The sequence below is a fragment of the Passer montanus genome, unplaced genomic scaffold, assembly GCF_014805655.1.
Source record: "Passer montanus isolate IOZ18808 unplaced genomic scaffold, ASM1480565v1 scaffold11, whole genome shotgun sequence".
In the NCBI taxonomy this organism is placed as follows: Eukaryota; Metazoa; Chordata; class Aves; order Passeriformes; family Passeridae; genus Passer; species Passer montanus.
Genome location: NW_024357613.1, coordinates 3,977,667 through 4,121,845, shown reverse-complemented (window position 1 = coordinate 4,121,845; position 144,179 = coordinate 3,977,667). Strand labels below are relative to the sequence as shown.

General features: G+C 39.5%; 2 protein-coding genes across 4 annotated transcripts in view; both read right to left on the bottom strand.

The window, feature by feature from the left end:
• POPDC3 (popeye domain containing 3) overlaps positions 1-16,436 on the bottom strand; it is a 17,760-nt gene extending 1,324 nt beyond the window's left edge. The window contains exons 1-4 of one of the 3 annotated variants that reach the window (XM_039725514.1): positions 16,275-16,436; positions 5,994-6,733; positions 4,193-4,301; positions 1-3,391 (exon numbers count right to left, since the gene is read on the bottom strand). The exon at positions 1-3,391 is cut by the window's left edge and continues 1,324 nt beyond it. In XM_039725514.1, coding sequence (XP_039581448.1) covers positions 3,062-3,391; positions 4,193-4,301; positions 5,994-6,484 — 930 coding nt within the window. In that variant the 5' untranslated portion in view covers positions 6,485-6,733; positions 16,275-16,436 and the 3' untranslated portion in view covers positions 1-3,061. Of the gene's footprint in view, positions 3,392-4,192; positions 4,302-5,993; positions 6,734-13,101; positions 13,189-15,459; positions 15,587-16,274 lie in introns of those variants that run through there. The other 2 variants (XM_039725535.1, XM_039725526.1) reach the window with 2 other exon arrangements.
• Positions 16,437-40,245: 23,809 nt separating this feature from the next.
• Positions 40,246-128,720, bottom strand: LOC120511024 (prolyl endopeptidase). The gene is made up of 15 exons (XM_039727597.1): positions 128,480-128,720; positions 127,111-127,185; positions 123,016-123,149; positions 119,956-120,086; positions 116,290-116,499; positions 114,933-115,054; positions 106,331-106,436; positions 90,557-90,748; positions 81,704-81,901; positions 77,937-78,040; positions 57,603-57,739; positions 51,741-51,835; positions 48,490-48,621; positions 44,150-44,306; positions 40,246-43,360 (listed from the first exon to the last, which is right to left on the bottom strand). Exons 1-15 carry the CDS (start codon positions 128,693-128,695, stop codon positions 43,066-43,068), a joined length of 2,304 nt encoding a protein of 767 aa, XP_039583531.1. The 5' UTR covers positions 128,696-128,720; the 3' UTR covers positions 40,246-43,065.
• Between the last annotated feature and the right edge of the window lie 15,459 nt (positions 128,721-144,179).

Sequence of the window (144,179 nt, the reverse complement as noted above, 5' to 3'; positions counted from 1 at the left end):
AGAACTTCATCTAGTTCCAAATGTTTATTAACCTATAAATAATCCTAGAACATAGAATGCTCTGGGTTGGAAGGGACCTTTAAAGGACATCTTGCCCAATCCCCTTGAATAAGTGAGGATATCTTCAAACAGATCAAGTTGCCCAGAGCACCATCCAATTTGAATGTTCCCAAGGACCAGACATCCACCAACTCTCTAGACAGCCTGTTTCAGTCTTTCATCACACTCATAATCATAATAAAATTCCTCCTTATATCTAAATATATCACTAAACATATTAATGAATTTAAAGCCATTACTCCCTGTCCAATCACAATAGCTCTGCTATAAAAAGTCTATCCTCATCTTCCTTGCAGGCCCTTTACGTACTGAAAGGCTGCAATATAATGTCACCTGGAGCCTTCTCTTCTCCAGGCTGAGCAACCCCAACTCTCTAATACCTGGGTGTTTATGATCTCACAAAACTTGTCTAATTTTGCTGTCATCATTCTGAATATATCTTCATTTAGGTATTTTATATAGCCCTCCCAAAACACTGGTTTATGAGTCACATTCCAGAGTGTATTTCACTGTATGTTTTAAAAGTACTGTCCAGATTAAAATAAAAACACAGGTAGAGCGAACTTCTGTCTTGCTTCCAGCCCTTTTGTGTGTACTTATATTATTGTAGACATCTATTTTACAGCTGAATTTTACAGCTGAAATGTTCTGCTAGTCATGTCTCAAACAGATGCTGGAAAGCTAGAAACAATTTTTTTAAAATGACTCAAAGCCCAGAAAGCACAGTAGCAACACCTAAACAAGATTAGCTAAGAGTATGTTCAGATATTGACTCAGACATGTCCTGGTAGAGATTTCTGACAGTAACCAATTTCAGCAGAGAAAAGCATCACAGAGGATTGTGTTTGGGAAGTGTGTGACAGAAACTAAGGCATGTAACAGTGACAAAAAAAGAAAAAAAAATTATCAGAGTATGGCATGAAGCACCCATCATTTCCCAGTATCTTTCTAAGCAGTATGCTACAATTTAAATAGAATATATAAGCTTGATGTAGAAATTGGGTGAGTAAAACTCCTTGGTCTTATTTTAAGGTGAAGATGATCAAGCTAAGTAACTTCAGCAAGGTCAGAATTTAGTAAAGACAAGTTCTCGAATAAATAGGCCAAACCCAAATATTCAAGAAAACCAAGGAGAACATTAATAAATTATTTCTATTACACCCAAGTCTAGAATAAGATCTCTTTTATGCATTTTAAATATTTTTATGTTTGTAGACTGTTACACAAATGTGCATCCTTATAACATGCTGCCAGCCTCTGGCACTTTGTGCCTTCATCTGAACAGGTCATTAAAAGCCATCAGTGAACTGTTTGCATTTTTTCCAATTCTCTTTTGGCCAAGACAAAGTAGCTCTGTGACTCAGGGACTTCATGCATTAAACAGTACATACAGAATACATTGCCTGGAAGGGTTATGAGAATGATTTGGGGATTATCACATTGCATGCTGGGGTATTTATGTTTTGCTGTTTTTCCTCTCTGAGGAAGCAACATAAAGCTAAAAGCAAAACTTGTACAATCTTATCTGCTCTGCACTAAATGTCCTTCAAACAGGTAGCGTTTCACATCACTCCTAATAGCTTTTTTATACATTTTATACATGATTATCCTTCAAGTGTAAGATTGTATCATCATTTTAAGTCCTCCAGAAACAACTCGCAGGATCTAAACTTATATGTATACCCACACAGAGAAGCACACAGGGGTCGTCCTACCAAACAAACCAGCAATTTTAAAATATTAAAAATATTATCTACTTCCAGACATATCAAGCAGCAATCCATTCTCATAAAATAGTAATGCTTCTTACTTTTTGATTACTGGCAGGCATCAGGCAGAGCAGCAGGAAGGTGAGTTAGCAAGGACATTTGGACACTTCTCTTCAAAGGCACAGTGACCCCGAGGGTCAAAACCAACTCCCTCCTACTGAAGTGCAATCTGAGGCTCCCTTATGTCATAAAACACCACAGAATTAGGGAGAGAATATATTTTGAATCAAGAATTTCATAGGCACGGAAAAGTGACTCTGGAAGCTAAACAAGAATGCGTCAGTTAAAAATTGTATTTATTGCTGCAGCTGTTTCAGTCTCTTCCTGACAAACATAGCTAAAAGGAATATTATACATCAAACTCCAATGGTTTGGCAGTAGATTGATTAACATTATTTATTGTACATGTCATGAAGGGCGCTGACACTGCGGAAGCCCAGGTCCTATAGCATCACATTCTATCAGAAATGCTACACAACCATTTCCCTAAGCTGTATTTGCAGCAGTTACAGCTCTTTTATTTTTCTAATGCCAGAAATTACACTTATGTTTGTTTTCACGTAATACCTCTTAAGGACAGTCGGAGAGAAACCAATTACTCATGGGACAGAATGTTTTGTTTTGTTTTGTTTGGGTTTTTAACAATGTTGTGCATTTCAAAATTTTTCATTTCTTTAAGAAACAAACCCAATGCAATCGTTCCTTAGTCTTTTTTCTGCAACATTAATCATGTAAATTGAGAGAATGTCCACATGGCATAAAAAAGAACATTATAAGCCAGTTGCCATATTCTGAAGAGAACTTAGTTGTTTTCATTGACTATTCTGACTGTACTTCATTTTGACAAAATTTTTTTGAGGAAAATATAATTACAATTACCATGGGCTTTGCTTAAAAAAAAAAACAACAACAAAACAAAAAAAAACAACACGCCACCACAGAGGCCACCACAATTGCAATAAGACCTCATACTGTTATGGTTTGTTCTCCAAAACAAAAGAGATGAAGATCAACAGGAGTATGAACAGAAAGTAAACATATTGCACAGACAGTCACAATGCAGAAGCCAACCTGCTGGCTTGAGATAGAGAATCCAACCTACTCCAGTTAACATAAATGGCACTTGTCAGTCAAATTTGGCTTCATCTGCTTTTGTCTCTCTGCTCTTCTGCCCTGCCACCTTCCACTTCCCTCCACGGCTTGGAGGAATGGCTGCAGCAGAGCTTTCCGGGCTAGGAGGGTGCGAGGAAGGCGCCGCAGTTGGTGACCGGGGCGGGCGTGCGGCGCGGCGAGGCGCGCTGCAGCTGGCGGGAGCGCGGCGAGGCCTGCACGGGAGGGCTCTCGGGCAGCGCAACGTGGTAGAAGTTGGGCAGGCGGATGTCGTACCTGAAGCCCTGGCCCACGTGCACCCTGTCGTTCAGGGCGTACAGTTTCTCGGCGATGTCGCTCCCAATGAGAATGGAGAAGAGGCGGGAGATGAAGCGGTGCTTAGCGAACAGCAGGTAGAGCTTTTTTCTCCTCCAGGCCACGTACCGACAGTCTGTCTCTGCTGTGAGTGTCACCTAGAGCAGAGAGAATTGGGCAGCCGGGTGACAAGGTGGTGCCGCACCCCCCTCTCCCAGCAGAACCTGTCTACTGCAATCAGAGCCTTTTAACCAAGCCAGAGAGCTCTGGCAGGTTACTGAATGCAAAAGACAAATGAGAAAGGTGACTGGATATGGACTAAGTGATCACATCTAGTTAACCTCAGTGACAATATGCCTGGGCCCATATGGCATGCCTTGTTCAGTGCCACATGGATGCCCTGGTTCAGCCCTGCATTCCCTGCTCTTGGCAGCCTCAGCTGAAAAGGCAGGTCTAAAGAAAGCTCTCAACAAATGCCATTGTCCTCGTGACAGCAGACATCAGATCCAACACAGGCAGGACCCAGCGTGTCAGCCAAGTGACAGCAGCCGCAGCTGACACCGTGTCCCATGCTGTAACCCGTGCCAAGCTGTGTCCCAGGCACGTCTTCCCCTGGCTCATCTCCCACTGGGAAACCTCTTCAGCACCAGCTTCTTCCCACCCCGAGGAAACCCGGCTTCTCAGGGCTGAATATCAGCGCAGCCAGAGAATGCAAACAGAGCCAACCTCAGCTTTATGAAAAGCCCTGTTTGTTGTAACAAGACACAAACAGCAAAACCAGTCCAATGGATAAAGAGGACTTCCCAAACTAATGGGATGCCACTTGTTTGCATAGTATCACAAACAAAACCCACAACTGAATAAATTTATTTCTAAATCAAAAATCAAACAGTGCTTGAACAATTTCCTCTAGCACTAAAAAAAAAAAAAAAAAAAAAAAGAAACCCCTTAACTTTTACCTGAAAAATTCCCTCTTCTGTGGGCCTCAGTGAATCCCATTCAGGAGAGTCCAGAAATTGAAGAGGAAAAATATAATGCAGAAACTCCCCATCAACTGTCACTCTGATCCTACCAAGATAAGATGTGTTAATGTGTTAGCACTACCTGTACACCAGCAATGACCACAAGAATGTGCTATTTCTACTGTCTGAGGAATTTAAATATAGCTTTGAAAGCATGAAAAAGCAATCAATGGCCAATTATAATTATCCTAATTATATTTTTGAACCCAACTTGCTCAGGCCAGTTGAAAGAGAATACAAGACAATCATGCAACAGAAATGGAAATCTTTCCAGGCCTTACTCAGACCACATTATCCTCTCTGAGGTAGGTCTCTGCAGTGATGCACAAGCTTTGCCATTAAAATGCCATCATGCACTGGAGAGGTGAAAGACCAATGCCCATAACAGCATTTATCTGCTTCTCCTGAAAACCATGGGATTTGGCAAATACTCATTTTAGAGAGAACAAAATGGAAAAACTGGGAGTGGGAAGCAGGAGTGCCCCATGGCATGTGTTAGGTAGACCTCTCTCCATGTTTAACAGGAATTACATAGCCACAGGACTATGTCTGCAGCCAGAAGAACAGCCTGGCATAACAGGATCTCTGTGTAAATGCTGTGGCCTTCTGAAGATGCCAAAGAAAAACTTCCTTGCTACTTTTTAAATAACATATAAATCTGAAGGCACAAAAGCAGCCCTGTACCACCATGGGGAAGGGCAGCAGGAACTCTGGGTGATCACTAACTGGCTGGGCATGTAGAAGGATGGATACCTCTCCTTTGGTAAGCAATTTCCAGGAGGTACTTCCTAGAGAGCTCCAAGAACTCTGTGAACCAGGGTGTCACTAAGGAAAACTGCCCACAATTCATATTGTTCATTGCAGGTAGTCCTAAATCAGCTGAGTGTCAAGCTGCCTACAGGTTCCATCTATCCATGCAGCAAAAAGCACCCACCAAGTGTCCCATCTCCTCTGGGTGTCCAACCAACTCTCATGGTGGTCTGGGGCTGCACCGCATACAGTACAAAAGCTAGTGTTTCCCTCCAGGAAAGCATCAGCAAGGCTGCCAGAAGGCTCTCCTGGAAGCAGGGAGTACAAGCAGGTGGATTTACTGCCTCAGGGTCTAACACGAGGCCACAGTATACAGCAACTGTAGACCCAGGTCTGCAAGTCTTGATAAGGCTCAGCTACATCCTCTCGTAATGAAAAGGCCTTTTAAGTCTTTTTCCCTTCCTTATCTATATCCTTCTCCCACCCCCTTGAAAGCAACCGAGTACAATCTATATCACAGTCAAGATCTCTATTAAACAGAGTTTATCTCAGTATGTTCAGTTTTGTAACTAACTTTTTGTCCCATTTCAGATGATGCCAGTAAAGAAAAATAGGACATATGCTGTGCTCATCAGCTAGGCAGTAGATAGACAGCAAGCCATAACCTGAACACTGAAATTCCACATTTATTCCCTTTATCTGCCTAACCTGTTAAATGATATGATATAGCAGCCTGGAAAAGAATTACTTCAATTTTTTTCTTTATGCTATTTCAGATTCTGTGCTTAGTGTTTTTATGCTAGCACTATCCTAGACAAGTGTATTTAACCTATTAATATTTATATTCCTTCCATTAATATTTTATCTATTGTTCTGGAAAATAAACATACAATACCCAAACCAGGCTTTTTTCCTTTTTTTCTTTCATTTTCAATAAGGAGAGGAAAATAAAGATATCTGCAGAAAACCTGAACAAAGCAATACCAACCTGCCTGACACAAGCAAGGACAGTTTGTCAATAGGTGTTTTGCCCTGCATGGCATAACAATGTTCCTTCTCCAGGGTAATCACTTCTGCATCACAGCACAAGACAATCTTCCTGTACACAGTCAAGGAAATTCCCAGAGGCTGGAAGAGAGCACTGTAGAGTTCCTGGAATTCCCTGTCAAAGGCAACGCTCCGGACTTGGTAGGTAACGTAAACGAACTGGACAAAGCATATAGCGAACAGGACAAAATTCCAGGAGAATATATCAGCAGCACACACATCCAGCCAAGCCCAAACAGAAGAGCAGAGAAATCCCAGTCCAAGCAAGCTGAAAACATAGAGAAGCCCAAAGAATCCACTTCCACCCATGAAGCCCACGACAAAGAAAATACTGGCGAGGTGGTAGATAGATCCCTCTGCTTGTTGCTTCCAGGTGGTACACGTAGGATGTGCATATATCAAACTTTCCCAAAAACTTGCATTTTCTCCCATGGCTGGAATAATTTTTTGATTCAGCTGAATCTTGAAAATTTTTATTTATGAGATGCAACTAGTTTTGGTTTTCCTTTGGTTTTCCATTCTTGCAAACTGTGTTCAGTGATCACATAACATCAGGGTCTCTCGGTAGTAAAGTTGCATTTAGGATTTCCAGCAACTAAGCAGCTAATGTTCTCAGTCCTCTTTCTCATCAGTTCATGCATTGTTTTGACTTTGGTCATGTCATCTGCAGCTTCATCTGATCTGGACAAGTGAAGAAGAGATGAATTACTTGTAAAATTATTTTCATCAATTAAATTTTATCAAAGTTTTATTTCCTAAAACTACAGACTGCATTACGATCCAATTACCCTTGAAGCTCTGTGATTCCAGGATCAAACTTTAATATTAATTCAGCTGAATATCCTGTTTTCTGTATCTGTGATCTGAGTAGCAAACATTGAACTGCTACTGAATCCATGTAAAGCTGTGTGTTGCACTCAAAACACTTGCTGACAAGCCTTTGTACAGCCTCGCTGCTGACAAGATAGTTGGATTTGTTGATCCAGACCCTCCTCCCTAAGAGCATTTTTAAATGTCCTACCCAGCACACGAAGAGGCAGTGACAGTCAACTCTTCTTCCTTGTTCACCTCCTCCATCTCTCTTTGGATTTCGGTCAAATCATTCTCATTAATGGGCTGAGCAAAGCTGCTCTCTGTTTCTGGGGACAACAAACTCCATCCCCAAACACCACAACAAGGGAAACCCAAGTGTCACAGGGGATGGTCTTTTCTACTCCAAGGACAACAGGCAAAATATATCCCATCATATATAGGGAAGGTATGGTCTTTTCTACTCCAAGGACAACAGGCAAAAACCTCCATCATATATAGGGAAGGCTACAAAGCTTAAAGGCATTTGATACAGATTATGTTATTAGAACATGAAGTAAGTAGTCCTGCAAAATACGACTCAGGGGACGTTTACAAAGCAATCTGACAACATTCAAAGTTCTACATCACAGAATGTCATGCCATGGACCACATAATTTTATTGTTCAACACTTCAAAATGTGAAACATGCTATTAATTTTCATTTGGTGATGTATTCCTCAGAGTTTTCAAAGGAAAACACAGAACTAAGAAGTATGAAAGAAACTCCAAAATAAATCTAAAAACAAAAAATCAAAACCAGCTTTCCATATCTGGCTTTTAAAATAAAAACACATACTTCAATGTGAGATTATACACAGTAGAAATTGCAAAGCCTGAATTATATTAATGGTGTAATCAGTATTGAAACCTTCCAAAGCCTTACTGTCTGGTTCTTTTCCTGGTAGAACAGCAAGGAAACTAAGAACTGTCTTGTTATCAAAATTATCAGATTCTCTAGAATATCAAAGTAGTTTGGTTTTTTTTCCCCTCACAAGAGCCACAGAAGTCAATACTTTAAAAACACTGCTGTTGCAGTGAAGCACCCAACATCATTCATCAGGGCTTTCAGTGGTGCTCCTTTTACAGTGACAGGTCTAAGAAATTAATAAAGAAAATTTGTATTGTATTTCCTAACCACCACAGCATTACTTTTCTAAAGTTTATTCAAACCCCAACATTAATTCTATGATTGAATAACACCGCTGCCAAATAAAGACATAAAGTCCCACACAACTGAGCAGCAGAGCTCAGAAGAACAAGTTAGGAGGAGACTCTCCCTCTCTGGGAGTGGTGATAGGAAAGTCACTGGCCCATAAAAATACCACAGCTAAAGAGCACAGAATCTCTCTAAATTACAATGCTCAAAATCCTCCTGCAGTGTAAGAACCAGCATTACAAGAATAAGGTAGTTTACAACTAAAACCTTTGTGGTTTGTTTCTTTATCCAAATACTCTCCTCTGGTACAGGGTTCCGCTCAGATGTAGGATTTATCCCTTGGAGACTGGGAGATGGAAGCTGCACCAGATAGAAAGAAGTTACCTAGGTATGGTAAGGTCATGAGGAATTTTAGGTGGTGCTTCTGTGATCAAGAGGTAAGATTTTTGAATCAAAAGAAAATAAAACTGGAACACGCAGTTTCCAGACCTTGTGTTCTGAATCCAGTCAGTATTTCCATCACACAGTCAGAAATCAGTGACAGAAGTTTTTTGTTTGACTGATTGTTTGTTTAAAACAGAATCACTGATAACAGTGATTTTGGATTATTGTTAATACTTCTACTCTTCTGCCAACATTTTGCTCTAAGCAGTCTTACTGAAGACCCTAATTTCCAAAAGAAAACAATAAAAATCAGTGTTTTGAAGGGAATCATGACTGAGGAGATACACTGGAAACTGTATGCATGCCACAAACAAAACCATGGTGGAGCAGCAATTTGTTTTACATTACCAACATCTTTTCATCATGCAATGTCACATATTACAATAATTTGACACAACATAATAGTAATTTCACAGAATGTATGCACAATTTTTAATTCACATATTGCTTTCTCAGTCTGCCCACACTACAGCTCACAGCATTTCTGTAAAGCATTTATTCATGACAAGATGGGCCAAAATAATTTGGAAAGAGCAGTGTACCACTAGGACATGGATATAGGCTCATCATACACAAAAACAAACTCTTGAGAAAACTGTTCTGCATTTGTAACTGTCTATTTTCAGAATGGGACCTGTCTTCCAAAACCACTGTGTGGAAAATTCCCACTTATTCCATTAGTTTTACATAATGAGAACTTCTACTGTGCTGCAGCATCTCCCACACTGGAGAGGGCTTCTCTCCTTCCAGGCAAGAGGAAGGGCAAAGGAGGGAGGCCAGTGCTAGTCCAAAGCACAGCCTTACCAACACAACACTCTCCTGAGCTACACAAGGTGTGCAGGAAAAACCAAACCCTCTGGAAATACTGACAAAACCCACTCCTAAATGGGAACCATTCCTCAGAGCTATGGTGAAGAGCAGGCATGCTTGCTACCAGCGAACTGCAGGCAGAAAGAGAGGATGCAGTTCTTCTCAAATAAGAAATTATTCTAATGTTTGGGAGCTGAAAATCATTGGCAGTTGTAAATAGAGCAGAGGCAATAATAGGTACGGGCCAAAGTATAGTAAAATTTCCAGTTTTGAAGGGTATTTAGTGCTAGATGAGGCCTTTCACATTTTTCTTTATAGACTCTGCAAGTCCAAAATTTAAACTCTAATTAAACCATTCACCTATTGCAAGTGAGGTTGTGGGGGAGAAAAATCCCCCAAACCAAAAAAAACCAGCAGCTGTGATACCAACTGAGTCATCCTCCACAGCAGACAACATTACCATTTGTAAGCACCTGGAGGGGACACCATCCTGTCACTGAGGTGCTTTGGCCTTCTGCTTTGTTTGATGTCCTGTTTCGACTGCCCTGGCTGGGGAGAACAGCTATTGCTACAAGTTCATCTGCTGGTGATGATCCAGCAAGCAGGAAAGTGCATTTAATATATGTGCCTTGGCTGATAAAGGTGAAGAACTGTGTCTTCCCAAGCAAACATTGAGCACTTTCCACTCCATCCCCTGCCCATGGAGAAGGATCACCATGCATGGCACACTCCTGCCATAACCAGAATGACACACACTGACATCTGTAGGCTGCCAAAACCCCAGCTGCATGCAAGATGAGTCCTCCCAGCTCAGGAAGGAGATGTGCCCTGCCAGCACAGCCTGAATTACTGACATGCTTCAGAGTGTCTTGCCCCACCACACATCCCACCTTCCCCAGCACGAGCAGATGAAGTGATGCGAAAAATCAGCACAGGCTAGAGAAGTGAGCAATATACAGTGGCATGGACTTCTTTAAAATAAGCAGCAGTCCTGACAGGACTAAGTTGCCATCAGAAAGTGTTGAAATCACAGAGTTTGCAGGAGTTTCAAAGAAGAAAATGAAGTATTTCACTTATATGCTACCAAAGAAATACCTGCTGGCAACTTAAAATTTCATATAAACAGTACACTGAACCAGTCAAAACAGAAAGAATTTGCATTGTACAAAATGCACATTACAACCTTCCCCCTCCTCAAATGGGTGCTTCCCCCCTACACTGCAGTATTCACACAAAGAATTACCTATTATGTACCTTTTTAATTTGCTCAAGAACCATGTACTTTATCCCATTTTTGTCACTGATGATTCAAATTCAACTCTGAGAAGCTCTGAGTGTTAGTTACTGTGTCTGGATCACAACAATTCCTGCAAAAAAGAAACCCTAAAAGCCCTGAGGTCACCAGCAGTTCTCTCATTGGTCTTTTTTAATTAAGTCAAAAGTAAAGCTATTGAGAGCTTGAACAGTCCATTCTTCAGCTGCCTTATCCCAAGTGCTCCGAAAGAAAGCCCCCAGTACTTTGACAGTGCACATGTGGACAGCCTATAGAGCTGTACATGCTAATCATGTAACCAGCCTGGGTGAATTGTTTGCTACAGGTCTGGAAGCAAAGGAAAGGTTTTCCTTTACAGCATTTTCACTTCCTAGCACAAAATGAGATTATGATGGATTTAGCACACTACAGTGTGTATGTTTATATATGAGCTAGGAGTCACAGCCTGGCTTGACACTCCAGCAACTCCACCAGGGGCAAGGCAGTCCCTCCTGCCAGGGGGAGTCCTCGGCCTAGACACCCCCACTTCCAGAGGGATGAGCTCCAAGCAGCTCCTCTAGGCTCACAAATTACATCTGGTCTAACATAATTTAGATTATAAAAAGAAACCACTCCTTAATTTCATTAAGTAGTTTCACATGCAATGTAAAGGCATATGTCAATTGAGATACCCCTTCCCTCCACTGCCCTACATCCCTGGAATCCCCTCTGTGGTCCCTATTGATACCTATAGCTCCCAATCCCTGTTTATGCTGCATACTTTCCCCAAGCTACTTTCCTTCTGCAGGGGGGCTAGATACCCCAGGGACCAAGAGAACCAAACTCTTAATTGCAATGCAGCATCTAACTCGGGGCACAGAGGAGCTCTGCACCTACACAGAGCTGTGGCTAGGTGCCTCCAGGCAAGTATGGGCAAGTAAACTGCTGGAACCCAGGACAGTCCTCTGACTGCCCTGGATGACTCGAGACCATGGCAAGGGGTTCAGAGACCTTGGAATGGAGTCAAAAACCCCTGTGCCTTTAATTTTAGCCCATGGAAAAAACTACCAACTTTGTGGGAAGATTTAAAAGCCACAAGAGTTTGAGTAGAATGATAGTTAATTTGTCACAGGGGGAAAAAGTAGAATTTTGGGGGATTTAGAATGGGGGTTCAAGAGGCAAGATGGAAGAATTTGGGCATGTCCTGTCCTTTCTTCTCCTTCTTCTTGTCCTCCATCTTCTGCTGTGATGGTGGCACTTCTTGATTGGTTTAGAATAGAGACAGACTGTCTAACACAGGTGATAGGTATTGGAAAATTATTGTAAATAAAGTAGACGTAGTTCTTAGTATAAAATGTTAACACCACCCCAAAGGCAGTCAGCTGGACAGATCTCAGCTGGTCAGGGAAAGAATGTACTAGATAAGGAAGAATAAACACCCTTGTTAAGCAGAACCGATGAATCTCGATTTCTTCTTTGGTTGGGGGCTGGGAGAAAAAAGACTTTTTACTACCTCAGGGTCATCTCAACTTCAGAATCCCAACAGTAAACCAGCCATTTTCAGTGATCAACTGTTCCTGGGCCCACTTCAGGCTGGGAACATGCATGCAGCAATAAGGACAGTAACCAACAACAAAAGTTACAGTACTTAAACTTTTTGAGACTATATCCTAGAGAAAGCTGTAATTACAATACTGGAAAACACAAGGTTTCCCCAACAAAATGCAGCCTGCAGGAAGGGGGAAGGAAGGTGAGGAAGAAAAGGACTACCCAATTTAAAAGACAATAGTATCAAGATAATCAGTCACTATAAAAGTCACTAGATATATTCAGATTTCAAAGACACACAAGCATATATAGCGAAGGTAATTAATTAGAAGGATAGCTTTAAGGATTTCCTTTGCTAGGAATTAAAGAAGTTAAGATGTTATCTGGTCCCTAAAATAAATCTGGGTATACTATTACTAAAAAAAAAATATTTACTACAATTTTATTTTTTTATGCTACAGGAAATCACATTAGATGATTGCAACAATGTCTCCTGGACTTTTTTGTCTTGAGTTACTTGATGCAAAAAAGTTGTATACAGCTAGAAAGCTTTGGAGCCGGTCTTCCCAGAGAAATCCAGAAGCCTATCTGAGATACCAACTAAGAGCTACTTTAGACAACAGAAAAAAAACTGAAGACAGGTGTATCTCTGAAATTATTCCTCCTGTAGACATTATAGATGAAATTTTCATCTCTGTGGAGCCAGCATCTCTTCCTGTGAATGGTTTTCAAAGAAAGGGATGTGAATGCTTTACCATGGAGCCTTTTTGCAACCTGAGCAACCAAGCCTCAGGATCCTACTCTCTGGGTGAGCAAAGTGAATTGGCACTCATGGCAGAGTGAAGAGGGACTGCAGTGCAGTTCTGTGTCCCTCCTGCACAACATCACAGCTGCAACAAGAAGGGCAGCAAGTGACCCACCCACACGAGTCAAAATGAGTCACTGGGAGCAGGCTCACGGGAGGAGAGAAGATGGATTAGCACTCACCGGGCTTGAGGCAGGCATCCCGTGTCCCATTCATGCCTCATGGCTGCCTCACCCACTGGACCAGTGCTCTGAGCAGAGGCTGTCACATGGAAGATAAAGTGTCTCAGGCCTTAGGAAGAGTCAGATCACACTCTTCCTAGTCCAGCCAGTACCTGCCTGGGCTGCAATTCCCAAACTGGACCCACCACACTGAGATCATCCATGTGATGTGATACCTCCCCAGACAATAATCCTTCTGGGAATGCTCAGAGCTGCAAAACAGGCAGCTGGGACGTGTGCAGCCACCAGTGGTGCTTCACTGCCTTCAGGGCAGCTCTGAGACATGACCACCAGCCAGGCAGGACTTTCCAGGGCCAAAGCCCTGCTCTGCTCAGGCAGAATTTTGGCTACCATACTTAAGGTTGTTCAACCAAGCAGCCCCTTCAGCCAGCTGCTGCCCAGCCCTGGGGATACCCCAATGCCACCTCTACATGGAGTCAACTCCACACCAAGAAATCACCAAATGGCACCAGGCCAGCGACTGCTTGTCCTCCTCACCAAGCTAGGTCTGTCTCCCATGCCCCTGCTGCAGCAGATGCAGAGCTGCTGTCTCCAAAGCACAGCTCTTCAACAGGAGATGTTTCATGAGACTTTCCACTCCTTGAGCTTGTTTGGGTGCAGCTGGGAAAGCCTGATTCTGCCTACAATTTGCTTGAATTCCTACTAATCTTTTTAGGAAGTGGAAAAAAGATGGGCACAGGGAGGTCTTGAAAGAAGAAGAAACCCCACAATAATACAGAAAGAACAGTTTAAGGCTCATTAGGAGCACTGCATACAATGAAGCTGGTATTATTTAATCTTTAGTTATTTAAAGACCAGCTAACTATACACAACTTCCATTACTTCAACAATTCCTCATTTATCACTGTAAAATATACAATGCAACCCTCTGTGGTTGCAAAGCCAATGTTGAAGATGCTATTTTATTATCTAGACAGTAGCCGAAATGAAAAAAAACCCATATTTATTTCAATTTGAATCAGAATTAATGAACCATAAGTAGATGTGGTATTCCCACCAAACTAAGAAGTATAATCCCCTCTCTCACTTTTTAAAGTTGTTTTGCTTCTAGAAACATGAACATGGAATGGCAGTCAGACTTTTTTTTGAGATCACCTGCACTTGAATAAATTTGAGCAAGGCTCTTGAATGGCATTAACAAAAAAAAAAAACAATTCAGGTTGTCTGTTTTCTTATGTTTTAGAAGAAAACATGAAAGAAAGTACAAGTTCAAGCTTCTCTCCAGTTCAACTTTTAAATTAATAGTGGGGAAAGCAGCCACAAGGCACATTTCACAAGTGCTTTAAAAGTGGGTTAATGAACTGCAGCTGAACTCTGCGGAATTCCGCTTAAACGAGTTTGTATGGTGCAGTAGTGCCTTTCAATGGGAATGTATTCCCATGAAACCAACCACCTGACAGGAGCTTCATTTCCCAAAGAAGAGGCTTGGTTCACCACACCATACCTGCACGCACAGCTGGCTTATGGAGATGTGCCATGAGCCATGACTCCAAACACACAAACACAGGCTGTGCCACCATCTGGAGACACTGACCAGAGCTCTTCTTGGAAAAGCAGGGGAACACGCTAAAAGGACAAAATAAAATCTCCTTTCTGAAGAACCCACACACTTAATAAAAAGATCAGACATAGCTTCAATTAATGCTTTTCTTGAATCCTTAATAAACTATCTGCTCTCAACTTGTGTCATAAGAGCTTTAAGATATCTGTGAAGGCAAAGTTTGTGTCAGGAAGCACAACTGACCACAGGTACCGTCTTCTTCTGTTTCACTAGAGGACTTGCAATGTACTTACTATTTTGCAGGAAAGGCATTTCTTTAAAACTTGATATTGTAAGCTACTTTATTATTTGGCACCACATGGAACTTTGTGGAAAGCCTGTACAGGGCCAATTCTGCAAAAGTGGAAACAATCCCTTGTTTTGCTGTGGTCAGTGAAGACATTTAAACTTGCATATGTAAAATCATATTCCCATTAAACAACAAATTTAGCAAGAAGCCCTAGTTCTGGAACCCGGGTTCCATCAATGACATCTCTGTAACACTATCAGGTAGTCTGTGATTCTGTGTTACAAGAGATTTGCTACATAAAATATTTGACCATAAAGTGATTGACAGTCTAAAGGTACACAAAAATTTATAGAACAGATGAAGAAAATGTGACAAAATATTAGAGTTTGGAAACATATGTTTGGCAAAAAGAATTTGTAGTTTGGGGAAGGGAAGTGCTTTGTGTTGTTCGTTCTATCTTCGGAAAGGAGCAACTGCAAATGCGATTTCAGGGTTCATCTGCTCTTACCATTAGTTGATGGAGAGGGAGAAGAATCAAATAACGCCAGCCTACGAGGCAAACCTCCAGCCGGAGGAAGAAATCCCCGGATCCCGAGGTGGATTTGTGACAAGTAGAGATACTCCCCGAGCCAGCTCTTCTGTCAATGAGCGGCAGCGCCCGGGCAGAATCAGAAACCCCGCTGTCCTAAGGTACAAACCCCAGCCTGAGACACCCAACGAAGGGTCCCACTTCAGACAGAGCCCGGCGAGGAGCAGCGCTGCGCAGCGTGTCGCGCTGCTCTCTCGAGGGGACACGGCAGAGCTCTCCAACTTCCAGGCGGGGCTGGCTCGGGAGCTCCGGTTACCCCGCCGGGCATGCAGGGAGGGAGGGCTTTCCTCCCGGGACAGTGACCCCTCGTAACCCCGCTCAGGACGCCGCCGATACTCGTGCCGGGCAGCCCTCCCGGGGCCGCTCCCGCCGCCGCCCTGCCCGGTGCGGCTGTCCCGGAGCGCGGCGCCCCCGGAGGCTCCGCCCGGGCTGGGCTGGGCTGGGGCAGCCGCGGCGGCGGGAGCAGCCTCAGTCCCGCAGAGCCCGGCCCCGCTCCCCGGGGCTCCTGCGCCGAAGCCGTCGGTCGGGGGTCGGGAGAGGCCGGGGCAGCCGGCGGCGGGGAGCCCTCAGGGACGGCAGAACCCTGAAGTTGGGCACCCTGAAACCCGCTGCGGGCGCAGCCCGGGTGCCGGGCTGGACGGGCAGGAAAAACCTGGAGCGTCTGGGGTTAAACTGTCTGCAACTTTGGTTTGGAATAAAGGAAATTACTATTCTCTTTTCTTGCACCTACTCACCCCAGTACGGTGTTTCTGTAGAAGGGAGATGAACGCCTTCAGGGTCGCCTCCATCGCCAGGCTGGCGCACCCTTCCTGCCCGGGCTTCGGTTCGTTTCGGGGGAGCAAATGCGTGCCCAGGAGCACGGAGGTGTCAGTGCATGAGCCTCTCGGTGTGCTAGCTACGCACTTGTTCTGGTCACTACTTCGTGTCTCGGCGAGATTAAGTTTATTGACGGGGGAGGAGGAGGAGGAGGCAGATTTACAAGTTGTGAAGACAGAAAAACCCACAGCCTATTAAATGCGCAATTCCTGTTACTACAGAAGCTATTTGTCAGTAACTGGAGCATAAGCAAGAACATGTTCTAAGTAGTGGAGAAGCCGCTGTGTGTGTGGCCAGCTCTGAGGTCCCACGGCAGGCTGGCACGCTGGTCCTGCAGCAGGGCAGGGCACCGGGGCACCTTCCCCACAAGTTAAAGGACACAGCAACCTGTCCTGCTCTAGGTAAAGGGATCTACACTTCTGAGAACTTGCTTTCCCAAAGGTTTTTGTGTTTTTATTTTCAAAGATTTTTTTTTAGCTCCATGTTTGCCAGGGAAGAAGATAAATACATTTTTGGAATAATTGATTCTTTTAAGACTTGAGAATGCAACAAGCCAGGGCACTTTAAGCTATCCTGGGTTACGTATATTCAAATCTTCATTATCTGATAGCAGTACTTATTTTTGTATTTATTATTTTTGAGGGAAAATGTATTTTTATGTATCTATTAGAGTATGTATTAAGGTTCTTGTAGTTAATGAAGGTTTTAAAGGGGTTTGCAGTGTAGCTCCAATACTTACCTTCACAACTAGTTTAATTTTAGCAGTATAACTTCTATACTGGCAAAACTGAGGCAATACTGATTAGTTTTTTTCCCCCTTTTTGTTCTTTATACTTGGGTGGAGTTGAAAGCACTTACTCAGATTTATACCCAGTTGTATTAGGCATAAATTTGATCTTTATATTTACTTTTCACTGGAGTGATAACAAAGGGATGAGGAAATACATAATAAAAGAAGAATCCTAAAGTGTTTTATTCGATCTATGTATCTACTGAGATTACATTATTCCAATAAACCACTGTTACATCCATTAAATTATGTTCCCTCTAATTACCATAAAAGAAGCAAGGAAATACTGATGGCATATCTGTAAGGTACTTCTTGAGTTGTACTTAGTTGGAAGCAATGGCCATCATAATCCTCCACAGATATATAGATCACCAACAAGAACCACTATCATATTTTTGATTTTAAATCAATCAACTGCATGTCAGTATTATCTAGTGCTGTAAGACTGAGACTACAAATGACCTTCTCAATCTAGCCTTGGAAATCAAACCTCGATGAGAGACCCAAGGCAATAATAAGATGGCAAAGCCACCATGTGGTACAAAGAGATTGCCTCTGCCCAGTGTGCTTTGAACCAAGCACTTGAGTCACCAGATTACACTGATATTTTTTAAATTGCTGGTTGTACTTATATAAAAAGTCTGTTTCTAAAATGTCAGATAATCTAGTAAGTGTAAAGTCAAATTATAACCAATATTATTCTTTGTAGCAATATGGCAAGATATAAAGGTCATACTTAAAAGTAGACTTACAAAGGAGCCTGTGGTAAGACTCAGAAATCCAATATTGGACTCGAGAAGCTGTGGGAGACTTTGTGGCCCTGGATCAAGAGAGAGGCTCAGCTGTGGCAAATGCTCTGCACAGAGGGTGGGAAGGCAGCTGGCCAAGGAGCCTCAAGGGCCAGCTGGGAACACGTAGCAGAAAGGGCAAGATTAGTTCCAGTTGTGGAACTAACAGGAACCTCCGCTTGCAGAGGCATCTTTGGGCCAGTCCCACTGCTCAGCCATCAGACTGGGCATCGTGAGCTTCTGCCTGTGTGTAAAGAGCTCCCTCTTCTCACAGCTGCTATTGGAGTTTTGGACCTTAGACACACCTAGACCTGGACATGATTCATCCTGTTGGAAGCCTGGCAGCTCTATAAAACATGCACAAAGCCTTGTTGTTTGTTGGCTTCTCCGCTGCCCTGTCTCCAGATGCCTCTTGTGCTGTTGCTGCAGCCAAGGCAGGATTACCCAAGCAGGCATCCAAAAGTGCCCCCTAAGAGCTGGTGCCAGACCTTCCCTTGGGTGTGCTGGCAACTTCATCCAGGGAGAGGGGAAAGAAAGTTCAGTCTATGTTCACTGTCTACAAAACAGGCCCATCTATTTCCTCAGTAAGTGCTTAAGGAGGGTCTGACTTAGAGCATCAGATGGCTGCCTTCTGCATTATCTCTGAAGTAAAGTAATGGTGTTGCCTACATCATGCTGTCCTCCAAGAGGAGAAGTTATCAATAACTGTTTAATGGGAAGATTTTTTTCTATTTTCTTAGCCTTTTTAAATGTTTAATACATCTCTACTGCATTTTTCTTTCCCTGCATTGTCCTTGGTCAATAAAAATAAGTTATGAAGCATGGGGACGTGGTAGCAGGTGGCATGATGAATTACCTCTTTAAGAAGCGATGTTCTTTTCCACTATGGATGCAATGTTCTTCCCAGGTAGTCGTAAGAGGACTCTTTTGTAGGAGCTCTTAGTCATTTTGGAAAGAGAATTAAACTCTCTGTGTACTTTGAAAAGGTTTTAGCAGACTTATGTATAGTTAAGTTCTAATGAAACTCCTCCCTTTATTTGTGAGTAATGAAGTAAATAGAATGAGGTTTGCATTTTTATAGTGAATTAGTTTGTGCTGCTAACAGTTCCAAGCAAGACATCATCAAGTTGTGTCAGAACACAATGCAATAATGTATTTCTGATCATATCCAGCCTGCAGAACTGAGCAAAATCCAAACTGGAAAACTTTTAAAAAATGTCATTCAACTAACAGCATTCCCTGCGAGGTAAAAATAAAAAAGTTTTAATTTACAGTTTAAATGTAGGGGAAAGGTGCTTTTTTTTAACACATCAGTAAAATAAAATTCTAAATAGCACATTTAAGTTTTTATCTTTCTGCATGTAAAGGCTCTCAGATAATGGACTTGGAATTGTGTATCTCTGTACCTTCAGCTTAAGTGTGGAGTTAAGGTGGAGAGCCTTGGCTGCTCCTTCACCCAGTTTTCCATAAGGAAGAGTCTGGGAGATGTAGCTCACTGTCCAAGTGGCCTCATGCCTTGAAGCAGCCTGACCACAGAGATTTCTTCTTCTGGAAACTGGCTCTTCCCATCCTAAGCTGATTTCAAACACTATCATCCATAAGAGGTGGAAGAAGTACCCAGTGTAGGATTTAGCCGTAACAAAAATACACAAATCCCAGTCAGTGGCTGTTGCTGGAAAGAGGTGTTTAAATTCACTTAATGAGTGCTTTTTTTTTGTTTAGGTTTGTAAATGGCCTTCTCTGGTTTCTGTATGTGGCCAGAGTCACTCTGCTCAGGGCACTTTCCACAGCCCTTGCTGGACTGGACCACGGCAGAACCAGGGTATGGCTCAGAGCCTTCTTCTCTTGCCCTCAAAAATTAGAGCCCTGCAAAAATTTCATCTGATGTCAAATGCAGGAACAACAGAAGGCTGTAAGAATTCTCTGGCACAAAAAGAAGGGTGCAAAAACCAGGGATGTGTTGAAAGCCCAGTGTTCAGAGCACTCAGTGTGTCAAAGTCCTGCATTTTTTCAAGGTTGTCTCCACTTTGCAGCTAATATACAGAAGTTACAGAATCAAATCAGGAAGCTAGCACTAAACCTGGACTGTGTGCCAAAGGCACTGCCCCATGGCATCCCTGCCTCGTTCAGGTGCATCCCACAGACACTGGGTATGTCCAGTTAGGGTTAGGGTGTGCAGAAGCTGGCAAATAGGGCACAGTAAGGGCTTGTATGGAAAAAAGGGATTTAGATTTGAATTGTTCCAGACCTCCAGCTGCTTGGATGGGTGCTTTAACCATGAGTCTGTTGGGGATGTGGCTGAATCATGGCTCTGTGAGACGAGCTGCTTCACTGGGCTGATGTTTGTTGGCATTGCTGCAGAGCTGCAGTTTAGTTCATCCCCCGAGTAAGGTGTCTGCTCAGGAGTGAGAATGTAAAGTTAAAAATACACAGTGTAAAGCTAAAAGCTGTTCAAAGCATTATGTAACTGTGGAAGATATCAACTGTGAAAGTGAAAAAGTTATATTATAAGTCAGGCAAATAAAGCAGGTACTTTCCATCACAAATGTTTAAAGACTTCAGGAGTGGAGATTATTTCTGTTTCTGATACTCTCTCTTGCTGAAGTTCTGAGCTGTCATCAGCCTCCTACTAGATGTTCCTGGAAAAAGGAAGGAAACCTTTCATTCCCAGCCTAAGCTTGCATGTCAAATATTTCAGTAGTTACATAAAGTTTTCAATAGTTGTTAGATTTACACCTTTTATTTTTAACTTACACTCTCACTGCTCATTTGCTTTTTCACCTTCTTCTGGCTCACCCTTCGTCTGTTCCCAGAAGCCTTCTGCCTCAGTCCTTACCAGTCAAGCTACTTGCACAAGCACTGTCATTAACAATAGATAAAGATCTTTTAAATAAATTATAACCTTTACTTCGAAGGATCCAGATGACCAGATGTGCTAATGCAAGAGATCTGTTTGCCTGGGGGAGCCTGTGTTCTTGTTAAAGCCAAGTTTGGACTACCTTAGAGTCACACCAGTTGCAGTTGAAACACACACAATGCCATTTACCTCTTGTTTCACCCACTGTAGCACTGTGTTCTGAAGGTGTATCTACAAAAACCCGTTAGATTAATTGCAGGTGGAAAGTCTGGGTGGCATCAGTCACTGAGCCCTAGCAGTGAACTGAACCAAGGTGAGCCCTGGTGGGCAGGCTTGTCATGAAAGCTTATGAAGTTTAAGAAATGCCAGTCAAATATTTGTCAAAAAGCCTCCTCTTCAAACCAAACTTTTTATCTTGAAGTATTCAAAGAGAGAAAAATCGTGTAACTTACCAAGCTCCATGTAGATAGAGAAGAATGACACGGCACATGGAGAATTCTGCCTATATCTGGACCCCTTGAAGTGCAGCTGGAGTATGGAAAAGCCATTGCAAATATCTGTTCTTGCTTGTGCTTGCACTAGTTTAGTTGTAGACTTACCTGTCAAGGGATTAACAGCAATACTGAGATGTGGGGCTGAATTCCACCACAAATTCCATATTTCTGATCTGAATGGTTGAACTCAATAATCTTAAAGGTCTTTTCCAACCTAAATATTCCAATGGTTGTATGAATCATGGTCATCAATACAAAGAGGACTACAACCCTGTAAACAGGTTCCCCACATGATTAACTATCTCCCTCATGATCACTGTTCTTACATTCTGCTTCAGACACAAAGCTTTGCAGAGGGCCACAGATAGCAAGGACGCAGTTATATTTAATTCAAAGGTATAAAAATAGGAAGTGAGCATTCACTTCATTATGTTTCTAATGAATTATAAAATGTATATCATCTAAATAAATATTCTTGAAATTGCTTCCTAATGAATCACTTACACAATGTGCCTACTCAGTTGTGTCAATGATTAATTGCATTCTTGCCTCCTTGCTGGAATACAAATGCTTTTATTGAAGCAATCCAACGTCAGTAAGACAACAGACTCATTCTTATGGTCATTCATTTGGTTGTGGATTGATAGAGTATTCCTTCCAGCATCTTTAGAGTGCATCTGAACAGCTGCAAGTGGCTGTGACATAAATGAAAGTTCATGTCACCTTAAGCAGAATGAGATGAAAGACAGTCTATTCATCCAGTTTCAGCTTATCAGTGCACAGTCATTAAATACTAATATTATCTGGAGCACTGTGATAAATACAGAGCGTACCGCGCCAGCTGCCAGCGTCATCAGATGAGAGCCTTTTTACAACATTCTGATGCACAGAGGTGAATTATTCCAGATTATTAAACATTTCATTAGCTCTCAGCTTCAAGATGCAGCTTTAGAAGTGGCCAGTCTCACGGAAAAAATCATTATCACAGAATGCAATACTTACAAATTGGTATTTGTGAAGTTCAGAGACTGCCACTGTGAAAGAGCCTCGGAAACCTTTGTGTAGGTGAGTGACATCGTTCTGCAAGGCTGAAAAGCAGTTGCTTATTTGCATAATGGCATTCACATCATTGTTGAAAGATTAGGATTCATTTAATCAAAGTGGTCATGGGCAGAGAAAAATGCTTTTGTACTGAATTTAAATAAGCCACTCCTGAGCTTAGGTATTCCTCTTTGGCTTCCTATCACAAGTCACATGGAAAACTTTGACTGCCAGCTGTCCTTGACACTGATGAGCTTCATGTCAGTGACGATAGTTAATAATGTTCTTTCTTATGCCCAATTACTTAGACATCACTAAGCAGGACACTTTTATCTAGTAAGTCAGCAACTGCAATTACATGTAAAGAAAGGAGCACTGGAGAATTAATTTAGTGCAGTCTATCTTGCACAGTGCAAAGTGACCAGTTTACAATGACAGGAAATGAGGAAGCGTGGTATTAACTAGGAATATACCACATGTGGCTGTGAGGTGCAATACTTTCAAGGTATATGGTTTAACTAAAATTGTTGGAAGTTAAAAGAAAAACTAAAGTACAGTTAGGCCAATTTGAAGAACACCCAGACATAAAGAATCCATCTTTCAGGTGCACTCTGTATTAAAAACATTTGATTCAAGTGAAATTTTAGTAAAAAATTGCTCAGATTTGCCTTGCACATAAGCTGCAACAAAACAAAATTGGTAACTTACAGAAGAAGAAAGCAAAGATTTTTAAAATGTGAGGATTTTGTAAATGAATTTTGTAAATGATGATAAAGAAAAGGCAGAGTGCCTGAACCACAGCTGACTGTATTTGATAGTGCTCTTTTTCTTCAAAGTGCAATAATTACATGTAGGGGGAAATGACATTTAAAAGAAAAAACCACAGCAGAGAAGAACACAATTTCCTTCACCTATTAGCATTCCTCTTTCTTGGTTCAATCCTGCCTTTGTTCTTGCACATGAATCTCACTGAATTTAGTTAGCAGCCCTCTGGGTGACTCCTCACCAAATCCACTGCGGAGAAAGAGACTCTTGCTGTGCTCAGGGGAGTTTAGGGGTGGCTGTGGATGAGGAAGGATTTGGGGTAGGTCCTGCTGTTGAAAGTCACAGGTGGCAGAACCATGTCCTGTTTGTACTGACTTGTCCCTTTCAGCAGTGAGACAAAGCAGGCTCTCACCATGGCGGTGGCAGGACAGTGGTGCCTCCCAGGACTGTGCATGGTGGGGAGCAAGTCCTGCAGCATGTGTGGCAAGGAGGGAGGGAAGGAAAAGCCACATAAAGACACTGTCCTTGCAGTCTACTGGGGTTATCCTGTCTGGGCAGAGCTGTGGCTGGTCCCTCTGTGCTGTGTATGAATCCACGAGAGGGAGGGGAGAGGTGCTGAATGCAGGGGGGCAGCCTTCTCCTGGTGCCACACCCTGACTTGGTACCATCTCCCCAGTTTGCTTGGGCAGAGAAGCCTTTGCAAGAGCTACTCAGCTATTTCTGGCTAAATCTGTTTTTCTCTGATGCTGCCAGGAAGTGCCTGGCTAGCTGGGCTCATTAGCCTGGAGCAGCATCTGTGACCAGCTTCCTGACACATGAATTCACTCGTGCCTTCCTCATTCATTTAGGTACAGATGAAAAAAGATACAAGCACTGGGGAGTCAGCCCATTGTCTGTGTGGTGTGGCATCAGGACAGCTGCTGTTTCCTCAGAAAAAAACTCACCTGGGGCTTCCGTAGCACCAGAGAGCATCTGGCTCCTGGACCATTCCCAGATCACTGCCTCCTCCTCACCTCCAGATGCTGGCCCAGACGCTGCCCATGTGCAGGACCAGACTGGCAATAGGAAGCAGCCAGAGAAGAAGCAATTACTGGGTTAATGATCTCTGTTGTGACTACAGAAGCAGATTTCTGTGCCATGGAAATCAGCAGGAAGGTACAAGTGCAACAGGATATGAAAATTAGTGAGTATTGGTATGCCAAGGCTTGGGGACTTCTTTTCCTCAAACCTGCTGCTGTTCTCACTGAGCAGCATGTCTGTGAAGCACCTCTGCTGGCTGTGTATTAGCTGTACAAATATATTACTAAGACAACACAGTGGGAGAAAAAATGGGTGCATTAAGGGAGGATGGAGTTCAGAATATATATACTCCTACCAGGCACACATACACAGGCTTACATAAAAAAATGGATAACAATTGAAATTCAATTAAGGACTTCATGGCTTATTTTTTCTGGAAAGTGTCATCCACTTCAACATATTTCTTTATCTTGTTCTCCCTTAATAAGGATATTGTCTTTCAATTGAGTTAACTCTCCTTGTTGCTTAATTACTTTAAAAGAGGATCTCAATTACTTTTTCATGATCTCTTGTCAGACATGTTTGCCTGCACTTATTTATAGCAACTGAGAAATTTTTTTCTTTAGTCTTTTCTGGTGTTGTCTTTACAATTTGAAGTGTATGCTTTGGCTAAACACATTCAGGCAAAAGATTACCACAGACAGATCTAATTGCAGACATATAGGCTAAAGTGTAGCTTCATTGGGATTGCTCTCAAAATATGAAGCTGTTCAGAAGTATGTATGAAAGTGGCAACTGAAGGCTAGAAATTTGGGAAGGACATTCTGCTTACTAATGTGGATTGTCTGCCATAATGCCAACAGGCTGTGTATCACTGCACACATAAAATTAATAAATGCTACAAAACCTGTACTGTGCTTTTCTGCTACATGCACAGAAAATTAGATTGGTAAGAGTATCTGGGCATGGATGACATGCTCAAATATTATGGTGATTGGCTGCATATGGAAATCAAAGGGTTCGGTAGTTAGTTTTGGAGGAGGGCACCCTCCAAATAAAATGCAATACTGCAAAAGGGGAATAAAGAAAAAATACTGTGCTATTCTTCCCCCCCCGCTTCAGAGCTTTACATTCTGAAGTAAACATGTGTGGACAGATACGTATCAGAGATTTACCCAAGTTAATTTTCAAATCACAGCCCTCTGAGCATGCTAATTTACTGTGCAATGCTATTTCTGCCCAACAGCTGTAAAGCAGACGTACCTGGTTTAGTGCAAAGCCAGCTCAGAGCTGCCTGTGCTTGCTTAGTCCTGCAGGCACAGAGATGCACTACAAATCATATCCAGCAGTTTTCAAGAAGCAAGAAGGAACCTAGCGGGTTAATATTTTATTCTTTTTTGGTTATTATTTGCACTGGTTGCAAAGCATTACATGGGAAAAAATAAGAAGCGGAAACAAAATTTACTATACTGCATTTTACCAAATGGTCTGTGAAGTAAAGCAACAACAAACTAAAAAACAACCTCGAGAGACTGATATGCCTGCAGAGCTCCAAAATATTTCCCATTGTGCTGATCAGCTTATGTTTATCATTAAACAATACCGTGGCACTAACTGTAATACAATGAATAACACAAGATTCAACTTGAACAGTGTGAGAACCTCATCCTGCTGCAAATTGCTAGGAAGGGAAGAGAAAGGAAGGGAAGAGCAAACTAATGTGAAAAACATGCAAAGCACAAACATTAGGCTGGATTTAGAGAGCTGCAAGTTATTTTACGAGCATTATAAACTGGATATTTTGTCATTTAAATGAAGATTTTGAGATTTCAGCTAGCTTGCGTTATAACCCAAGCATCGGCATTAAAACGAAGATCAATAAGCAGTTGAAAACATTTGCAGATCATCTAGTCTCAGTCTGTACCCTCATGTGAGGGCCAAGTGCTGCAGGCTGGTGATGAGCAGGAAGCAATTCCTGTGCTCAGCTCCACAGCTTGCAGCTCCGTGCCTGGGAGCAGCCCAAGCTCCTGCTCACCCCTGTAAGCTTCGTGCTCCTCTCTGTCAGATGAGGCTCAGATGAAGGAGCATCCAGAAATAACGGGATCGTCGACTATGTAAGATTTCAGCCTGATCTTTTATACAGAGATAATAATTTAATGCCTCATTCATGAGTTTCTATATCCCTTCCTATGCTAGTGGAAAACGAGCAGAAGAACTTCAGTTGTGGTTGCCAAACCTTCTTTGGAATCTTGCTGACTTCTTGATGTGGGTGATTTGCTCTGGAAATGAGTTCTGGATAATAAGTCATGTGGAAAATCATCTGTTTCCTCAGTGATAGATTCCCTGCATTGTCATTTCACCAAGGAAATTTTCTTGGCTGGAATAACACCAATCCCTTTTGCTAGAGAATAATTGTTATAGCTTTTATAGATAAACATCACCTTCTCAGACCTTCAGTTCTTTGAAAATGTCAACAACAATTGGATAATAAAAAGCTGGCTGTGCTGTCTACTGTAATTTCCAAAAGGCTTTCAGCGAGGTCTTTCACCAGAAGCTTTTAAGGAAGCGAAGCAGCTGTGGGGCAAAAGGGAAAGTTCATGTGTGAATAAATAATTTATTAGAAGAAAGAAATCAAAGGGTGGGAGGAAATGGTTGTTCTTCATGGTGAAGTGAGATTGTAAGGGAGTCCTGCAAGAAATTCTTACTAGCACTTGTGCTTTTCAACACTGTCACACAGGACATGGAAGCAGGCTGAGGAGCAGGATTTGCTGAGAATATGAAGTTAATAATTTATTCTGGACAGCAAAGATGATTATGCAGACTTGCAGAAGGAACCTGCTAGATTGAGTGGGCAATAAAATGACAGATGAAAGTTGATGTAGACAAATATGAAGGTGGGGGAAAACCAATCCTGTTTTAATATATAAAAAGATGGGTTGACTGCTTCCCTCAACCGCAAAAACTCTGGGCTATGACAGAGCACTAAAACTATTCATGCTTGTTATCAGTATGCCACCTAAGAAAAAGCAAGTATTAACAACTGACAGAAAAGAAAGAAAGAGAAAACTGGACATCATCATCATGCCACTTCATATGCCCATGATTTCTCATTCCTTCTATTCTGCATGCAGTTCTGATCTTCCTCAAAAAGGTGTAGAGATGCTGAAAAAGTTTCAGAAAAGAGCAACAAGGATGATCAAAAGTATGAAACTGCTTCTGTATGGGGAACAAAAAGAGGAAGGGAGCAAAACAGTCCAAAAAAGAGTCAATGAAATAGCACAGAAGGAAGCCAGCTCAAGAGTTAATGAAGTCATGAAAAGCATTCTAAGAGAGGATCAACAGAACACTCCTGATAGAGGAATGGGGCACTGGCAGATGAAGTAGTAGGAAACAGGTTCAGCTGACAGCACCAGAGGTTGCTCCACCCTCAGAGGGTTCCTGCTCACAGATATGGATGTCCAAAGTTTGCATGTATTCAAGGAGCACAGGACAAACTCATGGAAAAGAGCTTTTCTGAAGATTACAGCATATTGTGAGTCACTTGGCAGTTACTACTGGAGACAAGGCATCACCTTAAGAACTTTTCTGGTCTTATATTGCAGTCAGCAGCTTTAAATATTGCAAAAAAAAAGAAAAAAAAAAAAAAAACCAAAACTTTTTTTTTTTTTTTTGCCTAGGAGAAGTGATCTGATTTCAGATCAGATTCCTGATCGGAAATTTGGAAACAGAAACTACAGCAAAAAGACAAATGCTGTTTGACCCTTAACATTTGAGGCTGCTCTTGCACCCTTCCAGCTTACTTTCCTTCCTTGTCTGTACCACTGAGTACTCATGGGGAATCCCTTATTTGAGTAAAAGCCATTTTTGTGGCCACTGTGGTCCCTGACCTTGTTTCCACCACTTGACTGTAGTACAATGCAATGTTACTAAAAGCATTCAGTTTTTCAATAAAGGTAGTATTCTTCTGGCCAAAACCACATTAAACATGATACTGAATCAGCCTGGGAGCTATCCAAATATCCCTATTATTTCAGCACTCCTGCCCAGCTCAGTGCACAGTGCTACCTATCCTCCAGAAATTAGCCAAGAAAATAAAATTGTGTAAAAACTACTGAGCATGATTTCAAGCTGCACAGGAAAACATATAACACTATGAATCAGAGTAAAGCCATGAATTGGAGTAAAGCCATGCTTTTACTTAGAAGTAAAAGTAACCTAAGGCTAACCATGAGTTGGTTAGACTAAGTGCTAGGCTGTGTTTAACATTGTGTTTTAGCTGCCATTTTTTAGCCCACTACATTTCCTTTGTGAAGGAGAAGCTTCGGTCTGATCAATTCCTTTGCTGCTGACGATGGACGAGGGATTTTAGAAAGCATCCCCAGGGTACAGAGAGCCCTGCTGGGCTGTTTGACTTCCTCCCAGAGCTTTCCTGTGGAAGGGTACCGTACAATTCTTTGGTTTTAGCAGTTAATTTACATCTGTTGCTGTCTCTCATTTGTTATTCCTACTCCCCACGCCTGAGACTGTCATACTTTGTCCTTGGCATAATGGGTTTCAGTGAGTATGAAGTGTATGAAGTCATGAAGAGGATTATTAGCATCTAAATTATGACAAGTGGGAGCAAATGAAGACTTAAAGCAAAGATATCAGCTCTCCGAGAAAAATACTAGAATGAAATTAAATCAGATAAGAAATTACAGAAATTTGAAATAGGAGACAGAGACAAAATTGTTTACAATTAGCTCATTGGGGCTTTTTCTGTATAGACTACACATACTTTGCACTATTTATTGAACAGACTAATGACTCCCCTGTGAAAAAAATCTCTTTGAAAACAGTCAGAAAGCCTTTTTTGGGATCACTGTTGTATGTTGTTCCCACATGCTGGGAATCCTGGCATGCTGCCTGGGAAGCTGCCTTCACCCATGTTACACCTGGAATGGTGCAGGTGTCCTCTCTGGTACCACATCCCAGGTGTGTTTTCCTGCAAGGGTTTGTGTGTTAGGCTTGTAAGACACAGCTGTTCAGGTACGGGCTAAACTCAGAACCTGCATTTGCATGTCCAAGAGATAACATTTAAGAAACTTGTGCGTTTAAATCTAGATGCTTGTATGACAGAGTTGGAAAAAATCCAAGTAAAGATTTCCCGTCTACCCTAAGCATTGCACCTGGGGGGTCTGCCGAGACAAAGCTTGGTGCCCAAATCCCATTTGTGGATCTCTGGGGCACAAAACAGGTGTGGAGTACACAAGACTTTTAACCAGGTGTAGGATGAGATCTCTACTTCTGATCCAGTGAAATATATTTTCTTTATTCAACAGATGAATGCAGAAAACATGAGTTCAAAAACTTGAGCCACTTACCACTTGGAAGCCAATATATAGCAACTTCAGTTTTCAGGTCTTCAAAGCATGGGTGGTTTTTACTGAAAAATGGGAATATGAAATAAACTCTGACAGTAGAAGCAGCATCTGAACAGTTGAACTAAGCTGCCAATCTTTGAAGTAACTCCTAAACCACCATGATGTCCATACTCACACCAGTAACCAGAAAGCTTTGCCTTATAAAGCTTCAGATGCTGAGATCTTGCCCTTGAAAAGAGTTAAGCTGGTATTCCACTTTAATTCATTGTCATCTCAGGAGAAAAACCATTTGAAAATAACTAAGAAAATCTTACCTGATAAAGACTGTATTAATATTTGTAGTAGCTGGACAGTTTGTATTTTTGAAGCCAAGTGAGTGAGTAGAGTGTAACTTCTGTATTTGTGGTGGCACAGTAGGACCAAGACATATTTAAACACTTGGACTGTAAAGTTATGAGTAATCTCCTCAGAACAGGGATATTGGTGTCAGAGATGTGACTGGGCATCCTCGTTCAAGCCCTGCTTTGGCAGAGAAGGTAAAAATAACTAGTTTTTTTTTGGAGGGTGGCTAATTCTTGGGTGAATCAAGACTTTCCTTGGGAAGTGTATCAGCCTTACTGTCCGTGTTGTGGACACTAAGTGCACTTACACGAGGTTAGATAAGGTTCCCATTACGGTCCTGATGGAAGAAGGTTGTGCAGTTTGGGATGCCCAAGGGCTGTCTGTGATGTCTCAGCAGGGCTGGCATGTATTTCCCAAGGCCTGGGAAATCTGTCCCCTTTGGGAGAGCCCCTGGAGGCTGAGGCAATGCTCAGGGGCATGTGAAGTGTCACCAGATATGTGTGTGTAACTGAACTGCTCTGCTGGTGACACACCATTGATCAGGCACTTCGTAGCAATCACATATGAGCACATCTGACTCAGGGCTATGCCAGACTTAATAGGTAATGATCTTTTAAGGATGTGTATTTGTGGAGTCTTTTTTTTATTTTCTTTGTTGTTTTGTTTTGTTTTGTTTTGTTTTTGTGCAGCACAGAACATACACTTGCTAGCTGAATTACATTTTAACAGGGTTCCCTAGTAGACTTCATGAAGTCTCCATTCTCTGATTTGTTTATCCATAATCCTACCTTTTACTATTCCCATTCCCCCTGTTCTATTTATGAAAGAAAGTGTGCTGAAAACACTCTGGAGAAGTGTAAATCATTGTAGCTTGCTTGAATTTAATGAAGATAGTAGAATTTTTATTATGGAAGGATTTTGCCTTTTCATCTTCAGTTGCCATGGGTTTCTCCAGCTATTTCTGCTGTAAAACCTGAGGGGTGCAAACTTATAGGATGAAACAGTATTGTGTAGTTCATTCAGATGGTTATGATTTATCTGTTCATTATAAGTCACAGATCTCTGTTCAAAATTGATTATGTTTAAGATTTTGAGAAAAAGAAATTCTTTGTGATACTTTGATGAATTCTGCTGTGATATGAAAGTCATCATGTGTCTTCCATAAAACACACTCCCATATTAGATGAAACAAAGACTTGGAGGGCAGTAATGGATGTGTGGTCCAAGAGTAACTGTACTGCAGTGGAAAAATATTCTTTGTGTAACAGAGGCATCACAGCGACATCATTTATTTGGGTATGTAAAATTGAAGAAAACTTTTTCCTTTCAGCATAATGGAATCTTGTCAGGAATTATGAAGCACAATTTTTCTTTTTCAGGTTTTAACACATTGCTAAAGAAATGGAATTTTTTGCTTTTGACAGAGACAATAGGTAATAATTCACTGTGCATTAAAATAATACCAAGATTGGATAAATCTGCAAAAGACATTGTTAACAGAGCTGACAACAGCCGTTAATCTTAACTTTTTCTTTTTTTTTTTTTTGCAGCTGGCAAACTAAAAGATACTTTCCATTTCCCTCTGAAGATGTGTCTATAAGATTCATTGTAGCACTATGATAAGCAGGCAAGAAACTAAAAATGGGATGGCATAATATGAATTGTCTGAAGGGCTTAAGACAAACCTTCCAGTAAGCTCCTCATAACTTTCTCTTGAGCATCTTTAAACTGAACTCAGGGCACATGTGGCTCCCAGTAAAGTTACTGGGAAACACAGCACGGCAGTAACAGCACCCCATTGTCCATTCTGTAAGAGAAAGAGAAACCAAAGCACTCAGAAAGGGGAAAAGAAGAAAGCCCTTTCACTGGCCAGAACCATTTAGAGATGAGACTTAAAATGGGGCAAAATCTTGTACCCAAATATGAATTTAGGAATACTAGAATGTAACTGCTACAAATCCAATGGAGGACACATGGGGAAGTTTCTCCATCCAGCAGAACTGTCACTGCAGTTAAACTAATAAGCAAGAGGTCATTGATTTTGGATTGAGGCTGAGAAATAATCCCCCAGGTGCTGTTTTGAACTGGCAAGAATTTGGCAGGAGGCACTGATTAATGCTATTGTGCTCTAGCTCCTGTTGAGAGCTTTTATGTTTTCAGCAACAATCTGGCAAAAAGAAACAGAGGAGCAGCAGCAGACCTGTTCTTTGAAGAAACCTTATAAAAGTAAAGGTGGAACCACACCAAAAATCTCTCCCAGGCATATAAATGCTTTAGAAACAGCAAGGGAGTCTTATGGTAATGTAGGATTATTTAGAGCATGAAGGACAGTGAACAACAATATCCTCAAACAGGACCACACAGTGATGTGTTCATGACACATTCAGTGAAGTGTTGGAAAGAGTCTCACAAAATGTTGGCAAAATCAAGTAATTTAATTTTCAAATTTCCTCCCTTTTGTGATAGATGTGCTTAATTTTATTATTTTTCCTGGACAAATGGCAATTTTTCTGGAATTAAATAAGAATTTTAGGACATGCTTATTTTCCTCACTAAAATTTCCTTTTTTTCCTCACTGAAATGCTAAATTTCAGTGAGGAAAAAAAGCAAACAGCAAGACATCGAACCCATTGTATATGAATTTGACATGAAAACTGAAAACCACATTTTGCACAAATAGCAGAGGTGGAAAATGGAAGTGAAAAGGCAGAGACCGCTGGCATCAATGTCAGTATCTACAGTGCAGTCGATTAAGTTAGAAGAGAGAAGGAAAAAGAGTGAAAGGATATCAGGTTAATTGTCAGTTGTCAAGCCAGTTTAAAATTAAATGTGAGTAGAGCAAAGGATGTGTAGGTATTTAAAGGCATTTCTAGTAAAGAGCTGGCACCAGAAGCTTGGTTTTGTTTTGATTAGAAAGCAAAGGGCTGAGGAAACTCCTCGATACCCCTTGCATGAATCCAAGTAGTAAGGGAGTAGTAGTAATGAACAGGTACACACATATTCCTTAGCATAAAACCATCTCTGGGCATTTTACCTGTGTCTCTCTTTCAAAACACTCTGCTGCTCAACCTTCCTATGGGCCCGCAAAGTCACCTCAGATCATCACAGGGGATGAAGACACTCAAGGACTGAGTACAGAAGTGCATTCCCTTGGCTGAAAAATCCCAGCAGTGGTAGGGTGTCACATTCAGAGAACATGTGATCTTAGTGTTTATAATCTTATTCCTTTTTAAATCTTAAATGGCTTCAGACTGCAAGAGCTGGAAAGGATTTAAGAATGAAGGGAACTATTTCCTTTTTACAACCATCTCCTCACTTGTCTCCCACCATCTCTCTAGTGTGAACAATCTTCAGGATGTGTCATGGAGACTTGAGAATCATGATGTTTGGAGGTTTTTTCCCTTTGATTTCAACAGTAAATCATACATAAAAGTGATTTGCTCCTGTTCAGAGGGGATTGTCCATTTTTGTTGTAAGGTTCAGGATTCCCAGGACTTGAAGTGAGCAGGTGTAGCAGCTTGTCTCTGCTGCTCTCAGCAGGGCTGAGAGGGAGATGCTGTTAGGAATGCCTGCAGGGCTCCCGAGGGTGAGCTGCTGGCTTGGAGCCAGGCAGGGACAGGGCACAGCTCCCTGGTCCCTAACATGTGTTCTCACCCGCCCTGTCACTGAGGGTGGCTGTGATAATTAATGACCTGCAGTTCCCAGATTGTTCAAGGACTCTGTTAAATATAGGCACAGAATTAGCAGTGGCAGAACTACCCTAGTGAGGTATACTGAAATATCTCAACAGGTATTTGAGGGCTCTTTGGTACAATCTATGCTGCAACCTCACAATTACACTAGTGTGAAAATTTCCCTGCTGTTTTTGGATCTGATCTGAAAGTTCATTGCCAAAATGGGAAAATTCACACGGATTGTTGTGCTTTAGATGAGGACTGCCTTCTGCTGCCAGTCATTTTTCAGTTTCCAGTACTGAAAATCTTGTGTTGGGGATGGTGTTTCACTTTGAGGAATCCCCAAACTCCTCCGTTCTGTTGGATTTTGTTTGATTTAGACCTTGCTGGCTGTGTTTCCCTGGACTGAGAATAGGGAAATGCCAGACATACTATTTGTGTGTCTGCAGGAGATGCTGCAATGAAAACAGCACAGAATTCACGGAAGGAGAAGCCCACATTGTCTTGGGGGGCCTCTGAGACACTTACTGGGACAAGTGGCTGCTGTAGGGGTGAAATCACCACCAGGGCTGAAAACTCTGCAAGCTGCCCATCTTCCAGTGTGGAAAGCATGCACAGGCAACATCTTTTCATTAGCAATTTCAAGGAATGAGATGGAGGAGATGCACAAGAGGTGGCAGCAGTCTGTGGGGACAGCTTGCCCTGGTGAAATAATGAGGGAAAGGAAAAAACAACAGAAGCTAAACCACAGCTAGTTCCAGCTAGAGGAGCTGACAAACAGACCAGGAGGAAGTTCAGAGCAGCAGTATGTCTTGGGCATTATTTGTTTGTTAAGTAAGGACATCCAATTATCACAGAAGCAACTGGAGAGAAGGTTTTTCAGAGCCACAACTTACGTTCCAAAAGTGTTTCTTTAAAAATCAACAGCTGGAGCTTGCAACAGATGGTGAAAGCACAGTGAAAGCAGGGATTACAACCAGAGGGCAAAATGGGAATTTTAATGCTAGTACCAAACATTCCTGATGGGAGAGATTCAGTCGTCTGTGGATAATAAGCATGCTGTCGCAGTCCCTGCTGCATCCCAGAACTACAGTTTGGGTGAAACAGTCCCTAGGAGGGCCACGTTTGTGGCAACCATATGTCACCCAAGGAGAACAGCTAGTCTTCAGAAACTGGCTCAAGGGATTTCTGAATTTCTAAAAAGTGATCTGAAACGGAAAGAAGAGAGAAAATGAGGCAAAACCCCAAGGAAAGATCTCTCTCTGCATATGTGTGTGTGTTAGCCTGCAGCTTGTTTGTTTTGCCATAAGCTTTGTAGACATTCTCACATGCTGAAGCTCTGAGTAATTCAAAGAGTAGACAAAGTTAAAAAGCAAGAAGGTGGAAGAATGAAAAATGATCAGGTGTAATGTGACTAGGAAAAATGAGAACAGCTTTTGGAGCTCAAAGGTAAAGAAAATTAGGTATTCCTATAACATTCAAAACAGTGTAGAGAGATGGGATGGGAAAATGAGAAGGACAAAGCTTGTTTCTGTAAGATACGGGCTCAGAGTCAACAGGAGGATCTATGTCAGATAGGCTTTAGCTTTTTAAGTCTAAAGTCCTATAACATTCAAAACAGTGTAGAGAGAATGGGATGGGAAAATGAGAAGGACAAAGCTGTTTCTGTAAGATATGGGCTCAGAGTCAATAGGAGGATCTGTGTCAGATAGGCTTTAGGATTTTAAGTCTAAAGCTGTCATTCAGAAAACCCTGTCAGTTCATTGCTTCCCTCCAAAAATATCTCTCATGCAGGCCAGAAATCTCTCTTGGTAGCTGGATGTCTCAGCTGTGCCAAAGGCCTGACCTGAGCAAGACTTCTCTGCACTGAATGACAGGCCAGGCTTAGTTTCCTGTCAGCTTCATGCTTTACAGGACAGCAGGACAGCTGAAACAAATGAGCCAGTGGCAGAATTTTGGTAAGCCCTGTAGAAACTGGGGCTCCCCAGCTTTCCATGACTTGGCTGCTCTTGCTGGTCCAAGGGGTCTCCTTGCTTGCGGCATCTCCCTTTTCTATAGGTCTGTGTGGGTCCTGGGTTGGCAAGCCAAGGGAGATCAGCTCCATGCTTCTTTTGCATGGAAACCCCTGGGAAGCTGGCTTCTAAGCTAAACTGGTATTTTCATCAAAATCTGTCCTGGAGATAAAGATGACATGTTCTCCCAAAAGGCTTGTGCAGCTTTTGAGGGCTTGGCAGAAGAGTAATTAGTTTCCCTGGATGTCTGCTGTCATCCTGAACAGTGGAGAAAACCCACAAATGAGATAAGCAGGCTAAAAAACTTGGAAAAATAGCTTTGAGTGCAGATGTTTAAAGGAAGAGAAAGGTAGCCTCTGTAATTTGGCAGCATTCAGGCCCTCTGCTGAGGCAAGGCAGGTGGTCCTGGAGACCTCGAATTCCAAATTTATTTTCCGAGTTCCTGTGTAAGCCCATTTTTCTCCACACACATGACCCAGATCACAGAATCAAGCATCCAGAATCACTTAGGTTGGAAAAGACCTTGGACCCTTGACTGTTCACTGCCTTGTCAACTACACCATAGCACTGAGTCCAGCTGTTTCTTGAACACCTCCAGGGATGGTGACTCCAACACTCCCCTGGGCAGTCCGTTCCAATGCTTAACAACCCTTTTTGTGAAGAAATTATTTCCCATATCCAATTTGAACCTCCCCTGGCACAGACTGAGGTAACAATCTCTGAATTTTACCATGGCAGCCAGGCAAAAATGATTAACACCAGACTTCTTTCTTGAACCTTAATTCAGGAGAGGCGTCTCCCACTAATCGGATCCTAACAGGGAACAAGTACCAAAAATAATGAAAACAATCCAAAATCTCCAGTGAAATGTTCTCAATAACTGTCCAGCTCATTAGCTGGAAGCAATTTTGTAAATTTGGTACCCTTCCCCATCATGTGACTTCCTCTGGCAATCACAGTGGCCCTGGAAGGCTCCACCAGGCAGGAAGAATGGGCAGCAGGCCCATGGCAGCAAACTATTTAATGACTGGGTTGTTGTGCAAGTGACTGTCATCTGTGAGAGGAGGATGTTTTCCAGTTTGTCCTTGGCAGCTTAAGCTTTGCTGAAGGATAACCATATTGCAAAGACAGGGAATTTCAAGAACTGCTTTTGCTTTTAGGCATTTTGAGTGATGTGTGCTCTTATGAAGTTCAGATTCGGATCTGTACTTCCTTGAAGCTCAAGGAGATCAGAGCATCTCTAATTGGGAACAGTAATCCCTTTAATTTCAAATAACAGCTGGAGGCTTGCTTACATACAGTCAACCATAGAGGTTTCTCAAGATCTTCAATTTACAGGCAGTGATCATCTACCTTCACTCATTTCACTGTTTTACTGTTATGTGAAGTTTTTCTAGTTCAGTCTGGAAAAAAACCAGCTTTGGGCTGACCTAATTGTGGCCTTTCAGCACCCTACAGGTAGGAAGCCTGCAAAAAAGATGGAGGGAGACTTTTTACAAAGGCATGTAGTGACAGGACAAGGGGGAATGGCTTCAAACCAAAAGAGGGTAAGTTTAGATTAGATATTAGGAATAAACTCTTTATATGAGGGTCGTGAGGAACTGGAACAGGTCATCCAGAAAAGCTGTGGATGCCCCATTCTTTAAGGGGTCAAGACCATGCTGGATGGGATACTGAGCACCCTGGTCTAGTGAAAGGTGTCTCTGCCCAGAGCAGGGTAGTTGGAACTAGATGATCTTTAAGGTCCCTTCCAATCAAAACCATTCTATGATTCCACCTGTGTCTACTCAGTGAAACACAAAATGAAAGGTAACCCATTCAGGAGCTGAAGCTTGGGTCCCCTATCAATGGTCTTATGTCTACAGCTTTGCACCATTTATGATGAAAACATGGTTTTAATGCTGAGAAGATTTAAACTAAACCAAAAAGCAGTTTCAGCAGCAGAATGTTAATTAGGGACACTAATACATGAAGTAGAAAGTATTTAACAGCTTGGCCCAGCTACTGAAAGAAATATCTGCACATACCTACATCACAGTTTGTTCTACTACACCAGAGCTTCCTCTGAAACAGCAGTATTACCAGAAAACAACATATTTTGTTGAGAAATGACACTATTTCATTTGAGACATTCAGAAAACAATAAGTATTGTTCATCTGCTTCTGTTACTGTTCCAAAGGATTCTGAAGAGTGAAATGCCCAAGCCCTTTATTCCGTTTCTTCCTCAGGAAGGAAACAACAGTCCAAGTCACAGCATTTTGTCACTTGCTGTCACAATGACATGCTCTTGTTGCACACCAGAAATGGTCTAAAGAACATATCAGCGTGGATAACAGTTTTTCACCAGCTAAGCACTCCCCAAACTTCTAAAAATTTGCATTAACTGGTGTAAAACTAACTAATGAATAAACTCCTCTGATATTTAGTATGTTCATGGTTGTTCAGTAACTGCTAGGTGGCAAAGCAAACTTTTTTTTTCTGCTGCTCTTGTCTTATAACACTTTAAACGTCCCATAGCAGAATATATTTGATGGCATCACTGAAATGCAATGTATCTGTTCTGTTGAGGAGATGTCAGAGGTTAAATACAGCTCTTCACAGGGAAAAAGCAGCATGAAAATCATGGTGCTAGGAATTAAATCAAATTACCACGTCCTATTATTTCAGGTGCTACTGCTGAACTTCTGCTTTTCTGATTATTTCCCCACTACTTTAAGAGTGAGGCTAAGATAAAACTTACAGATAATATTTCTGGCCTAGTAATGCCCTGTATAGGTTATGGAGAAGTATCAAAATTACTGCTTAGTTAGCACTACCAGATACCTACCTAGGACACATCTTGCTTGAAACAGCATGTGTTCCCCCACCTTAGGGGCTTCAAGAATAGTAGCTCCTTCCTTTTTGCACACAGAAGGCCTGGGAGGCATTGAAAGCAGTGCACAAGCACAAATAAATTTCCTGAATAGCATGTGGCCAGCTGGTAATGTTTAGTGAAGTCACCACACACTGACTCTTGCTATTCACTTTCAGCATTAAACTTCCACTGCAGTGGGTAGGAGCATGAGCACCAAGTTTGATCCTTGCCTGTCTTACTCCCGGAAACAAGGCAGAGGGATGTCTCCAGAAAAGAGATTCTCACTAATACATTATTGCTTAGCTTTGATTTTAAATGTTGAATTTTCAGTTATTCTTATAGAAAATTAGGAGAGTCAAATCACGGTCCTGCTTGAAACAGCATGTGTTCCCCCACCTTAGGGGCTTCAAGAATAGTAGCTCCTTCCTTTTTGCACACAGAAGGCCTGGGAGGCATTGAAAGCAGTGCACAAGCACAAATAAATTTCCTGAATAGCATGTGGCCAGCTGGTAATGTTTAGTGAAGTCACCACACACTGACTCTTGCTATTCACTTTCAGCATTAAACTTCCACTGCAGTGGGTAGGAGCATGAGCACCAAGTTTGATCCTTGCCTGTCTTACTCCCGGAAACAAGGCAGAGGGATGTCTCCAGAAAAGAGATTCTCACTAATACATTATTGCTTAGCTTTGATTTTAAATGTTGAATTTTCAGTTATTCTTATAGAAAATTAGGAGAAACAGTCAAATCACAGTCGTCCTAGTCCAGAATTTCAGTAAATTTCAGTGCCAGTAGCTAGTCCAGCTTCCACTGAGAGACTGTGTCACTAGGATTGCACCCCGTGAATAAACTGAGGACACAAGCTTATCCAGAATTTTCTATTCATAGATAATGTTATCTTGAGGACACACTATAGTTATCTTCAGGGACATGAGAATTGGAAGGCTACCCCACATCACTCTTCTGCAAGAGCAAGCTAAAAAAAGCTTGAGCTATGCTTTTTCTTTTTTTTTTTTTCCTCCTGGCATGCCACATCTGAAGGCAGAAGTAATTAACACAAGGAAAAATGAACAAAGTTGCCAGACCTGGCTGTTCAAATCAGTAGGACCTATCCATATTCTGAGAGGTCTGGACAAAGAGACAATTACACAAAAGTGGTCTACTAAAGATTTTCCAAGCAGAGCTTGGCAGAAAATTGTGTGGTTGTTTATTAGCCTGGCTTCCAAGTCCCTCCCTTGGCCTTCCCCCTAAATCCTACTCAGCTTGGAAAACCCCTCTCAGAGGAGAGACTGTCAGGAAGTCTATAAGCAGATCTTTAGGCAATCCTGAGGGGCAACCTCAGGCTAAAAATAAATAAATGACCTGGCAACATTGATCTTTGAAAGCTGCTGCTTGCCGTACTGAATCCAGAAGTACTGCTGCTCATGTTTCTGCCTTCCTACAGACAGATGGCAAAGTAGAGCCAAGTCAAGAAAACCCTGGTGCAAAGCTCTAGGTGCCAGGGACAGGTATATATCTCCAAACTCTGTCTTGAGCAGCACCCCTTATTCTTACATACCCACAGGCCAGCTGCCCTCTTCCATCCCTTGACTATAGAGTGCAGCTCCCAGCTGAAATCAGTACATACATACACACACACACACACACACACACACACACATATATATCTTTTTTGCAGCTACCAAAATGTAAATCAACTCCAATGCAAAGGAATTTAAATCTCTCTCTCTGTAAAGAATATGAAGACTCTCAGCTTTTAAAAATAAATCAACGTTTTCACATAAATCAACTCTAATGTAAAAGTCCATTCATGGGAAGAAAGACAACTAAGATATCTTTACATCAGTTGTGAAGACTCTTAGGAGAATTATGTAAAAAGGTCATTTATTTCCACATAAACCCAGATTTTTCTTCATGCAACGTAAGCCTCTTACAGAGCTTTTTGGGGGGTTTGGATCTTGGTGCAAAACATCAGTATTTATTTTTCTAAGGTGGTTTTGAAAAAGCAGATATTTGGGAGGTTACCTTGCCCAGCTTGTGAATTTTGCTCTACATACTGGAAATAGACACCATAACACAAGATACAAGAGTATCTTTATAAAATAGTGTTTCCACTATCGAGAAAATAACCTTGAAACTAGACTAACAGAAATTTCATTATGTTTTATACAGCAGGAATGGTTTGGCTCCAGGTTTAAATCCCACTATATTACAAGAGCATTACTCACTCAGACTTAATTACAGATTCCAGCTGGAGTATGACCCTGTCTCAAAAGCATCAACTCAGATAACAGAACAGCTTTGCAACATCATTTTTTTGGCACCTGAATCCTGAACTTGGCACAGCTAATTAAGATCAAACAAATGTTGACATGATGACCCTGTTACAGGAACACAATGCCTTCCCAATACTGACCCCAGCATTCCACAAGACATAGTCTGGAACATTTACTTTGTGAGTAGCATCTCCAGCAAGTAGTTCCACTTTCAGTACTACTGACTGCCTCTCAGAGAAATGTTTGCTTCCAAAGTCCCCAGATTATGGGTCATCTGTCATGACACTGAGTCATTCAGGCAACTCAGCTTCAACAGAAAGCTTCAGAAGGAAAAGGAGTTATTTTAACCTGTGCTAGAAGTTTTGTGCTTGAGCAACTGGAGAACAAGGAAAAGCATTTCTAGGAACAGACCTAGAGATGACTGAGCTGGCTGTACTCAGGCATTTGCAATTCAATGCACTGACACAGTTCAGCTCTATTTCTTGAATGTCTGAGGACCATGTTTCCACACACTATATCCTGCAAAGCTCTGTATCAGAGGTGAACTGGGTACTGCCCTCTGGACAGAAACTCTAAATTCAATAGAAGGCTACATGTCACAACTACGAATATTTCAAATGAAGATGGCACAGCTTTATGTGCTTTGTTTCTGCCACGTGGGAAAGCTGTTGAAAAGTTCTAGATGATCAAAAAAAAGCAGTTCATATACCTCTGGGAGAAGGGGGTGCTGAATCTGTACCCTGTTTTCACAGCCTGGAAGGAAAAAAAAAAATCAACCCTGCCTCAACTCTCTATTCTGATTGTTTAATTCAATGCTGTGATCAGAGTACAGAAGTTTACACGTATCTTGTAAACAACTCTAATGTGCATGGATCCCAAATAAACCCCAGATCACATACAGGTTTTAGGTGTGGTATTTCATATGAAAGCAGAAATAATATTTTATTTTCTCCTAAAATCAAATTAGCCATACATAATAAGGGCCTGGAGTGGGTGTTCTTTCCTAGACTCCAGAGAGAATCAAAAGAAGTCCAGATCATGAGGGGAAGACAAGAGAGACTCTGGTACAAATTCATTTTTACTTTTGCTGCTGTTAAGAGCATCCCCCTCTCTTAAATACCACTCCTTCCTCTTCCTGCACCAAGACCTTTGTTTAGAGACAAAACTCCTGAGCCCAGAGTAAAAATACTGTCCTTAGGGTCTAAGTATGAATGTAATGACAAGCATAATTCTGGAAGAGTTCATCCAAAAATGAGAAAGACTAATGTTTTGTGGAGGGGCAACAAGACTAATATATAACAATATTTGATAATAATAGTTGATAGAATACTTTTTTTTCTCTGCAAAACCAAACTGGAATTCCTGCAGTGCGTCAGAGATTAAACAGTAGGCAAACACTCACATCCACTTTATAGCTCTACAGCCTAGATGGGAAAAATGGCAGTTCAAGTAATGTGCCTGTGTCAAATCATAGGGGAGTCTGACTATGAGCTCTTGCTGTTTTGCAGCCAAAACTAGGTTATATATGCATGTTCAGATTTGGCCTTGTTAGAGAATGTCCTGTGAGAAGCATCAGAAAAAAACAATCTGAATAAGCTGGACAAAGCTGTGGCTTTGGATTGGGGTGGGTTTTTTAATTTTGTTTTGGTTAGTTTATATTTTGTTCATTTATTTAAATCAGTGCCTGGTCTACTCTTCAGAAACAGTCAAAGAAATAATTTTACATGGGTTGTTGGAGAGTATCTTATAGCTTAACTGAGATTACAGTGAGAATCTAAGATTTCATCAAGTTTTTCATCCTCCAGTTTTCTGTGTGGAAATAAATGGCAGAAGAGAAAACTGATGACATTTTGCAGTCTCTTTGGAAAGAGAGAACAATATAGCAAAATCATTATTATAGACTGTAACACATTTATGAACAGAATGAAATATAAGATTTTTAATAATATTTGATGTAACTGGATTACTGTCTCTTCAGTTTTTCATGGTTATCACTGAACACCTTCAATTTACATTCTTAAATAAATCACTGTGTAAATAAAATATGCTCAGAGATCTTGTATGTGAACAGTACTTACAATTAATTACAAATGATCTGGATATGTTTATAGGTGAAATACATTAAAATTGTTTACAGGAAATAAGCTCAAATAGCACTAGTTTTGAAATCTAAATTTTCACAACAGTACTGAGTGTAGCTCAGCTATTTTCTTGAACATGCTTTTCAAAATGGAGTTTGGAATGCAGTAGAAAAAAAAATCAAAGAAATGCCAAAAAGAGGGAAGCACAGAAGATCAAAACTCCATAGCAGGTTGGATCAATAAAATATTAAACTGTAGTTCTTAAATGTAAGTACTACACCAAGTAGTAGCGTGGCTGTTTTTAAATGTTAAAGCCCTTGTTTTCTAAAGGAGACAGTAATAAGCATTTTTCCTATTCAATCCACTCAAGATTTAGACATCGTGCTACAAAAGCGAACATATCTGACACTTCTTCTATAACTTTAGCAGTTGGCTTTCCTGCTCCATGCCCAGCCTTGGTGTCAACATGGATGAGAAGTGGATTGGTTTGTTTACTGCTTCGGCCCACAATGTACTGCAGGGTAGCGATGAACTTCAGAGAATGCAGAGGGACCACACGGTCATCGTGGTCTGCTGTCAGCAGTAGCGTGGAGGGATACTGGATGCCATCTTCTTCTGGTAGTTTGACATTGTGAAGTGGAGAGTACCTGAGAAAAACACAAAAATGTTTCCATGTCTTTTTCCTCAAGACGCAACAAGAAGGTCCTTTCCTACTGAAACCATCACAGTGGCATTTGTAGCACTCAGCATAGAACAGTTCTCAGATACATTAATCAGAATTGTGCTAATGGCAACTGACATGCAATAGTGGCCGCAGATCTCTGGTTCTGAAATGTGAAGCAAGTACATTTCTTTATTTTCAAGAGAGATGTATGTGTACATCTCGCAGGAATGTCCAAAATATCAGGAGAAGCCAGCGGGGAAACTGCAGCAAAACCTGTCAAGTCCATAGCAGGATCCATCCTGCTGGAAACAGGGAAATTGAGACTCTCAACTGAAGCTGAGAAATTAATTAAGATCCTATTATGGTCTAGTACCATTCAATTCCTACAAATAAATCCAACCCACGTTGTATAATACAATTCACAATGGAGACTCCCTCTCCCTCATGGTAAAAAATACAATTTATGTAGTGGTCCACTTGAGAATATTCTGTTGTAATAGCCTGAAAGAGTCATTATTCAGAAAGAAAACTTTACAAACTGTTAAAAGCTGCTAGGGGAACAAAGGTCTTTGAAAACAGGACCACTTGATTCAACGGGGCTTTCTAGATAGTCTCTGATTCAAAACTGACTTGTAAGGAAATGCTGAACTCTCCAAATTCAGTGTGGGAAAGGATGAACTAATCACTAGAATAGACATTGATCGTGACAACTGGAAACTGTTGAGCAGACTATGTGTTTTAACAAGCCCAGGAAGTATTTAAAGGCACTTACTTGCGCAGCCATTCGAACTGCTCCTTACAGTCGGAGCAACCATAGTCAGTGGTCCAAGCGTGGCCGATGGTGTACTTGTGGAACTTGAGCATGTCCATCACTCCCACTTGGGCAATAGCACAACCAAACAGGTCAGGGCGCTGGTTAGCACAGGCAGCTTCAGCAGGAGAACAATGCCATTAGTATTCAGATCTTAAAGAATTAAGTTCAACAGTGAAAGGTTCACTACCAAGTCGTACTGGGAGTAGGCTGTCAGTGAAAATGAAGTAAAATAGACTTTCAAGCAAAACTGTAAGCAAATACACAAATGGATAAAAACTGTAACTCTGAAAAATAATATTTTCAAAAGAACTTAAGAGCCATTTCTCTGCTCTTCAGAGAACCAAACATGTTTTTCTATGAAAACTGGCTTTCAAACCACCAAACTGGGACTGAAGGAGAAATAAACTTTTAAAACATGTGAGATTTTGAACTACTGAACTGAAGGTACCTAAACCATTCGCTGTTTAAACTTTCAATGTTAGTTTCAAGACTATTATTATTAATGCCCTTTTCCATAATTACTATGTAAACCCATAAGAAAAGAGTTTTGATAAAAGCAGACCGTTACAAGATCAATGGAATAACCTCAAATTAACACAGTGAATTGCTGCTGTATTTTCTTGTTTTACGATTTTTGCCTTCCTACAGCTGGAAGGGACAATTTCTTTAAGAATAATGCTTGCCTCATATATTTTAAAAACAACTGCAGTAGGCCCATCAAGCTCAGTGTTCAATGTATACGAGTGGCAACTGGGAGATCTCTCCCGTAAATTATTATCTGATGAACTAGATATTTCAGTTTTCTCTGAGCTGGAGTTATCTTCAGCCATCCTATAAAAAAGCCATCAAAACACACATCCCCTGTAAACACAACTGTTTCCTCTCTTACTATTTATTCATCATATCCTGTAAGTTCTTCAATTCCAATTCCTGTTTCTTGATTTAAACCTTTTCCCTGGTGATTTTACAAATTCCCCTGCCTTTATTGAATTTTAAGAAATAAGAGCACTGAAATTTTCACGTAACTACTACAATGAATCCCATAATCCCTTAATTAATTCAGAGCTATTCACTGTGCATCCACATATAGGTATGATCTTTCCCAAATTCTTATCTCCTCATTTTTGTCCATTGTGAAAATGGATTATCACCACTCTTTGCCTCCTGCTAACCATGACATTGCTATGACATGACTTTGCTTCCAGCTCAGCAAGGACTTTCTTTCACAGCTTTTGAAAATCCAAGAATAACTCCTCACCTAGATCACTGTTACAAGCCCCATATGCATCCCGACTCCTTCAGATAGCTCTAATACATTTGAAAGCTGCAACTTCAGCCTGTAGAATTCTTTCTTTTATGTCAGCTATTATTTATTGGTTTCAACTAGCTTGCCCATTAGAAAAGTCAGATTTACTCATCTGCAGCTTGTGGATCACCATGAACCATTTAAAACTTGGCATTACACTTGCCCCCTTCTGTTCCTCAGATAGTCAGGCTTAGTAGCCTGCAATTTCATACCAGAGTTCACTTAGGATCCTGCATGTGCACCATCTGGTCCTGGCAACATGCCACTTTTCATTGGACTGATTCATTCCAAAACCTTTCCTGCTGATGCTTCAACTGGAGTCAGCTCCCCAGAATATTCTCCATGAAGACAGACCCATGCAGGGAAACCCCACCCTCTCCTCAGGAGGGAACATCAAAACAAACAGACCATTTAGTTGTTCTGCTTTGCAATTCATTTTCTTTAATGCTCCTTTTACATCTCACTAACCTGCAAGTCCCACAGATCATCTGACCAGCTTCCTGCCTCTGATGAGCATAGAAAAATGTCATTGCTAATCTTAATATTGGAAACAATTTGCTCATCCATCTCCTGTGGTCTGTCTGTCCCTGCCAAGAGTTTACACTACACCCTATTTTCTTCATTTAAACATGATTTTTACTTTCTGCAAAATGAAATTTTACTTCTGGTCATCTCTGATATGTAACTATGCTAATTCTTCCTTATTTATGAGTCATTTCCATAAGGTACATATAGTGCCTTAAAGAGATGCTATGTAAAAGATTTTTAGGAAGATCAGGTCTCTCCTTTTCAAGCTATTTTCTTTTATGAACATAAATTGTATTGTGGTAGGAACAAAAGCCAAAACAACTAGCATAACATTTTATTTTAGTACTATTTATTTCAGAATGTCTCTTGAGGCACTGTCTGTTGCTCAGGATTTTGGAAATTGCTCCTTGCTAGTTCCTTAAGTAGTTACTTCAGTGAGAAATCACCTATGGAGACACTCATCCATGCACACTACAACTTTCAATTAGCCATAATAATTATATGCATTAATAAAGTGTAATCTGGAACAACAATTTATTTGTGAATTTTACGCCCCTTTATATAACTTTGAGCTTTAAAATTCAGTACGAAAATAAGCCTTCAAAATGTTGGAATGGTTTTGTCTAGGCAAACATGAGAGGTCAAACACTGCATTTGCAGGGAGGTTTTCAGCTCACAGCTGTACTGCTCTGCTCAGCTTGGGGATCACACTGCAGGACAAGGAAGTCTTGTTTTGCAGTTGAATGAGGCAAGACGAGCTCAGGGCTCTGCAGTCCTCAGAGTCACCTCCTGTTAGTCTGACTGAAAGGAAACAGTATTTTGGGAGAGTGACAATACTCTTCCTTGTCAGCTTTTTCTCCAAGAAATAAGAACGAAGAAAATCTGGCAGTGGGTCTTTGAACCTACAGGATGAGTTATGATCTCTAATGTTGCATCAGTAACTATTGCAAAATTTACTTTTGCTTTGATAAAAAAGACCTTATAAAAATTTCCTGAATTCACCTAATTCCTCAAGGAAAATCCCTATCTGGCTCATGAAGAGCATGGAAATCCTGCTTGACTGTAATCCACCAGTAAATTCAAGGGAAGGATTCTAACAAGATTTTTTAGAGCAGGGAGGTCTAACACTTGTCTCCTACCATAATGATGTGCTTCCTGCAGTCACCACTTGCTTCCCCTTATTGACACAAGGAGCCCAGATGAATAGTTCAGCCAGTGACCCAGGGGATTTTATTACTGAAGCAGGGTAGGATGAATCTCATCCTGACTGAAGCTGAGGTCCACATAACGATAAAGAAGTATTCTCAGAAGCTATGTAATATATTCAAAGTTTAACTGCATTTCACACTATATATTTGGGCCCAACATAAAACTGACTTGTGCAATGCTTGCATTCCCAAATGGAGTACAAACCCTTAAATCCTTTATCATATTCACCCATTTCTATTTCAAATGCACAAACACCTTCTGCCACTTGTTACTGAGAAGCATATAAGCAAAAACCAAAATACAGCTTTACAAGTACTTGTTACTTGATCTTTAAAACAATTGCTTTTTAAAAATAATAATGCAGGTCTAGCCAAGATGGCTTAGACTAAAGATCTGTATAATTCCAAATTCTGTTTCTCATGCTGGATGCTAATTCACTGAAAAACAGAATAAAATCAGTAGAGTCAGTATACAGCAGCTAATAAATACAAAAAGAAGAGCAAGCAGAGTGGGTCTAGGGAAACTGCTCATTTTCTATAATTCAGTGGTTTATGAACTTGAGGTGCCTTTTTTACCCCCTTATCACATAAGTAGCTCAGATCTGTCATGCTGTCACCTTTTATGCTGCTTAATAAAAGGCAAACAGACCCCGATACTATTACTTTGTGTCTCCATTTTCTTTCAAAATTGCACAAAAAAAATCACCTTCTTTTTTCTTCTGTTATTTTCAGATACTTTCAGATAGGGATCTTATCAGAAATAGCTTTTGTAGCTCTTAGACTGCTCAGAATGCGAGACAAGACTTCTGTTTAAGAGAAGGCTATTAATTTTCTTGAATTTAAGAATGCAGCAGTGAATTTTAAGTGAACAAGATGCATTTGTAACAGACCACACACAGTTTCCCAATGCTACATAAATTAATAGTTCAGTGGTTATTTTGCAATGGTTAACCTTAAGAAAGAAAGATTAGAAAAAAACCCATGTTTTTTAAACCATTCTTACTTTCCTCCACCAGAGGATTAGCTCTTACCACACAAATCTGTGTGACTTTTAACAGTCAGCCTTTGCCAGAGACTTCAGAATTCCAATCTCCTATGCAAACTGCAAATGAAGTACTACTGTACATATTTAACACCTGGTATGCATTAATGCATTGACATTCTGGCAACTTTTGACAGGCAGATCTCATCAGTTTTTGTTTGTTTACTTTAATAAGCCCAGCACCAAATCTGGGAAATAGACAAACAGTTCTTACCAACTAAGAGGCCTCCATTTGAGCCTCCATTAATAGTCAGCTTCTTTGGGGATGTGTAGCCTTCCTTGATGAGGTATTTGGCAGCACACTGAAAGTCATCAAAGCAATTTTGTTTGTTGGCCAAGATACCACCTAGCATGGAAACAAAACAAATCAGTTTATACCATAAAATCCTTTTGATATCATCTCTTCAGAAAAACATGTGTCCAAAAATACCTGGGAACAATTCCAGTTTCATGAACATTTTAATAATTGATGCAGCTCAGAAGAACAGCAAAAATGAAAGATTCTGTCAACACAGAGAGGCTATAAGATGGTTCTGTCAATAACTCTGATGCTTTCAGAAACTCTGAATAATACATACCTATACTGTGGAATGAGTACCAGGTAATGTTCCTAACCAGTGAAAGGAAAGCTAAAAGCTTTGCACAGCAAAATATATACAAAATGACCACATACAACACGCTTGAGGTTTAAGCTAATGGGACTTTTAACATCATTAAACTCAGTGACAGTTTCTTAAGGCAATAAAGATTCAGCTTATAAAATAGGCTATATAAAACAAGCACTTCTAATTTCCTGGATATATAATATGTGGCTGGCAATTTACTTTTTTTCCCTATTAGCAGTTTTCTAACCACATGATATAAAGCTATGGTCAAAAAGGGACTTTAGAGTTCCATCTTGCTTTGAAATTTTATTAATTAACTTTCAACATGGATATGCTTAAGATACTGCCATAATTTTGAATGAAATTCCAAATGTCATCAGATGTACAATGGAACAAATAATGACAGAAAATGTTGGTTCTGATGACATCATTGATAAGACTTCCAGGTCTGAAAAAAAAAATTTTGCAGGGTGGGATAGGGAAGGAAAAAGATGATTTTCCCTACAATCTTTCAATTATTCTAATAGAAGAGTATCGGCTTAGACAACTCACAGTTGTCCAAATCTTGCTTGTTTGGCAAGAGACTCAAATTAGATCCTCCTCAAACGTTATCATACCTAAAGACCATGGTAATCTCGGCCAATTAAATGCTAGTAAGAAATGGGATTGCATTCCTGTAGCAAAGGCCAGCCAAGCAAGCAGGGCTTACAAGATGCAGAAATGGAAGTCCAGTGTTCTCTACTTTCTTTAAAAGCTGGATGTTTATTCCAAGCTGCTTGCCTAAGGTTCCCCCTATGGTCCAGGAACCTCCAGGACAATTAATTTTACCCTAAATTAAGTTAGATAAGCTACAGTCTGGACATGTTTCTTTATCTCCATTCTCCATCAAGTGATCCTTAGACAACCAGTTCACAATGGTTTTTAAAACCATTTAGAAAACCAATGGTTTTGTAAAACCTTTGTTTCTATGTCACAGAAGTTTAGCAAGATAAGTCTGACACTTAGTCATAAAGACCTTGAAAAATTCAAACCAGTACATTTGTAATTTTTTTTTTAATAAATACACATCATTCTTGTATTAACAAGACCGTTGAGGACAGACATACTGGGACAACAAAAAAGTCTTTAAGTATGTGGCAATAAAGAAGAAATAAATCTTAGTCCTTGCTCAAAACACCAGGCTGGTGTAAAGTCAGAATCCTATTTACAAAATTAAACCCAAGCAAAAAAAACTTCTGTAACTGCTTCTAGAATTAAAAAAGAACAGATACATATTTTATTTCAAATTGCAATAAAAGACTTGGGTCATAATCAAGCAGGAAATAGGTGGATCAAAGAAGCATTATCATATTAAAATAAATTTTATTAAAATCTACTACAAATCAATCTGCAAATTAAAATTAATGAAGGATACTTCATCTTTAGCAATATCCTGTATCTGCAAGCAAATACAGCTTCTATTTATGAAACTATTACATAATTAACTCAATTGTGAGGAAATGACCCAGACAAATAGTTACCACAGATGAAATAGTAAAATCAAGATGCAATGATCTGGAAATACCATTTTGTCTGATAAAAAGATATTATGGATTACTGCCATGGCAAATTGCTATATCATAAGCACCACTGTTTTGGTACATTTGCCTCGCTGATAACATTCCTAGCAACTTATGCACCAGACTCTTGGAATAAGAGTAAAGTGTTATGATTAAATAAGGATAGGCATGTTCCTGAGATAAGGACTTTTTTAAGCTTTTTCCCCTGGTGGAGGAATGTGGACAGTTGTCAACAATAAGGAAAGTAGACAAAGACAATTCAATTATTAAGACAAGATGGGAAAAACATGGACAGAAATAGATCAAAAGTGTTAAGAAAAGGGAAAAAGAGATTTACAGAGCTTTTCAGTGTTTGAATGAGTTTCCCTGTGGCATGACAGTTTAAAAAAAAACTAAAAGGTCAAATGGTTACCTACAAATTGGATCCCCCAAGAGTTTGGAGGGGATGATATGAATGCACTTCTGGAGCTGACAGTTTTCATATGAACTTCAATCATGGAATCACAAAACCATTTAGGTTGGAAAAGACCTTTAAGACCATCAAGTTCAACTGTTAACTCAGCACTTTCATGTCCCTAAGACATATCTATGTGTCTTTTAAATACCTCCAGGGATGGTGACTCAACCACTTCCATGGGCAGCCTGTTCCACTGCTTGAAAATCCTTTTGGTGAACAAATATTTCCAGTCACATTCATCAAATTAAAAAAAAAAAAAAAGTCTATTCATAAATTATGGAAAAATAATATAGAAGAGTTTACACTCTGAACTCCAGGGTCACACCTTCCACAAAGTTCTGCAATTTTTTTTTGTGTGTGTGTGTGTGTGTGTGTGTGTGTGTGTGATACAAAGAGAGCCTAAATAGTCAGTGTTGTTGTTTTGATGATTAGAACAGGACACCTGCAATAATCAAAGAGGTATGTGAAAGCAAGTCAGGTCTTTTTAAATAGGCAGACATTTTTTGTAAGATCAGTTCAAGAAAAATAGTTGCGTTTTCCAGTGTTTAAGTCCAGGGAACATGATATTGCCTAATGATTGCACAATGATTTTCTTGGAAAACATTCTCTTTGTACAAAACTGTTTTTAAGTAGGCTGCAAAAATGAAAATAATCTAATGAAAACCATCACATTAACACTGGACAACGTACAGATCTAACAAGTAAGTAAGGAAAAATATTTACTTTTTTGCAGAATAAGTAAAATGCAAAAGAAGATGTGAGCATGGGAGAAGGAGTGAAAAGAAAATGCTGCAATTTTCATTGCTAAGTCTGCAGTTTTGCTCCTGTGCTTTGACTGACTTACCTTTGTGCCATGTCTCTCCATATTCTCCCCCGCCCCTGATGTTTGCCACTGCTAGAACACCTCCCAGGTGTCGCACAAAAATAAGTCTTGACACGCTGAAAAAGCAAACAGATAAGAGGATTATTTTTATTTTCCAATTTTTATACACCTACCACTTCTGCAAAAATGCTTTGAGGGAAAGATCTCTCCCAAAGTCAATGATGAAATTGTGAATTAAGTCACTCTTGAAGGCAAACCTAAGTAGTTGGGCTTTTTTGATGGTTATCCATGGACATGAAACTCCCAGCAGCTTTAGGAGAGGAAGGAACCACTGCTGGTCTGTTCTTCCTCCCTCAGTTCTGCTCTTCGGAGGAGAGTGGCCAGTGGTCTGGCCTAACAGCTGACCACTCAGAATGTATCACCGTTTACAAAAGTTATCTTCAAAGCCATTAGTCTGCAGACTAGACTTATGCAGTACCACTGGACCTCCATAGCTTTCTGAATTGTTCCTCCTTCATGGGACCTCCACTTCTTCTGAGAGGAAAGGAAGATTTAGCCCAAAGGAAGAAATCAAAGAATTAAGAACAGCACTTGATTTTTGTTTATGAGCAGCTATTTTCAACCTAACTTCTGTTTAATTTACTTCTTTTGGACGTTTGCAATACTATGTTTGCAAAGTAAAATTCTGTATCTACCATCCTTTTGTGCTATGGTCAGCAGTCAAGTCAGCAGCTGGCCAATCCCATTCTTATTAATTTTCCTCTCACATTGCTAAATACAAAACAAATAGTATAACAAAATTACAGGTTCTGCCTCCCCTACTATCTCCTGAAGCTATCTGAAAACTAAAATAGCATATTTTTTTTTAAATGCCAAATTACAAAAGTATCAAAGACATTACTATCTTTTCTTTAAAATGAACTGAAGCAATCAAATTATATCTAACAAATATGTTAGTTGTTGATCTGTTGAGGGTTAACATAGCAGAAGCTCCAGAAGGCCAACCACATATATGCAAAGGAGACAAGTAAAATATTAACCTTTAACCTCAACAAGCCTTTATTTTCCCCTCTAGTAGGTTTAAATTTCTCATTTACTTGAATTCTTTGCTCACCCAGAAACCAGTCTGCAGAAAATAAATTTGTTCAACCACAAGGGCAAGGGCTGTGGTTTTTTACCTTTAAGTCCCACTGCTGCTTATCAGAAAGGGTTTGAAAAATTGCAGTCTTACAGTGTGTCTCATGTGGATGTAGTATCACAACAGGTGAAGTTTTCATACCTCCCAAAGCAATTACCTATATACTGGCACATATTCTTGAGAGTGTATATCAGGCAGTAAGGAAATGAAAAGGAAAGCACAAGGATAATTAATATGAGATTTCTGCATTTTCATAACCATCAAAGGAAAACCTTCCACCTAGGCTGGTTTATCTGGCCCATCCATGGCTCAGGAGCCATGGATTATCTCAGCTTCTGTAAAATTAATTCTTAAGACCATCACTGTGAATTGCATTTTCCTTAGATTGCTGTGACATGCTGATCAAATGCAAGATTGATATTCTAGAAGTACATTGTGCCAAGGTCAGAGAGCATTACTCTGTCAAACAGGTTGCTACACAGCTAATGTGGAGTAACCTGACAGTAGGTTGCCTCACGAGACTGTGGCTTAATTTCTGGTAGGTAGAGTCACAAAACCTCCCAAAATATTCTGCACTTCTTTTCCCTGCCTACCTCAAACTTTGGACCTTTTGGTCCAAAGTTACTTGATTCCCTAATAACCAAAAGTAGCAAGTAAGAATTACAGGTAAGGTAAGAACTTGCTTCCCAAACATACTGCCTGAGAATACTTAAAAAAAGAAAATATTCCACAATAGAGTCCATCCTCTTCCATCTGCTGAAAGGAACTGTGTCCATCTGAAGGATCATCCTGAGTCAGGACCCTAACTTGACCAATATTTTGATTATTTATAACAAACTTTCTCAAAGTCTGCTGAAAGGAACTGTGTCCATCTGAAGGATCATGGTGAGTCAGGACTCTAACTTGACCAATATTTTGATTATTTGTAACAAACTTTCTCAAAGTTTTTCTCTTGAACTTTATTTTTAAGTTCAAGGAACCAGGTTTTTAAAGTATAGAATCCAAACTTATTATTTTTTAAAAAGTGAAAATTCCAAGTAATCAGACAGCTCAAAGCTCAAGTTTCCCACAACACCCTATTACTGCCTCCTGTGTTTTTCCAGGTTGATTCTTGCTTCCAGATTTGATTTCAAGTCAGCTTGGTGTCTGAGTCACTGCAAACGGCCCAGTCAACCTGCATGGCTATGAAATGTCTCATTCTGCAAAATGAAGTCTGGCTCCCTGGTCTTCCCAACAGTCTCTGTAGCCTTTTGTTCATTATCCATGCTCTTCCTTCTCTTCTGGAAGCAGGGTAAAGGAAAGGGCAACAGGGTCAATATGGAGTCAGTGGAGGGATCAGAAGACAGTTCCCACCATGGAGAGCTCCTTCTAGACCCTCTAATCACTCATAAGGAGTATAAAACAAGAAATAATAAATCAGATCTTGTTTTTACAGTAGAGAACAATGTGAGGAGCTGTAATTCACAGAGCAAGAACACTTCCTCAGAATTACTGATCTGCTCTGAGGTATTAGAGTTGACAGAAAAATGCAGGCTGCTAGTGCACAGGAGATGGGAAAGAAGTCCTCAGCCACTGGACTTGGTTGCTTTTTAAGCTTTTGTGGAGCTGAAGAGAGAAGTAACAGAATAAGCAAAAGGCACAATCCTCCACTCTGCACTGAGGACTGCTCTGTTGCCTGACCTTTCTCCAGGCTCACAGTCTCTCTTCCCTGCACCACCTCTTTGCTTAAAGACTGGGAACAACGTGGCAGTGATATGCAATTTCACAGTCTGCTGCACAACCAGCTGCATTCCAGGATGACTTAGAATTGCTTCTCCTGTACCCACGCAGGCACACACAGAACAGAGAAGGGAAACATGTTGGTTCCCACAGTGTAGTTAGCCAAATCTGAAGGATTAGTGGTGGGTTTGTAATGGCATTTCCCCAGCAGCTCTGCCAAGCCACTGGTATCAGCCTCCATCAGCCTTCACTTGCACTTGCTATGTGGGCTGTATAATTAATGACAGTGCTCTAGCAAGCACCATCTCAAAATGCCACCAAATGAAGCTCCCCAGTCCAGTGAAGCATATGAAAGATGCATGCTTGCATTCAAAAATAAACCACTACTGTCACTGACTTAATGACTTTGGCCTATCATTCTTGCAGTTATTTCTGGATCCTGTAACCTGTTGTTTTGTTTCTATAGCTTTCAGTGAAAAAGATTTTTTTTTCCATTTTTGATGTGAAAAGGAACATCAGTTTGTGAATTAAGCAAAAATAAGCTCCCCAAACCAGAGAGTTTGTTCACACTAATGGGTGTGAAATACCAGTAAGAAAATACTGTACAGGCTGGAAGACATACAGAATTGAACCACTGGAAAAGGAGAAGATGGAATGCTTTGTGGAAAGTTTTAAGAGTCTTAAGTTTAAGTAAAAAAGCCTAGGAGTATTTGGCCAGGAATTTTTTGTTTGTTTTTTTAAAAGTAAGCTGGCTCCTACTGGTTGCATTTCCACGGCTACATCTCAGTTCAGAATTGGGTGAGTGATGTAGCAAGCCTCAGCCTTGGCCATCCTGTGGCTGCTTTCTAGCACTCATGCCTGTGGTCATAAAATAAAACAAAAACCAACCAACCAAAAAACCCAACAAACAAACAAACAAAAAAAACCAAAAAAACCAAACAAACAAAAAACCAAACCAAAACCAAACAAAAAAACCCATCACCAAATCCTGGTGTTGGGCTGTGGATGGAATGGCACTCGGATTTAGGAACTCCTTGTGTTCCTTCACTTCCTGTACTCCTTCACTCTGCAGAAGTACTGCAGAGTGTAGTAACAGAGATGGAGTAAAGCATTAGTGGAATCTGCCAGGTAAAGGGTGAACTGGACATCCTGCCTTTCTGACATAAATTCCCTCTTACAATTTCCTTTCCCTGATTTTTCCTGCCTATTTTGGAACACATTCCCTCACCAAGTACTCAATTCTCAGGTTATTAGCCATAACAGGTATTTGAAGGCTTTCGCTTTTCTTCTTTTTATTTTAGAAAGAGAAAGCTGAGAAATCATATCTTGATATTACAGGGAGAGAGTAAGGAGGGAGGTGTGGCCAATCATGTTTTATTTACATTGTCAGTGGGATAATATATTTTGATCTGGAGGTCACTGATAGTTCTCTGTGCATTTACTTTTAAGGGACTGTTACAGATTCATATTCTTAATTTATGAACTGTATAATGAAGGTTTCATAGGGTTCAGGAAAATATAGGTCACTGCTCCTACCTCCCATCTTCCTCTCTTCTAAATGTCAGCTGCACCCTTTTGCTGCTGTTTGCTGGACTCCTACGAGAATCAATTTTTAGCTTGCCAAAATGGCAGAAAAACACCCACTCCGTTTTGCTGGGATAGTTTTCTGTCATTCTTGCGGGGTAAATCAGCTTAGCAAAGGATCCAGCAAACACCAGGGCCAATGGATGGGAGGTGGAAGTAGGGACTGTGAAATACCTTCTCCTTCTGCCAGCAACCAGCTCGTGTCGTCTGCAGTACGTGAAATTTTACCTTAAATTTATAGATATGTAATATTTATTTTACATATATATTGTAAAATGAAATGAAAAATGAAATGAAAACATGGTAAATTTTATCACAGTTTTCAGCATCTGCAATAAACTGTAATAAATCAGTGATTGAACCTAAGTAAAAAAGAATTCTAAAACTATGCTCGTTATATAATTGTGTCTCTCAAGAACCACAGGAAATTAGAAGTGTAGCTTTATGAGGCAGATAAAAAGCTTACAAATAATCACAGAGCACAAGTTGGGAGGTCCATTGTTAGACAAGGTATTTGCTAAAAAGGACAAGAAACTGTAAATGCTATTCAGAAATACAATCATAGCAAACAAGAAAGGCAAGCACTAGAAAGAATTTCTTGAAATGTGCTAACTCTAAATCAAGTCTGGTAGCACCTAAACTTAAACCATTTCTTCATAATAGATTATTTTTCTGTGGTAAGCTGCTCTGCTGCTTCCTGAAAAACTGTTCTCTATTCAGCCCCTTCCGTTTCTGCTCACCTAGGAGCATTTCTTAGGCATTCAAGCATTGCCTCTTGGCAAGTGTATTCCAACTGCCTTGCTTAAGAAATAAGCCTTTTCTTTAAAGAGACCATCTATGCAATAAAGCTTATGGCTTTTGAGAGCTACAAAGCCTGTTCTGAACACAGCATTTTTGGTTTACAGTGTGTTGCTTTGCGTTTGTGAAGACAGTATAATTTGTGTCTCAGTACACAATCCTCTTTCCTGATCATATGGGACACAGAAGGATTTTGTTTCCAAGCCAAATTTAAATTATTTACATTAATTTAGTCAAACATTTGATTTTCTATAATATTTAGACATAGGTAATTGTTTAACTTGGAAAAAAGAAAACTTCCTATGCTGTTAGTTCAGCAATGGGCTCAAATATTTCCTTAATATATTTGTCCATGTTTTTCTGTTGAACTCAGTGACAGAGCAAGAAGAGGTTAAGGTGTAATCCTAAGGGCAGGGTGACTGTTGTAAACCTCAAGAGAGCAGAGCACTTCTCTGCTCTGATAGAATTTCTTCTGTGAGCCTGGGTAAAACCCCAGACAAATGATGCCGGGGCAGCTCTTATCCCTCATCTTGCTTACTTAGGAACTTGAAATGCATCCTGTCAGATTCATGGTCCACCCTGCCCACAGTCTGTGACAGCTGCTAATACCAGATACTTCAGAAGGGGTGAAGCATCCTGCTTACCTGTAGCTCGGTGTAATTGATATGTTGAAGCCTCCATATCCATACAAGAAGGCAGGGTGAGAACCATCTAATTTAATTCCTTTCTTGTGAATAATAAACATTGGGATCTTAGTGCCATCTTTGCTAGGGTAGAAAACCTAAGACAAGAGAAAAAGAAATACAAAATGCTCTCAGTGCTGTAACTCTCCTCAAGTGCTGTTAACAAGAATGAGAGGTGGTAATTTCCATGGGGTCTGATGGGTAAAACCTTCTGAGCAACTTGCACCAATTGCCCAGGTCAGGTTCAGTACTGGGCACCACCTGCTTGGTTGTGTAGCAGCTCTGGAAAATGTATCAAAATGAGACAAAGGGTATGAGGTATCACCTTTAGGTATCTTATCCATCAGTTCTACACACAAGAGGGTTTAAGAAAATGTTACAAAAAGAATACAGCTCTCTGCAAGGGAAGACTACCAAAACACAAGGGCTGCATGGTCCATCACATGTGAAATGAGCAAAGACTGAGCTGGCACATAGAACAAACAGAATTTAAACCAGATTTCCTGCACAGATGAATTCACCAAGGCAAGTCTCTATGAAGCAAAAGTGGACTTAGCATTGCCCAGTCTTTCAGGTTATCTCAGGGACACTTCAGCCTCATCAGGGTGGTAACACAAACCATGACAGAAACTTTTGTTGCACTTTGGTGCATTTTCAGACATTACTAGGCAACTAGAACCAGGAGACCCAACCTTGCAGAATCCCCAGTCCATCAAGTAAGACAACTGAACTGCCCACCGGCTTTCTTCCTGAAAGGAAACCAGCTCCCAAAACACCAAGTATCCACATAGCACATGCCTTCATACATCTTTCTATTGCTGCCACAGCACTGTGTGAAGTTAAAAGCTGAACTCCATGTACACAAACATAGACTGTAATTGCTTAACACAGTTCCCACATCTTCTTGTTCGGATGCATGTCTCTGCCTGCATACTCTAATTTGGGATCCACTGTGTTATATTTTGCCAAACAAGAAAAAAATGTGGCTGTGAATGCAGCTTACTGCTTGTCCTAAAATTCTGTCTGATTCCTTTTCACTGCCTTGCTTTGACATCATGGCAGCTTCGACTCTAATTAGAACAAAAATGTAGTAAATGAAGAATGACATATTCTTATAATTTAGTTGCATGTTTACAATCTCTGCTTTTAAAGGAAATAGTTCCACCATGATTTGTAAAGCATATGATCAACAGGTTCTATTTTTACAACACATGAACCTCATCAGTAATATGAACCTATGCAACACATTTATTCTGAGCATTGCCTGTAATGTGAAACATGTAAATCCACATGGCTGAAAACAAAGTAATCACATTTAATTTTAGTTTAATCATTGCTAAGGAAATGTGAGAAATTTCAAATGAAATCACATCTACCTCCAAAGGCTTTACCAAAACCTCTAGACATATTACAGATAAAAATTCAGTATTTCACAGCACCCACAGTAGATAGGGAAAAAAACAAACCCAAAACCAAAAGCCTAAGGGTGTTTCTATGCAGATGAAATAACTTTTTCCAAATGCCATAACTGTATCTTAACTGACAAAGTGCTTGTCAGAACAGTAGAGTATAATGGATTTTCACTTTAAATAGTTACCTGAACACTATAAACGAAAAATAACTGATGAACAGGAGAACTGCTGAGGGTGATGATGAGGCGTTCCAGAGACTCTTCCCTAAAATATCATCTGTCAACTCCAGCTGTTGCTGGAAATTCTCAGGAAGCAAGCACCTGGCTGTTATAAATTTCCAGAAACTTACTGCTGTTGGCCAGTCCTTTCCTGATGACTAAAGCATGCCACTAATCTTACTGCTGGTTTCTGAATGAGGACTTTATCTTTTATATAACAGCTCGCTGAAAACTGACTTCTGTAGGGCTTTTATTGTCATCAGTTAAGATACAATAACATACCATTAAATGAAATCTCAACAAATCTCAAATGTCAAGCTGCATGTCATGGCTTAAATGTGCAATTTAAGGGGTTTCAGTCCTATTTTTGCTAAAATAATTATTACCTCTCCCTCCAAGAACACAAGAGAAGGGGAGCAGAAATCAATTCAGTGAGACATTAAGATACGTGAAGCCATTTAAGCTTCTCCAAATAGACTATTTTCAACAACTGATTCAATCTCACCTTTAAATTAGCTGTTATCTCTGAAGTAAGTCCAATGGTTTATTCATGTAACCAATAAAGGGATGTGCTTCTATCTCAAAGATTAAGGTAAACTACAAAGGGCAAGCCCTAAAAAGGATTTCACATGATGGTGTTTCATGCCTAACTTTAGATGCTGTCAGCTTTTACAGTGCTAAATGCTCATTAAAGAGTACTAACTTCTCCTGTTTTATCACAGTTAGGAGAGATCCACTTGTGCCAATCACATTATATTACTCATTGTCCATATAATTTCCAATAAGGTCTTAAGCCACTAAGGTCAGCATATATACTAAGAGGACAAGTAAGGAAAATGCATTTGAAGGGAAAAGGATGGAGAAAAACACTTCAGAAATATTATTATGAATGCTGAAACTCACCATTCAAAGAGGGACATGCTAAAAATAAGTATCTTCAGCCTTTAGGAATGCAAGAGCAATGCTGTGTGGTTGACAGGGCACTCCTGCTGCGTGCAACCCTTGGTGCTATTCTAGGAGCATAGTGCTGGAGCAGTAGAGCAGCCCTGGAATTGTTCTATCAGTCTCACACTCATGTCCCTGTGTCACATGGCACTGGGGTCTCAGTGCCAGAAGCACCTTCAATTCAGATGGCAGAACCTGAAGTGTGTATTTATAGCCTCTAGTCTACTTATTGTGATGGAAGGAGAAAGCAACATTCTTTTCACAGTTACTCACTGCTACAAATTACATGAAAAATAAGCTATATAAGCAAAACAGAACCCAATCTTAATCATTCTTTAGTGCATACATATGTATTTATACAGTGCTGTGTTACTGTCTTTTGATTTTTAAACTTAGCATTGGAAAGCAATTTAGATTAATTTTCACCAGAAAAAGGCAATGGATGTTTAGTCAAAGACAGTTTACAGAGTAAGTTTTACAAGCAAATATAGTGAACATCTCTGTGCTCGGGCTTGTAAATTTACTTAGGAGTTAAGCAGGACAAAAAAGTTCAGTACATTCATTCCTGGGGAGGTCTTTGTCCTTCTAATTATCATCTGCTTTAAATGTGCTGTATTTATATTAGGTGAATCTTCCCTTAGGGAAGGGGGGAACTAGCAGCTGGCATGGTAGACAAAGACCTAAATTCATAAAGGCTCTATATTTATCCACCTCTGCCTCTGCAATGACAAAAAGCATCCTCTCCATCTCAAATCACCAGGAGGCAAAGCTAAGTATTTCAGAAAAACAAAAGTTCTGAAAAACAGAGGCTGCAGATGAAGTTTTCTTTCATTTATCTGCAGAGATAACATTGCCAGATATTGATACTTGGACATAGAACTAAAAATAACTTTGGCAATCATCCAATATGCACTTCTCTTGTAAATATAAAATCAGTACCTTAGAATATTAAAGAAAGTGACACAATCATCCCAATAAATAAACAAAACTAATCTGTCTGCATACTCACATTGTGCCACAAAACTAAAAATACCTAAATTACTGACGCTGAATAGAAACTTCAATTTTTAAAAATTTAAATCCTCAGCAACTTCTGAGTATTTAGTTTTACTTCTCCCTTTCAGAATTATTTTATCTATTTATATAATGCAAAAGATTAAAAGATGTATGTAATTATAATTGTTTGGGTGTGAAAAGTGCACCTGAAATCATCTTGCTTTTAAAAAACCTAAAATCCTTCTACACAAAACCCAACCCCAAATCTTTACATATTTAAAAACTAACCTTCTAAGGTAAGATTCAACACAGGTTTTGAAATGCTACTGTAAGACACAAATCCAAAATGATCTTGTCCATATGGGTATAATGTATTTATTTTTGGAACTGTGAATGTTCACAAATCTTTTATCATTTTCCTGACTTGCTCACTAATGGCAAAGTATTAAAATCCAGTTTAAAAGTGATTAGTTTGTCTTGTCAAGAAAGAAGTATGTCCTGTAGATAAAACATTAATTTTATACAAGAGAAGAAACTTTAATTTCTGAGACTTGAAAACACCCCCTAAGTCACAGTAGGCTAATTATTCATAGGAAGCCAATAGTTATTCTAATAATACCTCTCCCAAATTCTCTTTCAAGATTAGGTATTACATACCAGAAAGAACAATTGTTTCCATGTCTGCGTGTGCTTGATCAAAACCAGGTAAGAATCACACCTGTCATTAGACTGACATCCATTGCGTGAAATGCCAAAAAATTTTACAAAGAGCAACTAAAAAGGCATATAAATCAAGCTGGAATGCTCCTTATTAAAAATTCACGTTCAATGATTTAGGTTTACTAACACCACAACAATGCCTTCAAAATAATTTTTTCCAATATGTCCTATACAGTTATTCTGAGATAATTAATTTTCATTTGAAACAAACAGAGGATTTAGCAGTTTTGTGGGATTTAGCAATATTTTTCTACTTCTAGGTAAGAGCAGCTGCCCTCACACACTGCTGCAGCCACCACAAAGTTACAGACAAACTGGGGAGGCAAAACACTCTGTTCAGTCCCAGCAATCCCTGGCACAGGGAATTGCTGGGAATGACTACTTGGAACTGAGTTTCAAACATCCAGTTTCACAAAAAGTATTCCCTTGTTAAGTGAAGATTTCTCAATACACTTACATCAACATTTGTGTTTTGAGATTTGGAGAAGAAAAGTACAAGGAATTCACTGCACACCTTTTGCCAAATGTCACAAATGCTTTGTTAAATGTGCACTGTTTTAAAAATCCCACACCAGTATCTTTGAAAGGTGACTGGAACAGTAAACTTAAAGGAACAGTCCCTAGAGAAAGTCTTCCTTCACAGATGGTGGCATCAAAGAGATACCAGTGCCAGAGCAATGCCACATAGCAACATCTCCCACTGACAAGTCCTAACACTCGGTGCTTCAGGAAGGCAAGTCACAAAGACAAGTCTGGACGTGCAGCACTGGCAGGCAGGGAGAAAGCCTCTCTTGAGACACCAGGGCAGAAAACTCACTGATTCAAACAGAATCATGTGCTGCCTTCCACACCATCTGTCCATTGCCCATTCCATCCCTCATCACCTCTGATCTTACATAAAACAGACACTAGTCTGGGGTTAAAGACCATAGTACATCACAAGCAAAACTCCCCATTTATTGCAGCAGTGGCATGGACCCAAGTGTAAGATCTGCAGTGGCCCCATAGGCAGCTCTGGCAGCCAGCCAATGGCCACACGTAAGAGCAGCTCTTACTAAACACCAGTTTTTGTATTCTTATATAGAACATGAATCAGAAGTCAGGAAAAACAACAGAGAACTGTTACCACTACAGAGCAAATCCACAGAATCTGAGGTTTCCTTTCTTCAGAGGGGAATCCTCATCAATCTTCTTTAAGCCTCTTAAATTAGCTTCAAAGCAATTCTGTGTGGGTTGCAAAGCTTGCTTAACATTGAGCTGGAAAGGGGCCAAAGTAACTCAGTACAGTAAAAATTCATGCAGGTAAAACCCAGAAAGGACACCCACCACAGACATTTGCAAAAGCACTATGAAAATAATCAAGAAACCGCTCAGAAGAAATTGTTCCACCACCCACCCACCAGCACAAAAAGCAGACTCATGCTGACAGAGGCAAAGTGCCAGGAGATGGGCTTTCAGAGGAAATACCTCCTTTCTGCTAGGTTCAGCTGCCCAGCTGCAGGGAGGTGTCTCATAGGGTGGTGGGAGGATGTAGGGGAAGACAACAGAAAAATACAGGTGCAAGATGAGAAATCCTGCAAGACTGGCATGGTAGAAACTGCTTTTAAATCACTCTTTTCTACATAAGTTAAAAGGTATCATCCCCCTTACATAAAGCATTAGTGGTAAACAGGATCCAGTGAGACCCTCACACACTCTCTACTTCTGCAACCAGCAAGGTTGCCTCTTCTGCTTATCCTTTGCCCCTTTCAGTGCAATCCCAGAGCCTCCTGAAGCAGAATAATTAGAATCTGCCAAATACAGTTGTTCCTCTTCTTTCATCAGTTTGCCTTGAAGATGACTTAGTGTACAGTGAAGAGACAGATATGAGACAGATAAATTTACCTTTTCATTTAAATATACACTCTAGTCATGTTAAACAGAAAAATGTCCCAGGGATCTATGTAAGTTACACTCTCTTTTCTGAATTACCTCTGTGTTTATGCATTCAGAAAATGTACTACTGTGAAGCAGTATAGTATGAGACAGGCAAAGGGGTATCTTGATGGAAGTAGCACACCATTATGAGTAAAATCATAATTAACATCTGCTGGCCAGTCCATTTTCTTTCATTAAATCAAGCTTTACTTCACTGAGTAAACTGCTCTGACAAGAGACAACACAATGCAGTAGTGTGTAGGCATTAGAAAATAAACCTCGTTTTTACCATGGTGGAAATCAGTTCAAATTGTAATGAGAAACACTCTAAGAGCAAAAATACAGAGGCAACTTACCTGGGCTAAGTTACTAATTTGTGCCCCTACATGACTAAAAAGCCACCAAAATAGCAGAAGGGGGAAAAATCTCTTGAGAATGGTCAAGGAAAAACTAAAGTCCTGTAAAATATCTGGGGCTATATTAGAAAAAATAATTCTAAGGTTCAGATGCTATTGATTTCAACAGTTTCCTGTGGAGACAGTACTATTGTTTTCAGATTTGTAGTAGTCACTTGTACAATGAAGAAAAATCACTCAGTGAGTAGCAAGAAGCAGAAGAGAAGTATGAGTTTTCATTCATTGTTGTAACAATGCTTAGGGAAGAAATTATTCCAAGTCTAATATAAAGCAACCCAGCAAAAAATTTCAACTGATGGTGTAGTTTCCAGCAGATGTCAAAACTAAAACTTGCAAGGGACTTCATAGCAGGAACACCAAGGAGTGTGCTGAAGCACCCTTGTAATACTCTTGGAAAAGGGCAGAAAAAAACAAGTAACAAAAGAGGAACATTTTTTTTAAAGCCCTAAGACTAAGGACAGTTTGCAGCAATCTTTCCTTTCTTAGGCAAAACATGAACAAGACAGCAAAAGCCAATAAACCTGTATCATAATTCACAACTAATAATCAACTCTCAATAAATCAACAGACCAGATTTCTAATGACACCAGATCAATAGAATGAGTGCTATCAGTTAAAAAACCACCAGTAAGCAGAAAGAAAAAGTCAGGGATGTCCTTACTGGTAAAATACGACTGTGATTTCAGGCATTATGCTTTGAAGCTTTTCTGCATCCAGACTATTTTTAGCTGTTAGCAGGGATCTCTGTACACTGGTTCTTTCAAAAATATTGACAAATTGGATGAAGAGCAAGTGGTTCAGGGAGTTGTCAGGGAGAATTTATGTAGCAATTTTTCCCTGTCTGTGAGAATAGAAGCTGGAACTAAGGAAATCATCTCTTTCTTGATATCATTCATCTACAAAGTTGAAACACTAGTTACTGTGAATAATAATAGTTCTTAGAGGTTCTCCATGTCCCATAAATCTCCTGTGAGATGACTAAAGGACAGAGTAGAAATAATTAATCTAAGGGAAGATAATACTTTATCAGTACCTCTGAGCAGTGTTGATAAAATCAAATCAACTGCTAAATGAAGATGCAAACTAGCTTACCGTTAATAAAATTGCACACTGATGAATTTGTGCTGCATCATAAGCAGACAAAAGGCCAGAGAAAATGAGTTATTTAAATGTTTTTTGGGTAGAAAGTGAACTGAAAAATGCACACTGATGAATTTGTGCTGCATCATAAGCAGACAAAAGGCCAGAGGAAAATTAGTTATTTAAATGTTTTTTGGGCAGAAAGTGAACTGAAAAAGAACTATCTTCCTTTATTTTCCTTCAAAAAATGTTCTTCCAGAATTCACCAAGATTTTGTGATTTTTAAGTTTTTACTACTTCAGTTCTTATACTGAGGACAAATAAGAGAGGTTTGCAGAAGGATTCCACTTGTGTTCCACTTAGACAATTTTGCAACTTTGCATCTCTTATACTGAGGACAAATAAGAGAGGTTTGCAGAACGATTCCACTCATGTGTTCCGCTTAGACAATTTTGCAACTTTGCATCTTTGGATACTTATCAAAGCACTTTATGTTTAGCTTGTCTTTTCAGCAGTGAATCCAATTTAAGAAAAAACAACCCACCAAATCTGTTGACAAAGCATTGACTAAGCTTTTTAAGCTCTGCCTTACTGTTACTAGTGCAATTTTTTTCTGTGTTTGGTATAAATAGAGTAAATGGAGACTATGCCCTTCAAAGTGGTCAGCAACACCAGTGTATTACTGAGGTGTGATTGTGCCATCTAACACTGAATAGAGAGAGGTTCTCCAAAATCTCCTCATTGCTATTTAGCAAATTTATTTTCCCAGTATAAACTGAACTGCTCATAATATTATATGATCACCCTGGTTAATATGCATCCCTTTCAAAGGTAACCATGCTATGGTAATCATGCTAAGGTAACCAATGAATGCTAGAGTTGTAACTTTAGGTTACAAGACTTGCTATAATTTGCTTCCCTTTTCCCCTTTGAATAGCAGAATCTGCTCCAAGTAGTGGCCACAAAAAATCATCTTTCAGAGGTTTTCATCTTCTATACATCTATGTAAGATCTCACCAACATCTGAAATTGTTGTTTTCCACTCTCTACTCTGTTAAACTGCTTTCCATCATGATGATGAATGTTAATTAACAAGAAAAACCCTAATTCACCAAGCAGTTTTGACCCTGGATAAAGACAGCAAGTATAATTTTATTGGGCTGCAGTGATTATGTGTGTGTATATATATCTCAAGAGTTTATCTGCATTTCTTACCAGTTCTAATTTGGTTTTGTCTCCTTTAGGTAGTTAATGCATAGCTATCATTATCAGTCTTCCAAATGTAATTTATTTCTCTGTTCTGCTTCAAGCTGTGGTTGGTAAGGGCCCTGTGATGGTCTGCATTTCCTTGCTGTCCAGCACACTGCTGAATGTGGCCCATGATGAAGACTCAATAACCAAGCAAACAAAGGAGCAACAACCTTCTAATTTGTTTTCTGCCAGCTGCCCTACCTCCTTAAACCTCTTTGTAACAGTTGCATGCCAAACCTAATAAATAACTGCATAAACTAGTTATGAACTTGTGTGTGCCTGGAGGCCTGCAACTCTGAAACACAAACCTCCCAACCCTGCCAGAGCCACTGCTATTCTGAAAACACTCCAGTTCCCCAGCTGCCTAAAGAGACACTATTGAGAATGAGAGATGCATCCACTGTAAAGTATTTAAATGGGAGTATGGAGCTGTGGTGAAGCTTAATTGCTAACAGGAAACACGGAGACACTGCAGAAAAGAGGGGACAAGGGAGTCCTTTCTGGAAGGAGTAACAGAGAGAAGCCAAAACTACCTGAAATAATAAAATGCAATCCAGCAAGGCCAGAAATACAACATACTATATAACCTGACAGATGCAATCACATAAAGAACAGTGAACAACTCCCTAAAAAGTAATTTAGAAAAGTATCTTGGAGATGTAGACATGCCAAACTGAACTTGAATGATGAATTGTTAGGGAAAAGGCAATCCCTACGTGAGGACATATAAACCAAAGTCTCACCCACAATGATTTATGAAGTAACCCGTCCTCTTGTATTCACATTTGCAAAGTCTCTGCTGGAGTGCTGTGTTCAGCTGAAACCATGGCACACCACATGCTGAGCATCTAAACAGATCCCAGGAAGAGGATGCAGAGTGATAAGAGGCCAGGAAATACAATCCACTAGAGAAACTGAACAGAATGCAGATTTTTCTTTTGTTTTGATTGTTTTTAGTCTAAAGGAAAATAAAATTGAGGGACACACAGTGTCAGTCTTTAAATGTGCAGAAATTGGCTGTAACCTCAAGAGAACCAATTGCCTTCCAAGGCAGTGAGGGACACAAAGGAACGCGTTTCAAATTCAAAAAGGGAATTCAGGTGAGACCTTTAGGTGGTGTACCCCTATGCCCTGCAAAAGCTTTTCAATAGGAAACTCAGTGAGAACCTGGGACAGATTGCCTAGGGAGTGTGAAGGCATTTAAACACAAGGCAGACAGAAATCAGGCAGGAATTGCTACAGGCAGAAGTGACCTGCCATAGTGGCCATGACAGCTCAATCATGACCATGTCACCACCACATCCAAACACACCACCACATCCAAACACATGCAGGCATGGTACTTTCTTCTTTTTCCCAGTTTTTTTGCCCCTTGTTTATTACAGCAGCTCTGCTACAGGTTTTTCTGTTCACAGCTACAGCCACCTGTTGAGCAGTAGAAGTTGGTTTCTTCTTGCAGGAAAATCCTATCTCCTGGGACTCAAATAGATAAGTTCTGAGATTGCTCTTACACAGATTTTATGTGATTTCAAGAAGAGAAGCTTCAAAAGCAGAAGTTAAGAAGACAGACTCTAAAACAGAACAAGTGCCTCCTTTCTCTTTGCCTTTCATAAAACCATGAAACAGAGGAATGTGAAGGCCATCCAGGGACTTTACATACATAACAAAATCTACAGGAGCAGCTGGTGAGAACAGAGATATATTCAAAAATCCACCACTTGCATTATGGATCTTAGTTAACTAATAACTGGATTATTAGTTAAACTTGAGAAAATGGTTTAAAACTTTAAGCATTAAACACTTACATGTTAAAACCGAAGAAAACATTTTTAAAACTTGCCCATATATATAACAGAGATGAGCAAACACCTATTAACAGAGTGTCCAACATTTTATTTTCAAGTAATATGAGCCTCACTAACAAATAAATTACTGTAATTGGTACTGTTCTGGAAATTTGTTTGAATTTAAACACTGTCCTATGGCACAGACAGATACATACCTAGGTACATAACTCTTACTAAGAGTAAATCCCCTTCCTAGGAAACCTAATGACTATTAAATGCACTTACATGACACTGCTAGTACAGTACTGAAAAATACAACTAGAGGAGTCTGGTTTTCTTGGAGGCCTAGAAAAGGCAGTCAATGTGTCTCCCTGCTAGGTCAGTGGCTCGAATGCTGGCCCACAGCAGTGATGACTGACAACTGCAATCATCTAATGATCTTTTGCCAGCTGAAAAATACTTATGATTGTGGTCCCAGAGCAATCTGTCCTCAATACAGCATTATCATCACAATTAAACTCCACCCCACCAGCCAGGCTCCATGAGGCAAAATGATGGGTGGGCAGATGGATAGAAATATTCCCATTCTGCAGAGGAGCATTCTCATTCTGAACAATGCTGGCATGCCAAAGTTTGACATTTATTCTCTTAGTGAGAAAAGGGGCAGCTATCACTTTTTTCTTTCAGTAGAGGACTATACTGAAATTTCCCATTTTTATGACTACTTGGTTCAAGCAAGAATTAAACAGCTATAAAGAGGCTTTAGAGCATTTTCTTCTGTGGAACCATTCCGTGTTTGACTCTCTACCATGAATGGTATTGGCCATTCAATCTGCACTGTACAAGACAAACAAACTCTATAATGATCAAAAGACTGTGTGCTGTCAGCCTTTATTACCATTAGACACATCAAGAGGGGGGCTTTTTTTTGATGCTAAAGTTCTCTGAACTATTTGTGTAAGATTTTAATAACCATCTTGATTAAGTTTTCAATCCACATCTGAAAACTCAACTCTGAGGATCAGCAAACCACTGCCATTAGAACAGCAAACCATATCCCCAGAGCAACACCTCACTCATCAATATGAAGCCATGGACGAATTTCATCCTGAATGTTTCTGTTCCTGTAGAATGAAGTTAATAATATTCACTACCTTTGAGAAATAACACTGATAAGCCTACACAAATGGGAGAAGAAAAGCTGGAAGTAGATTCCCACTGAGGACCATTACACAGAATTCTTACTTACCCTGTGAATAAGAGAGTTAATTAAAATAGCAATGTGTTCATGCTTAATTAGTGGAGGTGAGTTCAATCAGAGGAGTGAATATGAAAGTTCCAGGAAAAATAGAAGGAAATTCTTTCGTGAGTTTTTAGAAAGAAGACAAACCCCAAGTATTTTTACTACATTATCATTTTAATATCTCTATATCAGCAAAGAATCTACCTACAGAGGTTCCTGAAGACTTCAACACATGTGTTTATTTAAGGTATCTGAGTGAATGACTTTTTAAATATTTTTTATGGCAAAAGGTATTTTTCCATTTACTGTAAAAAATCAAAACTATTTTTTATTTACAATCAACATTGCAATCATTTAAGACATGTGAGGCAATCCTTTAAGCTACACTGCAATTCCTTAAGCTCTTGTTTAAAACTCCAGGGTGCAAAGAGGAATTCAATTCACTATAAACACTATGTTTAATGCTTACAAGGCCTGTTTCAGTCCATGCTATTTCGCCTTGTGTTTTAAGGAATTCTGAGAGAGTGTGGAATGCAGCTTGGGATTAAGTAAGCCAACTAACATCTCCCTTCACTAGAAAAATGGAAAACAAACCACTGCAAGCTCAAACAAAAGCTCCACTGAGTAAGGCACAGGAATAGTATTTCATAATGAGTTTTAGTTAAACTACTAAGCAATCACTTCTTTTGTATGCTTGAAACAAATGAACATTTTTATAAAGTCTAGAGCATGAAGGGTCTACAGATGCTTCCACTTTAAAAAGCTCTCCAGCTCCCTACACACTCAACAGAAAAATAAACAATTTACTATTAAAAGCTTGGAACTATTGAATCTCAAAGCCTATATGACAATACAAATGAACACAGAGAGTATTTTAAAAAATATTTTAGCATTATTTCCCACAACGTGTGGTCAGTAGTGTGCTAATTCTTCCTAAGAGAAGTTTTGCACTCCCCTGCATCCCAAACCACACCACATTTCCATTGTTCTGCATTCTGCTGAACAAAAGCTCCCAACTTCCTAAACTATGCCTCAATCCCCAGTGGTATATAAGAAGGGGATAAAGCAAAACCAGACATTTAGACGTTAAAATAGGAACTTGAACTGGGCTAGTGAAGAAAGCAATGCAAAGTCTATCACTTCATCCTCTTATTTGGAATAGAGAGACGTGGTTCCTACTCCAGATACCTAAGGAACATCTGAACTGCATTGGATGGGGCTACTTAAATTATAATGGATGGAGAACCAACTGCTATTCTGCTACTCCAGCACATGGATTTCAAAGTTCAAGAGCATTTAAGGTCATCACAGGAAATCCATCTCTTGGTACTCTATCTAGACATAAAGTCCTTGATTCTGACAATTTCCTCCCTTAGAAAGGAGTGTAATGTGGCTGAAAATATTTAATATACAATGTCCTAGCTTTCAAGAACTACAGGGGCCTTTAAACTAGAGCACTACATTTTCAGTGTTTCAGTGTTTCTTCACTGACCTCCAATTAGAAGAGGTAATGGCAGACTAATGTGGTGTTTGTAACAAACACATGCCAAGGATGTAAGATACTATATTCCACAGGCAACCTGCCAATGCTGTCACAGTTGTCACTGTGATTTTGTTGATGTCCTCCAGAGAGAGACTGGTGCCTTGGTGCCAAAGCACTAGGTGAGATCAGAGTCAGTGACTTCAATCTCCTTCCTGAGAGCTCTGAAAGAAGTGGCTCAAAGCTTATTTCCTCCCTGCAAGACAGCAGGTGTCTGCCATACCGTGGCAAGCACTAAAACTGTGGTTTGTTAGAGTCAGTGACTTCAATCTCCTTCCTGAGAGCTCTGAAAGAAGTGGCTCAAAGCTTATATCCTCCCTGCAAGAGAGCAGGTGTCTGCCATACTGTGGCAAGCACTAAAACTGTGGTGTTTGTGACATTCCTTCTTCCCACCAATATTTCACAGAATCACAGAATATGCTTAGTTGGAAGGGACCTACAAGCATCACCGAGTCCAACTCCTAGCCCTGCAGAGGCAGAGGACGATCCCCAAGAGTCACACCATGTGCCAGAAAGTATTGTCCAAAGCTTCTTGAACTCATTTTCTTCTTTACTGCAATACAAAACCTCAAGGAAATAAAAAGAATAAAATGGAAACCAACAACAATAAGCAACTTGTTTCCCCTAAGCATTAATTCTATCCTCCTATCCCATGAGATCAAGGCAGGATTCAAACCCCAAATACTGTGAGAAGAAAGAAAGTCCAACTCTTCAAAAATCAACCCCTTTTTGGTTGTGATGGATTCTTAGGAGAGGGATGAAAATGATGACAAAATTACTTACTCCTCTGTAGAAAAGGGAAAAATTATTTGTCTCTGCTTAGAATCAGTTGCAAGTACATGCCTTCAGTTCTCTGGTATGAGAGTACTTTGTCTCAGCAGATAGATTCAAAGCTACTCAACTTTTCTCCAACTTACAAAGATCTATTAATATAGAAAGTCACACTCAAGACTTCTGGTCAATGGGGCTGGCATTTGGGCTGGCACTGTGTAACACCTTCATCAGCAAAATGGACAGTGGGATTGAGAGTATCCTCAGCAAGTTTGCTGACACCAAGCTGTGCACTGCAGTGGACATGCTGGAGAGAAGATATGTCAACTAGAGGGACCTTGGCAGGCTTGAGAGGTGGGACTGTGTAAACCTCATGAAGTTCAACAAGGCCAAGTGCAAACTCCTGCACTTGAATCGACACGATCCCAAGCACAAATTCAGGCTAGGTGGAAGTGGACTGAGAGCAGCCCTGAGTGTCGGAGCCTCCGTGGTCGAGATGACCCTGAGGTGTCAGAAAGTCTCTTTTTCCCAGCCCCGCGACCGAAGAAGGAGTCAGCATTCCTCAGCTCTGGTTTTGAAGGTTATTTTCTCTTATCTAATAAATTCTTTCTCTGACCAGCTGAGGTCTGTCTGGCAGGTCGGTTCATGGCACACTGACCATCCTTGAGGTAGTGTTAACATTTTACACTAAGAACTACGTGTACTTTATTTACAGTAATTTTCCAACACCTATCACACCTATGTTAGACAGTCTGACTCTACTCTAACCAATCTAAAAGTGCCACCATCACACACAAGATGGAAGCCAAGTAGGAGAAGGAGGAAGGACAGGGCATGCCCAAATTCCTCCATCTTGCCTCCTGTGCCCCCATTCTAAAAACCCCAAAATTCTACTTTTTCACCCTGTGACAATCATTCTGCTTAAACTCTTGTGGCTTGTAAATCTTCACACAAAGCTGGTAATTTTCTCCATGGGTTAAAATCAAAGGCACAGGTGTCTTTGACTCCGTGCCAAGGTCTGAGCCCCCTGCCAGGGGCTCGAGCCATCCAGGGCAGCCAGAGGAATGTCCTGGGTTCTGACACCTGAGGAGAAATACTTGGGGGTGTTGGCTGACCAGACACTCAATGTGTCCCAGCCAATGTGCACTCACAGCTCAGAAAGCCAACGGTGTCCAGGGCTGCATCCAAAGAAGCATGGCCAGCAGGTCACTACTCTGGTGAGGCCCCACCTGGAGCACTGCACCCATCTCTGGGGTACCCAACATACGCACTGGCATGTCAGAGCAGGCCCAGAGGGGACACATGAAAATCATCTGAGGGCTGGAGCACCCCTCCTCTGAAGACAGGCTGAGAAAGTTGGAGTTGTTCAGGAGAAGGCTCTAGGGTAGCCGAATTGTGGCCTTCCAGTACCTAAGAGGGGCCTATAAAAGAACTGGAGAGGAACTTTTTACAAGGGAATATTGCAATAGAAAAAAGGAAATGGGCTTAAACTGCAGGAGGGAAAGTCTAGATGAGAAATTATTAATAAATTCTTTACTGTGAGGGTGGTGAGACACTGGAAACAGACACTGGAACACTGGTTGCCCAAAGAAGATGTGGATGCATGATCCTCAGAAGTGTTCAAGGCCAGGATGGGTGGAACTTTGAGCAACCTGGTCTAGTGAAAGATGTCTCTGCCCATGGCAGTGGGGTTGGAACTAAATGATTTAAATCCCTTCCAACTCAAACCATTCTTTGATTCTACGACATATATGTGGGTAAGGGGAAAAAAATCTATGTTAAGACCATCTCTATAACCACACTGAAAAAAACCAGAGATAATTATAGTATCAGCTCTTGCATTGCTTAGCAGGTTGAGCTTACTACAGTTTTCAAAGGACACTGCTTTCCTCTGTTATTTTTATATTAATGAGGGAATCTAATGCTCATGGAATGACACCACCAGCAACAGCAAGATCCAGGAATAGCATGGGCAGGTGCTGTGCACAAGTTTCTCTGCCAGTCAATATCAAGCCTGACTCATCTTCTCTCAGTGTTGTGTTTTCCTGAAGCAGAGATTAATCACTGTGCCAAACTGTATGGTGTAAAGTTCCACTTGGAATGAGAATGACTGTAGACTTTTTCTGTGCCAAACTGTATGGTGTAAAGTTCCACTTGGAATGAGAATGACTGTAGACTAGTTTTCCCCATTAATGCCTCATAACTTGAAATCAGTACTGCAAGGGCTTGGTGACGGGAGGTAAAGACTGAGCAAGAAAAGAATAGAATTCTCATGAAAATTACTTCACCTGCAAAAGTATTTCCTGCAAAAGAAAGGTGGAAATTCATTCCAGCCCAATGAGAAATATCTTTTTTAAGACCCGTGCTTCTTGGATATGTGCTGCAATATCTAAACAGCAGCTGCTTTTTTAATCAAACTAAGTTGTAAAATGAAGTTGTGTTATGAATTTCACCTTTTGCAAGAGCTAATCCAAAGTGCATCTGTCAATAGCAACATCTATTTTCAGTTCATCTCAAAGTATTTTAAGTACTGGAGGGTATTCAAAGAATGGTAAAAAGAGCCAATCAACATTTTTATTGTTGCAATTTTAACACTTAAAAGCCTACACATCAACCTTAAAGTAGGTGTGTTGTGAGCCACACCAGAAGACTGTTTATCCACGATTAAGTGTCACTGTGAGGTGCTAACATGGAGAGGCATATAAGTACATAGTTGGCAACTTTACAGAGATAAAATTTTTGTATTCAAATAAGATGCTTTTATTTAAAGCAACAGTTGAGTTATTAACACAGTAAGTATCTTAGGGCAAGTGCTGTTTCTAAGCTCCTGTAAAAGTGTTTTTTCTTTCTGTAAAGCCCATCCCAGGCTATTTCCTGAAAAAGTCTGTCATTGTGATAGATGGAAGTACACAGGGAAGAAAAACCAAATTTCAAGAAGTGCTTGAGAGGAAGAGTAATTAATGCAACTTAATGTATCATTTAACAAAAGCAGCTAGGATAAATTTTTGATGTGTGGCAAGCATTTTTAAACAGTTTGACTTCTTCATGAAGGTCACAGAGATTTCAAGGTAAGGGCGTAAGTACAAGTTACAGCACGGTAAATTAGACTGTACTTGCAGGGTGTCACATGGAGCCAATAACTCAAAAACATGCTCCCACCCTGGTGCAAAAGACAGGTGTGTTGAAACAGCTCTCCCTTCAGTGCAAGTTGTTGATTTTCTTAGTTAGGGCTGTCAAAGTGTAAGATCTTAACCCTAGCTACAAAAAATGCAGCAGTTCCAGCACAAATTTTCTTTGTGTAGTAAACTTCACCACTAGTCTACCTTTGCACTTTACAACATATACCAAATACAGCAGATTGGATTTGAAAGACCAAAAAACAGGCACTGTGGCAATTTACCAATTGCCATTAATTCAGGTTTCATATACACATGCACCTTACATTTCAGTTCAAATCTTGTCCTGTTATATTCAAAGACTTCTGAAGAACAACTCATTATAGTTTCATATATGCTACACAGCAAAGCTGGGAAGATTGCTAGTATTAGTAGGTATTTCTTCAGGTATATGAGAATAAAGAAAGAACTTTGGCAGGAGACCTGCCTTTCATTAAGGACATGGATTAGGACAGTCAGCAACATTATCCTTTCCTACTTAGTAATTCTGATGGAAATTAAAATTATTAAATAGATTCTGAAGCATTGTTCATTCTCCTATAATAATCAGGGTTTGCCTACTTTCTTGCATTCTTTGCATATTTCTTGCATTCTTATTTTTTATTTTTTTAACAAATACCTGCAACATTGCCTGTGTTTTGAAATAGCTATGTATTAATTTAGCTTGACAGCCTGTTACACCCTGCTTTGATACCCTGCCATCCCCTTTCCCTCCCCTGAGCAGAAGCACCATCAAGGCTCTGAGTGGGACCACCCAAATGGAAACGAAGACTGGAGTCCATCAGACCTGTGCAGTACTGACAGTTTCAGTTACTACAAACTTGAGCAGGCAGTCCCAGCCCTGGCCTTGACAAACAGCCTTTTTCACAGCTTAGCTGAGATTCCTCCATGGATCTGAATGAAACATATCAAAAACTAATTTCCAAGAGGTTGCCATACTGCAATCATTTGCTGGTATAAGGCAAAACTGGATGACTGGATGGTGAGCCAAGAGTGCTCTTCATAAGCACTGATCCCAGTGTCAACACACAGGTCACATTTCCCTAGAGCTGGAAATGAGCAGAAGCTGAGTAAGGAGAAAACCAGAAACAGTGATACTGACTTCCACCACATTACAGCCTAGCAGTGAATCTCTGCCAGTGCTTTACAAAGTGAAGGTTTCCAAGGGCATAGCAACAGCATGCCTCCTCCTTGAAATTATTTGTATCACTGTTCTACTTTACCTTAATTTAGCATGTAATTGATTTAAGTGTAAAAGGAGATTTTATTTTTCCAGACATTTATTTTATAAAATTTGATTTACTGGAAAAATACATTACTTCTGATTTACAGCAACCTCTTCTATACCCTTTTTAATTACATGGGTATTTGTGTTTCATTATTATCCTTCTGAGTTTGATGGCAGCATTACAATTGTACCAAGCTCTTTCCTAAAGAGAATGCAGTTTTCTTTGTCTTATCCAGCTCACTCTGCCCTAAAGTTATCCTGAGGAAGTCCCTTAATGAATTTGAGTGAAGCAGCAAAAATGCATTCTCTGTGAGAACATTTCCAGGAAATTGTTCTCTACCACACTGTTATTTCTGTCTGGAGATGCAGACACAGACAGATGGGGCTGTTTACAACCACTTCATGTACACATACTACTGCCTTTACACTTTCAGAGAATGTGCCTTGGCATGTGTCAGACGCAAAATTAAAAATAAGATATTAAGAGAAGTATGTAATCTCTTTTCAAAGACTTCAAGCCATGCTGTGACAAGGCTTTATGTTGCTTACCTTCTATGGAATTTCACCTTTTTGCAAGCTAAGCTTATTTAAGTTCCACTTTTGGCACTAGACTTTGTTATGCCTTTGTTTATAGAAAGAAAAAGCCTCTATTCCATTCTTACTCTTAGGCAGAAGATGAAAACATCCTACATATTACAACATGAATCCACCCTCCAATATTTATTCTATAAATTGGAGGTCTTAAAAAGGGTTGTGTTTTTCCCTCCATCCCCGAATGGAAGCCTGCTTTGTTCTGTTCCTGGGTCACATCTCACAGCAACCCTTTTGGAAATATACTCTTCATGGAGGCCCTGGCATTGTGCTAGGGTCAAACCATGACAAATATGCTAAGCATCCCAATATAATGACTGCTTTCCTAGACCCCTAATGATTTCTGTTGTGTCACCATCCCTGGATGTTTTTAAAAGACAAATAGATGAGCACTTAGTAACACATTTAGTGATGGACTTGGCAATATTGGGTTTATGGCTGGATTTGCTCTTAAAAGGTCTTTTTCAACCTAAAGAATTCTATGATTTCAACGAATTTCCATGAACTCTCTCTACAAGTTCCATACCTGTCTTAAAAATCTTTGCAAGGGCACAGTATTTTATCAGGGTCTTACCAAAGCTGTGTTTAGTGGAAAGATCATTTATTACTTAAAATGTGTATTTTGTATCATCATTTTAGTAACAATAATGTTACAAGGTCAAAGCAGTTGTTTATGAAGAACCCTGTATTTTCCTGAACCTGTTCCATATAATCTGTAGCTTACACTGTTTTCTACTGCTAAAAGCTAATTTCTTTCAACTTCATAAACCTGAAATTTAGCTAATTCTTATACACCTTCACTATGTGTAACAGGCACCTCCAAAGGATTCTCCACACTACTACACTGAGATACCTGTCTGAGCCTTTAGAGCACCTACAATAGTATTTCAATTCAAAACCAAAGCATGGCTCTAAAGCAAGTCTCCTCACCAACAGCTAAGTCCAGTTATGTTGAGCTCTTACATAGGTGGTGGGAGCAAGACAGCAGTGTTCATGTTTATTACCTGAATTGTCTGGTAAACAGAAGGATCAAATCCTTTAACAGTCACTTCTCGGAAAACTCTTGGCTCCAGTTCCTCTTTGGTCAGATCACAGTGATATATAATACCTAAAATACAGAATACAATGCAAGCTTGTCAGCTTACTATATATCTACCATTAAAAAGATGCCAGTTTAGGCACTGTGATGGAGTCATGAATAGGAAAGGTAACTCAGCAGGGTGAAAATCAGTAGTTCTGGACACATTTTTTAATTTATTATACAATATAACACTTACATATATGCATTTCATTTAGGGAGGGTGCAAAGGCTTTTGTGCAGAAGGAGTAATTCTCACCATTCACACAAAGCCAGGGGGACTTAAGCAAAATAGGGGGAAAAAATGATTCACATAAAATTAGAAAGGACTTATTAAGAAAAATAATGTTAGAAGAAAGAAATGTAAAGTCAAATTTAAAACACTCCCTTTTATATCCACCAGACCGAGAATAAATATATCAAGAATTTCACTCAGGTCAACAATTTTCTTCTTATGGTAAAAGATTTGAAATTAAAATTCAAATGGCCCAGATAACAGAAAGAACTAAACATCCACTTGAAATTGTGGCAGACTAGCACAGGTTACCTATGGAACTGAACAAAATCTGGTCTTGAGTAGCTTCTCTTACATCTTGATCTTGCAGGTTTGAAGATATCTTCACTTGAGTTGTACATATAATTTCGAAAGGATTGTGCACATAAGAAAATTTATGTCTATAAATAGTATAGAACTTCTAGGTTGCAGCAGAGGCCAAATCACAGGGAATGCAGCTATCCAGACACTACACAGATGTGTAATTAACCAAGAATAATTTTACATTTAAACTATAAAATATTTCCTATCATTCAACCCTAATAACATTTGAGTATGTGTCATACAATGTGACTATCATGTTTGCACACTGGTTAACATACTAAAAATCCTAATATTCATGCCTGTACTACAGATACATGTGATACGTAAACTAACTTGAGTGCTAATTATTCTTTTTTTTTCTCCTTTACAAAAAGCTGCTCCCTGCAAAATTTGGAACATTTATGAGGGAAAAGAACACTAAAAGGTATGGCATCCTCATCCTTAAGACCTGGGATCCTCAATGTAATAAAGTTAACCAAGGTGGACAGGACTTGATTGAAATCCTGATGTATTGTGTGCATTATAGATAAATTCAGGAAATAGAAGTAATTACTACAGAGGTTGTAATTATACAAATTAATGCAGACATTAAATAATGAGGAAACTTATCTGATACCAGGGAATTGCCTCTTCAAGTAAGTGTTATAGACCAGAAAATCAGGAAGATAGAGATTGGTAAACAAATGCAGATGTAAACAAACATTTCTAGCAATTGATAAAGCTTTTTTCCATAACAGTGAATTAAGAGGGGACTAAAAGTAGGACTACTCTAGTCTGCTATGATTTTTTGTTTTTTCATTTATTACAAAATTACTAGCAAGCCTAATCAGGCTGATAGGTTCAAACCAGCATTAATGCAACATTTCCCTTGAAGATCAGGATCCAGAAAATGATGTGGAAGTTCCGTGTAAAGCCATCCAGGCAGCAACAGCAGAGTAGCTGTTTGACACACAGGCAACTGCCTAGGTTGGGCAATGTACTGGCAAACACTGCACACAGGGCAGGCAGAATTCCCACATCTTAGCAAATCACACAATGAAGAATAAGCACAGTCACAGACTGCATTTCCAGAGCAAATCAACCTAATGTTACACTAACATGCAATTCAACCCCTGCTAGTGCATCTCTTGTTCTGTTGTATTTTTAGTGTGACAGCAGTTAATATAAAAAACCATTGTAGTATTTGTAACGGTTTTGTTGGGTACTAAATAAATGCAAAACACCGGTGGTCACCTAAGCATCTGACCAGAGTGGACAGCAGGGATAGCCATATTTTTCAGGGAATAACAGAAATTATTTTATGGTGTCAGCATATATGGGTTTAGAACTGCTTTCATATATATGGTTATTATTACTTTTGTTGTAGGCATTAAACACGAGTATGTTAATTTGTTTCTTATTAGAAAAAAAAAGAATAGTCCAACCTAATACAGGTGCAAATTATATTGATAGTAAAGTAGAAATATCTAGGTTAAACAAGGATGAGCCCCATACCTTTTGTATGATTATTCCTCTGATGAGGTGAATAGAGGCTGCACACAAACTAAAATACACCTACCTAAAAATTACCTCTCCAGTCTGCTTTTCTCATTCTTTCTTTATCCTCATAGTCTACCTACATTTCTTACCTCCCCTTTTTCTTCCAGATTCTAGGTCACTCTGCCCCAGTTAACAGAGCTATGCCGTAGTGAATTATTTGTAGATGCTAAGGAAATCAATGAAAAGGAGAAAAATAATTTGCCTAAGCAACCAGCAGGCAGTGAGAGCAGCTATTGCTGGCCAGCTGGAAAGCCACAGGCTAAAACATATCTGGGCTCTTCCCCTACACATTTTTAGCAGCTGCAGAGAGTCTACTGGATAAGCTGAGACAAATGGTGCAGGCCTGCAAAACCGGCAACTTCTGGGCAAGTGAACTATGAACCATCAAGCTGGACAAAGTTAGAGACAAATGCTGGAGTGTCCTCAAGCTACTCTCCAGCTGCAAGACTGCAACAATCTGAATGTTGTATAAAAGAGGAACGGAAAATAGATCATATTTCTGTTTATGTAAACAGTAGGACAACAGGCAATTCATCACACTTATCTGCTAAGACTGAAACCTAATTTTGATAATTTGACATAATCCTTACTAGCAAAACCAGCAAACTTATCTAAAGTATTTTACAGCCATTTTGCAATGTAATGTTGCTGTGCTGTAACTGAAACAAGCAAGAACATAGGTCAGATGCTATAAGCACAATTTTTATCCCCTTATGATAACAGAACCTTGGAAGGAGATAAAGATGCTGAAACCTAAAGATGCTGCCCCTTCATATTTGAATCCTGTCTTGTATTAGGCATTGATTGTTTGGGCCATCAAGAAAGAAAAAAAAAAGTGAACAGTAAATAAATTTTCTTGTCATATACTAGATTGACAATCATGTAGAAACTCCCTTCCTATGCAAAATCCCAGAATATTTACTGTTTTGCCACACCTGTATTATGTAATGCTTTGGACAGCTCCAGCTTTGCAGGACTCTACAAAGACAATTCCTACAGCAATCCAACAACACCAAATACTGTAAGGACAGATAGTAAGGATGCTCAAATAAGGCTGTGCATCAATGAATCATAAAACTGTCAGAGAACAATTTCTGTGACTTTTATTAATGTTTTTTAAAATTGTGATTAAAAATCATATTAAACACATTAACAATGATCTTTCACTGAGTTTTTCACCTTCTAACTTGATGTATGAAGCAAGAACTGTGAGAATGTTACAATTTTATCTCCAGTACAAGTCAGTCTTGAGTCTTAATACAGGTTTCTCGAATACTAGTAGGTACATTATTTAGGCTTGATGGAGCAAAGACTGTGCACATTTTTATGTGCGCAATCACTGCTAACATGGATGGAAAGCAGTTTTATACCAATATACTAAATAACTACTAAACTACAGAAAATGAGAAAGACTCTTGATGGAGCAAAGACTGTGCACATTTTTATGTGTGCAATCACCGCTAACATGGATGGAAAGCAGTTTTATATTAACTACAGAAAATGAGAAAGACCGTTCTCGGGAAAAGGAACAATAACATGAGAGCAAAAAATCTTACCTGGAGATAAAAAGGAAGTAAACTGGTAGAATATTTCAGTGTCCTTCTTTTGGCCACTATATCCCACAATACTACCAACTTCTAGGGGAAAAGTCTTGAGATGTGCACCAGTGGCTAGGTCATGAAGCTGCAGGATATTCTTCACATCATGCAGGTAGCATAAAACCAGGAAATTGGACCTCACACAAGCAACCCATTCTGCACAGCATGGAAAAGAAAAACAAAGCCACAGAAAATACAATTTAAAAAAACTAAGAAAGAAAACAATCCATACTGTGATCCTATGCATTTAGCATTAAATGCATGCAGCAAAATTTCTGACACGCACTATCTTTAACTTTTAAATCTTTGTAAATGAACCCAAAATAAAGTCTGACATTCTCTGGAAATGCATTAACCATGCTGCTTAAAGTTAATTTATGCAGACACAGGAATAAAGAATTGCTTAATCAATATGTGTATGCATTTAGGATATTTATAGATCAATACTGCTCTTAAATATCACAGATTTCAATGCATAACCCAAGCAAAACATTTATCTTTGCCAGCAATACTTATGAAAAGTCACGAAAACAATCATTATTATTTATATTCAAACTAAACTCGTAAGAAAAAGAGGCATGATCCCATACTGCACATTGAGTTATAGAGCCTAGACATTACTATTTCTCTTGGTTCTATTGCTGAAATAATCAGGAGACTATTCTTGCAAGCAAGCCCTACTGGGCGTAAGAAAAGGGTTACTCTGGGGTGATATTCTCATCATGCCATTAAAAAAAGTCCACATGCTTATTCAAGATGCTGATGTCGCTAAACAGCATTCTTGAGACTGTAAGCTAATAGGAGCAGGATGCAGCACAGTGAACTCAATCCAGGAACAAATCCCTCAGCAGAGGTTCATTGCCTTTATGTCTCTCCTGGCAGTCCTAGTTCCAGTCCTACCATGTTTGTGCAGCTGTGCAGGAATGAGAGCTTCTTCTATACAGAACTTTTCCCATCTTGAGTTTGTTCCTTGGCATAATTACTAGACATTATGTGAACTTTTATTTCATGGCATGCCAATTTTTAAATTTGACTTAAAAAAATTAAAACCAATTAAAATAAAATATCTGGACTGTCATTTCTAACAATCTCTGTGGTTCTACTGTCTCACTTCAATTTCCATCTCTATAGCTTGTAAACTGTAGAAACTCTTTGGAGCTCCAGTTCACTCACGATAGATAATGTAACATATTTTCTCCTGTCTCCTGTGTCATTTGCTTTAGGTCTCTAGTGACAAGTCTGTTTACAGGAGAAAGATTAAAACATCACAATCTTGCTCAATATTTCTGTCATTTAAGAAATTATTTTGCAACAAAAGTATTTTAACTTCTCATTAATTCACAAATTGAATACAAGCAAGACAAAATACAAGCAAAGTTAAAAATCAAAGAAAATATCCTGAAGGAGATAATGTGGGACATTTTATTTGTTGGTAAAATTAGATGAAGAGGTGATTCTTATTCTCTTCCAACTACATATACACAACTTCTTCTCTGACAATGCAGACTGGAAATCTAAATAATGGGCAAAATACCAGTGTTGGAAAATGTTTTTTTTTATCTGCTGGAAGCAAAGAATTAGGAGATTAACCAAATGAGCAATAAATTTTAGGTAGGACATATAGGGGTACACTTTAATGCCAAAGTAGCACTGTGAGATGGAGAGTTGAATGTGACAACATTGGATGAAAAAATATCAGAGCATAAGCATATAAAAATTGACGGAATTTCAGTTTTATGCCATTATATGTTATTCATATCTTGACAGCTCTTTCTAGTCTCCTCAAAGTCCAATAAAACCAAATAATTTGAATTCACAGAGTTGTAAAAAAGACAGTCTTATAAATGCATCTTTGCATATTCAAATTTCAGAATAAAAATTCTGAGTTGTATGTTGTGCCCCTTTCATTAAGGGTAAGAAGTTTTTGGAATTGAAGGTCAAAACTTGTTATTCTGAAAGCATCATATATGCTTTCATATGGAGTTCAGGTTTGTCATGACTCCCTAGAACTCAAAGACCTTTAAATCCTTTTAGCTTGTTTCTGAAGAACCAGTGAAATGTAATACTTGTCTTTCCAGACATGTGAAATCATGTTTCATAAACACCTAAATAAAGCTTTACTACTCCCCTCTTCCCAAACACCACCATTCACATTTTTGTTTTTACCCTTAAACTTTCCAACACCCTCATGAGCTTTGGGAAATTTGGGAATTTTCTAACCAAAGCCCTAGAGAACACTAACTGAAATTTTAGCCACACCTGAAATAATAAGGTACAGCATAACACTGTTTATAAATTAGTAATCAATGTGTAATTTTAGCTCTAGTGTGGCTAAAATTTCTTAAGTGAAGCTGGAGAACACAATAAACGCTTTAAGTTAATAGTTCTATTCAATTACATATTTTGAAATAGAGAATCACTCTTGGTTGTATACACAAGGAGAATATGTAATAATTTAAAATATTTTTTACATTGTCACTGCACAAATTTTCCACAATTTTTATGTGGTTTATGAAATTCATAAAAAACATGAATTTAAAAGTTAGCATCCCAAATGTAACACACCTTTTTTGCATGCAGAATTATTGCCTCTGCAATGAGCAGGAAATCCCATGAACTCCACTGGTATTCTTAACAACATCTATAATTAAAATGTCTAGTTTTACTCTTAAAATCTCTTGAAAAAAGTTTCATAAAATGGATTATAAACACTCTCAGATCAATTTCAAATGTATATAATATATAGCTTTGCCTCAACAAAAACAAATAAGGGATTTTATTTTAAAATTACGTTGTGGTGATGCTTTAATTCCTCCCTAATTATTTGATTAAACAATTCAGTTTAATGGATTTTTTCTTTAAGAGCTGATGCTCATTATTACTTTGATTTACATATTTGTGAAGAGGCATTACTCTTTTTATTAGAAAGATTCAATTGCTCAGGAGAAAAGCTGCTGGCTTATGTGGGGATTTCTGCTACTAAGGAACTTGCCTAGGAAGCAGCAATATCAACTCTCCATCACCTCTTTGGTTTACAAATCAGATGCTTTCAGGTGGAGATAACAGATGAGAAGCAAAATGTCTTTAAAACATTCCATGGAATTGAGGAACACAGCTTCTGTGTACAGTACCTGTATTATAACTGGGTTTGGTGCATTGCTAACTGCCTCCAAAACTTACAGTAATGGCAGCTACAAAGAAACGCAAAAATCAAAACAGAGCAAAACATTGAAGCAGACTTGAAAGACCAGAAGAAAAAGAAGACACTAATAGCCAACCAATATACACAGCAAGCTAAAACAATGCTGAATTATTAACAAGAGCTATTTTTTGACTGCAAGCTTTAACTTGAGTCTCTGTTATTCCCATGCTCAGCACTGAGAACCACAGATACAGTTGTGTTGCATTAGCAGCCAATCTTTTTGCTTTGCTTGTGCAGTGCAGGATGCACCCTGCATGCCTCTGTATTTCCTAGGAACTTTGGAGACTGTGATTTCAAATCTCCTGTCTAAGCCTGACACCATTGCTGTAGGCACCCTTTAAAGACAAACGGAGAGAAGAAATAAGCAATTTTAGAGTGCAAATGAACCATTTATTTTGGATAAAATACTGTGAATTGCTTGCTGAGCACTTTTACATACACAAGTGATGGTTTTTAAAAAGCTAACTATCCTAAACCTCACCAATGTATAGGTCAATTTATTTTCAGTTAATACCAATGAACAGAGCAGTTACTCCCCTGGATACACCTACATTTATCAACCTACCTACTTCCAACATCCATCAGGCACAGGATTTATATTACTACATAGTAAACACTAAAGAGGTTGCCTTCTCCAACCTGAGCATCATGCTTCAGGCACCACAGAAAGATGAACACACTTGAAGGCAGTCCTAAGTACTGAAAACAGGTATGAAGAGTTATCCTTGGTACTGGCCAGTTCTCTCTGAAAAGTAGTGACCACTTTGGTGTTAACAATAGGTTACACACAATTCTTCAAGAGCTAAATTTGGGCTAGAGGAGATACAGCTCTTAACAAGGCCTAGAAAACTGAGCTCAACTGTGTCTAGAACTTCTAGTTCAACCTTCCAGAAATTCATATACTGCTACTTTCCAAAAACTCTTTTTTTTATTTTGACATTAATCACAAAGCCTCTAACTTGGCACCTGCAATGTTGCTATGAACAAGTTTTTGAAATAGGTTCAGCGAAAATCCTCACACTAAACATCTGTGCCACTAACCTTAATGACTTAAAACAGTTTTGACCTTTCCTTTCTGCAGCACTAACTACAGCATGTTAAATGTCTGAATGTACAAACATGCTTTGACAGAAGCAGGCTGAAATGCTGATGGAGAACACACCACACTAGAGGAGCCAAGCAGCCACAGAGCTTCAGCAGGAATTGCTGAGTTACTTGATGTGTGGCTGTGCTTATGCGTCCACTCAACACATGTATTGTTGAGTGAGAATAATTAATGTATTTCAATGGATGACCAAAGCTGTAGCTGCCAGATGGACCTGGAAGGTCATGGTGGTTTTTCTGGTCATCTTAGTGACCATAAACTTCAATGCCTCTGCAGATTAACAGGTACCAATGCTGATCTCAACCAGAATGACCTGTAACCATCACTCAAGGCTACTTAGAGTAGACCTGCAGGTAAAGCATGAGCAAATTACAGAATAAAACATGAATAATTCTGAAATGAGTGAGTAAATGTTGACAGGACCTCACAATATAAAGTATGTGTCTTCTCACTGAGATCCCATCCTCACTGGTAGCCTGCCCAATGGGAAAGCTTCAACCAATTTCAACAAGTCAAGGATTTGGTATTCCTTCCAGATTTTCCCTCCTGGTTTCATTCTAGTGCCAAAACACACATTTCAGCTGCAGTAACTTACCTCACCATCTCCCACACATTTATGAATTAGTTAGCAGGTTAAACATATAAAGAAAAATACTATTTTCCACTTGGGAATTGTAGCTGAGGGAAGGGAAGCATTTTACATGCACTGAGTTTAGGTGTGCAGTACAAGGTACAGGGAGCACTGCTAGCTTTGCCTCTACTTGTTAAATGGCCAGCTGAGATTCAGGAACTGCTCAAGATCCTCTCCTCATCTACAACACATTCAGGAATATGTCTTATTCCTCAGCCCCCCTTACTCAGGAGATCTATTCTGCTTTTTATTGTCATAAGGAAAGGGCTGGATACTAACTGCTGCTCTCCAGTTGCTCTGCTCTGCCAGTACTCTGGGTGCAATGGGGGGTGCCATAGTTCTCAAAATAAATTATTTAATTTGTCATAAGGAAAGGGCTGGATACTAACTGCTGCTCTCCAGTTGCCCTGCTCTACCAGTACTCTGGGTGCAATGGGGGGGTGGCATAGTTCTCAAAATAAATTATTTAACCTTCTAAACCCAGCAGGTTTATCCTGTGCCTTAGAACTAGGGTTGCAGGTCTGCCATGGTCAGTCTGCATTTATGGTGTCATAGCTGCCTTTCAATTCAGCACACTTCTTGCAGCTATGTGGTCATTTAAAGCACAAGTTCAATGTCAGATGGGAATCTGTCCTGTGGTTTTATTTCAGGCTCCCTGAAAATTAAAACTAATACTTTATAAATAAACTCCAAAGGGAAGGAAATTAGCCTCATCACACTACAATATGCTCTCAGGCGCCTCCCTCAATTCCCTTTTAAAATAGCTGTCATTTATTTCTTCCTCTCAGTTCACAGAGTAGAGATCTAAATTTACCTCATCTCTGTGTAAAATCCCTGCTGATAGTTGTAAAATGAAGTGCGTGTACAACTTCACTGCAGGAATATGCTTGATTTTTCCCTTTATTTCCCAAACTATCTCACTTATAAATAGCTCTTGAAAAAGAAAGGGTCAAAGCCAATAGAAAAGTCTATCTTAAAGAATATGTTGAGGAAACCAAATGACATTCACATCATCATGCAGGCATGTTGTTTTTATTTCTTGGTTAGATTGTATTAGCTGTAGCATCTTTCTAAGAATACACTGATACTTTGTGGAACATCTCTTTATGCCAGTGATGGACCCTGGTAGAGCTTCTTAATTCTCAATCATTAATTTATTATTTGTAAATAAATTTATTTATGGAACTGCAGCTTTTACGAAATTGAATCTAAGTTAAGATGCAGAAATGAACAAGCTATGTCTTCCAGGTAGGTCATACCAGAGTAGGATCCATATATCCCAATAAAAAACATCTGTGACCTAGGGTACCACTAACTATAATGCTTGTGAAGAAATACTAATACAGCTAAATTACATCTTGTTAAAGTCACTCCCACACGTAAGTAAAAAGCAGTAATACCCATTTACCCTCTGAATCACTGCTGTCTTAGCTTTTGCAGAAGGAGCTTCATTACACTGTCATCTCTTTATCACCAAAATCAAATTCACTTCACTCCAAGGTTTTCAAGAACGAATTATTAACTGTCATTGCTATAATTATGTCTTCCTTAAGAAAACTTGTAATGATTAAAAGAGTCTGACATGCAGACTATTGGCTTGCTTGCTGGCTGTATCAAGTGAAGGAGTGAGGATTTTTATTTATTCAGGACTACAACTTCCTGAAAATGATAGAACTCCCCCATATCTTGGTGCTAAGGATACAAGACTAATCTGCAAGTGTCTGTAACAAAGAAGCAACTGAAGAATTTAAATTTACTTTTCTGTAAAATCTACTATAGATTTATTAAGATCTACTTAAAACTGATCTTCTTATGGAGATTTTCATTTGTTAGTTCAATCCATTTTCTTTACATACTGCTCCAAAAAGATATAGAAAGAGGTAGCCATAGGATTGCCTGTTCTGGCTTCATATTCAAATACAGTAAAAGATTAACGACACACAACATATTCCTATACTGCTCCAAAAAGATATAGAAAGAGGTAGCCATAGGATCGCCTGTTCTGGCTTCATATTCAAGTACAGTAAAAGATACACAACACATTCTTGAAAGTCACCCTGATGGTTTTATATGACAGATTATGTTTGCTTTCAAGTGCTTAAGAGCTGAATGCCTGTTGGGTTTACAGTCTAAAGGCCAGTGTCCTCAGCAAACCCATTCATCTGAGCTTTCAGGTTTTTTAGTGCCGTTCTTGTTAAGTCTGTACTGTCAAGGCCGTCATGTATAAACCATTAAATGAATGTTGCATGCATTAATTTTTTTTGTTTGTGCACGAACATGAACTCATCACGACTCTGCCTTTAGAATGAAATGGAGTTGAGCTAAATACCACAGTTTAGGGAAAAGCAGATCTGGTATTTATCTTAATGGGAAGGAATATATAATCAGTGCTTACAGAGCACTGGTCAAAGCTCCTTTGGCTGCCCAGACCACCTTCCATGTAAATCCACACATAGTAACCACATTTCATGTCAGTCACAGGTTTCTGTCCCATTCTATTTATACACTCACCATGTCCAAGTCAATTTTTCAATTTGGTCCTACTTTACAAACTGTTCTCCCACATAGCTTAACACACTGCCAGTGAATTAGCACATGACCAAAATGAAGACTTGGAAGCAATTTTTCACTTACACCTATTATTAATTCTTTGCTTAGGACTTGAAACATACTTCATTTAAGACGCAGGTTGATTCTGATTCAAACAGTTACCAATCTTAAGAAAAGCCTCACCAAGCTTTAATTTGCTACATTTCCATTCACTAAAATTCTCTCAATATTCTAGACCCCAGTCATTTGCAACACCACTACAATTCTGGATATGTTTAGAGCAAACATTTATGTCACACTGGGGACATCAAGGCTGGGGCAGAAATCACACAGGGCACATTGTGAACTGCAGACAGAAATAAATATTCTTTTTTAAAGTGACAAAAGCCTTAAGATGACTTTGAAATGTAGTAAAATAGGTTTGTCTCAGTGAGGAAAGAAGTTACACTGTATGCACATATGAAATCAGATACACAGAGAGAATTCTACTCATTCTAGAAAGCAGCTCTTCACTGGAAAAGTAGCAAACATAAAAGAATTTTTATAAAAATTGATTAATTAAAAATTCAGAGTATTTTTGAATAACTAATTGTGCTAGTCAGATAAATCATAATTGTACCTTATACTGTATGGAGAGCAAACTACATAAATGTACACAAGGCATCTGTCAAAAAACAGCTCAAAAGTGGTTCTTCTGTATTATCTGAAACGAATTCTAAGCTTTCATAGAACTTTCTGCAAAATGATGGGATTAAAAAATACACCTTTATTTTAATTGTATCAAAACCAAATGTTTATGTTTTGAACTTGCTTCTATACTTTAAGAATTTCATGACCTTACACTTTCCTGAGGCTTTTTTTTTCAAGTATTGTTTACTCCTCTTATTCCAGGAACAAAAGAAATCCTGTCTCAAATTCTGACCAATTCTGTTCAAAGCATACTACAGTACTGCCAGATTTGCACTTTCCCTTCTCTCTGTTTACAAAGTCCCTCTTGTTGTAATCCCTGACTGTCTAGTAAACATTTATTTCACTGACATGAAGCAGGAAAATACTTTTCCCTCATTTCCTACAAACACTGAATTAAAACCAGGACAGATGAAGCAACTTCACTAGGGCCACACAGGACGTTGGAGAGAGAGAGAGAAAGAGATGTTCTGAACTGCTTGTATCTCAGCAAGTATTTTAAATTACAAATCCTAACCAAAGCTTAAACACAGGAAAAAAGCAAGAAGGTCTGTAAAAGATCATCCAACAGACTAACTGCTCAATTAATTTGGAAAAAGCAGAACCTAACGTCTTTAACTTGACATGAACTCTTACCTAGAACATCTTTTTCATGTTCAGGGACGAGAACTTTCCATTTGGATTCCTCTGGATCACTGAAGTCAATGTTGATTAGCCGGTAATTTGGAGAATGGCGGTTTGTCTTGAAAGTGAACACTGTTCCTTCATTGGTGACATATTCGTACTCAGCCTCAAAGTTATCTATCAGCTTCACCCATTGAAGAATTCCTGCAAGATCAAACATAGAACGTCATCCCTCAAACAAAACCTTTCAACACCTGATAATTGCTGTAGGCTCCTTCTTGAACAGTGCTGGTGACCAGAAGCAGTACAGTTATGGAAAGGCCAGAATGTGTACCAGGTATTAAGGACTTTCAAAGACTGCTCCAGATCAATAGGTTGCAGTGGAAAAATGCCAGTTCAGAGACATATTAAGATGACTGGTTTGGAAGAATTTCTAGCAAAATACTAAGGGGCTTCTGGAAAGCTCAGATGTTTGCCACAGCAATGCTCCTACCACAGTGGCTGCTGTGAATCCAACACCACCCAGCACATTAGGTTCTTGTCAAGGGAGCTACAAGTGCCCCCTTCTACAGACTTAGAATGAAGGGCTGCAGCTGAGTTGAAAGACTGCACTAAGATTTCAAGTGCAATTTTATTTTTAACAGCTTTTCTAAAATTACTATTTAATTATAAAGAAATGTTTGGGGATTTTAGCTCCTGCAAAAATTTTACTTTGAATGGAAAGTTTTCCATTCTCCTTAAAAGCCCAGAACTTCCCACAGAATAGAAATTATGCTATTGGAATGAGTACAAGAAACTTCAACATGAGGAACTTCTCTCTCAACTCAGAAACAACATTTCTGAAATGGTGTTCTGCAGAAATTTGTCACCACCAAAGGACAACTACAGTTAGCAAAAACATCTGGGTTTCTGAAGAAAGAAAATTGCATTTTGCCTATAAATCTCCTACAATATCACACCTTCAACCTGAAGATGGGATTTTAAGACTCCACTGCTTTTTATTCACATTTTCCTGTTTTGCAATAGGTTGAGAGGCTAGTAGAAAGAAAAAGCAGCAAGGCTAGATAAGATATGTGATATTCTTGTTTTATGTACAACCCAACCTATCATCCAAACTTACTATTGCAAGCATTATACATTAGGTATGCTGAAAAATCAAAATCCTTATGTGAAAGTAAAGCTCTTATATCTTAAAATAACATTTAGTGCACTGTCTGCCCCTTTTCTAAACCTACAGGTTGGTTCTTTGCTTTTATGTATAAACAAACTGTTCATAAATCTGTTTGTGAAACTCTATAATGTAATGTTTGTATCAATAAAAGAAGCATTTCAGCTTATTTTATAATATTAAAAACTGAGCAAGTAGGTCATAGCCAAGCTGTAATTACTGTAAATTTTAAAAAAGAAAAGAATAATTGAGGAAGCAGTGAGATGACTAAGGTCATTTTAAACCCATTAGATGTAATAACAGAGTATAGTCAGGACTGGTACATTCATAAAGTTTGTATCCCTTAATTGCCTTTTTGGTTTAAAGAGAACTTCCCTGTCTCTTCATGCAAAGTGATTAAATTCCACTTTGTGTACTGCTGTAGTATGAGTTTTCCACACAGTCCAGTCAATTTAGTATCCTGAGTGAATACACTTTGATTTTTCCTAAGATCCAAAGTTTTGTCCTTCTCAAGAGATTTCATGTTGAAGAAAAATCCTGCTAAGTCACTGCAGTTGCTCTGAGTTCCACAGAGAAAACCTGCTTTGATGCCCAGTAAAATAAAAGCAAATCCATCCTACAGCAAACCCTAATAAACAACATGAAAACATTTCAGGATCCTAAGTCACACGGCATTTTAGTAAATAAAATCATTAACTGCAGAGTAACACCATAACAATACTGGTATCTGACAGAATGAAACCATCACAACGAAGTACAAGACTTCATAAAAAGAAATTGCCAGACTGTTGAAAAAACACACTTTTTTTAATGGCAAATGTGCACAGTAGCTGTAGTCTCCATAAGTGCAATGGAACTTGGATTCCATGACGAAAAAGGACAATAATGTGACACTAGGGATTTACATTGCTTCCTTGCAACTCATTCATCCACTCCCAAATGAGCAGCTAGTAAATAAGTGAGAGGGTTGATGCTCTGCAAGGGTACACTTTGTTGTTATTATACAAAAACAAGAGCATCCATCTTATTAAAGTGGCTTTTATGTAGACTTTAGAAGACAAATATCGCAGTTGAATTACCTCTAAACCACTGTCTTACTGAAGTGGTTAAATACACCAACATCCAATCCAGGATTAGAGGCAGTAACGAGGCAACTACAGGCAGCCCTTACATCAGACACATCATTGCTGCACAGGGTATGTGCTGCAGTTCTCCAGTGAGAGGAACAAATCCTTTGCAATAACATGAGTATCAGCCATAGGAGGATGCTTCTTTATGCTTGGTTGCAGGTGACCTAGTTGTGGCTGTGACTGAAAGGGATATTCTAGCATTGCTTCAGATGCCCCTGCTTAGCCTTCTCCTTTGGACAAGAAATAGCAACCTGATGGCAAAACACAGGCAGTTCACTGGGCAGCACTAATACGGCTGAAAAGTGATGGGGACAGGCACCACTTCTTCCCAGGTCACGCCAGGGGCAACACAAGGAAGGGACAGGCCCATGGAGTTCACTAGCATGGCACTGCCCCCATGTCAAGCACTCTGGCCTTGCCCCTCAGTAACAAAAAGAACAGTATGCCTGTAAGTTACGACTTCAAAAAGTACTTGAAAAACAAGGTGACGGATAGACATTGAGTCCATTCTTCATAAAAAAGAGAGAAAAGAGTTGAAGAATTGAATCTTGATAAGGCATTTATAGGTTCAACCAGCAGCCCTCTGGGAACATGTGTCTTTGAGAAGAATCACTAAGAAGTGGCATTTGGATAGTCTAAGGCTACTCTTAACATCTGAAACGCTGAAGACTTCAGTTTAATCCACATAAGCACACAATTGAGACTGATTTATTATACACAGGAAAAGCATGCCAGTTTCCTGTATACCGCTGCAATACCCTAATTCTTTCCCCAGCCAATTCTTCTATTAAAATACATTGCTGAAAAGATACAGATGGTTTTGCCTACATGTTTTATACCAATCAGTTATTCATCATCACATAACTGCATGACAATAGGAACTGCAGGTGGAGTTCAGTGGACAATAAAGCCATGCCACACAACATGAAAATCATAATCCTACAGAGCTAGGCTTCTGCAAAAGACAAAAGCAACATTCAGCATACAGATGGAATTTTTAAACAAAGTTTTTGGATCCATAGAAGATCAGAAGAGAAATTGTTTCAGTAAGCATCACAGAATATGCCCTCAATCTTGTACTGGCCTCTGAACACAGTAAAATATTCCATGGCCTGCTGAGAGCTCTGGGTGATGAAGCAGGTCTGTGAATGACGACTACAGGAGAAAGAAAAGTTAATTTGAACAAATTGGTAAGAGCATGAATTATCACAAGGTCTTGTTACCAACCCTCTTTACACAGAAAGGATAGAGTGGCTGAGAGTCACTGTTAATCACTTCACAAAATGTTCTTGATACTTCCGTATTTCATGTTTCATGGACAGGCCAAACAATCAATTAATGGCAAATAACCTCTTGTCTGTGTACTGGAGAGACAGGGTTCAACAGCAGGGTTATCAGACACTGGGAAAAAAGTTTTCAAAAGGCAAACACTTGCATTTGGCTTTTTTCATGTGCTTTAACAGTCAAAATTATCAGGTGAAGATATAAATGCTCCACAAATTCCATTCAGTGTTGTCATTTTTTGCGAGACAGCTTTTCTACAAATGGGACAGTGATGAGAAAGCTCAGGAAATGAACCAGGAGACTTGGCTCATAACAATAGGACAGGTTTTCTAACCCAAAGAATGATGCCACATTTTATTACAGTACACATATTAAGTAAATAAACTTCTACCTATGGAAATATAATGAATTTTTAACTCACAGATTTTCATAGATTCCAGAATGATTTGGGTTGGAAGGGAGCTTGAAAGCCATCTAGTTCCAACCACCCTGCCATGGGGATAGGATCACATTCACTAGGCCAGGTTCTCAAAGCCCTGTCCAACCCAGATTTGAATACCTCCAGGGATGGGGCATCCACAGCCTCATGGGCAATCTCTTACAGTGTTTCATAGTACTAATCCACAGTAGGTTTTACATTCAATAGAAGACAGAATCTCATGGTGCACAGCATACATCAGATTGGAAACAATTATTTCAGGGCCCCTGTGGCATGTTCATAACATACTCTGGGAACTGAATGACAGAGTCCTTCACTCAGACTTCCACATCAGAATCTAATTTCTTCTTGAATCATGCAATACTCAGCTTGCTCCCAAGCCCCTGCTCTGAGTGAGGCAGCTAGGGAAAAGAACTCAGGGTTTTTTCCCTCTTTTTCTTCAAAGACACAAATATTTAATTGTCTCACTCTGATCTCCAAAGGTAAGAGGTATTTTCAAACAATTTGGACTTTCTTTAAAAGCAAGATCGCTCTATGTCTTGGGACCTGACTTCACATATAAACATCTGAGGGAGGAAATACTGTCAAGGAGACATTAAGATGTTCTTAAAAGGAATGAAACTTTTGTATTTGTATTGAGAGGGTACAACTCATCTTACAGATGATGGATGACAGCTACTCAACGATCATGGAAAGTTAATGTATTTGCCATCTAAAATATAAATAAATGGAAGGAAGCAATCTTCATTCCTTTGGGTTAAAAAGTTCAGACATGTCAAGATATATTCAAAGATTAATCCAGAAGAAAGAAATCAAGCACTTTTATGAACAGACATTTCTCAATCAGTTTCAAGGTTCCAATTTTACTTCCACTGGGATAATCACTCAAAAGACAGGAGAAGAGAATATATATGATTCATTTTGAGAGAGTTATAGCTCATGCCCTCAGACAGCAGAACACTTCAACTGAAAAGCAGGCATCAAAGCTAATCTCTCTCCCTCACACTACACTTTCTCTAATACAGACAGATGGAAGCACAAATACCTCATCTAAAAAATAATTTCATTATGAATACTATTTACCCTGGTGGTGCTCAAAGCCAGCTTGAATAAGGCTTTGAATAACCTGGTCTAAAGGGAGGTGCCCCTGCCCATGGCAGGTAGGGTTGGGACTGGATGATCTTTAAGGTCCATTCCAACCCTTCAATATTCTATGATTCTGTGATTTATAAATGTAATGTCCAGTCAGAAAGTAGCAGCATGAAGATGTCCTTGCTCAAATTAACAGCAAGCTATTCAATTTCATAGAATAGTTTGCATTTGAAAGGACCTTTAAAGGTCATCTATGCCAATCCCCTTGCAATGAGCAGAGACATCTTCAACTCGATCCAGTTGCTCAAAGCCCCATCGCACCTGAATTTAAATATTTTCAGCAATGGGGCATTCATCACCTCTTTGTGATGTGGCAACCTGTTCCAATGTTTTAACACATTTCTTGTAAAAATCTTCTTCCTTCTGTCTAACCTAAACCTACCCCTTTTTAAGTTAAAAACCATTACTGTTTTTTATATGGGAACAAGCCCTGCTAAAAAGTTTGTCCCCACCCTTCTTACAGACTCCCTTGAATTTGAGAGGAAGCAGCAAGGTCTCCCTGAAGCCTTCTCTTCTCCAGGCTGAACAACCACAGCTCTTTCAGCCTTTCCTCATAGGAGAGGTGCTCCAGTCTTCTGATCTTCATCATGGTCCTCCTCTGGGCCCACTCCAGCAGGTCAATGTCCTCTCTATGCTGGGATGCCCAGAGCTGCATGCAGTGTTTCAGATAGGGTCTCATGAGAGCGCAGCAGAGGCACAGAATCCCCTCCCTCTTCCTGCTGCCCATGCTGCTTTGGATGCAGCCTAGGGTACAACTGGCTATCTGGGCTGTGAGTGCACATTGTTGGGCCGTGTCCAGCCTCTCATCCACCAATACCATGTCTTCTCAGACCCAGCAGGGCTGCTCTCAATCCATTCATCCTGCAGCTTGCATTGATAAAGGGGGTTACCCCAACACGGGTGCAGCACCTTGCACTTGACCCTATGGAACTTCATGAGGTTCGCATGGGCCCATTCCTTGAGCTTGTCCAGGTCCATCCATATGGTATCCTGTCCTTCAGGTATGAAGCACCACTCAGGTTGGTGATGTCTGCAGGCTCAATCCCACTGCCTATACAGCACTGCTCCCAGAATGGGATCCCGAGTACCTATGGTTTCATTAGACCACAGACACACATCACCCTTGTCCACTGGGACACTGAGGGTAGTTGACCGCTACCCTCAGGATGTGATCATCCACCAATACCTCATCTACCCAAAAATCTGCCCATAAAATTCCAAGCTCTCCAGTTTAGAGAGATCGATATTACAGGGGATCATGTCAAAGGTCTTACAGAAATTCAAATAGATGACACCCCGTAGTGCTTTTTTTGTCATTATTTTTATTTATTTTAATTGCTAATAATTTGCCTCCAAAATAAATACATATGAAGTATGTATTTATACTTATGTGTAATAAATAAAAAAATACAATGAAAGCAAAACTTTGAAATTGATATTTAAGGGATATTAAACATTTTTCTTAAACACTCTATTGTTGATCCTTTCACATATTTTTCAAGACAACTAATTTTTTTCCTCCCTATTTGTTAGGATACAACAGCCTTGTTTTGATATTAATTTTTGAAACTTTTTTTAAAGTTACTTCAATCACAGAAAAGTTTTTCAAAACATGGAAGAGCATTCTCCCTCTCACCATATTCCACTTTATAGCTGATGTCTGCTGTCGCCTCACTGTCTCTTGTTCATTTTCATTACAAAGGTTCTGACCCACTATTTCAGGCTACACAGCACATACTGACTCATCCCTTTGATGCTACTGTATATAGCACTGTTCAATGCTTACTTATTTATTAAGAGAGCCTGATAAATTGCAAGACTAAACTAAAACATAAAAGGCCAAACAATCCCATTTTCAGCACTGATGGGGACAAACATTACCTTTTTCCACCTGCCCTTGAGTCACATACATGCTTTTTTTGGCGTGGGGAAAAAAAGAACAACATTCTAAACAAAAACAAAATTTTAAAAATTCTGATTGATAGTGTTGCTCTTAAATTCTTTTAACCTTTCCCAGCCAGTCTAATCCAAAGCAATTCCAGATGACAATGACTAAGCAATTCCAGCTGAAAATGACTAAGCTGTGAACTTCTGTGTTTCCTACATTTTTATCACATCTTTTCAAGCCAGTGGTTCTCAAGTACTTTTCACTAGCTCCTATTCCCCTCTACATGTGTCCTCCCACCACCTCACACTGTTCACCAGACGTAAACAACCAACCTCCAAGCAGCCCAGTACCCAAGCATAACAGCCCCTATCACTGTTCTCTCTCCAGAAAGCCCCTGTACATTCTATTTAAAACAAATCTGTGTTTAGCTTCCTTTCCAATCCAACAGCTCAGGTGTGCTTTCCAATTAGCCAGCCCTCTCAGTTTTCTGCATTCCAGGAATCACTGCAGCTTTTCATTAAGGCTATATTTCTACACACCCAAAAGTTATAAGAAGAGCCATCTCTTCTGCTCCCCATGCTGGTTTATATCCCTTCTTTTTTTACCTCGCTCTCATGCCTCAGGTCCCCCAGGAAGAGCAAAGTGGGGCTCTGCCGAGAGCTCCGAGTCAGTAACTCATGAAACAGTTCTACAGTGTTCACAAGAGGATCCTGATTTTTTCATTAGGCTTCCCAGCTACCACAACACAAAATTTAAAAAAAGGTCAATACTGAGGACAACTTCAACAAGAGCAATAGACCATGTCACACTGGTCTATGTTCATAGCCAAGGGTGATTAAACAGCTTTCATTTATTTCTTGTTGCACACCAACAGATTGGTGCTAAATTCTTTCTTCAAAGCACCAAATCACATATTCAAAAGAGTAAACAGTCAAGACTGACAATCTAATAAAAAAGAAACAATCTCATTTCTCAAGAAATGGGAAAAACAAAATTATTACCAAGCACAGAAGCATGAAGAGACATGCTACATTAAAAATCCCACTGTTTTTGTGGTTTGTTTGGTGTTTGGGGGTTTTTTTTTGGTTGGTTGGGTTTTTTGGTTTGCCTTTCTTTTTTTTTTTTGGTAAGGTGTACAACAAGGTTTGCTAATGAATAATTGCTTGATTACTGTGTATCCAGCTGTTTGGCTACTATGAGGCATTTTCAGGTATAGCAAGAACAGTTAAGCAGAGTCATTAATGAAAGAAGTTTTCTTGTTTGACTGGTTCAACAAACAAGCAAACCTGAGTGCAGTCTGTCTTGTGGAAGCCAAGTTTGATAAAATAGCTACCAAAAATTGTGCCTTACAGTGCTCAACTACTGGGTAAATATGTGGGTTTTTTAAGAACTACTCAGCATTAGATCACTTTTAAATGTTTGTTACAGGAGCCAAGAGTTGAAAAGCCTATGAGCAGCTTAGCAAGATAAGTAGGGAAACCTGGAGTACTGAATGAGGGAACAACCTTCTGGTCATGAACCACAGCGCTGTCCTTCCTGACCCAACCAGCACTGCACTCCTGCTACTGATTCATAAGGCAAAATTAAACCTTATCAGTTGGCTGGCAGAGTGGTTAAATCTGGACAAGAATCCCATAATTTTGTCCCTGATCTTTCTGAACCTCACCCCACGAGGAACTAAAAAGGAAGAACAAAGCACAAAGGGAAGAGGTCCCATATCCACAGTTACTTGAAACAGTACAGCAAGGGAGTTACCCCAAAAGCTTAAAGAGCAGCCAGCTGTCTTCTCCCAGGGGGTCCTCTCAGAGTGTCTCAGTATTGTGTCTTGCCACAATACTGGGAATTATGACCTCAGCTCTTGAGAAATTGAGTATTTGTAAAATACTGATATGATATAAAAATATTTTTAAAAGTTTGGTTAAGTTAGTTGTAAACATAGAATTCCAATTGGTAAACCTGGTCATTTCTAACACAAAGAGTTTTGTAACAAAAACTATGTTACAAACTGGGTTAATCTGGTGGGACTCAAAAAACACCTATGGTAGTAGGGGGGGAAGGGAAACAATAACTCCCCAAATCTCTTATCTTTTCAGACTAATTTAAAATCCCCATTAAAAAGAAGCTATTACTTATTTGTCATAGGTTACACTTAGCACGGTGATTTTCTATTCTAAAAAGGAGCATTTTTGGCACAAGTAGCTCACAATGGCCTGCTTAAAAACCTAGCAAACAACCTGAACATTTGAAGAGAAAAATGACTGAGTCTGCATACAGTAGAAACCCTGTGAAGCAGGGGAAGGAAAGCATGAAGAACATTTTAGCTAATCTGGGAACCAGAAAAGATGCTCAAATGCTCCCGGTACCATTCATGGGAAGAAACAGAAACACTGATGCGTAGATTATCTTCTGAGGAAAACAATCTAACAAGGAATATCACAGGAGACTGCACAGCCAATGTGATTAATCTACAGCTGTTGACAAAAATATCATGACATCATAAAGGGGGAAGATTATCGACACACCTAAATTTTCAGATGCAGAAATAGACAAGTTAAATCCTTTTAAGTTTCCTGAACATTTAGAAATAGTCTACTCTCATTTGTTAGATGTGATCTCCATTCAGAGACTAAGATGATTTCCCACTCAACACAGGACAAGTTAACATCCCTTGCCTCACAGCCTGAGAAATACATGAACAATCAGTGAATGCACAGGACACAACTTCATTCAGTACAAAAGAACTAATATAATGTTCTCCCTTCCACAGACTCTTTGATGACATCATTATGACCTCACTTACTATTTAAAGGCAGTATATGCAAAAAGAAGCAACAACTCATGCTGTGCAGGAAGGTAATGAAATGCATTAACTCAAGATTACTGAAGCAATTATTAAGTGGCAAGTATTGGACAAACCGTATTTCATAAAGAGGTATCTTGTGAGAAAGTTAAACCAGAGGTTTCTTCTCCCTCAAAGCAAATTACTTTATATTGTTAGCAAAATCATTCTGTTCCATTTCTTGATCATTCTTGTGGAACAATCTGGATCTTTGCTTTCAGTGTCTCGGATTGAAAAGGCGCAAATTTACTTTTTTATTTGTATTGTCTAGACAGACAGCAAAAATGGGACAGGCATGTAATTGAGCATAAATATAGAAGAAGCTCACAACTTAAGAAGGCAAAAAAGGGTTTTACAGCTTTGTTTTTTGCAACTGAATGAGCTTATCTGGTTGGATTAGTATTTTCAAAACAGCCACAAACTGTTGAGTTTAATTTGAAATTTAAAAAGGAAATATTTTCTTGCTATAAAAACATGCCATATATAAGTAAGAGTAAAAATGGAAGATTACACGTTCCTTTCACCTACTGGGGAAGGAAATATCTGAGCTCCTGTAAGCTTGTTATGGGCTATACTGTGTTGCATGATGATTCCCACAGTAGCTGACTCATCCCTGAATTCACAGCCATCTTCCAAGTTCTATCAGGCAGACATTTATTAACCATTTTTTATTTCCACACGTGAAACATACTGTTTAATTTTGCACTCCTGTTTCTTCTTTCTTTTCTCAAGATGGATACCCCCCTTTTCACTCTGCTTCCCCACTCTACCCTGCAAATTTAAGCAAAATAATTCAACCACCTACTGTGCTCTTTGAGGGAAAAGGCCTCTCTTTGTTTCTCAGACAGACAAAATGAACTTTTCTCTGAGCTAGAAGGTATGCCTAACATACAGGCAGAAATATTTTTTTAAATTGTGCCACATTTCTAATCTACAGTAAGTTAGAAATAAAGCCCACAAATCAGCTAGCCAACCTTAATTCTAACAAGCCTTAAGTAGAGCACATTTACTCATTCGAAACTATGATCTTACAAAACAAATAAATTCAAAAGTATGAGAAAGTTGTTGACACCAGACTTGAAATATTTAAGGAGCATGTAATTTCATATGTCCAGCTGTGTGCAGAAGTAGACTAGTTCAGCTAAATCAAACAAGTCCCCAAAAATTAAAATAATGAAAAATTATATCAATAAAGTATATACATGAAAGAGAAGACTTACATTATTATTTGATCATATGAAATCTGCCATATACCAACCTCTATATATCCAGTGCAATACTGCCAGATTGCATGAAGTTTTTGAAATCTTTTTCTTCAGTCTCAGTGAAATGAGAAAATTATAAAAACAATCACTATTTCTAAATAAGCTGTACATTATACTATCAAAAGGTTCCAAACTATGAATCACTTCATGGAAACACAAATGGCTTTCACTGAATCCAAGAGCCTCGACCTAGCAACCACAATATTGCTACCCAGTACAAGAAGACCTAGTAAGAGGTGACTAGCCTATAAAATATCTACACAGGAATAGTTTATTATTGTGATTCCTGCAGCAGGATGCTGCTGAAGAATGACACAGCTTCTATGACCATAGTGTGGCTTTAGTCTATAAATACACACATGTGCATTTATCTTGACCTGCTGCTCAAACAGGACTTAAATTCTGATGTATCTCAAAGAAATGAAACAGTATAAAGGACACTTCTATAACCAGCCTCTGTGGCATTTTCAAGGACAGGTCCAAACACTAGAAATGATATAAGGAACATGGATATAAGAGGACTATTACAGAAGGAAGGATAAAAAAGAAGAGGGGGACCAGAACAACCTAAGTACAAAATTACTACAAAATTGCCTGTAATACCAGTTGTGTCCCTTCAGTTCTGAGGTACATTCCATATATTAGGTCCTTTCCCATGATTACTAGCTCTGTTACTTTTATTCTCTTCATTACAAAACCATAGTCCTGTCTCTTAATGGAAGTTTTTCTTGGTCAATTAATTTCAACAATCCAGGAAGCAGTTTAGTCAACATCACTTTAACAAGGTGTGAGGAACAAAAGTAACTAAGAATTCAATGGTCATTTTCAGCTCTCAGTTGCAAAATCAGACTTATTTACCCCTCTGTCTTCAGCAAGCATCTCCAGGATGCAAAAGCATTTTGACTGAAATAAGCAGAGCATCTCCAATATTATTTCACTTCTTCTTTATGGTTACTGAATTGAAGCTTCACTGTAAAATCACTCTGTCCTTAAAACAGCATCTATATCAGATGTTATCTGCTAGATCCTAGACTACCTATAATATCATCCATTTTCTTTCATTTTTCAGTTTCCCTCATTCCCCCTTTGCCAGTCAGTACAATTTCTGAAATAACTAATACTCACTCAGACAGTCCTGAAACTAGTTATTTTATTCTGACAGCTTCTTCACAAACATCTGTGTCTTAATCAGTTCATTTTCTCTCTCTCAACTTTGTACTTTTTTCAGATTTCCCTCTTTAATTTTTTCAAGTTTTTTTCAGTTTTGAGGTATATCTCTTTTCTTTTTCTCCCTTTAATCTTAAAAGCATGTGAGCTACAAGCCAATTTTTGCAATCAGCACAGGGGTCCAAATCTGTCCAGAGAGATACTTGTATTTCACATGGACTGAACCATCCTGAGGGAGCAGAGGAGAGCAGGAGCCTCAGCTAATGGCCTAAATAGGTACATTCAGTCCATCATCTTATCACACCTACAGTCTGGAGGTTATTCTTACTTTACCTCCAACACAGAATTTGGCAGCAAGCAGAATCCTTCATTACAGCACAAGGTAAGAAAATTCATTATTCAGCTCATCTGCTTTGGATCTCAAAGCAGTCAGTGATGTAACAGCTGTTGGATGAACCTGTGGCTTGGACTAACTTAGCCTTGTTATTACAGACCCAACTCAGCCAATAGCCCATTCAAGGAGATGGGTTTACAAATTTAAAACCAAACAGAATTACTCCACTTGTCCACCCTATGGGTCCTTTAAATTATACACCTCCCTATCAGCCAATATTACTTGCCTACAATATTACAATGCATTTCCCCATTTATTTAACAGTCTTCCCTGTTAGACTTTATTTCAACTCTGAGAGCACATTTGTCTAACACACTATGAATTGATCTATGACTTACAGATAGCACTTCTGAGGAAAATCAGAAGAAAAAACAGGTTGTTTAAGAAGCTCTCTAGAAATGTAGCTATGCTTGTAACTATTCCTTCTAATCCACAGATGGATTCTGAAACTTCCTCATCTCAGTTTACCACAACTTCCCACTAATGACAAAGCCCTGCTGAACACCATAATGATCCAAATAACAGATATACAGGACGGGTGCATCTTAGAAGTCCTCTTAAGTGAGTACAACACATAGACAGAGTCTTGTATGCAATGAAGAGACACAAGCCTCTGAACACTGGAAACAGCAGAACCTAGTGGTGTATGGATTTGTATAAAGTCATTAGACATTCTAACTGAATTATATTAAGATTCATCATAAACATAGTGTCATCCAAGAATTCACACAGGAGAGAATGTTATGAATATCAAAGCTGGAAGACAAATCTTCATTGATTTTCATATCTCTGAGAATCCACAGGGGAGAGAACTTGGACTGAAAGTGGCTCAAGTCTAAGATGATAAAAATTTCTTCCGAAGCATTCTCCACAGCTCAGGAATCCATAAGGGTGTCCCTTTGAGTGAGTCTTCAAGGTACAACAAGATTAAATTTATGCCACAAGCTTACAGTCTCACGTCTGCCTGGCCAACTGACCTTCCACACATTCTTGTGAGGGTTGGACCACCAGGACTCCTGTTTTTCCATTACCACTGATTGCATGTGGGAACCAACACTTCCAAAAGCAAAGTGGGATTAAGTATCTCTTATTTCCACAAAAACCAGGCTGCAAATAAGGAACAGCAGACATTCATCCATACACATCCAAGAGAAAAACCAATGATTTGGCAGCAATTTTAGGTTACCCCATTCTGTACTATTGCTACACTGTTGTCCATTGGATTAAACAAGGTAAAAGGATCCTTGCAAGTTAGACAACCCAGTAAGCAGAATTTCAAACCATAAAAAACAGGAGAAAGTGATTCCTTGACAAGTAAGGAAGATGTGGATGGAGTAGGCAAGCCAAGGTGGTAAAAATGAAAGAGACACAAAAATCCACGAGACAGCTGAAGTGGAGTCTCTCCAAGCACAGGCACGTGAAGAAGGAAGTGCCTGCAGAACAGCCTCATGGAGAAAGTTCTCAAACCTGTACTGAGAAACCAGCACACTTGGGTGCCTGCCTGAACTGCCTCTACACTGATGCACACAACATGGAAACAAACAAGGAGGAGTCAGAAGTCTCTGTGCAGTTTCTGGACTCTGACCTCAATGGGTTAATGAAGACATGGTGGGATAGCTCACAGGAATGCTGTGCTACCATGGATAGGTAAAGGTTCTTTAGTAAAGATAGGTTGGCAAGGTGAGGAGGTGAGTTGTCTTCTATGTGAAAGAACAGCTGGAATTCGTGGAGCTCTGCCTTGGGACAGCTCAGGAGATGGTAAGTAGCTCATAGGTTAAGATTAACAGGCAGACCAGCCTGGGTACTACTGTAGTGGTATATACTACTTTGTGCTATAGAGCACATAGTAGTAGTCCATGCTATGGACTTCCTAATTAGGAAGAAGTAGATGATACCTTCTTCAGACAGCTGGAAGAAGACTCATGTTCACAGGTCATACTCCTTACACTGGAAACTGTAGCCACTGTGATGCCTTCTGTGTGAAGGACAATGTAACCTAAGGCTCAAGCAATCCACAATTCTACAGCGCCTTGATGATAAGTTGCCAAGGTGATCATTAAGCCAAAGAAAGAAAGGTGCCCTGCCTGACCTGGTATGTACAAATAACAAAGAATTGGCTGTGCATGTGGAAGTTGTTGCCAGCCTTGGCTGAAGTTTGGTTGTAGACAAGTCAGCAGTAGTGTCCCCTCCTTAGCCTGAAATATGCTGTTAATAAACAAGAGAACAAGTTTCTAGAGATCCAGTATTCAACAAAGAGCTACTGCAGTATTTATTCTGTTTCTGAAGTTCCTGGAGAGAGAAGCTGCAAGAATCAAAAAACATAAGTTATGTTATATGCAAAACAAATATAGAGGAATACCTTTCAATAATCCAGTACTCTGGAAATACGAAACTACAAATCAGTAAACCAGCTAACTATCCAACAATTAACAACAGCCATATGGTGTAAAGTGCCATACTTTCAGCTCATACAATTGTGGCTACAAAGCCTAATACACAAAAGCCAAAGGCTATTCCAACTAGAAGGTAAGAAAGGAGCACTTCAGGAAAGTGAATTTGAAATATGAGTTGATACTTCTACTGTAACAACAATGGTGCTACCAAACAACACTGGAGGATTTTTATTTCCTAGCACTATCCATAGAAAGAAAATGTTATCTCTAAGCAAGTAATTTTTTGTAAAAAAGTGCTATCAGCGCTTGAAGGGAGATACATGAAATTTTTAAAATACAAAAAAAAGTTTTAACATGGAAAAGTATCAGTGAAATGAATGAAACTGAACATACACCGGTACAGCTGCTTATACTATACCAACTTTTCCTTGTGACCTTTTAAACAAACTACAGAATTAAGAATGGAGTTTTTCATCTACTGATACATAACAGAAAATGGAATGCTAGCAGTGCTTATTTTATCTAATTTCTGCATTAAAGTGGTTAAGCAATACATGTATTTGAATATATGTATTTTAACATACATATCTGTATTTTTATTCAAACATAAGGTATTTCAAATTTTATATTGTCTTAAAAGGAAGCAAGCTTACAAAGCAACACCTACCTGATATACCCTGAGACTCCTTCTGTAGATCACAGTACCACAGTCTGTTCACTGGATCACAGCCTTCTCTGATAGACAGCAAGACATATCGACCATCATCCGACACCTGTAAGAAGTTACAGAAAAATCTAAGACAATTCATCCTCTGGAAAAGAGAACTCCAACTTGAAAAGTGAGTTCAAACACGCAGAAAAATCTAGTGTTGTTTTTAAAGGAACATTACAAGCTATAACCACATTATAAATTATCTGATAAAGCTTCTTGGTTCGCTTTTGCACATGCATGTACACACACAACATAATTTCTGAAATGGTGTCTGCTAGTACAGAAAGTCATCAATTAATCCTTCTTGCTACTCAGGCTTTGCAAACACACTACATTTCTTGACAAATCTTTGGAAAGTGCAAGTCCAACAGGAAAAGGCAGAAAGTAACAAGAAGTCTTTTAAAGTCTCCTACCTGACTGAGTTCTTTTGAGCATAATCTAAAATTACCAAATTTTGATGTTTTATTAACAGAGCTGATAGAGAAGGCTGTTTTCTGTCCACATTCTTATATAACCTATCTTTTATAACCTATATATTTCCATATCTAATGGAAATTTAAAGTCACAAAATATGAATCTGGGTTCTGGAAACTTTCCACTTGGCACTATACACAGCTTCAAAACAATTCCTATATTGTAATTACTTCTTAGACATATTTCAGTTTATAGTTGTAACATTTGTTATGCAAAATATCTGTGGAATGAGTTGCGCAAAATAAATTTCAGAAGAATTAAGTTCTAGTTATACTGCTATTCCAACAGATCCACAATTTTAAGGACACAAGAAAGGGACCTAGTAGAACAGAAACAAATCTCAGTGTATGAAAGTTAATAAAAAAATCCCAACAACCAAACACTCCTTGAAACAAAAACAATCCCCAAATGAGTTTTTCCAAATTGTATTTTTATAGGCATTTTGTTATGATCTAATCATACCACAAAAAAAGTCCATACAGCCAAAAGCCCACAAGACAAATAGAAAAGAACACCTAAGATTCTTACTGTAGCCAAAAACCCACTCCTTTACATCAAACAGCGAAAACATCTTTAACAGGGCACCCTGCACCTAGAAACAAGTATATCCAGAAATGGAAACCAAGATTAGGTGATCTTTCTTGAAAGATACATCTTCAGTGGTCTTCGGCAAGCAATAATTGCAGGTGTAAATTTTAATTAAGGAAATTATTGCAATATGCTGCTTAAAGATCTGTCCATACTTGTGAAAGCACCAAGTTCCCTTCACTTCCTCACCAACCGAAAAAACATAGCAAATAATTTTAAGTTATATATAAAAATACAGATTTCAGTTATACTCAAGAATATGACACACAAAACTTTTTTTAGTCACAGTCAGAACCCACATAAATTTATTCTTTGATTCTGTGAGAAAACAGTAAAGAGAAGACTGATAACTTTACCCAAGAAAGAACAGAGATGTGCAAATTTCTGATGTTGTTCGAAGGGCAATTCAGGATCTCTGATGACAGCAAATCTGAGTACATCTAATTTTTCCTTCCATATTCCCAGCTGGACTAGTTAAGAGTTGACAACAGTTTATGTCTAATTTGAAGTAAGAACTCCCAAAGCATCTTGCTGGTGGGATACCAATTAAGTGTGTCTCTATCACTAAAGCTATTCTTACACCAGTGAGTTCTACAACCCAAAGGATTTTGACAGAAACAGGACAAGACTGTTGACTGCAGCATGCAAAAATGTTCAGTATTATACTGCAGATTTAGACATCTACATTGCAAAGTTACAGTCTGATAAGCAATCTTGGCAGAAGCATCACCTTATGCAGTCTCCACCTCTAGCTCTTCCTACTGCTATGGTTGCTTGTGTCCATGTAAGTTCATTCCCTATGTCATACCAGTACAAGCATCCATCATTTGTGAAGTACACCAGTTCAGGGAACTGATCCAACTGAAAAAATGGCATATCCAACAACAACAAAAAAACTTAAATCTCTAAGAACCGGAAACGGAAGAAAGAATCCAGAAGAACAAGACACCCAAGCAAACAAAACAAAGAATCCACGAAGGGAAGGAGAAAGAAAAAGGAAAAATACTTAAACAATCCACAATTAAAAAAAAAGAAGAATAAAAGCCCCTCTGCCAGATTAGTATCTCAATCAGTTCACTATTCAGTTGCATAAATGGCCAAACTAACACACAGCACCAAACAGCTTGAAACATGAATAACAGGGGTAGAGATTACTTAAGGCAGCTCAGATTGCAGCACTGATGAATGTGTAATCACAGCCCAAATGCCACTGACCCTACACTGTACAGACAAGAGTCTGGGTTTCGGGATGGCAAAAGGATATAGGATTTACCAACTATCATTTTAATTATTCTTACACTGCTACATCATCTTCGTGAACTGAGCTGCAATCCCTGCTCTTGGCTCACAAATTTATGAACTGAAATTTCATCCTAGTACCTCACTCAAATCTCAGAATGCATTCATGGTTCAGCATAAGAGGGACAGCTATAATGTCAGACCCGATTTCCCACATTTAAGATGAAAATGAAACATACCTCAAGAATTTCTGAGAGAGATCTGGGATGCCAGTCAGTGCACATTTCTCTCATTAAAATGATTACTATCATTTCAAACTACACCCACTGGTAAAAGGTAAGCAAGGCTATAAAGCAATTGCACCTCTTAAAACAACATTTAGTATCTGTCAAAACAGGACAGAAGAAATCCTGTAGCCTTTCAACTGGAGCTTTTGAAAACCTTCAGCATAACAATGATTTTACTGGCATAACACAGCACTAATCCCTAACTCAGCACAGTAAAGTAAGGATTATTTCAAAGTACTTGTTAGTATGTATCTTTTGTTGGTTGGCAATTTTGAGTTTGTCAGATCTACTATTTCTTAAATATTTGTTGTGACCATCATTACACCATACAAATATACACAACAGTATCACTAAGATAGCTGTACTCCTAAGTACTATTTTACCTAGTCTTTCAAGCACAAAAACCTTTAAATCCTCCTTTATAGTAGAGTTCTGGTTTATAGTGGAGTGTTTTCTCTGGGCTGTTTTTCTGCCTAGCAATTTCAATGCTACCTGTTCTCTCCATTTTGATGAACAGTAACCACTGCTAAGAAGACAAACATTAAGAGAAGAACCTGTAACTTCAATATATCAATGAACACCAAATTAAGAAAAATTATATGAAGTCTAATTAGTAAAAACAATCTTCTAACCACTCAAATCTCGTCTTTGTTACAAAATACAACTAATTAATTATACAAGCCATATAAGGAACTGTAAAAGGTTATGAGCATCCACAGCAAAAAAAAAAAAAAAAGTGAAATATTTTGTCTAGCAGCAGATTTCAGACCAAAGTCTCATACATAATTGAACAAACAACAACAAAAAAGAATGAAAATGAGAAAGCTGTTGGGTTTTTAGGCTTCCTGGCTTTATGTATTACTCAACTAAAATGTCAATATGAGAAATATTAGAGTGCTCTACTTTCAAGTCATGTGCATACCAACAGTGAATATTAATGCAAGTTCTGTGAACACTACCCAGACAGTCACAATTGCCAGATTCAGGATAAGGAAGAGCTCTCTATATTCAGTTCACAAATAGGGGGCCTTAGAGTACATTGTATTCTATTAAGACAACTATATATACACATCATTCCTTTACAGATAATAAATTCAAAGTTTTACTACCTTTGCCCTTTATTATTACCAAGGTGGAAAAAAAACCTAATCTCTGCGTAACAAGGTATTAAAAAAAAATAAATAAAATTCAGTTATCAGATCCTATGCCTGTGTTGAGAAAAAGATAAACTCTCTTCCTAACTGCAGGCATTAACAATAAGGTAATCGACAACCTGATCTGCATCTATAGTTATTTCACAAACTACTGCTCTCACACACTGGTGCCCTTTGCATATGAAACTGAGCAACTGTCATTGCTATCTAATGCATTTCCAATGAAGCACAGCAAATGAATCACATACCAAAAAAAAAAAAAAAAAAAAAAAGAGCAAAGTTCAAAAAAATCACAGACAGAATCAAAGCTTTCCAACAGAGCTAAAAGGTCAAATTACTAACTGTAATGCATCCAGCCATGAAAGATCAGATCATCCAGAAAAAGAAAGATGTGTAGCAATAAAGATGCAACCGTGCAACACATGGAACTAAAAACTCATTGCATCATGAAGCTGGACTTTTAACACTGTTATAATTTTCACTACATGCTATGGATGTAACAGCTTAAAACCACCCAGAGTGACTGAATAGATTTTTTTAAAATACTTATTTAGGAATGTACCCAGTCACCACAATCAAACAGATTAATGACAGCAGTTACTTCCTTAACTTTAGATATATGCTGCCCAAAGACTTGCATAACACCACTGACCCTGGATATGACTCCACTAAGAAGAATTTACATGCAAGAAACCTTCCACTTGCTGCAGAAATTATCTCTTTTGTTATTTATGAGTATTTTTAAGCTTTTTATCAGATGAGCAAACGACAATATTAGGCACAAAAATCCACGTTGGTTCTATAGAGAGAAAAAAAATTACTGTAAAATTTGCTGAAAGATTTGGCAAGTAAAGAGCAATTACACTGTCTGAACAGCCTCAAGTATTCTACCATCACAGATGTGCACATGCGCCTGTGCTGCAAAGATCTGCCTGCATGATGACAAAGAACCCCCACAGTAGTCTCCTAGCCTTCCAAATTCCACTTTTATTATCCCACATTTATTAGCGAAACCAAAGCTATTTTCTTTCCTAGAATAGGAAACTCTTTTGTAAAGGGTTGTGGGGTTTTGTGGATTTTTTATGGGGGTTGTGGGGTGTTGTACTGGTTTGTTGTTTTTTTAATGAAAGGAACATACAGCCATGTTCTGATATTATCTTTGCAGTGGTGCCAGAATGTCACTGAAGCTTGCAAATAGCTCCTATCACATTCTATGTTCTTGCAGTCTTTTAAGACATTGAGGATTGGGGCACAAACTCCCTCTCACAAAGCAACCTCTTGGGACTGTGCACAACCCAAGGCACCTGAAGCTGCTACTCTCAGGCTGTAAAGGCACTGCTTTGTTTTCTCTTTGCAGAGTACCAGTTTCAGAATCAAACAGACATCAGAAGCCCTAATGATGGGTGATCACAGGAATGCAAAATTTCAGATGAGGTCCAACAGAATCTCCTTCCTACATTCTGAGGCACAGGCCTGACACGTTATTCAAGACATGGACACGGTTATATGCAAACAATATTGTGATGTGCTCTATACACCCACTCTCCCACTCCCCAGGTTAGAAAACTTGCTCTGGGCATTAATTCAAATCTCTTATTCCAGCTGGGTTTTTATTCTTAGATTTTAGATACAATGTGCTGGTATAAAGAGCACTTCTATACTGACCATATCCTTTCAAGCCTCCGCCAGCTTTGGGGTTGAAGGAGCCATACCAAAGTCAGAAAACAGGAATTTTGACCCTAGCTCATCACAGCAATATGCACACACATATTTACTTGCATTCTCTTTCCTAAGCCTAGCACAGAACAAAATCAGTAGCCTTTTGGGGTGACAAACATCACACACAATTTTTACTGCAGCTTTCATCTTGATTTTGAGCAATGAAAGCATCAAAGCATCTGGAACCTGGCTATGTAAGAAATTATCAGCTCCCATAGCCCCACATGCAGCCATGATTACTGGCCTCTTTCATACAAGGAGAAGCCTCTGGACCTACTGCCAGGGCTGTAGGAAGATACTCATACTAGTCTTCTATTCAAGATTCATCCTTGACTAAGACAGTGTAAAAAATTCCCACAGCCCTGCTTTACCCAGCAGTGTGTCTCACTTGAGTGAACTGGCAATGTTTTCAGCCCTCCATGCTGCTAACTCTTCCCCAGTGGATGCTTCTATGTTGCTGCAGTGAAACCACTACAGGCAGCACACATCTGGCACAGCCTGCTCCTCTGTGCTCTGAATTTCATATGCAAGATCACCTCTCTGGTTTAGAACCACTGATGTTAACTTACAGCTCCAAATATGAAATGAAGAATTAAAACAATGATTGTCAATTCAGAGACAGTAGACAGTGTTTGTTAGAAAACATGAAAATTTGTACTTATTTTACTGCTGGCAGAATTGGGATAGGAGGGTTCCTCTCACACACTCCTTTCTGTCCTGTTTACTTTCCTGCTGCTACCACAGAGACTTCCAGCACTACCAACTGCGAAAGACTGTTATATAACTTATTGTTTAACTTTGAGAATAACAGTCTGTCTGTGAAAGAGAGATATGTTCAGTCAGTCTGGAGAAGAAGCAAGAAAATGCCACTTAAACAGAAAAGCATGGGATGCTCCTGTTTTCCCAGAGTACCTATGACATTGCCAAGGTTTTAAAAATCTTCATACCAGACTGCCCTCTGCTGGGCTGTTATTCAATTAAATTCTATCCCTGCTCTTCACAACCCTCCCATCATTCTAGAATCTGTACCAGAAATGCTTATGCTTTTTCTAGACTAATGAAAATATTTGACAGCCTCTTTTTCAAAATTTACATATCTGACTAAAAAAACACAGATTTTTTTCCTCAGAAACAATCCATTCAAGTGAGGAGCTGGAAACGCATCTGTATTTCTCTGCCAACACCATTTTCAGCACCACAGATTTTGTTTAAGTCAAGCATACTTGGGTTGGTGTTGAATGTATAATAAGGAAAAGCACCCTGAAGCCATTTGCTTGCATATTGTCTTGTAAATATATTAAGCTGACAAAATTTTCTACAACTATCTTATGTCCTTATGAATGACCTAGATTCCTATCTCCATTGAGAATACACACCACTCTGACTCCCTACAGCACACCTGACATTATTTTTGGTGAAATATCATGGCATTATTAATTTTGCAGTCTCTGAAGAATCTCCTTGTCAGGTGCTTTTCACTTGCAAGTGAGGCATTTCTCTTCCTTGACCTTGCTTTCAAGACCTGCAAATTCTGTTCAAACCTAGGTATGAAAGTTCAACTCTCCCCCCACCATAGAGAAAGGTTTGGTACTCAAGACTAGAACACCCACACTACAAATCAACTGTTTGCACTGAGGCTTATGTAAAACATAATGTCTCTAGCTAGCAGGACTAGCAAAGCTGGTAAAATAAAATCTTTTTTTTTATTTATCTGACAGAAACACATGAAAGTATGCATTTATAACATGCTGCGCTGTGCAAAGTTGTATTTTAAAACCTACAGCAGCATCTTAGCACCAAGGAAGTATATTCAGGACAGCACCAAACAGCCACATAATTTGATTTTGACTAATGATATTTTAATTTTTCTCCCGCTACTTTGTGGTCTTCCACTTTCTTAAACACTTAGAAAAACTGACCAGAAAACTTGTTAGAATGGCATGAAAAGAAGATTTTTTGACCCACTGCACAAGGACGAAACCACATTTTGCAACTGCACTGTTTTGGTTTGTGTTTGGTTTTGTTTTTTTTTTTTAATTGCAAAATATTTTTCTCCTGACCACTAAAAGTACCTTTGTTTTCTGTCAGCCCTAACATTTTCATGGGTTAACGAGTTGAAACGTGACACAAATTGATGATCACATTTTTCAAAAGAGGTTCTTGCAGAGAAAAGTATTTGCAGGAACTGAGTACCCCAAACCAGGATAAAACCACTTCATATTCCTCAAATGTGTCAGACAAAAAAGAGACCAATATAGAAACAAAAAGTACTGATCAAATATGATAGGCAGGAGAGTACAGAGTATTACAAGGACTCATCCAGAAGGGAAAACGTCAGTTCCTTGACAAATAGACCATCACTACATTTCAGCAGCACTCCAAATAAGTGCACTCAACTGCACATTGCTAATCTAATATGGGGAATAAACCACATTAATTACAGGTTTACTGGGATTTTGCACTATATAGTAGTAGTAGTAGTAGTCAAAATAAGCTTAGGAAATCAATTCCATTTCCAATAACATAGTCTATACCATATGTGTGCTGATAAAACTTGTAGGGAAATTTAGAGTTCTCCAATCATACACAGATAATTAGCAGATTTTGACCTGTATATCTCCATTCATCAGTTAAGCAGAACAGATATATTTATTTTTTCAGGGAAGACATTGCAAAATTAAATATAACCAAATAAATACACAGCAGGGAATATCCAGACAGTGGATACTAGAATAAGCCTTTTGTGCAGGAAGTACAAGCTGGGGCTAAACAAGGACCAAGAAGAAACAAGAACAGTGATATATTATCCATCAAATGATCTTCTCTGTCTTGGAATTTGTATCAGGCAGAATGACCTCAGTGAAGAAAAAGGGTGTATGATAGTGTCATTGCACGCTGGAGGAGTGATTTAAAGCAAATTAGGCAGTCTTATTTTCAGGAAATCTTAATCAATGATTCTTAGTTCAACTGTCAACTCCTCAACACTAATAAAAAGTGCTCTTTTAACAAAATGTTTTCAAATTAATATCCACTATCAGTTGTTAGAATCTGAAAACCAGAACATGATAATGGTAAGGTGCAGGATGTTTACCATACCTCAGCTCCCCCCATCCATTTTGGATCATCAGGAAATTCAGCACATAGGATATCTTCTGACTGGTTAGTTCCTAATACGTGATAATACAGCTTTTGATGCAGATTAGTGGAGGTCTCAGTGCCTAGTGAAATGCAGATATTTAAACCAGTAAGTTCTCAAAGAAATGCAACAATCATATGAAACCCTTAGAAACTTGTGTATCACTTTGTATATAAAAGAGAAATTCAGAAGAAAGGACTAGGAATGGTTCCAAGCTACAACCATTCCCCTCTAAACAAACACCATCCTACTAAACAAGATTAAACTTCATGCTGGAAACCTATTTAAAAAGTAACCTTTTCCTTTTATTGTTGATATTACCTTCTTCAAATGTGGAGATTCATGATTTCAAGCTTTGCTTTCTAGAAATAAAAGCAAGCAAAGCGAAGAAAACCAAGAATCCCAGCCACCCTCTAATGATGTTTTCATTTCCATTTCACCCAGTGCAGCTAAGGGGAGATTTACTGCTAATTACATTCCTATAAACCTTCATACTTCCATTTGCTGAAAATATAAAAGTGATGTATTTTATAGCACTGCATGAGGTGCCACTTGATTTAATTTTTTTTTTAATTTAATTCTTGCAACATTTTCCAACACTTCAGCTTTTCAACTACAAACAGGAGGTAAAAAAAACCTCAACAAAACAAGGTTGGTGTCTGTCTTGCAAGTCTGTCAAAATTATAGGCTTCAAAAGCAAACACAGAGGCAAAATTAAGGCTCTCTCCAGTTTAATGAAAAGCACATCTCCAGAAGAAACTTTTCAGTAGCTCTGCCTTATAATAAATCTGTTAAATTCCTTCCCCAATGATGCTCCTCTGCAGTTTATTCCACTTTGTGCGGTGCTCCTTGAATTTTGCTAGCATAAACATTTTGTTTTGCTTTGCTGTAAACCACACATGAATTAATCTGGTTGAACAAAAAAACCCTTATGCCTCACATTGCTATTCATCAGGTCAATCTCCCAAAGCAATTTATCTATGCCCACACAAATGCATAAGGGGAAAGATCTAAGTAAGCTTCCACCAGACATCAAATTCTAGCCAACACCACCAACAATATGGAACCTAAGTAAATCATGGCAGAGAAAAAGAAAGGGAGCAACAAACTTTGAGAAAAGGAGGGGCAGGCAGACAACAAGTGACTCACACTAACTGAACATAGGCTTTGGCAATACAAGAAATAATTTGACCTCTAACTGCACAACCAATACAGCCACTTATTTCAATACAGATTTGTAGAGCTAACTGCTGCACCAACTCACTGCAAATGTGATTTTGCTTCCACACAGCATGCAATTAGAATGGTCATACCTACCATCACTTTTCCCATCTTGTTTCGGGTAGCAGTTATAGAACATGCCTCTTCCATCATGGGTCCATGCCATGCAACTGAATTTAACTCTCTCCAGTGTATCTGGGAGATCCTCAGGACCTTCTACTTTCATAAACTTGATAGTAATCCAATCAGAGCCACTAGAACTCAGGCCATATGCAAAGTATTCACCGTCTTCACTGAATGCATAACCTAGGAAATCGGAAACAAACAAAATGAAGAGAGATTAAATTAGGATACTAGTTAAAGAAACTGTTCACCAAACACTAAGAGAAGGTTTATTTTCTATAAACAGTGCAAGACACTACATCTGCTATCACTCGAGATTCACACCACTTTTCCAGTCTCTGTGGACTTCTCAATTAATTCACAGATCCCAGTTTAGGCACAGATACTCAGTAAGTATCCATGTTCAGTAACATAACTTATGCCCAACCAATTATAGTTTGAATCACATTTCTTCTACTGCTCTGAGCTTGGCAGGAAGACCTAGAAAATTAAAATGAACGTAGGTAGAGAACTCGAGTGGAATTTTTAAGAAAGACACAGTACCAAAGAAGCTAACAAAGATGCAAGCTATGTATCTGAAATAGTGTAAATACTACTTTAAAAAATTGAGTCACTGAAAACGAGACCCTTTAAAAACCTGAAAACTGAAGTAACTGGGAAACTTTACCACTAGCATGCAAATGGTTAATTACCAGTATTCTCAGCTAAGACCTGTGATATATATTTCACTTCATCCAAACAATGAGGAATAAAGAGCTTCCATTTTAGCTGATAAAGATCAAATTCCTGCTTGCAAATCAAGTCAAGCAAAGAGACTGAATTATCACAGGCCTGTACAGACCTGAAAGTACAGGTTGCATTTCACAGACATGATAGTTTTGAGAGGCACCACTGTGCCACACCAATATATTCTCTCCCATAAGAATATAAGAGTGGCAAGTCTGATTCGGAACACAATTCCACCTAGTTCCTAGTTCCACAATTCCTCAGGAGTAACCACAATGTGATACCTACACAAGTAAGAACAACCACATAATCATGGAATGGTTTGGTTGGAAGGGATCTTAAAAATCAGCTAGTTCCTACCTTTCTGCTGTAGACAAGGACACCTTCCACTAGACAAAGGCTGCTCAAAGCTCTGTCTAACCTGGTCTTGATCACTTTCAGGTATGGGACATCCACAGCTTCTCTGGGCAACCTGTTCCAGTGCTTCACCACCTTCACAGTAAAGTATTTTTTCATCATATCTAATCTAAACCTATTATTTTTCAGTTTAAAACCATTCTACCCTGTCCTATCACTACATGACCTAGTAAAAAGTCCCCCTCCAGCTTTCTTGTAGGCCCCCTTCAGGTACAGGAAAGCTACTATAGGGTCATCCCACAGCTTTTCCGGGCTGAATAATCCCAACTCTCTCAGCCTTTTGTCATAGGCGAGGTGCTTCAGCCCTCAACATCTTTTCATGGCCCTCTTCTGGACTCCAAACAGGTTCATGTCTTTCCTAGAATAGGGGCCTAGATTTAGATGCAGTGCTCCAGGCAGAGTCTCACAGGAGCCCAGTGGAGGAGCAGAATCCCATCCCTTGCCCTGCTGACCACGCTGCTTTGGATGCAGCCCAGGATTAAATCACTTTCTGGGCTGCAAGCTCACATTACTGGCTCATGTCGAGCCTCTCATCCACCAGGACCCCCAAGTCCTTGTTAGCAAGGATGCTCTCAATCTCTTCATTCCCCAGCCTGTGCTGATACTGTGCAATGCAAGCACAAGAACAAAATGCAGGAATACATGCAAGAACAATGCACGCACACGTAATATTTCCCTCAAATATTTTTATCACCTCCAACCATATTTAGTTTAGCAGACTCTTTTTCCATTCAGTAATTGGCTAATACTCCTGAATGCCTCCCTTCTCCTTGATTATGTCCAGCTTGCTTTTTTCCACCACCACCATCCATTGGTAAGGGGTTCTACAGATTTACTTCTTGCAGCATGAACCATCACCTTCTTCTGCTTGCTTGGGACCTGACTCCCACTGCTTTCATTTGATATTCCCTCATTCTTGAAATAGAAAAATGACTAATCAACCCTTATTCCTTCTCTCCATCCTATTGCATGCCACAAATGATTCTGCAGACCTCTAACATCTTTGCTAAATTGTCCCTTTTCCAAGCTGATTAATCCAGGCACACTCAGTTTTTCCTTTGATTGTTCCTATTGCCCTCCTCCAACCTGTATTTCAGAGCCCCTTTTGAGCTGAGGAGACTGGTGTTGATTTAGTTCTCAATGGTACAGTATAAACTTCTGGGCTGCTAATGTAATGGTGTCTCCTTGTTTTGTTCTCCATTTCATAGAATCACAGAATCATGAAGGTTGGAAAAGACCTCCATGAGTTCAACCTTTGACTGATCACCACCTTGTCAACTAAATCTCAGCACTGAGCGTCACACTGAGTTTTTCTTGAATGCCTCCAGGGAGAAATTTCTTCCTGATTAACAAATTGGCATTTGATGTACTTTTTCGGCTTCTACCAAGAACCAAGTTGACATGTTCATGGAATTATGTGTTACACTTCAAGCATTGTTCCTAAGAGGTCATCATGAGCTCAAGAGTTCACTCCATCCATTCTCCATAAATGAGGTCAGGATTATTTGTCCCCCTTTGTGCACCACTTAATTTATCTGTACAAAGACTTTTGCCTGTTAATTTATTGCCCACTTGAATTATTATTAAGGTCTTCCTGCAACTCTTCAGTCATTCTTCAACCAGGAATAACTTTGTACTGTCACCAAACTCTGCTACCTCATGGCTCACTCCTTTTTCTAGTATGTTCAGCATATGAACACTGCAAATTCTAGATCCTAGCACAGTCTCTCACAGAGCTTTACTGGTGATTTGCACTTGACAGCCCATCAGTTCTTCCTTTCTCTGCCCTTAAATCAATTATTAATCAATACCAGGAGTTCTACCTCTTATTACACAGCTGTTGGTTTTCTAAGTGCCTTTGGAAGGAGACTATGCCGTAAGACTTCTAGAAATACACAGAGATTATATCAATGTAATATACACAGATTAAGGCCATTAAAAAAAAAGCCACATTGATTCTTTTCAGCTAGGTCACTTTTAGAGAAACATTCACTAATTCTGACAGCTGTTTTTATTAACTGTCCTTGAAAAGACTTAGTGACTTTTAGGTCCAAGAGTCTGCTTCTGAAAATGAGCAAGTAGGAGTGTGAAAATTGACAGCTAAGAGAGGTTACAGCCCTAGTGAACACAAACAATTTTGTGATCATATAAGTTAATTATATGTTCCTTCACAGTCTCTTACTTTTAACTTGTTGGCTTGTGTTAAAACTGCAAAATACAATTTTAAGAGAACTAATCAATATAAATACATAAACTTTTTTCCTTGCTATGGACAGCCTTAAGAGGTGCTCATATTTCATTGGAAACCTGTTACAGAGTTGTGAAAAAAGTATTGGTAAACTAAACCAAGTTAATTGTGGATACAATGTAGATTTAGAAGTGTTCTTCTGACACACCATACAAATCCACATAGGGCTATTGCAAATACTTAAGATTAAATTTTCAACTTCTGCTGAAGACTGAGACTTACTCAGCAGGAACTGCTGTCTCACTAACCTCGTAAGGCCACAGTGCCATCATCAGAAAGCTTATTTGGATCAAGAAAAACTTTGGCATCAGCATCCAAGGAATCTTGTACATATAAAACTCGCTGATTCTGGAGCCCGGTATTGTAGAAGTGAAAATACCTAAAAAGAACACAAGAGGGAAAAATTAAATAGGAAGAACTCTGATTTTCAGTTAGGCAAGCACAAAAAACCTTGTATGAAGTTGTCATGAAGTGAATAAAAGACAGATGAATAGGTTAAGGAAACACAAGTTTCACAGCAGAGTAGGAGTCATGGCTAGGATACATCCAAAATACCTTTTAAAAATAAAAGTTGCATTTGCCACAGTGCATTTCAAAGAATTCTAAGTATACTATAAACTCCACATAACTGTCTATGTTAAACTACTCTGGCAGCTGCAGCATTTCTCTGTTACAAGCACTGGCACAGGCTCCCATCCCTTATGTTCTCAGCTTTGTCATTCATACAGCTGCTTTCAATCCATACTAGGTGACAGACTTATGTTCAAATCAAATAGAACCAAAACTGTTTCAATGTCCTTAGAAATGTGTGTTTGAAAAAGAACAGACAATTACAGAGCTGTCTTTAGTGAGTGATACTCTTCACATCCTAAGACACCACAGAGCTCATAGAAATTAACACCCATTTTCATAGAACTTTACTACACAAATACATGACTTAAAAAACCAGACAGCAGTGCCGCCGGGGGAACAGGGAAATTTACAGAGCAACAATCAAATCTAAATATAAATTGATATATTCCCTAAGACTGAAAAGTACTTGGGTACAAACATGGGAACTTGGTCAAGCCAGAAGGGGAAAATATACTCACAAAGGCCTGGCTAACAATAGCAGCTAGTAATACATTTAAGTAATAACAGTAATGTTCAGCAAGTGCAAAACTGAAAGATTAAAAGAAATAGAAGAAAAAGAAAAGTAATTTTCTATTTGATCCACTATTTTCTTGCCAATTTCATCTCTGAAATGCTGGGCAACAAGCTGTGAAGCAAAGGTCAAGCAATCAGACAGACACAGCACCTCCCTGGGCACCCCTCCTTTCTGCAGACCTCTACAGAACACTCTTCAGACACTGACCTTTAGCAGCTATTCTTCATCAGAAAACCAGAGCAGTTAAATTTAAGGATTTCTAAGTGTCATGAGAAGTTCAGAAAATTCTTCAAATAGAATAGTTCCTTACCCCACACCTTACTGACTGTTATTTAACTTGGTAGAGACCTCTTGATCGCCTCACACACCACAACATAGGGCTTTTCTACTGTATTTGTATTATATTTGAACTGCTCAGATTTAAATCCAGCACATGCCAAGAAATAGAGTATCACTCAGAAAGACTAAAAAGATATCTATTAAAGTTGAAGTAAAGTGTCATAAATTACAGGCACATCAAGCTCCTGGCACAAATGTTCTTCCCGAAGGACAGTCAGCTGCATCAAATTAAGAATTTCTATCTGTTAGCAGAGATGGTATTTATCACTGCCAGCCCTTCTGCAATAACAGGCCTTAATACACTGAAGGTAACAACACCCAGACATGTTTGCACTGCACAGGGAGAATGGGTCAGAGAATCCAGAGCAGTCACTGACCAGACCTGGTCACATGCTACATCTGCATGAGCATCACATACAAACTAACAAGCTTTGCCTGACTCACTCAATAAGGCATACTTCCCCACAGGCAGCACTGTCCTAAAAAGCTCACTTAAGGAGGAGCTTAAACCTCACACTTCTATACTCTGTCATGTTGTGCTACATCCATGTCAATTAAAATTCACATTAAATCCACCAACAGCTTGGGCTCACTCCCCACCATGTACCTTCAACAAACCCCATGCAGTACAGAATTTCCCTCCCTTAGTAGTATCAGTGCCTTCCTCACAGCACAGATCACTAAAACAAATCCCTCTCAATATCTGTGTAGAAATCTTAAGGCAACAAGATATCCTCTTTCTCATTATCTGTGGATTATGGTGAACACATATATGACATAGCTGGGTGTCCACTCAACAAGGATAAAACAAATTGAAAATATTGAAAATTATTATCTGTGTTTCCCATAATTAAGAGTGGCTGGTTGTTTGCACTACTTCATTTTCAGCTGCTAAAACAATCTTTAGATGTCACATATATGACATATCTGGGTGTCCACTCAACAAGGATAAAACAAAAATATTGAAAAAGATTATCTGTGTTTCCCATGATTAAGAGTGGCTGGTTGTTTGCATGACTTCGCTTTCAACTGCTAAAACAATCTTTAGATGCAGTTAAGTCCCTTTACTCCCTTTCTCTAGAAGCTTGCTACTGTTTCTAAAAGAAGTCACATTAAATTCAGTAGCAGCTGCAGTCTCCAGATCTTGGGTAAGACATAGAAATACCATTTCTTCAGCTAGCCACAGAATTAAACCAGGGATATAAGTAGGTTAGGCACTGGAATATAGCAGGATTTCTTTGTTTCTAAAAAATCAGATCTTTTTCCATCAGTTGCTTTAAGTCCTCCAAATGATACTTCCCATATACCCTGCAGCTACAGGAGCAGTTTTTCATAAGGGAATTCCTACTGCTTTTCACTGGCTATGACTAAACAAAAAAAAAGCCTACCAGCTGCTCAAAGAATGATCAATGTAGAGCAGGGGTTCTAGCAAATATCTGGAACAGAACACACATGATGGGCTTATGCTGTTTTCAGACAACATGCTTTTACCTATACTGACAGTGACCAAGCCTTTCTGAAAGAAACTCCTTGAAGCTTTACTTTTACAATAATTATTCCAGAAAATCATCTGAGTTCTGATAAACTCATAAATTCTTATAAAATAAAAGACAATAAAATAAGAAGAGTATATGATTGGAAACTGGAGAGAGTGAAGCACCTTGCGCTCTGCATCATGCAACCACACATGTTAACACTGGCTTAGTTTTCTTATGTCGCAACTATAAAAAAATAAATACAAATATAATTTGTTTTCCTAATTAATAGTTGCTTCTGACTTGCTTCACATTCATCACCACCTCCAAAGACATTCCTCACATACCTTTTTCCTTTCTTGAAGTGGCAGCTGTACTTAGGATAATCATAGAGTTCAGTCATTCGTTCCTTGAACAGTGCTCTAACAGGACACTGCTCGAGAAAGGGTACTGTGAGCTTGTTCTGAGCCTCCACAAATGCCTGAAACAAAATAATCAAAAAAAATATGAACTCAAGCAGAAATGCCTATTTTCTACAGAAAACATTTTCAGAAGCAATGCAACAGATGTTTCCCTCATATATGTTATGCAGTGTCACATGTGAGGAATCCTACATGTTTATTTGCATTATGCCACAATTCTTTGATAGGACTCAATTTATATCTTAAATAATGACTCTGTGTGCATATAATGGAGTAACCAGCCAAGAGACAAAACAGTCCTCCTGCCTTTCCCCTTAAAAAACCCAAAACCCCAACAACCAAAGAAACCCTAAACAAAAACCCAAACAAATACACAAGAAGTCCCCAAAACCTAAGGTAAAAACCTCCAAAAGCACACCATGCTTTTAAAAACGCCTAAATTACAAATATTGCCCACAGACTGCACTACCCCAAAACCTAAGGTAAAAACCTCCAAAAGCACACCATGCTTTTAAAAACTCTCACATTCACCTAAATGACAAATATTGCCCACAGAGTGCAGTTTTATTTCAGGAGCTGGAAAGAGCTTTAAGATGACAGAAAACGTCATGTGCATCATCTGTTAATATTAATAACATAACACACAGAATTAGTCCCAGCCAGTATTTTATGATAAAACCAAAGTATTGCTCACAGATCGATTCTTAGGGAAAAAACACTAATCTCTGAAAACTTTGGGAACTCTGGTTTCTATAAAACACTCCAGCTCCTGTCACAAACACTTAAGGACAGTGATCAAAACCATTACCACTCCAGCTGTTTGTTGCATGCATGGAAAACCTGGTGCTCTATTGGTGTTTCATCATCCCTATTTATAGCATGGTACATTAACCTAAAATTAATACCTAAGCATCTTAAGGTGAATCACAGCTGCCAACAAGCAGACGTGCAGACTCTTCTGTCTCTACCATGAAGGTAGGACAGGACACCTTGTAACTCACAGCCAAATGTCGCAGCAGCAGCTGCAGTGTCACCCTCAGACTCCAGCCTCTCACCTCCAGCACAAAATCCTGTCCACTCATCCCTTGCTTACACGGGGCTCTTTGGAAGAAGGTTTGAAAGAGCCTGTTGTTGCTACCTGTCCTGAATCTGTCACAAGGCAATCAGATCAACGCATTGTAACGTCTGAGTTACAACTTCATTGCAGGGCATGACCCACAGAAACAGCAGGGCTACAATTCACACTGCACAACTTGAGCTTCACAGATGTTCAGAAAAGCCAGTGGCTGTACAGGCAGAGTACCTGGCACACACTTACCAGCTGCAATCAGTGTTTAGTCGCGTATTAATTCTTCAGGTGAAGAATTAATATTTGCAAAGCACATCCCAGTGGTAAGTCATGCAGCCTCCATGTTGTATCGCTATAACCGTCCCCCCATCAGATGGTGAAAGAACTTAATGAAATCTACCCAAGAATTGTGTATCTGAATTGCTTTCTCTAAATGGAAACATGTGAATTTCAAAGACCACATACACAAAAATATGGACTGTGGATCCTATACAAATAAATTAACTTCTCCCAGTCCTGTGACATTTTCAGCAAAACAGTGGCTTACAAAAACATGTGTAAGACCATCCAATGTACTGGACAGCCAAAAGCACTTTCCAGTTACTTTCCAGGGAACAGAAACCGGCACACATCTTCGTCTCATCCATCAATAACATGACCAAAATGACAACTTTGCTGCAAGGGTATACTGGAACTGTGTGTTACCTACTTTTAACTGCATAGACACATCTCACCACATCTGCTTTCATTAGTGATATTCAAAGAAGAAACACAGACTTTTCCTTACAAGCATTCACTGCCCAAGAGCATGCTTACAGACTAATTATTACACTCACAACTGTATCAGTCATAATTTTGCTTTTACAGGAACTTAATATATTTTTCTTATTTCCAATTAGTGTACACCAAAGATTCCAAGATTATTTCTAAATGGAATGCCACCGCTGTATGAAAAAGGAGCAGGAATTATAGATTTTTCAAAGAGTTTTGTGGAGAAGAATACAGTCCAGTTTGGAAACTTTCTGTCTCCACACTTTTGAGCATGAAGTTGCACTCATGTTTAAAAAGCAATACATAATTGAAATATTGCTCTAGGTAAAGTACAAGAACATATGTCAGCAGAAACTGTCACAGCAAACAACTCTACCCACCACACTGAGCTAAACAGATGCCCCCCAGGCTACAGGGCAAACAGTAACTGAACACCTTCATGAACCTAGAAAGATTTTTACTGTACCTGTAGATATCTGCATCTGACAATGTATCATAAACCTTGAACAAGGGCAGACTTTGCTAGCAGCAGAAAGTACAGAATAAGGGTCCAAGTAAAGCAACCTCCTATGGCTGTTTTGGAAGATTAGGTAATTTGAAAACCAAAACAATTTTTACAGCATTGTACTACCAGTAGAGATGGTTTAAGGAGGCCAACTATCATTCTAAAACAAGAGTCAAACTAAATTTCATCTAAGAAACACATGCCACAAATTCTTTTCAACCATGCTTTTCTACAACCTATCACCTTTCTACATTCTACTAAGCTACTCTGTCAAGATAATTATTCTACTGACAGTATACTTTCCAAGAAAAAGCCTCAGAATAGCAACTGTTTTAACATGACCAATCTTTGTTATTACTCTGCAAAGCATTTACAGTTCATATTCAGCCAACGGTAGCTCAGGGCAACTCCTAGAAGAGAGCACAAACCTTTCCTAAGTATTACAAAGAAAAATTTATTAGAGTTCTTGTGACTTCCAAGTGCAAAATTTGGAAAATTTATCAAAATGTGAACAAAACACTGGTCTATTATCAAATCCATTTAATTGTAGATTTGAGAGTTTCAGTTCTAGTCCTAATTCAAATATACACACGTTCAGAATAGTACAACCCAACCCCACATGATCCCTTCTTTTTCATCACTTGTCCATCCCTCATGTCTGGAACAAGCTCAGCATTACTGCCTACACTGCCAGTGAGTTAAGGTACTGTACATGACTAACATAGCAGCAAAAGGCTTTGCTGTAGTCGAAAAATGAGCTTATTTCCCACAAAGTATTAAAACAAGCCAAGAAGTTGGAAGTCCAACTAGAGCCAAAACCAAGACAAAGTGAAAGTGTGGTGTTGCAGTTGTGGCCTATGTCACTACCAGAAGTGTTTCACATTTCACAGTGTAGCACATTTCAGCTGTGCCAGGGATGTTTCCCCAGTCTGTCTTAGACGACAATGGACAAACAGCAGCAGACCATGAACTCACACCCTGCACTTCCTTTCCCCAAAGTGAGACAGGAACTTCCCCACCTAACCACAGGTTCGTTTTCATTACATATCTGGAGGAGGGAGTTTGGTTGCTTACACCACTTCCTTTCCCCAAAGTGAGACAGGAACTTTCCCACCTAACCACAGGTTCGTTTTTATTACATTATATACCTTACATATCTGGAGGAGGGAATTTGGTTGCTTACAGCTGCCCTTGACTGGTCCAACCAAGCACACACAGAGAAAAAAAAAGTTAACATTTCTCTTCAGTATGACATCAACACCTTGAACATTCAAACTGGCCAAGAAAAATGGGGGCAAGATAAACATAGGTTTATTTTTAAAAATTCTGTGATCTAAGTTATACCAAGTATTCCACACTTTCATAGAACCATAAAATGGTTTGGGTAGGAAAGGACCTTGAAGATCATTTAGTTCAATGCCCCTACCGTGGGCTGGGACATTTGCCAGTAAACCCATTGCTCAAAGCCCCATTCAACCTTTCTCCCGTTAAAAGACAGGGACGAAATAATGGCATTGCTGCTGGCGCCATGAGTTACCACATGAACTACACCTTTGTTCACTATGTAAGTTTTCAAAACGTATTGGCAGGCTCTTCAAAAGCAGAGTACCAATGCATCTGGTCTATAAAAGAGAAGCATGCGAAAGCAGCCATCCCCATGCAAAGAAAAGGTTACCTTCGTCTCCTCGCTATCGGGATCTTCAAGCCAGCAGTACGGATCGCTGATTTTGCATCCATGGTAATCCGACACCTGAATTTACAAAAGACAGTAATTTTAAAAAAGATATGCACATAAGCAAACTCTATCCATCAAGGAATGATAGTCAGCATAAGGAAGGGCATTTGGAATTTCACAAAAGCATACAGTGCCAAGGAGCAAAGAGAGAACCAACATATTGCTCCCAGGTGAGTTACCAGTATTGCCATTCTTTGGTGATGGCACCACAGCAGCAGAGTAGTTCTCAGAAAAAAAACAGAGAGAACCAGAAAAATGGAGAAATGCACATAAATTCCTTCCACAAGGTAGACTAGTAAGCAAAAAAGAAACCCCATCAATCAGACCAGGACCCTTAAGGTTTTCAAGGCAACTTATGAAACCTGATTACTGGATGTACCCAAAGTACTGGATGTACCCAAAGCCAGTTCCTGGCTACACAGTCTCTGGTTTAGCCCTCCCTACTACTGTTGCCCACAAATGTGTGCATTATGTGTATATATATATACACATAAATCGTAATTCAAAAAATCAAAAGCCTACCCCAAAACAAAGAACAAAACATAAACTACAAAAGATTAATCCACGTGGTTGAATTTACCTGCTTCCTTCCTCCAGTAGATAAGAAAAGACTAGATACCGGTTATTAGGGCTTGCACAGTTCAGCCTTACAGTCAACTAGGAAAGTAAATACTTCAGGATTTTTTCCAGCTTTGGCTCATACCGGCAAACAGTTTGGTTTAAATGCAATGAAAATCCTTCCTGGCCGGTGCACAGTGCTTTGAGAAAGGGAAAGAAAATCGAACCCATTTTGGCCAAACTTACACTGTAATCCCTTGTGTATCCAGACCCGGTGGAAACACAGGGAGATGAGACTATGTTACAGATGTGCCATCCTATATAAATAGACTATTTGTTCCTCTGCTGACGCTGCTGCAGCCCGGGCGGAGGCCTGGGATTCCCTGACACCGGTACCGGAGCTCCGGGAAGCGCCGTGCGGCCGCTGCTCCCGCACCGCCGCCCGCCCCGGACCGGCTCCCGGCCCCGCCGGCCCCGCACGGGCGGGACGTGCCCGGAGGCACCGGCGCAAGGGCCCGAATCCCGCCCGAACAAGCCCCTGGCAGCCGCCGCGGCCCGCGGGCGTGACAAACCCGAGGCTCCGCACGGAGCACGCCGGGCGTTCCGCGGCCGCAGCCGAACAAAGCCCCCAGAGCCGAGGCGGCGCTCCCGCCCCGAGGCAGCCCCGCGGGGCATGGCGAGCCGGGTGCCCCGCGCCCGGGCCCGGCGGCCGCCGCACGCCGGCTGCTGTCCCAGCCCGCGCCCTACTCACGGCGGTCTCGTCGCGGTACACCTCGGGGTACTGGAAGGCCGGCATGGCGGGCTGCGGCGGAGAGGGCCGGGAAGCAGAGGAGGCGGAGGAGGAAGAGGAGGAGGAGGAGGCGAGGCGCGGAGGCGGCCGCGGCGCTGGGGCCGTGTTTTGGGTCGCGGCGGCAGCAGCCGGCAGCAGGCGCGCAGCGCGGCACAGGCGCAGCGCCGCAGCCGCCATACGGCCGCCCCCTGGCAGCACAGCGCCAGCGCCCCCTGCCGGCTCCCGCCGCAGCGCGCCGGGCGCCATGGCGGCGGCTGAGGAGCCGGCCCTGCCCTTGCGGCCCCGCCGCCCTTGGTCTCTGCTCCCCGCTCCCGCTCACCGTGCTCCGGCATGGCTGTGTACCCGGCTCCACCCGGGTTTCATCCCTCTTATAGTACACGTTTACCAAAAAATAAAATCGCAGATTGTCATTGTTTTCCCGCTCGGCTCCTCAGCCTTGGCACGCGGTGAGGGAAGAGGCTCGGGGCCGGCTTGCAAAGGTGCCCTCTGCGCTGGCCAGAAATCAGAGCTCATTCCTCGGTGGGGTTGATTCTTCGATTTTGATTGTGTGACTCAGGCAGCTCAAAGCCAGGTCACAGAATCACAGAATCGATTACATTGGAAAAGACTTCTGAGATCCTCACCTGTGACAGAACTCTACCTTGTCAAGTACACCATGGCAGTAAGTGCCATGTCCAGTCTTTCCTTAAAAACTTTAAGAATAGTGACTCCACCACCTCTCTAGGCAGCCCATTCTGATGCCTAATCACCCCTTCTGGGAAGAAATTCCTCCTGATGTCCAACCTAAGCCTACTTCAGTGCAGCTTAAGACTGAGTCCTCTTCTTCTGTCACAGGCTGCCTGGGAGAAGAGACCAACCCTTATCCAGCTAGAACCTCCTTTCGGGGAGTTGTAAAGAGCCATAAGGTCACCCCTGAGCCTTCTCCAGGCTAAACCTGGCTTGGTCCACTCAAACCTCTAGTGCATTTCCATTGAACATACATCTGCAAGTTTCCAGCGAGTCCCCTTTGCCCTAACAGTGAAGGACAAGTTGGCCACCTGGTCCCAGTGGAGATGGCCACTCCAGAACACCAGCCCCGCTGGTCATGGTGTGTAGTTCCATGCCAGCCCCCGCTCTGGCCTGTGCAGCTGATCTAGATGAAAGGGCACCCAGTAAAGGTGTTTCAAGTGGATGACTTCAGGCTCATGCATGGATATTTATTTTACAATAGGATTTCCTGGGTCAGAAAACATGCAAACATTTTTCTTCCTGGGATAGACCAGGTGTACTCCTCCTTCACAGTGCAGGAGACAGGAGGTGGTTTGGCAGCATGGCTGAATTGCTTTTCTTCCAAATAAAGCTGCTGCCCACAGCCTTTGCCAAGCTGTTCTGTCAGCCTGGGGAGGACTTCACTGCAGCTCTTCATCCAGGGTAAACTCATGTGTATGTGTGGTTAATGGCACCAGCTGGAGACATGGAGGTTCGTGTGTGACCTTTAAATGTCTGGTAAACCCAAAGTTCGCTCATGGTTGCTAATAAAGTAACCACCTGGGATGACAATGACCTAAAACATTTTGGAAATGGCATCAAACCTTTACAGTTACCAGCTCAGAACTGTGTCTTGATTGCCTTCTCTTAATGGAGTTACCATCTCTAATTGGACATCCTGTGTAGAGGCTGAGGGTTGTGTCCATATGAAATATGCCAGCCCTGTAATGGTCACTGTTACGTAGTGACATAACCGTGCTCATCATCTTTGCTTACATCCTAAACAACAGCTGTGTGACTTCTTTCCTCTCATCCCTTCTCTTTAGGTCATTTTTCCTTATTACCTTGTTTGTTTGTTTCTTCTCCCTTTGCAAGGCAGCAGGACAGCTGCTGTCTATGACTCCACCTTTTGTTCTGGAGCTCAAGGACATGCCACCAGCAAGGAGATTGATGGCAATGCCTTGACATGCCCGATGCTGATAAAAGCTTGCTAATTGTCTGAGCAGCTTGCTTAGGTAGATACCGGCAAGCCAAGGCTGTTTCTGTCTAAAGCTTCCCAGACAGAATTGTATATGCGCACAAATTTGCATGATGGGGAGAATTATTAGCTCAATTAGCTCAATATTAGTCAAGTGTTCTGCTTGCCAGTGTGTAACACAGACAAGTTGTATGTCCACAGTTTGTCTGGGAGTTTTGGGCAGCTTACTGCAAATTTATTTTGTAGACAGTGGAGGCCGTGCATTTGATTCTGATCTGCAGTTTGCCTCGTGAAAATGTGTTTTTCAGCCTGAAGGTATTGTCCGGGGTGAATGTATTTACGTTTGTCCAGAATGCCTGACTGTTAGCAGCTCGAGCACGGGTATCTGTCGTGTATCTGACTGAACAGCCCTACATCTCAGTATCCGGGGCATTTCCACGTCTCCGAAGATCAGCTTCGTGCTGTAAAAGCAGCCAGTCTGAGCTGCAGTGGGAGTTTTGGGCAGCTGTGCTTCTTGCACACAGCTGGAGCTCCCTGAGCTGGCGGGAGAGGGCAGCCTGGCCACACGGGCGCTCCGCGGCTCCACACGGCAGCGCCCGGAGTTCCTCAGGCTCCAGCGGCGCTCTCAGAGCAGGGCAGGGTCATTCCTGAAGGGGCTGGCAAGCATCCAGTAAGCACAGCAATTATCCATCACGATACCTTCCAATTCATCCTGTATCCAGGATGAAGGTGGGAATATACAAAAAAAACCCCAACAATACAAACAAAACAAAACAAAACAAAAACAAAAACAACAACAAAAAAAACCCCCAAAAATAAAAAACAAACAAGTGCACAGCGGTCCAGGGTAAGGTCTTTGGACCCGTAATTTTGCAAGCAGTAATTTCCTTTCAAATACGAGCACCAGGGAGTGAAAGTGAATTTTCTCTGTACTGTAAACTTCTCCCTTGTTTTTTGTGGGGGCAGTGGGGGGAGAAGGAAGTGAACAACAGCAGAAGGAGCAAATCTATACTGTTGGATCTTTTCTTATCAGGAAAGCACATTCACATAGTGTCTAAAACACTGCACAAAACATATCTTTCTTACCAGACACCATGTACGCCCTGTACAAATGAAAGAGAGTGCAGTGTGCAGTCTGATAACAGAAATCCTTACAATGAAAGGTGTAGCACTCTTCTGCCTTTTTTGATATTTGCCTTGCTTGGTTAACACAGAATTGAAAGTTATTCACATTAGGACTGTGCTATGACTGAAAATTTGAAACCTATCTTAATTGTTTGTATTGTGGCAGAAAGTAAATTTCTACCAAAATTTTACCTTTTCTTGGGCCTAACCAACACTAACAGAGTTCAGTTTTGATATTTTGATGTGTTTTGAAGATAAATCACTGAGTAAGCAAAATTTTATCTTCCCATATATAAAATAAAAAGTTTGAAAATCTCTTAGTAGCGTTTGTCATCTTATCACACTCCCATGTTAGCATGATTCTGATCATTTGCAAAACAGATACTGGTCTCTGCTGATATTAATTATAATTCTGCTGATCATCCAGTCATTAGCAAATCTCTTTCAGCTTAGTCAGCATCTCCACAATGACTCACTGCAAGTAGTATATTGACTCAGTAGGAAGTGAACTCATCGTCTTGGTCAGGGGAGATCTGACAAAAAATCTAGCAGCAAATTTTGTTTTTACCTTTCCTTGTAGCCTTTTCCCCAACCTCACTCGCATTATGACTTACCAATAACTGGAAACTTTTCTGTTATAGAATGAAGACACGTCTGTACTTTTACTCCTGTTTTCTATACATGTTTTTTATTTCATTTACTTAATTGTGTGACATCAGTACATCAGTTCTGCTCTTCAGACGTTTACCAACAGGTGTCAGCAGAACCTCAGTCTTGTGCTACGGTGAGCGTGTGCTGAGGTGTACGCATAACTCCAGTTTCGGGGGAATGTGACTCTCAAACTGTCTGCCCTGATGGGTTTCTATTTTGGAAGCACTGACTCAAGAGCCTAAGTCCTGTTGATTTTCAGTGATCCTTTGATTCCTAAATTATGTTCATCTAGCCTACACATTAATTATAATCCTTTTGTACTGTTTATAGGTAATTAAAGGATTGCTCATTTTTGATCTGATTTATGAAGTGGCTTACATAATAAAATACGGTTTTATTATCTCAGTCACAGAAACTTCTACATGGCACAGGTCTGATCAACATTTGAAAGTGCTATCAAGCAAAACAATAGTTCACTGTGGCAAACTTCTCTGTATGCCGTGGGACAGGATGGGTTCATTGAAGTCAGTGTGGCACTGCAGAATCCTCCTCTGGCTTGTCCTCGGTATGTGCATTGGTGAGCATACATGTGCTTACACTGCCATGAAGTCAGTTCACTGATGTAGTGATGTCCACAAAGCATTAGCATGGCATTGCAATTACAAAGTAGTATTAAAAGGTATTTCATCAGGTGGGCAATCTAAACCAACATATCTAAACTGTTATAGGAGGATGAACACAGAGATCATAATATAAGTACACCCAACCCAAAAGCACTTTTCTGTGAAGGAACATTTTCAGACAGATGAAAGTTAAGGTGTTTGAGGTTCACCTTTTCCATGTGCAGTGACCTGAGGTGAAGAGCGAACAAAATTCTAATTGTAGACAAGACTGATGACTCTTTATTATTATTATTAAATTTTAACATGAAAAGAAAGATTTGCCAAAAACCTGAGATCACATAGTACATCTGTGCCCTTGTGTCCCTAGGTAGACAGTCAATACTCAGGTCTCACTGCATGTGGTGTGCTTGGGTTGCACAATAAGTTTTCACAGAGACCTTCAGTGTTTGCAAGGTTTGTAGGTCTGGTGCCTACTTAGGCACCAAATCACCGTGTTCCTGATACTTAGATTATACTTACTTCAGCATTTCTGGAAATGAATCCTAATTTTATACAATTTGGCTGGGACTCATGGCTCAGGTATTTTGCCAAGTTCTTCTTGAGAAGGCTCTTGCAGAAGAAAAGTTAGAAGGAGTTGAACTTTTCTTGCTACACAGTACTTTATTGCCACACAGGGGAGAAGGGTATGACATAAAGTCCAACAAAGTCAATAGAAGGTTTTGTGTCTACTTTTTCCCCACACTTATTTCACTGAATCTTGAACCATCCCTTCCTCCACCTCCTCCCACCAAACATCACTCTGAAAACAAAATTTTTACAAATATAATTTTCTATCTAGAGAAGTGTTCATTCTTTTGTGTGGAAAGGTAGCAAATCCATATTAGGATTTTTTAAAATGGAAATATAAGTGTTAATTTTTAGTGTTTGCTTTTGCCTTTCCAAGATATCTTTTGTTTTTGTTATTATTGTATGCTGCACAAACACCTTATATGCTAACTCCTGCCTTCAGTGTCAAAAGCAGCTAAGATAATCTTTATATAGAAAAGGATGACAGTATAAATAATCCTTACGTGGCAGTATCTGAAAATTGAGATAAATATGAATTGGAAGAAGGCTTTTCATTCTTTTCCATTCTGAAAATGTAAGGATAAGAATTTTCTTGCTTTGGATGAAATCTTCTGCCTATTGAAGTCAAAGGAAGTTTTGTCACTAATTTCAAGAGTGTAGGAATGTCACCCCTAATCTTGGCAGTGAGCAAACCAGTAAGCAGCTTCCTGTTAACAGATTATGACACGATGACAGAATGTTAAATACACTAAACATAGGGAATTGGATAGATTTTTCTTGGAAAGGAAAACAGTTTTAGCTCTTTTTAAAAGACTCCACATCTAGAAATATCTTTTTCTGCAGTCATCATCTACCCATATTTAATATGTTTAGAATGTATGCGTTCAAATGCTTTAGAAATAAAGCTTTCTGTTATGCCTCAGAAAACATTTGGTTTAGGTTATAAAAATATAGAAACTATAGATCCTTGCAGAAAGTATAAACTTTGGAGTCAGAGCACCAGAAATGTGCTTCCAAGAGGGACTTGCACATGACTTTGAAAGGAACCTTTCAATACTTGAGAAAGAAAGAAAATGATATGTAATTCAGTGATCACCAAATCTGAAATCCAAACTAAATTGAACACCGTGCAAGATTAACCCACAAAGCAGTGCTTTAGCCACCTGTATAGCAAGTCATTTAAAATATTACCTCTACAATTCCACAATGAAGGTAAAAATAAGAAGAATGAATAAAATCTGATTCCAGAATTGCTTTTTTAAGCAAGGCACCTTATTTCAGTAGATGCTAAATAATCATAATAATTATAATTCACTTTTTAAACATCTAGGGATAACTTTAGACTCTTCTCTGAAGCAGTGTGAGTCAAACCTAGTCCTTAAACTGAATAACACATTCCAAAGATGCTGAATATCAAATCTCTGTATTTCTAGTATTGCAGATTCTGTGCAATTCAGATGTGGACCAGGGCATCACTGTGCCATTTTCCATATGGGGCCAGGTGGTAGAGATGCTCCATGCATTTATGATCTACTACTTTCAATCAAAGTGAAGAACACAAGACAACAGATAGCTTGCCATTCAGAGACACGGAGAAAAATAATGTGATGTTACAGGTCTTGCAACATGCAATCTGGTGTTTTGTAGACTGTGAAAAAGGAAAGCTCCCTGGCAAAGGCTGAAGGTGCATAATGACAACATTCTGTATGTTTTTACAGAGAGCTTCACCTTGACTAGCAGAGCAATGTTGAAAGAGGTCATTAATGCTGTGAAAGGTTCCTGAATGTGTGATGACAGATGGTGCCACAGGTTGTCCAAGATGGCAGCATGGCTGCTGTCTGTATGCAGGAGAATTGTGTTGTGCTTGATGTCGGGAGAGTGGATGGGAACATGGGAGGAGAGGGGAAGCCTGCTTACAGCTGTGGGCATGGAGGAATGAGCAGGAAACAGGCCCCGTCCAAATCAGGGAGAAGCATCTTGTGGTGAAAGGATGAAAGCTGGACTGGTAATTTTAGCTGTGTGGAAATATGAGAAAGGTCAAAGCTTTGAAGTTTTTTTGTGTATCAAAATTTACAGAGGGCCTCAAGAGTCCTAGACTGAAGGTGCTGGACAAGCTCAAGGGCCAAGGAACAGAACAGCCAGTGATGTTAACCACAGTGACTGAAAACAGCAGTAGCAAGGAGAGCGTAGAAGACAGATTAAGAGCTCTGGCGAGCCATACTGAGCTTGAGCCGATGGCGAGACATTCAGAGAGAAGCAGACTGAGCTTTGGGCTTGGAGCAGACGGCTGGATTTGAGTCATCAGTGTGAGCAGTTGGTACAGACAACCTTCCCCAGAGGGGAGGTGCCCTTTCCAGTGGGAGGAGGGAAGCCAACCAAGGCCAGAGCCCTCTGGAGCTCACAGAAAGCTGGAGAAAAATGAGGGCATGTTATTCTCCTGCTCCAATATATGATTTGTTGACAAGAAAAGCTTTTACTAACTAATTTCAAACCATATCACCAAAACTTTTCAGGAGATCCATCCTGATGTAGTGTGAGGCTGGTACAGAAGCCCTATGTGATTTATTCAGTAAATAGTCACTTTTATAGAAGAATTTGAAGTATTTCAAGTTACAATATTACTGAAAATTAATGTATTTCATGAATTCTGCTATTTCCTTCTCTTGGAGAATTGTGTAGGAATTTCAATGATCCAGTGTGTATTAGAACAAGTTAAACATTTTTCTTCATCTGGAAATTTTAATTCAATTTTTGCAAACTTTTTTTTTTTTAAGGTTTTTTATCCCTATGGTTTCAAATTCTGACAAAATGTGAAGGAGGAGAAATTGAGAGAGATTTCATGGAAATAAATTCCTCTTCTGAATATTTTTATTAGATGTTCTCCCTTTGCATTCAGTCTAGACAGAGAAGATTTTTTCAGTGCCTGAAACAGGTTCCTGAGTACAGCCAGAAAACATGGAGCAAATCAGAGAAATTGCAGAAATAAGTATGACACATTTGAGTACAAAAAAATCCACAAAAAATTCCTCACAAACTTCACTCTAATTCATTGTATCTAATTAATCTAATTTAGTTTTGCTTCTTGGCAGGTCTCCTGTTCTAAACTCTGCACATGCCTGAGAGTCATCAAAATGCACAGGACAGGGCTAAGGTAAAACAAGGCCTCTGCCCTATAATTTCATAAACCAACTATTCCAAAGCACTGCTGAAATTACCCAGGTCAGAAGAGCCCTTTATGAATCTTGAGAAAAAAAATTTAAACAAGCATTTGTACTAAATAACAGTGGTGTTATTTAGCTCCCCTTCTCCCCTGTCCTCTCATATGTAGTGGGATTGTGATATCAATATTCTTCCCCCATTTCTGATATTTCACTTCTGTAGAACCAACAGACAACTGCTACAGGTTATTTGATCCTTTACAAAAATTATTTAATTATCTACAGTTAAATATTCTAGAGGAAATAATAGTACTTGGGAAAGAAACCTAAATGAGAGAAAAGCAAGAATTAAAGACTAGGACACCACATGTTCTGCAAGAAGGGTCTTGCTTGCCTGGTAGACTTTCTTTGATCTCTAATTATGTTAGATGTTATGTTGTTGATGTTAGTGCTGTAAATAATTACTCTGAATTCACTAATTAAGTCTTTTAATATTATTCATTCCCTCCTACCAAAACTTACTTTAGTAATTAAAAACATCATGGTAATTTATTCTGACCGTATGACTATTTTGTCAGTTATTTATTTAAATAATTTTATTTTATTACAACCTCACAAAAAATTCATCCTCATCATTTAATTAAATGATGTATGTGAAAAGCCAAGAGGTATTTGGAGTTAGGCTGTGTTTGTTCACTTCATTTATGCGCTTACTCTTGCAAACTTCAGGGTATTTACAAAGGTATAAAGGGTAACAGTTGTTACCACACCAAGTAAAACTTGCAAAATATCTCCGTTTGCTTCATGATAAGCATGTTATCTAAATCTTGTAAGCACTAAAGAGATCAGAGAAAGAAATGTACCTTTCTCTTGTGTAATGCTACCTGGATTTTCTTTTTGTCTCGTGGGAGACTGGCATGTTGCTGTAAACCAGCCTTCTTAATCACTTGTGCACTCACTGCCCTTTTACTGATACCACTCACATGGAGAAAGACACATTTCTACACAGCTCTTAGGATTTCTCTTTTACCAGAGCTAACTGAAAGTGGCTGCCTACATAAAATTGTTGCTCACACTGGCAGCTCTGAGCTGGAGGGTTTCAGCCAAAGACACATTGGAGCATCAGACAGACTTGCTCCAAGACTCAAACCTTTGGAAAAAGCACATTCAATTTAGTAACCATGCCCCTACACCTATTAAACTGAATTTGTCTTCTAGTTTCAGGTTAATAAACCTAACAGCCTCATTTCCTGGAGGGTGCTGAAAATAAATTCAGCCAGACCCCTTGTTCCAGGGTGTGGAAAAGTTGGCAAGCAGTGTTCTCCAAGGAAAATCATACAGAACAAGTCCCTTGTTTGGAAACACAGGGCAGTCTTCCTTTTTCTTTTTGCAGAGCACAGAGTTGAAATCATGGTTGTCTGATTTAACCCCTTTTTATTCCCTGGAAGCAGCCTGATATGCAAAATGAACACTGTGCCAACCACTGGACTGGAGCAGGTGGCTTGCCTGCTGAGCCATCTATTCCTACAGCCCACTGTAGCCAGGGGAGGTCAACTCAACTCCCCCTGATTTGGTTCTCTTAACTTCTCCTTTTTAGGATGAGTTCTCACCAGTGAAGAGAGGTACTCAGTGATCAGACAGAGCATTGCATCTGAGCCTGTCACTTCACAAATCACATTAAAAAAAGATTTATCTGTGTCTTCCCCACTGCCATTCAACCCCTCCAATCCCCCTCATAATCTGTCCCTGAATGGGCGAGATCAGGGTTGGAAGGAAAACAAGGAAATTAGGAGAGTCTTGATTGCCCAGCTCCCTAGGATCTGCCTTAGAAACCACTTCAACCAGCTCATGGCTCATAGCTGCACTAGTCAAATTGTTGGGATCATGGTTATAGGCAGGTCTTCCATGGAACTTCATGCTTCTGTCATTCCACCATGTCCTCCTTTCCTCAAGTACATCAAAGGACGTCTTCACCATATGTAAGCAGAAATCTTATGTTACCTTATGCTTTGTTGATTAAACTACTTGAAGACCCCACCTGGTCTAAGAAAATGAAATTCTGGAATGGCACCACTGGAGGATCATCAGCAGGTCTGTGATCCAGCTTGCACCTACAAAGCAGGTGATGAGTAACTAGCAGGACTGAACATATAACCACGTTTCTGGCCCATATACCTAAACCTTTCTGCTAACATCCAACTTAACTATCAGTGGAGACATCTTGCATTGTTTTTCTACAAATCTTGCAGAACACAATGCTGTCCAAAAGCGTGCTCTGGAAGCTCATTTACCAGTATACACTATGCTGTCTGGTGTGGTAAAAAAAATGCTCAGTCCAATGAAGTCAGGTCCCCTCCTCCTTTCCCCTGCCCTTGCATACCTGCACACTCAGCACTTCCCTCACATTAAGCATGATCTGCCTCTAGGTTTGCTTATCACAGTCTCAAGAGTAAGTACTATGCAAAGTTAAAATCTGTTGAGCACAAGGGCATTTGACCCTGACCACAACCTGCTGTTCCTTTAACAAACAATTAAGACATTCCATGTGTGACTAAATTTGAAAGCAAACCCAAGAATTAACCAGCTTGTTTTAAATAGGGATATAAATAAGAACCAGCCCAGCCATTGCCTAAGAGATAAGCCAAAACTTTGGGGTTCAATAAAAGTTCAGTCACTTCTGAAGGCTGAATATTTATTTAGGGAACAGGGTCATAATTTAGGGAAAGGGTCTTTATTTAGGGATTCTAGGGAACACAATGTCTCCCTGAATCTCATTTCTATTTGAGTAAGTTCCTCTGAGTATGGATGATGCTAAAGGAAAATAACAAAGCCAAATCCAATCTTGCCTAGCACAAAAAGTATTTATGTAGGACTTCTAATTCTAGTGTGAAGTAGCAACAAACAATACAGTCACAAAGGTATCTGCATAACTCTGCATATTATGTCTATCTCATGGCTTGTAAGAAGAGAATGCAGCAAAAAAAAAATCTGCATTTAAATCAGGTTTGTCATAGAAGCTTAGCTGGAATAATACAGATTAGCTTTTAAAAATATGCTAACAAAAAAACCTGAAATCTTAAAATTAGTGGGACCTTGTTTGATCAATTTCATTAGAATGGCAAATACCATTTCTTATATGAAATGGTGTATCAAATCCGTAAATAAGCTAATTGAAAAACATCTAATTTTTGATATGGTTATGTGTTATATATGTATTATATGGATCATATAACTTAGAAAACCTGAAATAGTTTTAATGCTCTATCTAGGTAAAAAATGCTAGAATAAAACTGCATGTATCAGGAGAATTTTAAAGTAGCTTTTTAGTATGAAAATTTTCTCTGTGGCAGAAAAATAGATGCAAGAGAACTTTGGTTCTGCTTAATAGTGTGAAGGGAAAATCAGTAATTAATTATGAGATCATGGAAAGTGACTATATCCACACATTTTTCGAGGTGATATGGAGTGCAGAGGGTTCGTTTTTCAGTGTTTGTAGAGTGAAGATTACACATTAACCACTAACCTAACTGATAACTCCATGGACAGAGTCCGTTCTTCTATGTAACATGGCCTCACTTGTCCCATGCATGATGTTTTATGAGAGCTCTAAAACTTATGCTTGCACTGTTTTCTTGCAAATTGTTTTCCATGCAGGTCGAAAGAGACTTTCCTAAAGGGTTCAGCAAAACATCTGAGGATTTTCATGTAGATAAAATGAAACCTTACATGAAAACTATTACAAGGAGAAGTTTTACTTCAGAATACGAGTGATCAATTATTCCTGTTACTGTTGAATTTGGAAGAGCATTGCTGTTTGTCTAAGAATTGCACACAACAGCCTATCACTGCAGTGTAAAGCTTAAATGCTTGAAAGTATTTAAGTACCTAAGAAGTATTATGATTTCAAAGATACTGGGTACATGAGCATCTTTGAAATCTTAGTACCTTCTACGTAAAAATCAAGGGCGTTGGCAAGGTCAAGGAGTTTTTTGTGATGCTTCTGACACTTCTTTTTGTGAGAGACTTTCTCTCAGTAGCAGAGAAATTGTTAATATGTCTGAAGTTGATGGTTTAATATTCTGTTATTAGCAGAGAAAGGTAAGCACACTGTTATAGCAATTAGTACAATGTTAAGATTTGTTTTGAAAAGAAGGAAGTTTCCATACAATATTTTAAAGAGATGTTTCATGGCAGTATCAGATGAAAGTCAAAAGATCCATGTTCTGTTAAACACAGGAAAATATATAAGCACATAATGGTGTTATTATCTTCCTAATTAAAATCTTTGGTGTCTCATGCTACAATTGAACTAAAATTATGTAGCCATTATGGTAAGTTAACACTTAGATACAACACAGTGGTATCAATACTGAATTTTATCACCCTGTAGATCCTTTGTGATAGTTTTTTCTTTCAACCTGATGTAAATAAAGTGAACACATACCACTCATTAACTAGTACATATTTCTCTGTATGCATTTTTAGCATTAACAAAACATTAATTTTCAACCACATAATTTTTTATGTCTCTTTTTTCACAGGCATGCTACGAAAGCATTTCAGTCACCATGACGCTGAGGTTTTCTATTATTGGTAAAAAGAAATTATGGGTATTTTGTTGAGATCAAAAGGATTCAGAGCATTTCAATGTCTGTATTTCCAAGATGAAAATTTCACTGAATATTTTGACTCACCCATTTGCTCCTGTTTCACCATCCTAATCCATTTTCATTACATGGCACATTTTATTAATCATACATTTAATATGTGCCTACTATTTCAAATCAACTAACTAATGCTGTGATATTTCAGCAGGTTTTTCAAAGCAAATCAGCCCAAATAATTTGATTGCTTCCCCCCAAATTTCTGCCTTTCCAAGAAATTTCAAATTAACAGCTTTTCCACCATAAAAAAACTAAATATCAAAATGTAAAGAAAAACTTGTCTTAAAAAAAGTTTTCTTTTAAAACTAGCAATGGTAATTTTCATTTGGAGTAATTTAAAAGTGCATTTCTTCTCTGTAACATACAACCAATAGATTAAGTTTTCACTCAGCTGTGGCAATAACTGCCTTTTTGAAAGGCCTCAAACCCAAAAATTTTTAGAATGTTTTAATTAACTTCAGAGAAATAATGCATTTTTGATTTTCTGAAAACTCACATTAAAAGGCAAATAGTACTTTCTTGTTTGATTTATGTCTCTTTTGAGGAGCTTCTTAAAGATCAGAAAGTTTAGAGGTCAATGAGATGATCTGACCCTTAGTATGTGAACCCCTAATTATTCCAAAAGACTGAGGCACTGGGGATCTGGGATCTTCATTATTCTCCAAAATGCAGTGTTTCCACTGAGCTCTGTTGAGAGATCCCTTTCCTCAATCAGCTCTTTGCCTGCCCAGCAATTCTATACTTTACATTCTTGTTTTGCAGATAACACAAAATCTGTCAAATGAGATATATACTGATCTTTCTTATCATATTGTTTTACACAAAAGATGCAGTGCATGGTATACAATTCTAAAATAGCACCAGAAACTATTATATTCTGCTCTATTATATTCCAAAAGTGAGCCTGTCTGAAGTCCACAGATGCTGGCAAACTCTTTTGAAAACCTTCAGGAGCTTGATCCAAAGCCAGCTCAAGCTAATGAGACATTTTCCACTGACTTAAAAGTGTCAGAGTGCAATACATGTTATGAGTTACAAAGAAATGGGTGCATTTTACTTTCAGGCTCTTTAGAGTGTTGCGGTGTGGAGTATTTTTAAACAATCAGTTTAAAGGCTAGCTCCAAAATCCACTGGACTCAGAAGGCTGAATCAAGCTGAAAATTCTGTTCTCTGAGTATTAATATTTCACTAAGGCAAAATTCAACTCATAAATGCACCCATCATTTACCCAGCTGACTAGATCCTTCCTTGTCCTGGTTTGCCCTTCTATTGAATATAAGCTGAATGGTGCCCATGTTTGCAGTGGGGCAATTTATTCATAGTGAGATTTAATGACCTGTGCTCGTGAGCTGTAATGATAAATGATACAATAATGCAAATGTTTCAGGCTCTAGACCCCCCCTTTTCTTTGGGTCTTCTATGAACAAAATAAAAAGTATTTTCTGACCCATACCCTGAGAGATGCCCTTTTTTAAAAGGAATTTTATATAGCACACATGAACTCAGTTAAAATGAGTAAGAACTGGGGAATTCATTCAGTAAAAATAATGACTGGCAAGGAGTGAGCTCCAGCTAGGAGTTCTGCATGAGTTAAATATGATATTTTACTTCTTCACTACTATACACCTCAGTGAAATGGGTTAGGCTTATTATAAAGAAACAGCCCAATTTTTGTCTTTCACCTGTTTTTTACTGCAGGTTCCTGTCTTTTAACTTTGATTTGTATAGCTGCACTGTCTGCTGTGTGCTGGTGTCCCCACAGGACCCTTTGTTTCCAACCTTTGAAAACATTCAAAACAAACAAGACCCTTTCTCTTCCCATGGATAGAACACATAATATTAATGGTTATCTACCTGTGATAAGCAGAGCAGTATCATTTTACATGACTTGAAAGGGTCATCCATATCGTCAAGCACAATTAACTTGTCTTACTCTCACAAAATGGGCTGGGGGAAGTAACTAAGAGGCCATGCTTCTTCACATACCTGGAAAACAGTTCCAGGACAAGGAGACACCCAAAAGACGCAAAAAGATCCTAAACAACAAGCACAGGAGGCTTTCTATTGAGAAAAGAAGCTGTATTGCACCTTTTTGATGTGCTACTCTCTATTTGTGGTGCCTGTGTGCGTATTTACTGAGGGGAGCAGTTCTACACAAGTTTGAACAAGCCAAGCTGCAGAATTTAACTTCCTGCTTATCCCACTTTTAAAGAAAGCAGACTCTTTGCAACATTTCTGGAAAATGGAGTGAAAGTTGTTTTGAGGCTATATCCAGACTTCAATAAAAAGTGTTCTGAAATGTCACAGAACTTGCACTGTTTCTCTGTTCAGGTTTTGGGTTGCAGCCTACCTAGATCAGAAGAGCAAACTAAGAATGAGTGGTAACTCCAGCTCTCTGAAGGAGGCTTTCACACCCTACGGTACCTTTCAATTCTCAAAACTAATGTGAAAGATTTTGTTTAGAGGAGAAAATGTCCAAGTAACCACTGTGTGGAGAACAATATTTGTAATTCAGCATGTGAGCATATCCCCTCTGAGTCAGCACTGAATCAGTGTCCCAGCTGATGTTTAGAGCAGTGCCATACTGTTTAATTCAGATGTAATGATGTTGACCACTTGGGCTGTGGAGAATGGCATAGCAGTTGTCACAATAACAGAGCTATTAAATGCATGACGTGACCAAATGCCATATCAAAGTACTGTTCTGGCCACATACATTATTCCTGCAATTAAATTAAATGTATTTCACTTCCTGTCTTAAATAACTGGGTAGTACTGCTGCCAACAAGGTGCTGACTTTCAACAGAAGAATGATTGACTCTCAATAGCGAATAGTCCTTTATCCTCTAGAGTTTTTTCCTACAATGCTTTAGAGGATCCTTTAGGAGAAAGTCACTGGTAAATCCACATTTTTTCTTTATTAATGAA

Bases quoted from the DNA above. Each gene is read 5' to 3' on its own strand.
- LOC120511024 (XM_039727597.1), bottom strand. From the start codon at position 128,695: ATGGCGGCTGCGGCGCTGCGCCTGTGCCGCGCTGCGCGCCTGCTGCCG. The intron at 115,055-116,289 runs GTAGGTATGACC...GCATTTCACTAG, and splicing joins ACAAGATGGGAAAAGTGATG to GCACTGAGACCTCCACTAAT. The intron at 48,622-51,740 runs GTAAGTCAGTCA...TTTCCATGCTAG, and splicing joins TGGAGAGACATGGCACAAAG to GTGGTATCTTGGCCAACAAA.